The 135,332-nt window shown below is 56.6% G+C and overlaps 2 protein-coding genes across 2 annotated transcripts in view; one reads left to right on the forward strand and one right to left on the reverse strand.

Annotated features, from left to right (window-relative positions):
• The window catches only part of CDH4 (cadherin 4), a 528,918-nt gene extending 495,809 nt beyond the window's left edge, over positions 1 to 33,109 (forward strand). Inside the window, exons 8-16 of the mRNA XM_064573410.1 lie at positions 8,265 to 8,402; positions 17,983 to 18,168; positions 24,691 to 24,944; positions 25,505 to 25,647; positions 27,978 to 28,211; positions 29,064 to 29,297; positions 29,384 to 29,523; positions 29,966 to 30,130; positions 31,344 to 33,109. Coding sequence (XP_064429480.1) covers positions 8,265 to 8,402; positions 17,983 to 18,168; positions 24,691 to 24,944; positions 25,505 to 25,647; positions 27,978 to 28,211; positions 29,064 to 29,297; positions 29,384 to 29,523; positions 29,966 to 30,130; positions 31,344 to 31,550 — 1,701 coding nt within the window. The 3' untranslated portion in view covers positions 31,551 to 33,109. The remainder of the gene's footprint in view (positions 1 to 8,264; positions 8,403 to 17,982; positions 18,169 to 24,690; positions 24,945 to 25,504; positions 25,648 to 27,977; positions 28,212 to 29,063; positions 29,298 to 29,383; positions 29,524 to 29,965; positions 30,131 to 31,343) is intronic.
• Positions 33,110 to 47,150: 14,041 nt separating this feature from the next.
• On the reverse strand, positions 47,151 to 115,193 carry TAF4 (TATA-box binding protein associated factor 4). The gene is made up of 15 exons (XM_045886051.2): positions 113,814 to 115,193; positions 76,747 to 76,913; positions 75,228 to 75,347; positions 72,720 to 72,839; positions 71,860 to 71,982; positions 69,951 to 70,040; positions 69,142 to 69,387; positions 66,931 to 67,078; positions 66,474 to 66,588; positions 64,210 to 64,379; positions 63,779 to 63,909; positions 62,926 to 63,051; positions 62,412 to 62,468; positions 61,823 to 61,942; positions 47,151 to 48,636 (listed from the first exon to the last, which is right to left on the reverse strand). Exons 1-15 carry the CDS (start codon positions 115,135 to 115,137, stop codon positions 48,469 to 48,471), a joined length of 3,225 nt encoding a protein of 1,074 aa, XP_045742007.1. The 5' UTR covers positions 115,138 to 115,193; the 3' UTR covers positions 47,151 to 48,468.
• Between the last annotated feature and the right edge of the window lie 20,139 nt (positions 115,194 to 135,332).

Consider the following 135,332-nt stretch of genomic DNA (forward strand, 5'->3'; position numbering starts at 1 on the left):
TGATGGACGCTTCACATCAGGGGGGCCTGGGAGCCTGTGGCTTCGTGTCCGCTCCCTCCGCTCAGCACGTGCCGTCGAGGTTCATCCGCGGGTCGCTCCTTCTCTAGCAGAGCCCTGCCCCCGCGCGTGCGTGAAGCAGTGTCTACTCACCCGTGGGCGGATGGACAGGCAGGTTGCTTCCACCAGTGGCCGTGGTGGCCGGGCAGCTGTGAGCCCTGGAACAAGCATTTGTCTGGACTTTTTCCAGCTCCCTTGGGCCAGGGCCAGGTGCAGGATTGCTGGTCACGTGGTGACTGAGCACTTGAGGACCTGCAGCCTGTTCTCCTCGGCGGCCGCACTCCCCACGCCCCCGGGCATGAGTCCTGATGCACCTGACGAACAAGAACAGTGACCCGTGACCCCTCCTCCCGCAGCGGCCATTCCAGACGCCCTCCTGCTCGTTCCCAGGTGCCAATCGGACACCCAGGTGCTGAGCAACATGAGCTCCGGGTGCAGGAAGGAGGCCCTCAGTTTACTCATTTCTCAGTTCCCACAGTGACAGCAGTGAAAAGCAGGAAAGCACGAGGGGGCACGTGGCCCAGGGAGGGAGCCTCAGGACGCCGGCATTGACCCAGTGAGCGGGAGAACCCTAGCCTCATTCAGGGAGGGACGCTGGGAGGGTCTGTGAGTTGCAGTGTGGACACCAGGCTCTCAGCCTCAATCTACACCCGCATCCCGGCCGCCAGCACGCTGCAGAGGGCCCGCTGCAGATGCCCAGTGTAGGCAGGGAGACATGTTTGTAGCATGGTAGGGGACACGGGTCCAGGAGCTGGGGACACCATTCTCAGGCTGGGAGGCACCCTGGGCTCCACCAGCACGTGGGGGTGCAAGTCGCAGGCCTGATATGGGCCGGGCTGCAGTCCTGGCGGCCGGTGTGGGGAGGAGGGCCCGCAGGGGCATGCGGGAGGCTTTGATGCTTTTCTAGGGCAGGTCAGCCGGCTGCATTATTGATGGATGTTCTGCAAAATTTAAATGCTGAGCTATGGGGAAGGAAGCGAAAACCCCAGGGACCACCCATGTGCAGTTTTCCTCCCTTCTCTTGGAACTTGAACATGGCCAGATCACATTTTAATGAAGTCACTGCGGCACCACTGCTGACCAGGCAGAGCAGGAATACCACTGGGCGGCAGGCGGGGCTGGCCGGGGGCACCTGCGCACAGGTGGGAGAAGCCATCACCAGCTGGCCTCCAGCAGGGGACACCGCAGAGACACAGGCTCGCCCACTCCCCACCCAGCCCGCTCCGCCAGCTCCCCTGGAGGCTGATTCGGAGAGCAGAGACCCGCTGCATGATTCAGCCCGTGGAGAAGACCTCTGTGGGTCCAGAGCTGGGGCCGGGGTCATCTTTTTGTCCCAGGAGAGCAGGGCAGCAGGTTTCAGGGACTCCAGATGGCCAGGCCCCAACACACTGTCCACCAGCCCTGGGCGCCCCCCCCAAGACTCAGTTCGATCCACCACAAAGTAGGGAGGGTTTCACCCCACACCCCAGGCCCCTAGAAGGTAGGTGCGCCACAGCAGATGTGGTCTGTGGGGTCACCAGCGAGAGGCGCTAGAACAGCACTGAAAACCGGCCCCCGCTCATTCGTGGCCCCAGGCCCGGCCTCACGTAAATGAAATGCACCTTCGGCCGAGAAACAGGCCCCACTTAATAAACACGTCAAACCGCTAAGCACACCAGAGCCCTCCCACGAGGTCACAATGGGACAGTTATGTACGGGTATCTGCGTCCAGGGACGCCAGGCGACCGGCCGCCTCCCTCAGACTCTGCGTGCCATGCCAGAGGGGATTTGGTGAAGGAGAAAAAAGTTACCACTCCTGGGTCTGAAAAGTGTACTTTCTAAAGCAAAAGCAACAACGCAGGAGCCGAGCCAGCCCCCAACCCCGAGAGCTTCCCGAAGATGCAGATCCCCAATCAGGGCTGAGCTGGCCTGGATCTCAGAGGCCCCACCCACGGGAGGCGGGGCGCGGCTGGGGGCCCTGCTGACACTTCCTCCTTGTGGCTGGGCGATCGACCCCCCCACACCCAGAAAGCCCCCCACCCGGCCTCCAAAAGCAAGATCGGCACACCTTCTAGTGGGGGTGGGCTGCACACACAAGTGGGTACACACGTGTGCAGGCATGCGCACACACGGATGTACATGTGGATCTGCACACGCACACGCGTGCACACTCACATACCTGTACATACACATACACACGCGTGGGTTCCTGTGTCTCCAAGGGCAGTAGTCCATACGGTCCCAGGGAAGAGGCTGTGAGTCCAGGATAAGGGAGTAAGGAAGGTTTGGAAAAGTGACCCCACGTTCCAATCACACTCTTCTTCCTCTCTTCTCTGGCTGAATCCCTCTCTTCTGCGGTCAGCCTGTACTCTCTCTTGTCCTTTGCTCTAGCCCCTTGTCGTGGTGGCTGGTCCTGGGAGGCGAGGTGGGGCATGAGGCTTGGTGGCTCCTGTCCATGTCTGCTCCACGGTGTCCCCGTCCTTCCGACCCGGTGATCAGACAGGCCGAGCCCTGATGGCAGGACCCACGGGGTCCCAGGTGAAGCCTCACCGAGTGGGACCCTGCCGTGTGCCTAGAGCAAGGCCAGTGCAAGGGCAGGGGCGTCACGGACACCTGGGTTCCCTCCAGCAGCTACAGGAAGGGGCCCAGCCCCAGGCCATTATTAGGCTCCTGGGGCAGCCCTCACAAAGTACCACAACTCCTGGTTACAACCCCTACAACTCACAGACCCTCCCAGCGTCCCTCCCTGAATGAGGCTAGGGTTCTCCCGCTCACTGGTACTGGATGTAACTCTCCCACGGCTCTGGGGGCCAGACGCCCAAAATCAAGGTGTTGGAGGTTTGGCTCCATGTGGAGAGTCGTTAGACCCACGCTGGGCTCCCTCCGGCCTCAGTGTGGCCGGCACTCCTGGGCCCTGAGGCTTGTGGCCACGTCACTGCCCCCTCTGCATTCATCTCACTTGACCTTCTCCTGCAGGACACTTGTCATGGACTTGGGGCCTGCCCTCACCGGGGATGGCCTCATTTTGAGCCTTCCCCTCCCTTCATCTGCAGAGGCCCCACTTCCAGGCCCTGGGGTTCCTGAGAACTCGGATTTGGGGGACACTACCGCACTCGGAGTGGGTGCCCTCGCCCTGGCGCTCACTCTCCCCAGAGAACAACCCTGTGATCCTCGCTGCCCGCTGCCTCAGGCACGACCCAGTCAGCACACAGCTGCCTGTGCTGGGCGGTGGGCTCGTGAGCTACGGATCCTCTGTGCTTTCCCCCCATGATGCCCAGCAGGGCCCCCGGCACCAAGCAGGGCGCAGACAGTGACGGTGACCAGGGAGTCCATGTGCAGACGGGAGGCCTGCTCTCTCCCTCCGGCTCCTGGGATGGCCAGAGCCTTCCACTCTGGGGCTGGCAGCCATGGGGGCTGAGTCCTGTGGGTGCCCAGCAGGGGGACTCTGGACCCCTCAGCCCTACAGAGTCAGCCCTGACCCCATCCCAGGCACCCACCCCCCACCCAGCCTGCTGTGCTTTGTCCTCTGGAGACGCCTGCGCAGCCAGGCCTGGGGGTGGGTCAGCCTGAAGGGCGTCCCTAGTGTCCACCCCTCCTCGTGCCCAGCTCCTCCAGTCCTCCAGGATGGAACTGTCCATGCTGCAACCCCCGCCTCACCATTGTCCTCAACCCAGGCCAGCGCTCGGCCCAGCGGGAAATGAACTACAGATGCCTGTGGCCCAGAGCTGTGCCCCTGGACAGTCCCCACCCGTCCCCGGGGAGAGTGGCCTTGTCCCCAGGTCATATTCCAGACGGCAGAGAGAGTGGTGAATATGACGTCCTGGGCTCTGGAGGCCCTGCCCGTGGAGCATCAGCAGGCAGAGGACAGGCCACGCTGATGCTAAGAAGAAAAGCAGAGTCTCAGGGAATAGCAGGTGTGGAGCATTAGACCAGGTGTGGGGTAGGGAAAGCAGGTATGGGAAGGGGAACAGGTGTAGGAAGAGAGCAAGGGTGGGGGGAGAGCGGGGGTGGGGGCAGAGCAGGTGTGGGGACAGAGCGGGTGTGGGGGGAGAGTGGGTGTGGGGGGAGAGCAGGTGTGGGGGCAGAGCAGGGGTGGGGGAGAGCAGGGGCGGGGCAGAGCAGCTGTGGGGGCAGAGCAGGTATGGGGGCTGAGCGGGGGTGGGGCAGAGCGGGAGTGGGGGGAGAGTGGGGGTGGGGGAATCGGTATCCCACTCTGGTGGAGGGGAGGCCTGGCTGGTGGGAGGGAGCCAAGTGTGGGGCAGAGAGAATGGCCCTCAGCCTCCCTGGGGTGGGAACGTGCTTGAGGAGCAGCGAAGTGGGGGAGGGGAGGGGAGAGGGAGGCCAGAGATGCTGCCCCTACTCCTGGAGTGGTAGGCCTCCACTTCTGCCCCGGGGAACAGAGCCGGGAGGGGATGCTGTGCCTCATCCCAGGGAGAGGAGAGGAGCTGGTGAGCCACTGAGTTGTAACTGTCCATCCAGGGGCACAGGACAGCCACTCAGCCTCTCACACGGCTTGCCTCTGAGGCCTCAGTTTCTCCGTTTTGTCAGGAGAGGTGACAGGGAGGCCCCTCCAGCTGAGACATTTCCTGGCTCCCTCGGCCGGGATCCCCAGGTGTGCTTTGCAGGCTGGGCCTAGACATTCACAGAGAGACCTTTAAAACTACGCCCTTGTGTTCAGGACTAATTTCTACTATGGCGGATGATGCTGGCTTCTCATTTATAGTGGCAGCATGAACTCGGTTTCGAGTGTACGTATCGAAGGACAAGGAAGCCTTTGGTGCAAGGGGTAATGTGAAGACAGAACCTTGCAGAAGGCTCAGCCTGGGACTCGGGGGCCTCCTCAGGCCCCCGGATGAGGAAGGCCAGGAGCGGCCTGAGGTCACAAGAGTGTGGTGGCGGCACCAGCTGGGCCTGGGGTCTCGCGGTCCAGGGCTCCGTCCTGCAGGGCAGGAGGAGCGTGTCCAGCAGCAGGGGAGCGGGGTGAGCGTGAGCCCTGCATCACCGGCTCCTGCAGGCCTGCGAGCGCCAGGCCAACTTGCCAAACCTTGGTCTCTCACTCCCTCCTGTAAATAACGCTTACCGAGCACCTGCCGTGTGCTTGGCACGGAGCAGAGCGGAGCCCGAGTCCAGCCAGCCGTGGGAGCCGACGCAACAGGACGTTTACAACACCCACGGTGCACGCGGTCACCGGCAGAGATGGCAGAGGGACGCGGACACAGACAGGGGACTGGGCAGCCCCTGTGACGAGGGGACGCCCACCTGCAGGAAGGATGCTGCTGAGATTCTCTGCAGCTTAGATCTCAAAGTCGGTCTCGGGAGGGAAGAGAAGAGCGGACTGAACCAGAGAACCTTGGGAGACGTGAAAACCGCTTCCGAAGCCGGCTGCCCGCCGCCCCGTCTGAAGATCGGACTTGGTTCTGCCGCCTTCCCTCGGGAGGACACCGCAGGGACCGAGCGGCGGCCCATGTTGGGCACAGATGCAACCAGAGTTCTGGAGCAGGACCGCTCACCGGGGCGTGTGGGGACCCGAGGCTCGGATTTGGTGTGCTGGCCTTCCTGCCTGCCCTGGCACCGTCCCCAGCAGAGGCAGAGCTGCGACTTAGGGCGCCGCTTCGATGGCCAGGAAGGAAGGGGCAACTTCTTTCTGCCTCAGGCGGTGCCACAAGGTCAGGCCCGCTGGGTTTCTGAGCGGTGGCGTCCACGCAGATGAAGGGGGATCCTGACGGAGCTGCTGTGGGGGTGCAGCTGCGCTCTCTGTGTGCCACCCGTCCCACATCCAGACGGAGCCGCGCCGGGGGTCTCCACCGAGGTGGCTGTGGGGCCACCACTGGCTCCATCTGCATTGCAGGCATGACAAAAGCCTGAGAGCAAGGACTGCCCTTGGAATCCCTGCGGGCACCTCCCCAGCACCCCGCGTGTCCTATGCGGCCCTGGGGTGGTCATGTCACTCAGTGGCCCCAGCTGTGAGATGAGCAGGGCCGTGCGCCGGGCTGACTTCCCTGGGCCACGTGTTCTTGCTGCTCACACTGCCTGTCCCGGCTTCTCCCCCGGGAGGGTGAGCCCCGCGCTCCTCAAGAAGCAGCTCTGAGCACCTCCAAGGGGAGGTCAGGAACAGATGCCAAGATTCTGGCCACCCCATGGGGTGGTGATTCACCTGACATAGTGATAGGTGGATAGAAGGAGGGAGGGAAGGAGGCAGGATGGATGATGGGGGACAGAGGATGGTGGGTGGATGGAGGGATGGGTGGGTGGAGGGGTGACAGACAGAGAAAGAAGGGAAGGACATAAAGGTTAATCTTTTTTTTAAAGATCTTATTTTTATTTATCTGAGAGAGACAGCAAGAGAGAGAGAGATTAATAGAACGAGTGAAGGGAGGGTCAGAGGGAGAAGCAGATTCCCCGCGGAGCAGGGAGCCTGACACGGGGCTCGATCCCGGGACCCCGGGACCATGACCCGAGCCGAAGGCAGACGCTTCACCAACTGAGCCACCCAGGCGCCCCAAAGGTTAATCTTTTGAGAGAAAACTTCTGAAACATGATGCAACACCCAGGCAGATATAAACTATTTCTATTATTTGTTTCATGCCTCCTTGGTTGCAAGTTCTACCCATTTTCACGAATGTCAACTGTTTTAGTCGTTTACTCAATTCCCTTAACGAACACAGCTAGAGAGCCTACCGTGGACCGGGCACCAGGCTGGAGTCCAGGCACACAACCTCTCACGGTGGGGACTGCGCCACCACCCCTCCCCTCACGTCCAGCACCCGGGGGGCCTGCTGAGGAGCCCCTGCCCTGATTGACCTCCCCATGACCCACCCCCCAGCTAATAGTCCCCTTGAAGGAGAGACCCAGGGACCACAGAAGAGCTGAAATGACAGCCAGGGTGAAGCAGGTGGGGGAAGGTGGGGGCAAGAGCCCCCCCAGACCCCTGCACACCCTGCCCTGGAGTAGGCTAGGTTGGACCCCCCCCCCCCCAGCCAAGGTCACGGTCACGTGGGACTGTGGGCTTGACCGATGGGAGGACGAGAACGAGTCTAGGTAGAAAAAGTGGGCGGACCCTCCTGAGCCCCTAGAGCCCCCACCCCAGCCCGTGGCCCAGCCAGACTGACAGCATGGCTTGGTCCCCAAGCTGCCCTGTCACCTCCGGGCAGCACATGCCACCTCTTCCGGAAGCCTGCCCTGGTTTCCCCAGCCCTGGCTCCCCCAGAAGTTTGTGGCGTCCCCGCCAAGCCTGCCCTGCAGGTCCTGGCTGATGCTGCCTGGAGTCGGGGCCCAGGGCCGACACACGTCTTCCGTAAAGGGCCCCACAGTCAACGTCTCAGGCTCTGCAGGCCACGTGATCTCTGTCACAATCACTCAGCTGTTGTGCAAAAATAGCCACAGTGTGCAAATGAACGGATGTGGCCCTGTACCGATACAACATTACTGACAAGACGAAGCAGTGGCAGGTAAATGTGGCCCGCGGGCCGTAGCGTGCCGGCCTGACCCATCGTACGCACGCGTTGGATCGCGTGATTCCCCTCAAAGCCCCTCAGTGACTCCCAGCTGTCCACAAATATCCAGATGCCATATCGGGCGCCTGGGACCTCGGTGGACAGGCTCGCCATTCCTCAGCATCTCTTGTCACTGACGGTCACTCAGGAACGTTTAGTGCACATTCTCTGAGCACCTGTGTGTTGGGCGCGGCCATCGGCCCTGGGGACATGGGGTGAGTGGGACAGCTGTGGTCTCCCAGAGCTCAGTCTGGTCAGGGACAGAGAGGACGAGGAAGTGACAGCACAGGACTGAGACAGTCAGAACTGGGGTGGGAGCCGCCGGCGCAGAGACCAGTCCAAGGGCAGGTAACGAGGGCCTGGCGCGTCTGTAGGAGCGTCCCTCTCTCTGCAAAGTGTCCATCCCTGGTTGTCCAAGCCCCACGCAGCACGGTGCTCTCTGGGCACCCCCATTCTCCTCCTTTCTCTCTTGGCACCAAACACGATTGTACCTACCGAAGCTGGGGCCGCTGAGGAGAAAGCAGCCAGGCCTCGTGGTGCCACTCCATTGCCCACAGCAAGCGAAGGGGAACGTCCTTGCAGCAGGGTGGGGGCCAAGAGCTCCCAGGGGCCCCGCGGTCCCGACCCGCCACAGGGACCGGCCATGGGGAGCGCGTCGGTTGATGAAAAGGATGAGCAGCCTGTAAACTGAGACCCAGACTGAAGCGCTGTGCCTTCCCACCCCTTTCCTTCCAGAAAGTTCAGCAGTACACCGTCATCGTCCAAGCCACAGACATGGAGGGGAACCTCAACTACGGCCTCTCGAACACAGCCACGGCCATCATCACGGTGACGGACGTGAATGACAACCCGCCAGAGTTCACGGCGAGCACGGTGAGTGGTCGCGTCCCCGGGCAGCTGGCTGGCTGCTCTCCTCGAGGCTGACGGATAGCGGCCCCGGGGCGCTGGGCGGCAGGAGCTGATGCGGAGGCCGGAGGCGCTGCCCCGGAGCTGGCCTGGGGGAGGGGGGTTGTGCTCCCATCAGCACTGGGAGGCCCGACACGGAGCGACCGTTGACGCCCGAGAAGTGTCCGGGACCGAGTGGACTGGACACTCTTTCTGAATCCAGAGTTGACCGGTGGTATTGGGGCTCAGCCACTTTTGGAGGCAGGCGTGTGGCTGTGTGCACAGTGGGACCTGCTGGCGGATGCCCAGGTGGGGCCTCGGCCGGGGACAGGCCAGTCCCTGCAGGAGGAGCTACCCTCCGCAGCCTACTGTGAGCAGCGACCTGGGGGCGGGGACTGGGAGCTCTTCCCCTTCAGGCACGGCTGGTGGGCTGCCGCGGAGCCCCACACCGGGCTGCTCTGGACCTAAGTGACCCAGTGTCCTTGGTGGACACTCGTGCATGTGCACTCGGGGGCCAGAGCCCCTGAGTCACAGGGACGCCGGCAGGCTGCAGCCGCCCCGCGGGTTTCCGGATCGCCTCTCGGAGCTGCCCCTGTCCTGGGGTCCGGGCCACTGGAGGGCCAAGGGGACGAGGTGTGACAGCAGTAACAGTAACAGGCACCGCACAAGCCACGCTGGGAGCCCTCCCCTGCCAGGCTCTAGTCCCCCGGCGGGGATGCCGAGGCTCGGAGAGTCCAAGTCACTGGCCCAAACCCACACCGCTAGACCCTAAGTGGGAGCAGCTGGGATTGGACCCCAGAAGCTGTGCTGATTCTGCAGCAAGGAGCGGGGGCGGGAGGGGAAGGAGGTGGGGAGACAGGCAGGAGACCCTCCTTCTCCCCAGAGCTGGTCATCGCCAGGAAGGCCTCCCTCAGGCCAGAGTCCCGGGGACAAGCCCAGCCCAGTGCCTGGGCATCCCCTCATCCTGCTTCCCCATGCCCCACGCCCTGCGTGCTCCTGCCCCGAGGCCCAGAGTCCCAGATCCCCTGCGCCTGCACCCCCGCACCCCCACTTCCTGCACCCTCGGCGCTGGCGCCACGACCTCGCCCGTGAGGGCACAGCGCCATCTAGTGGGCAGAGGGCAGGCCGCATGCAGGGGGAGCCCCGCTCCTGGCGGCAGAATCAGCACCGCTTCTGGGGTCCAAACTCCGAGCGCGGGCGTTTGTCCAACCGCACCCAGATGTGCTCCACAGACGCTCCGTTGGACGAAGGAAGCCAGAGCCCCAGAACCACGCGCCCCACATGACGCCACCCGCGTGACGGAGCAAGGTCGTAGCACAGGCCAAGGCCACCGTGGTGATGGGCGCGGGGCGGGGCTGCTCCAGGGACGGGCAGGAGGTTGCTCCTGGCCGGTGGCAAAGATGTGTGCATCATACCACATTCCCGTCACACAACGAGCAAAACCTCTACCTGACTCGAGGCAGGAGAGCCACAGGTCCCTCCGGGAGCCCGTGTCTTGGAGCGGATGGGATGTGCCCGCTTCGGCCCCCGGTAAGTTAGACACCAGCCAGCCACCCTGTGCGTAGACGACGGAGTCCGGCTGGGGGGGGGCAGGAGGGCGGGCGAGGGCTCTGGTCTGCGTCTGGCCGGAGCCCACTGGCTTTTTGCCCGTCACTGTCACTACGGGGGGGTGTGTGATCGCCTGCCCTCCCCGCTGGCCACACCTCAGAGCGCCCAGGTGCCAGCTTGGACCCATGTTCAGCACGGATCTCCGGACCATCCGTGAGCAAACCCACCGCACCAGCGGCTTCACTTACTCGTTTTCTCCTTTTTAAAGATCGATGTGAGCTCTCAGTTAGGTGATTCACACGCGGTACAGGAATTTAAAAGGTATGAAATGACCGGCCACGAAGAAGGCGTCCCCTCCCGCCCCTTCCTGCCCCCACCGGGCACTCCCACCCTACACCTGCTGTTGTCTGGCTTCTGTTTTTTCCCTCGCAATGTGTCTGGGAGACTTCCACATCCGCAGTTCCTGAGTGGCCCTGGGATTTTGCTCAGTGCTTATTGGGAATAACGTCAGGCTCACGGGAGAGCTGCCAGGGCAGGAATGAGAAGAACAGCCGATGCCCGCGCACTCTGCCGCAGGGACCACGGAATGCTGCACGGCTGTGACAGAGAGTCCTATGTGTCGCGGCCCTTGCATCTAGAAGCTTCTGTGTATTTCCCGAGAGGTTTTCCCTGACGTGGCCTCTGAGGCCTTCAGGTAAACGGCCACCAGAGACAACTGAGGCCCAGAAGGCTAGTTCCAGGTGGCCCGAGGCCACACAGAGAGACCGTCAAACCCAGAGCGCCTGCTTCCTTGGCTCCCCCCCTTGTGCCACACGGCTGTCCTTCCGGACCCCAACAGTGTCTTCTGTCCCCTTCTGGGGTGGAACATCTTCTGCAGCTCCAGCGAGGGCCCCGGGCTGCCCCACACCTGCTCCTGGAGGGCAGGCCTTCTGCCCGCTGTCCCAGCCTCGGTCCAGCTGTGACAGCCGGTCCTCCGAGTCTGAAAGCTGTCTTCCCTTCCGCATGGCATCCACAGTGAAAACACCCGCAGATCCCCCCAGAAATGCTGGTCCTGGGAGGGCCCGTGACGGAGTGAGGACAGGGAGGGTTGTGCGAAGGGTGCCCTTCTGCCTCCCGGGGCTGGGCGTACCCACGAGGGGAGGGATGGAGGATGTCCCTTGATCCACACACACCTCTGAGACTTGGGCGCCGCGGGAACCACACTGAGACCCTGGACAGAAGGAACATCCAGCCCCGGAAGGTGACTTGGAGGGCGTTCTGGGGAGGACTCCTGCCTGCACAGCAGGATGAAGGAAGGTGGGCACAGCCTGGCTCCCGGGGACGTTGCACCTGCCCCTCCTGTGCCCCAGGCGGCCTCAGGCAGGCTTCGGGCCTGGAGAAGAGTATGAGGATGAAGGCTGGTGTGCTCAGTGGTACCTCGGATCCTGATGTTGGTCGGCCCAGAGAGCGTGCAGCAGCCCGGCCTCGCTCGTCAGACCTGCGGGCCGCTGGGGCCGGGACCGGGTTCCCCACAGGGAATGTGCTCCAACCCCCACACCCGATGGCTACCGTCCCAGTGACCGTGGGCTCAGTACGGGGGTCAGGGTGGCCCATGGCGTGTTCCTTGAGACAGGTGCTGGGCGGGGCCCCAGGACACTGTCGGCTTGGCACGGGGGGGGGGGGGGGGGGGGGCGGGGCCGAGGGCTGGCCACATCCCTGCACGCAGCCCGGCTATTTTTATCAAGCTTAATCAAGAACAATCAGCAGAAACTGCAGAGATGAGGGGGATTTGCATGATCCGGTTCCTATTCTTAAATGTTAATTAAAAGTTATTTTCCTTTTGCCTGTGCTGCACGCGGGGTAGAGGGCAGCCTGCCGCGGGGCCGTCAGACCGTTCAGCCGGCCCACTCCACACTCCCTCAAGGGCGAACGTGGGGGTCTGCCGGGCTAGGGGCTGAGGCCCCCAGGACACAACCTGCACTCTGCCCCAGGGGCTCCTGTTGGCCTTATCCTGGGGTCTTGGTGGGAGGCCCTGGACCCCCAGTGTCCCGGGCCCTTTCCACCAGCCCAGGCCCCTCACATGCCCACGGAAGGGTCTCCTGGAGTCAGGAAGCCCCTCTCATTAGCCCTGCCTCGGCCCCTGCTAGCTGGACCTCTCTGAATGTCCCCACTTCACCCTGAAGTGACATACAGTCCCGAGGTGACGTCAGGAGCATCCGCTGATCTCCACGAGAGTTTATGCCTTGAACGATGCTGTCCTCTGGTCTGTAAGTGCCACAGACGGGGCAGGGGCCTGAGCAGAACGGTTCAGCCTCAACACACGTGAGTCCTGCCCCAACTCTGACATCAGGTGAGGGGCTCCCAGCGCGGTTACCAGATCGCTCGATCTCAGCCTGGTTCCCTCAACTCTTGCTGGGGGGTGAGAAGTCATTGAGGTACAGCGTTTTTGCTGTCCAGGAGTGTTGTGGCTGATGGGACACATTTCCTTCTATCGCACGTTTTGACTGCATGGCCTGCTCCCCATACCAAGGCAAGCATGAATAAAATTACATGTTAAAAAAATGAATTTAGATAAATTAATATTCAAGTAAATGTTACAAACAAAAGGGAGAATGATCGTGATGCCCCCCCCCCCCCGCCCTGCCAGGGCTCTCCAGAGATGGGGCGTCATTGTGGAGGCCGGCATCGGCCCACGGCAAGCTCAGCCCCTCTTGCGCACAGGTCACCTTCAGAGGAGTTAGAAATGGTTTGCCAGAGGCAGGGGCAATGAACTGGGGAGCCCTGGGTCCTGTGAGGCTGGGGCCCCCACGTTTTTAAGGCTTTTCTTAGGATAAAACTTGAAGTTCCATCCTCAAAGTGGCCTGCCTGGCTAGGTGGAAAGGCCGCCTTGGCTTTGGGGTTAGACCATGGGCTAGCCTTGGAACCTTCCTGGGGGCTGGCTGGGCCCCTGCCGCCCAAAAGTGGGCCTGCTCTGGCCCAAGCCCTGGGAATCCCCAGTATCCTCAGCTTTTCAACTCAGTCCACAAACCCAGGAGAAGGGAGAAATTTCAACTCAGCCTGAGTTCCTGAGAATAAAAATCTGGCATCTCAAAATTGGAATAGACCCATCGCCCTTAATTGTGCTCAGGCACTTGGTGCCAAGCCTCTGCCATAGAAAATTAATGGGAGACAGCATCTCTGAGCACCGAGGAGACAGGAGGCCAGAGCGCCTGGCCCCACCTGACATCGCCTGACAGGCCAGTGTCCACTTCCCAAAGATGACACTTTCTGCGACCCCGGGACCCCCGCCGCACCCATGCAGAGGTGGGGCCCAGAGGCTGGGGTCAGACTCCCGGCAGCTAACGAGGCTCCGACATCGGCCAGTGGCTGACCTCAGGCAGGTCCTGGGGCCTCTTGTCTCTGTAAGGTCACCTGAGCTGGGGGGAGCATCAGCTCCTGCCTGGCGGGATGCACACCTGCACGTGGGTCCCGGAACAGGTGGCTGGCACTCGAAGAGACGTGATCAAGATGACGAGGGTGGTTGTTGCTCGGCTATTAGTAATGGTTATTGTCAGCAGCGTGGTTCCTCCCCAGGCAGAAGCAAACGGCTTGAACTGTGGCCCGACCTGGGGTCAGCAAACCCCGTCTGTGGACCAAAACGCCGGGGAGGGGAGAGTCTGAGATATATTGTTAGCTAATTGTGGGGTCCTTTCCCCTGAGCTGTCCTTGGAAGGAGCACTTTCCCGTGTGTCATCTACCCTCTCGCGTGACAGCTCCACGGGGCGGGGACAGAGGCTCAGAGGGGCTGGCCAAGGAATGGCCTCCTGGCCCCCAGACCTCAGTCCCTCCCCCGTCATGCGCAGGGTCAAGGAAGACTGCCTGTGGTTGCTTAGGAGCCGCTGATCCCCCAATCTGATTCTGATCCTGAACTCAGAGCCCAAAAAACATCGTGATTAATTTCCAGGACTGAAAAGTAAATTTCAGAAAATAAAACCTATCAGAGTGTCCAGAGGCACATCCATACATTTTCCAACAGAAGCCACGGACGATCGAAGGCATGGTGCTGGCGTGTCCCCAGTGGGGTTCCGTGGGAGCCCCTCCCTGGCGCCCACCCAGCCCCTGAAGCCCTGCCTGTTCCGAGGCACAGCCATGTCCCGGCCAGACAGGGGCTCCCGGGCCAACTCTCAAGGCTCTGCTAATGACAGCGACGGGTCCCCCAGGTCCAGGTCGGGGAGGGCGCCGCCTCCCAGTGAGATGCCCCCACCAATGCAGGGGCCACGGGCCAGCGGGGAGAGGGGTGTCCTGCACCCCGAGGGGCAGCTAGAGGAGGGTCAGGTCCTCCAGCCCAAAGTGTGGGTAGGCTCTCTTGGAACAGAAAGAGAAGGGCGGCCTCAGGTCATGGCGTGCCCCACGTGGCGTGGGTGCCTGGAGACCCACGGGGCCTGGGTGTGGGCAGGCTGTCCCCCTTGGTCTTCTCTGGATCCTGGTTGGGCTTCACTGTTCTCACCCTAATCCTCCTCTATGCTAATGTGACGTTCCCCTGGGAGCCCTGCGGATTTCGGCCTCCGAGCTGGGTTTGTGCTAGATGAAATCCTCCCTGTCCCTCGGGACGGGGCTACATTTGAATTCTGGATTACCATCTAGGCGAGACACTCTGTTCCAATGATCTTAAAATTCCTTCTTTCCCAAATATCTGCCTTTGCCTCCCATGAGGCATGGAAGAGGCTTTCCCTGTGCCTGAAAATCTGAAAAAATTAAATTAAAAACTCATTATGGCCAGGGGAAAGTTAATAAGAAAATCCTAAGCCAGATTTATCAGCTTAAGGCCCTTCTTTGTGAACCTTTATTAAACTCGCATGAATTAAAATAGACTCTTGGAACAAACTTCACCAGGATCTGCAAGGAATCGGACTCGGGGACACACAGGTCTCCCGTGTGCTGTGCAGTCGGGGAAGGAGCCCCCACTCCGGAGCAGGCCAGAGCAAAGCAGCTGGAGGGGCCGCCAGGCCAGTGTGGGGTCCCGCGGAGGCCCAGCTGAGACTCGGTTCTCAGGCGGCAACACCAGGACCCACCCTGGTCGTCTGACCCGAGGGAAGCTGCCAGAGGATGTGAGTGTTCGTGAAACCCGAGGGCCAGGTGTGTCGGGCCTGTCGCCAGCACCAGGCGTAAGGATCTCGCGCTGCTCAGTGGGACCGTGTTGGAGGCCTGCTCTCCCAGACAGCACTGGTCCCACCGGGCGAGATCCCACTTGGGATAAATTTACAACTTCTCCTGTTAACAAGGTGATGGCATCGGGGTCGGAGGCTTGTGCGTGCCAGGGGACAGACGGGGGCCATCTGTGTGCACCTGGGCGGCGGGCTGTGGGGTTTCCAGCGGAACGTGGAGGCCGGGAGTCCAGGAGGCTGATGCAGGAGCCTCCGAAGTTCAGGTGAAGGCCTGCGCTCTGGCCTGGGGTTGAAAGGAGCCCTTCCCTCCCTGGAGGCAGCCGGCCTTGGGGGGGGGGGGGGGGCTTGCGATTCTTCTATCGCTCTTACCGTCGCTGGTCTGCACATCCGCTCACTCATCCATTCGCCCCCGTCTGCGTCATCCGCACACATTTGCCACCAGCCTGGGGCCCCAGATCCCCCGTGCCTCGCTCACAGTGGGCACATCGAGCACGCACCGGTCGTTTGGGTGAGTCTGCACCCCACCTCTCCTCTTTCTCACGCAAAGTGACTCTGGGAACAGAAGCTGCTGGGCCTCAGTGTCCCCATCCATCCGTGGACGGTCAGCCCGGCAGACTGCTATCACTTGGACACACGTGCCGGAGGGGCCGTCCTTCACTGTCGCCCAGCAAGACAGGACAGGCTGGGCTGCTGTGCTCTGACCTCAAGCCAGAGAAGGACAGAGCCACCAGCCCCAATGTCGCTGATGCCCACAGCCACCGAGGGCCACCCTCGGCCTTCCGGCTCCCTGTTCTGGGAATTCAAGCCCCCGTGTTCAAGCCACTGCGGCCCAGTTTTCTGTGCATTGCACCCCAGAACCCCCTCCCCAACCACCAGCTGAGGCTTGAATTTGTAAGTGCTCAGAGCAGAAAACCATCGCAACCATCGAGGCCCAGACATGGGCTCGAAGCGCCCAGTCTCTCCAGGAGGTACCAAGCTCCCGATGGAGAGAGCCAGAAGCCGGGATGCCGCACCCATCAGCTGGCATCCAGAGCAGGTCCCACTGCCCACCCCTGTCTCGCCCAGGAGGAGAGGGTCGCCTGAGAGCCAGCCCAGCCAGCGAGTGCTGCACGGGGCCCTCGTAGGACACATACAAGGGCTCTGGGCTGACGTGTGTGGGGGCCTGGCCCCTGGGCTGCAGGCAGCACTGGATGTGAGAGACCCCGGATGGTGGCTACGGACTCGGAGCCATAGGAACTCCACCAGGCTTTGTGACACTCACTCAGGGGCGGAGAGTTGGTTCTGGAGCAGACAAGGCCCAGCCTGGTGCCCCGGGTGCATAGGAGGGCTGTCCTCTGGCATGGAGCGGCCCCATGTCTGTCCTGGGGCATGCACAGGCATATCTGGGCTGCAGGCCCCGCGCGGGCATGAGGCAGGGTGGCTGTCCTGGGTGTGGCCAGAGGGAATGTGCCATGGCAGGTGCTGGAAACAGGGAGCCACGTGAGGCTTGGGCGCCACCTCCCACTGACCTCAGGCAGGTGTCAGGGGTGTGGGGGGGCAGCCAGCAGGATGAGGCTCAGAGCCAAGCTGCCTGGGACAACGACCAAGCCCGTGTCTGGACTCCTTCGTCCCCATCCCGTGACCCCACCGCCGTGACTGGGGGCCGGATCCTTAGAGCTGACACTCTGGGCGCCCCTTTGTGGGCCCCAGGGTCTCCTAACCTCTACTGCTTCATCTGTAAGATGGGGATGAGGGCAGGGCTATCCTGAGGAACCGGAGAAGTAACGCCCGGGTGGTGCCTGGTGCAGCGCCCACACGTGGAGGCCACTGTCGGGCCACACCGCCGTGACCCCAGCCAGACACCCTAGATCTCTGTCCCAGCTCCGTCCCCAGGTTTGTAGCTCGAAACCACGCTGCCTGCTGACGGGGCTGGCCACACAAACTGCAGGACCCAGTGCAAAATAACAGAACGGGCCCCTAGTTCACGAACTATTAAGAATTTCAAGGGGCACCTGGGTGGCTCAGTCTTTGGGCGTCTGCCTTCGGCTCAGGTGATGATCCCAGGGATCGGGCCCCACATCGGGCTCCCTGCTTGGCGGGAAGCCTGCTTCTCTCCCTCTCCCACTCCCCCTGCTTGTGTTCCCTCTCTCGCTGTGTCTATGTCAAATAAATAAATAAAATCTTAAAAAAAAAAAAAAGAATTTCAAGACAGTGAGAGCGTTTGACCAAACTCAGGGCCCTTCCGCACAGGGCCACAGCTTCACAGGCCACATGCCCATGGGGCCAGCCCTGAGCAGTGATTTCACTCGGTAGGGGCGCTCAGATTCCTACCAGCACCCCAACACCCATACGCACACACACACACCGCCTTTCCCTGCACACAACCGTCTCGGCCCCGTGAACCACCCCCACCGATAGGAGGGGCTTGCAGCCCCTACGGTGCTCAGCAGGAGAAAAGGCTCCGTGGTCGGTCATCACACATCTGTAGCCACGGACCCCAAGCCCCGAGCCGATGGTGGGACTGCTGGGATGGCAGGACCCCAGTCAGGATCGTCTGGGGGAAGCCCCCCACTGCTGTCTAGCTCCTGTCCTACAAACCTTAGAGTCTCTCGGGCATCCCCGCTGTTGCACGGGGCTCCAGGGCACGATGGAAAGGCCTGGGGGGTTTAGGAGGGAGGCCGGTGGGCACATGTGTGCGTGTGCAGGTGAGGCTGGGTCTAGAGCTGGGTGGTGGGTACAGCTGGAGGAACCAGAGCCCTCTGAAGATGCCACCGTGCCCGTGGAATGGGCGTGGGGTCCCCGTGTGTGGGAGAAGCTGGAGGCAGAGGGCACCCCCCAAGGGGTTGGTAGAGAGTCTCTTCCAACCTCTCCAGGCTTCCGCACGGGTTCAGAACATTGTCTTTCCTTATGCTCTGCAGTACGCCGGGGAGGTCCCCGAAAACCAGGTGGAGGTGGTGGTCGCAAACCTCACTGTCATGGACCGAGATCAGCCCCATTCGCCCAACTGGAATGCCTTCTACCGCATCCTCAGCGGGGACCCCTCAGGACACTTCAGCATCCGCACGGACCCCGTCACCAATGAGGGCATGGTCACCGTGGTGAAGGTGGGTACTCTCCTGGCTTCCTGCTGGCCGGTGTGGGTTCTGTCCCCCGCCACCACCCTGGGACAGATGAACAGAAGTGATACGGGGTTATCCGGGGACAAGGGACTGCACGCCCCTGCTCGTGCCAGAGGCAGGCTTCACGAGGACCTGGTTTTCTCTGAACTCTCCACTTAAAGTCTGTTTAAGGCAAGATGCTTCATCTTAGAAAGCATTTTCAGGTTATTTTTGCATCCTTTGGCAGAGACACTGCGCTTTCAGACATTCTCTTGCAGAGGGGTGGCCGGGAGGGGGTGTGGGGGGTGCGAGGCAGTGGGGGGAGTCTGCTCCCGGCGGGGGGGATATGTTCTTGGATTCCCGGGCTGGCTCTTCGCTCACTTACCCTGGCGCGGGCCTGTCGCCCTTGGTGCCCCAGACGAGGGCCCTGTGCCCGGGGCTGTCGCCAGATCTCAGCGGGTCCTGCCTGTAGATCTGGCCCAGCGCCGGGCACATGGCTAACAGAAGCAGCTGTGCCGTCACTGAACACAGTCACGTCAACAGGGAACAGCCGGGCTCCCGCGCGCTCCCCAGGGCACAAGGAAGGTCACTTCAGTCCCGCCAGGGTCCCCAGGGCCCCCAGAGGAATCGGGCCGCGTGCTGTGTCCATGCACTGCGGCCCAGACCATCACTGCCCCAGCCTGTAGGAGGTGACAGTCTGTGGCAGGGATGAGGAGAGGGAGCTTCTGGGACGTTCTCAGGCAGGTACGCGCCAGAGGCCACACACCCACTGGTGAGCCCTCCCGTCTGTCCAACAGCCTGCTGGTGTTTCGGCCTCTGTGCCCCCAGGTGGTGGGACTCCTGGACCGGGACCTCGCTGCTTTGGGGGCGGGCGAGGTGCCGTGTAGACATGTGTGTGGTCAGCCCGGCCCTCAGCCATCTCGCACACATCCTGGCTGCACGCCTGTCAAAGGAAGTGCCCAGTCGCCTGGGGCGGGTCTTCCTGACCCCTGCCCTGCCCCCCGCGCCCCCCAGCTCCATCCTGCCCCGCATGCCAGGCCTGCCACCTCCCAGGCTGCAGCCGAGCTGGGGCACAGCTGCTCTGCCCTCAGACCACCAGCCCCAGTGGGCGTCCATCACCGTGCCCAGCCTCCTCGGGAGCGCCCTCTGCCTCGCCACCCGCCCCCGCCACCTCCAGCCATGAAACCACCGTCTCTTCCAGGCTCAGACCATCCCCAGGCCCTTCTCCTGCCTCGCGCCTGGACCTCAGCTTCTGAGGCAGAAAAGCCAAGAAGCCGCCTCTCCCGCTTGCCCCTCGGCAGCACTGCGGCTTGGGGGGCAGTGAGCAACCCTGGCCCAGGGGCCGAGGCCGGGGCGGGGCTGGCGGGAGTCCCAGGGGAGCGGGCGCCGCCCTCCAGCCCCTGCAGTCCTGCAGGGACCAGCTCCTGGGGCAGCAGCGCATGGAAGCGAATGCCCCCAATCCTCCCGCCGGCCCTGGAGCGGGGCCCCAGCCCTGCCCCACGCCACCTGCACTGGTGGCGGGTGGCTTCTCCTGAGGCCGCAGACCCTGCCCCTCGCCTTTTAGCGGAGCATCCTTGCCCCGTCTGGGGAGGCAGCCGGGCCGAGCCCCAGCAGTGTACCCGGCCGCTCTAATTAAAACTGGGGGGCCAAATTACCTATCGATTTCTCCATTACAAAAATGTTTTATTTCACCCTCCTGTGGACGTTTATTGGCCATAATAGTCTTTCTGGAAGGCATTCTCCCTCAGACAGGTGACACAATCTTAATGTACGACATGCGGCGTTATTCCGTGTCCCCCGGGGACAAGAACCAATAAATGGGGAGAAAGATTACTTCCTTTTGGTGGTTTATTCAGAGACAAAACCACAATTTTATTAAACTGTCCATTTAAATGGAGGAGCCCCGTCCCCAGACGACTCTCTGAGGGTCCGGGGGGAGGGTCTGGAGGCATTGGCTTGGTTTTGAGGGGACCTGGACACAGCGTGGGTGCAGGGGCTGCTGTGGGGGCATCCAGAGTCCAGGATGCACCTGCCGGAGGGCTCACCGGTCTGCGGCCTGAAGTCCTGGGCAGTATCTTTCAGACAAGGGCTGCCAAGTTATTCTGCACTGGGCACCTCATCAGACTGGCGGCCTGCCTGGGCGCCATCTGTGGGCACAAGGCCCTCCCACACACACGTACCTGAGCAGCACCCAGCCTCATGTGAGGTGATGGGCAATGGGGGTGGACAAGGGAGCCGTCGCACCATCCCCATCCTCGCCTAGGCTGACCCCTACCCACACCGCGCTAAGATACAAGGTGCCATCAGGGGCGGGGGAAGACATCAGCCATGACAAGGCGTGAGCCACAGAGGGACATGGCATCTCACGGCCAGGCTCCAGGGGGCCTGCAGGAACCACCCCTTCCTTGGGCAGACAAGGAGATCACGCCTGAAGAGGACGATGGGGGTCAGCCCAGAACCCCGATCTCCGGAGGGCATTGGCCTCCAGAGCCTTCTGTCGGGCTGGCCTCGGGCTTCCGTGAACCCCCGGGCCCATCCCCCTGCTATTATTTACTTAGTTTTTAAAGTCCTTCTTTTCATACTTAATGCCACATCTGTAGCCGTAGCTGAGAAGGCAAGGGTTCGATGCACCAGCTGTAAGATTTTTAATGCTGACCCAAGTCAAACGCTGAGGTGCTGGGGGACCCAGCGGGGGCTGGGGTTCGGGTCAGTCCGGAGAGGCACCGCCGGCCGCGAGCACAGCTTCCTGACCCAGCAGATCAGCTCCTCTCTAAGCAGAAACACGCGCTGTTCTGTCCATCGTGAGCATCTCCGGGTGCCCAGAAGACAGACGGCAGTGGTCTCGTCCGCACTGTAGTCTGACGTGGTAGCTTATTCCAGACCGTCTCATCTCTGTTTCTTGCTGAAAGAGGTTTTTAACTCCCAGACCTCAAGACCGTCCATCTCTATGTAAGTCAGGATGCGTCACCCTCAGAAATACGTTTTGCCTCTGCCCTTCGTATCCGCCGGTGCAAGTCTGTGCTCGGTGTCCCTTAATTTTCCTCAAAGTGTCTTTTTGCTGTGGTTTTTCAGATCTGGATCTGGACAGGGTCCCTGCATGCAGTTGGTTGCAACATCTCTTGACCCTCTCATAATCTAGAACATCCCACCCACCTTTGACCTGTCACAGACACCGGGTCAGTTGGCCTGTGGGAGGTCGCATGTGCCAAACTGTCCAATCACTTCCTCATGGCGAATCTTGTTCCTCGCTCTCCCACGTTTCCGGTAACCTGGGATTAGGCCGGCAGGGGCCGTCCATGGGAAAGGGCCTTGTGCCTGGGGCTGAGTCACATCAGGAGGCCCGTGGTGCCCGGCTGTCCCACTCCAGTCATCTAGGCCTGACCGGTGGGCTCAGGTGGTGACAGCCCATTCCCGTCACTGCAGAGTTGACTTCTCCCCCCTTATGACCAGCCAGTGGTCCGCACGTGATGCTTCGCACCTGCAAATATGCACGCCTCCATCAGTCTCCATCGGCTGGTTCTATCATCTACTCGTGATCCTTGTTCACGGAAATGTCTTCATTAGTGAGTACAGAATGGTGCTTTTGAAGTTCTGTCATTCCTTGGCTGGAATTATTCAGTACGAATGAGCTTCCCCTCACCAACAAGAGCTCCGCAGGACACGGAAATGTGGGTCTGCTGTGGTCAGCACCGCGGCCCCCCAGACATGCCCAGGCCCTGGGCCTGGGACCCACGCGTGTGCGGCACATGCTGGGCAAATGTGAGTCAGTTAAGCGTTCTGAGATAGGAGGTTACCCCGGGAGATCCAGGGGGCCCCTGGGCTCACAGCGTGATTGGGAGAGGGAGGCAGGAGGTCAGAGTCCCAGGCGCCCTGGGAAGAAGCAGAGGTCCCAGAGGGACTGCAAGGGGCCACGTGGCTGCTCTGTAGGTGGAGGACGTGGCCTCTCAGAGCTGCAAGGGGCAAGGCTCCAGGGGGACCCAGCCCTGCCCACACCCTGACTGCAGCCCAGGGACACTGATTTTTGACCTCTGACCTCCAGAACTGTAAGACGACAAATCTGTGTTGCCCTAAGCCACTAAATCGGAACAGGAAACTAATACAGAGTCCAGCAGAAAAAGCAGATGAAAGCTTCATTCGCTGCCTTTTATCATCCAGACCAGCAGCTGTCTGAGGTCTCTCTCTGTTTACGGCGGCGGCTGTTACAACTCCCATCAAGCTGGGTGTCCACACGACACGCGGTCTTCTCACACTTCTGCAAGTCAGAAGTCCAAAATCCGTTTCAACAGGCCGAAACCAAAGAGCCGGGAAGGCTGTGCTCCCCCCAGGGGCTCTGGTGGCTCCACGTGCTGGCTCTTGCCAGGTTGGCAGGCCACGCCCCGACTCCGTGGCCCTCCTCCGTCCTCAGAGCCAGGGCCGTCTTTGCCTCAGCCCCTACGCTGCCTGCTGCCGTGCCAACCTCCTAAACACCCTCGGATGCTATTTCGGGCCACCTGGGTAATCCCGGGCCAGCTCCCATTGCAAGACCCCCAACTTCATCAGCCCACAAAGTCCCTGTGCCATGGAGGGCGACACAGTCACAGATTCCAGACCTTTGGACCCGGATGTCTTTGGAGGCCATTAATCATCCCACCACAGCCATAAGCAGAGTCGTGTGTGTGTGTGCTTGCATTTTCTCATGGCTGGCAAGACGCACGCGTTTGTGTGTACTCAGTGTGCTTTGGTCAGCTGCAGTCATGACTGGTTTTGGCCCCCGGCGAGCAGGAGCCTCCTCTGGCTGGTTCCTGGGTCCTTCCGCCGCGAGCCGTTTCCGTGCACCGTGGCCCAAGCAGTTCATCTCGTGGGCTGCCTGCCTCCCCTCGGGTCGGCCATCTCTCCAGTGAGGCCTGGTCCTTGGACACCAGCATCCAGGCCCCGGAGGGCTCGCTCCTGCTCGCTGCTCTCACTCCTGGGGGCCCGGGGGCAGAGCAAGGACACCACGCTTCAGCGCACGTGCCCACCCCGACTCCATTTCTTTCACCGATCCAAAGGGTCGTTTTATTCAGATTTAACACCGGAGGATTTCTACTTCACTTTGCTGACTTCATACTTGTATCTCGTTTCTCTTACACCGAAAATCTTATTTCCTAACCACATTATTACACGTGTTTATTTACTTTACCCTGAGATATACATAAAAAGCTTTAAAAAATAACAAACCCCAGATCACTACCAACAGGGAGAAGACCAAGTGAGCTTAAGATTTCTTTGCAATGATTATTGTCCCTAAAATAAATCCCACCAAGAACTACCATCTAAATATTGCCCTGGTCTCCTGAACTCATTCTTTTCTTGAGAGTCATGTTACCCGTTGATATATAGTCTCCCTTTACTTCGGTTTGCTTGCAATTTTCAGAGATCGCTTTACATATTTAATTTCCTCTATAATGACTAAAGCGTGACGGTAGTAGACCGAGCTCCATGACGGTAAGCTCGCACAACCTCGAGCCCCAGCCCTTCCCTCCACCCCGCTCACCCCTCTGCTTACAGGCCACCATCTTTATGCGTTTTCCGGTTCACTCTTGCGGTCTTCCTTCCTGCAAATACGAACAAATACAAATTCAAATTCCTCTCCCTCCTTTACACGGAAGGCAGCCCGCTGTGTATCTACTTCTGCTCTCCGTCCGATCTCCTCGCTCCTGCTTACGGCTGCAGACCTCCCCATCCCGCCACCAGCCCACGGCCTCCAGGGTGCGTCCTCTGTGAGGACACAGAGACCTGCTGGGAGCTGTCCTGTGCATACGTCACCTTGCACCCGTCTGGGCGGACGTGTGTAAATGTTGTTGCAGAGTGTCGCGTCGGGTGGTTTCCCCGAGACTGTCCCGGCCTGCTCCTGGAGTCGCTACGTGTGTTACATGTCTCGGCCCCAAGTGCCTCCTTGCAACTTCCCTCCCTCCCCAAAATGTGGGGAGCTCCCCAGACCATAGAACCCTTCTGAAAGCATTTGTCAGGCGGGGTCCTGGGGCCCCAAAGGGTGTAACCGGGAACCACGCTCATGCAGGAACCCCGTGCAGAGGGTAGAGAACCCACAGAGCTGGTGTGTGAGTGTCCTGGAGCTGCTGTAAAAATTACCAAAAACTGGAGGGATTAGAACAACAGAAGAGACCACCCGCTGCACCCAGCAAGGGGCCCCAGACAAACAGCAGTGGGGGCCTTGACCTCGCCAGCCTGGAGGGAGCAGCACCTGCTGAGAGCTGGCGCCGGGGAGGGGTGCCGCTGCCGGGGCCGGAGCCCCAGGGGCCCAGCTACTGCCACACCAGGGCGTGGTGGGAAGGCCCAGTGGGGGTCCTTTACCCCAAACTCTCTCCTCCCATTGTCAAACCCCTGGGAAGCCAGAGACAAGGGAGTTCTGGAGACAGCTTCCCTTGGGACCAGCGTCCTGGGCACAAAGCCGGGCAAGAGGAACAGGTGCGGACCCACCGGGCCTCCCGCCTCCAAGCCAGCCCGCAGGCCCCTGCATCAGCTCACCCCCGCGGGACTCTCTCGTTCCAGGCAGTCGACTACGAGCTGAACAGGGCGTTCATGCTGACTGTGATGGTCTCCAACCAGGCGCCCCTGGCCAGCGGGATCCAGATGTCCTTCCAGTCCACGGCAGGGGTGACCATCTCCGTCATGGACATCAACGAGGCGCCCTACTTCCCCTCGAACCACAAGCTGATCCGCCTGGAGGAAGGTGTGCCCACCGGCACCGCGCTGACCACGTTTTCGGCAGTGGACCCTGACCGGTTCATGCAGCAGGCCGTGAGGTGGGTCCGCCCTCGGGCCTCAGAAAAGGGATCCCACCCGTGGGCTCCCTTGCTTTCCATACAGCGGAGTGCCGTCATGCCCAGTAAACCTGCACCCCAGGAAGTCCCCGGCCTGTGCTGTCCCTCCAGGCAGGGCACCACAGGAGCCGCCGGGGGACAGGGGGGCCCAGCCAGCCCACGAGATCCAGGCGGTCAGTGCGACGCCACAGGAGCTCAGCAAACCGCGCGGTCGCCGTGCACCCCCCCCCCCCAGGGCGGCAGGCCTTCCAGCACCCGCGGCGCTCTCCTGAGTCAGGCGGGTTCGGAGCTGGCTTGTCACTTACCCCTCTCTGTTCCTCAGTCTCCCCGTCTGGAAAGAGGGGGCGAGGACAGCACCTGCCTCCCGGGGTCCTCGTGAGGATCGGGAACGCGACCGCCGTGGCGACCGTGAGGCGCGCCGAGGGCGGAGCGTGCGGGCTGCAGGGACAGCGCCCCCGTGTCGGGCGGGCACCCTGCAGAGGGTGGGGCTGGGGGGCTCAGGGCCGCTCTCCCCTTCACCACCTCACCTCCCTTCTCCTCAGGTACTCCAAGCTGTCAGACCCAGCGAACTGGCTGCACATTAACGCCACCAACGGTCAGATCACCACGGCCGCCGTCCTCGACCGCGAGTCCCTCTACATCAGAAACAACGTCTATGAGGCCACCTTCCTGGCGGCTGACAACGGTGCGCCCCGCTCCGGGGGCAGGCCCGTGCCGGGGGCTCTGTGGCGGGGAGATGGAGGGAGGCCCCAGCCGGAAAAGCCAGAGGAGGGAAGCGGGGAGGCAGGGGCGGCGCCAGGTGTCCTGTGCAGAGCCTTGGGGGTCCCTCAGCGTCCCCAGGCAGCCCCCTCTCTGCACGCATTCGGAGCAAGGGCCGCTGCCTGACCACCCGGCTCATGGGTCTGCACAAACTCGCACCCCTTCGCTCATGCATGGCGCTCCCTCGTGGACACCACGGGAGCTAGGATGGCCGAGGCGGGCCCAGGTTTGTCCAGTCCTGTCTCGGCTGAACGTGACCCGAGCAGCTTCTCAGCTCCCCACCTGGTGAACTGAGGGCGGCTGAACTCCATCCACGTGTAAGCCGAGCAGCCCCATCATGCTGACCATGCACCAGACTGGGGGGGGGCTCCCCCTAAGCAGCCCCGGGATGCCGCCCCCTGTGGCTCTGACCACCTGTGATCCGGACCCCTGCAGCCCTCCGTCAGAGCAGGGGTGCCTTGGGGAGGGGCCTCAGAGACAGGGCAAGCACCGTGAGAGGCCACACACCAGCAGCATGAGCCCTGGGAGCTCCGAGGGGGTGACGGTGAGGCTTCCGAGCCAGAATGAGGAGCCCCGAGGACCCTGGGGTAGCGGGGTTGAAGGTGAACCGGGCAGGGGTGAGGGGCTGCTGGGCAGAGGCGGCAGCAGAGGGGCCCACATGGGGCAGGAAGAAGGTTCATGAGCACTGGGGCCTTCCAAGGGATGTGGATAGCATCTCCAGAGTTGGGGGCTGGGACTCCAGGCCCCGAGGTCGCCCCTCCCTGGACCCAGGGCACCCAGGAGCTGGCGAGGCCCACAGCCCCAGGTACCCAGCCAACCCTGCACAGGAGGGCAGAGGGAATGAAGGAGAAGACTTAGAACCAGGGATCAGTCCCAGCACCACTTTAGTGGTGGGAAGAGACTGACTGCTCCGTGCCTCGGTTTCCTCCTCTGTAGCGTGGAGACAGCCCTACCCCCTACCCGGAGCTGTGACGATTAAGTCAGCCAGTGTCCTCGAACGCACAGGGAGGGGGTCTGGCCCGAGCCGGCACGCTGCCACCGCTCTCATCACCCCGGGGCTCCTGCCCCACACTGGGTGCTACTCAGCAGCAGACAGACCAGACCAAAGTCCTTCCCTTGCAAGGCTGATGTGCCCAAGGTCTGTGTGTCAGCTGAAACCAGGTTCAGCCGTGTAATGGCGATAGAAATTTCAACACGACTGAGGTTTCTTTTCTCCCACATAAAAGAAGACTGGAGGCAGGCAGCCCTGGGGTACTGGGGTCAGGTTTGAGAAACCAGGCTCACTCTGGTCATGAGCTACAGCATGGTCCGGAATGTCTGCTGGTGCTCCAGCCATCGTGACCACGTTCTGGCAAACGGGAGGAAGAGCAAGGAAGGCAGGGACACATTCCTGCCCTTCTAAGAACTTCCACCCTCAGCTCACGAAGGCCAGAACTTAGCGATGAAGCCACATTTCACTGTGAGGGATGTTGAGAAATGTAGTCTAACAGCTGGGCAGTGATGACCCCAGATAAAATCTGGGGCTCCGGTTCTTCTATTAAGGACAAAAGGGGAAATGGATATTGAGGGACAACTCAGCAGTCTCTTGCCCCAGTGAGATGAATGAGAAACAAGTCAACGAGATAACTTCGGGGAGTATGTTCTGGAAGAAAACACAACAGGGCATGGGAGGGAGGGGCCAGGGCTTGTAGCTGTGCTCCTGGCCGTGAGGCGCCGACTGTGGGACCAGAGGGAACAAGCCAGGGGAAGAAGGGGCAGCAGAGGAGTCCCAGAGTTAGGAAGCAGCATGTGCAAAGGCCCAGAGGTAGACCCCTGGTGGTCTGTATGGTGGGTTCTCGGACAGCAGTGCAGCTCAGGCTCCAGGAGCTAGAGGAGCCCTTGCACAAAGGCTCACTCGATAGCAAGTGAAAGCCGGGGTAACCACCCGCCAGACTGTGAGTGTGTGTGTGTGGGTGCACACACGCACACTCGCAGCCATGGGGCTGGGGGTGGCTGCATGTCTGTGTGGTCCTGTGCTCGGTCCACGTGGTGTACAGTTGAGTTGCTCTGTATGTCGTACAGTGGGGGTTGGCGCAGGCTGGGGCTATGGTCGGGGCTGTGGGTCTGTCCTGCACGGACTCGTCGTCTGTCCTGTGTGGGTCTGGGGGCTGTCCCTGGGCAGGACGGTGGGGCTGGGGGTGGGTCCCATGTGCATCATCGTGTGCCTGGGGTCATGGTGGAGCAGCCCTGTGGGGTCACCCTGTGTCTGTCCCGCAGGGATCCCCCCGGCCAGCGGCACCGGGACCCTCCAGATCTACCTAATTGACATCAACGACAACGCCCCCGAGCTGCTGCCCAAGGAGGCACAGATCTGCGAGAAGCCCAGCCTGAACGCCATCAACATCACAGCGGCCGATGCCGACGTTGACCCCAACATCGGCCCCTACGTCTTCGAGCTGCCCTTCGTCCCAGCCACTGTGCGGAAGAACTGGACCATCACCCGCTTAAACGGTGAGCCCTCCTCAGTCTCCAGGAGAATCGGACACGTCTGGGGTTCTGCACCTCAAGGGGGCCCATGGAAGAGTGAGCAGTGGGGATGGGGCTCTTCCCCCCATGGGGGCCCCCTGAGGCTGGGGCCCCTGGCCGTGCCCCAGTCCATCCCCAGAGGGGGCCGTGAAGGCAGTCCCAGTCCCGCTGTTGTAACGAGCACAGCTGTCAACATCCTACAGCCCCAGCTGCTCACATCTCTGACTGCTTCCTATTGATGGGACCACGGATGGATGGGACCCTGATCAATCTATTTCCTCGGGGTACTTCCCTAGATGTGCACTTGTTGTATAAAAGGGCATCCAAGTCCTGAAGTTTTCTAGCACTCTGAGGATGTGCCTGGAAAGGTCATGCCAAGACCTACAAAAGAGCACCTGTTACCCAAGCCCTCACCAACACCCAATATCATTGTTTTCCCAAGGTTTTAGCCAAAATCATTGTTTCCTTTTGCATCTCTTAACTACCACGCACTTTTTTCATTTATTTATTGGCCATTTGCTGTTTCTCCCACGAATTGTCTATTCAATGTCCTTGCCTATTTTTCTTTGAGGTTTTTTTCTAATTGATTTGGTAGAAATTCTTTATATATTAAGGAAGTGATTTCTTCATCCAACAAGTTGCAATTGCTCTTCTCTTGAACTGCCAATGTGTTTTCACTCTGTGGAGTGATCTAGCGTGGGCGCGCGTGTGGGTGTGCGCGAACCAAGCGGGTGTTTCAGACGGTCGTGCTCTAGACTCCGTCCTCCCTCCGAAGTCTTGCTGAAACGCAGGGCTGGCTGTGGACTGAACGAAGCCTGTCCTGTCACTCTGTGCCAGGTGACTACGCCCAGCTGAGCCTGCGCATCCTGTACCTGGAGGCTGGCGTGTACGACGTCCCCATCATCGTCACCGACTCCGGGAACCCCCCGCTGTCCAACACGTCCATCATCAAGGTCAAGGTGTGCCCGTGCGATGAGAATGGGGACTGTACCACCATCGGCGCGGTGGCCGCGGCCGGTCTGGGCACCAGCGCCATCGTGGCCATCCTCATCTGCATCGTCATCCTGCTCAGTGAGTATGGCGGAGCCACGCATGCACGCCGGGCCCCCCCCACGCGCGAGCGCACCCTGCTCATGGCGTGGCCCCCGCCCCCACAGCCATGGTCCTGCTGTTCGTCGTGTGGATGAAGCGCAGGGAGAAGGAGCGCCACACCAAGCAGCTGCTCATCGACCCCGAGGACGATGTGCGTGACAACATCCTCAAGTACGACGAGGAAGGGGGCGGTGAGGAGGACCAGGTGAGGCCCTCTGCACCAGCTTCCGGGGCGTGGGACCCCCCTCCCACCCGCTCTCTCCCGGCGGCCCAGGACCCCAGCCCGGTGCCTGCGCCCACACGGGGGGCTGTCAGGTGACCAGGAGGCCGTGCACGGGGCGCCCGGGAAGGGGAATCCAGGGAGCTGCCTGGCTGGATGCCGGGTCTGCGTTGGCCGTCAGGGCACTAAGGCTTGGTGCCCCCTTAAAGCATGGTAACAGGAGCCCCAGCTGTTGCCCCAGGCTGCTGCCAGGAATACACGAGGCACGGGAGCTGCAGGGGGGGCCCCCGGGGAGCATCAGCCTGGCGAGGGCAGCCTGGGGGGCACAGACGGGGACGGATTAGGGGAGCGGGCACTAGGGGGAGGGCGGGCGTGCTCGGCCGCGACAGGACGCGCCTGCCTCCCTCCTCCCCCGGCCCCTCCCCAGGACTACGACCTCAGCCAACTGCAGCAGCCGGAGGCCATGGAGCACGTGCTGAGCAAGGCCCCCGGCGTGCGGCGGGTAGACGAGCGGCCCGTGGGCGCCGAGCCCCAGTACCCCATCAGGCCTGTGGTGCCCCACCCGGGAGACATCGGGGACTTCATCAACGAGGTGGGTGCTCGGGCACGGGAGAGGCCCCTGAGCAGGGCCCCTCCGCGGAGAATAACGTCCCGTTGCCACCCCACGCTGGGGCGGCCAGGCTGCGGTGAGGAGGCCCAGCCAGACCGGGGCTGGGGGCCGATGCGGTGTGGTCACGCGCCCAGAGACGCCGCCGGCCCCCGGCCCCGTAACCGCGGCGTCCTGTACGTTTTACCGCCTGCTCTCTAACACTGACGCGTTTCTAAGAGGGGCTGGCAACATATCCCTGCTATGTGAGAATCTAGCTTTAATTTACTTAAGCAGAATAGAGCCCAGGGAGCGGTTCAGGAGAGACGCAGAGAGACGCAGAGAGACTTAGAACGTTCCCTGAAACACATCCTGTCCGGGGCCACAGATCAAAGTTCTACAACTGCCCAAAAGCACTCACTCCCCAGGATGTAATAAAATTTTAAAACCCCAAGAAGTATGTCCTCCCCAACCTAGAATTTAAAGCCTATTTTAAATGATTCTTAAAGAAAAGCGAGCACGGAAACTACAAACCATTGCTATGGAGGGGCGGTGAGGGTGCCCCTTCCCAGGGCAGGCTTGGCAGTGAGGTGCGTCCTGCAGCCAGAGACCGCCGGGAGCGCCCAGGCCACCCCACGGGGACCGTCATGGTCACAGGGGACCGTGCTGGGCCACACGCACAGGCGTGTGGGAGGCCGCAGGACCCCTCCTTGGGCAGGTGCGGGCGGAAGGAGCAAGGGCGAGGCCACGCACGGGGGGCCTCCAGCAACACCTGCCACGTCCCCAGTTTTGTTCATAGGGATAGTGAACGTAACAACTGGAGATTTCTGACTTCTGCCCACCTCAGGTTCATATTCCGTGTCGCGGTGACAGGGGCTCAAGACACTTCTGGCCCCTCAGGAGGGGCTGCTCCTAGCCACAGGCCCCCACCCAGGCCTCTTGCCTCATGTTACTGGTGTGGCCATGCCAGCTTTGGAGTTTGCTACCTCCAACACACCACCCTTTTCATAACCCCCCCCTACTCGTTCTCTGAGAGGCCCCTCAGTTAAACACAGGGAGCACTTATTGACCACCTCCCGTACGCAAGGCCCACTAACTTCACCTTCCTGGCCTGCTTCCCCAACTCCTCTCCGGGGCGCCCGCCCAAGCCCCATTCCGTCAGGCCCCCAGGGCCGGACAGCACGTCCTCCACCCTAAGCCCGTGTCTCTGTGACCCCAGGGACTCCGCGCCGCCGACAACGACCCCACAGCACCCCCCTACGACTCCCTGCTGGTCTTCGACTACGAAGGGAGCGGCTCTACGGCGGGCTCCGTCAGCTCCCTGAACTCGTCCAGCTCCGGGGACCAAGACTACGATTACCTGAACGACTGGGGGCCCAGGTTCAAGAAGCTGGCAGATATGTACGGAGGGGGCGAGGAGGACTGAGCAGCGTCTCCTCCCCGGATGCCGGCGGAGCGGGACCGTGGGAGGCGCCGGGCTTCCCGACTCCCTGCGGACGTGTCATTTAGTGGTGTGTTAGGGGGTCCCTCCCCGCCCCAGCCCCCCCAACAGTGAGCTGTCTGGCATGAACACTTCTCGCCCCGCGGCGCGCCCCCCACCACAGGAGCTGACTAGCACTGAAGGACAGCGAGAGGCACTCTGTCTTAACTTGAATTTCTTAGAACAGAAGCACTGTTTTTAAAAAAAAAAAAAAAAAAGAAAAAGAAAGTGCCTTTTGGTACATGTATCAGATTCCCTCAAACTCAGGAGTGACGAAAAGCAAGCAGACAGACCACGTACATCCCCCCAACCCCAGTCCTGAGCACCCCCAGCCCCAGCTAGTCCCAGCTCTGAAGACACCAATTAAGGAGTCGGGGAGAATGTGTCTTTTTTTTTTTTTTTTTTGGTCTTTTATTAAGAAAAAAAGTGGGTGATTTGTTTAACAAAATTTACAAAGAAAAATGTTGGGGTCCAAATCCCAACAGCCCTTCTGAGTCCTCGACCTTTGCTGTACACTGTCGGGGTCTCCTGGGCCCTCGGGCGGCCCCGAGGCTGGAGGGAGGCCAGAGACCAGCCGCAGAAGGCTCCCTGGAGGCGGGCCCAACCCGTCTACCAAAGGCACCACGGTGCGCACTTGGCTTTCACCGAGTTTTGGGGCTGCTCCCTGACTCCTGATGCTGCATGTAGCTGGGGCGGGTGGGGTGCTAAGGGGGCTTTCTTGATGATCACCATCTCTGCCCTTGGTCGTCCCCCGGGCCCCCCCAGTCAACCATTAGGCCTCCCCCGGAGACAACTGTTACCCCAGATGCCACGCAGGTCCCGTTGCCTTTGGTCCAGAAAAGTACAGCGTCCCCAGAAGCCACAGCCCAAACCAGCCAGCATCCCCGAACACCCTGGCGTGAGCCCCCCACTCCTCACAGTCGGATCCCTGGAGGACCCCATCAAAGGCCCAGCCCCTGACAACCAGACGCTTCCAGCCACCCTGAGGGCTGTGCGGACAGCAGAGAGAGCTGGGAACGTGCACCACCATCACCAGCCGCTAGCATCCTCTCTCCCTGGCCCTACCGCCTGGACCAGAGTCTCTCATGCTCGTGAACCGACGGGGACCGCAAAGATCTGCTCCAAGTGGCCGGGACAGCCTGTCATTGTTGTGCCATCAGTCCCTCGGATGCGTCTGGACTGCACCCACCTGAAACAACAACCGGTCTCCTCTCCTCGGGACCCAGGCCAGCACCGAGCCGCTGCTCAGACTCTCAGAACGAGCTGCCCTTTGCTTGGACGGTCTGACGCGCAAGCCAGACGCCAGTCTGTTCCCAGGACAGTGAATGGCACTCACTGTGTCCCAGGGACCCTCCAGGGAGACCCTGCTGTGTGGGAGCACCCTGGTCTGTTCACGGGCTCCCCAAGAAAGGGGTTGAGGGGTACCCTGGCCCTGGGTGGGACTTGGCATTGGACTGCCCTTGGGGAAGCGGCTTAGAGCCCCATCCCAGAGCCCTGGGTCAGAAAAAGCCTCGAGAACCTGGGGAGGTGGGGAGGTGGGGAGGGCGGGGGCTCAGCTTGCTCTTCATGCTCTCGGCCTGAGGGTCTTTGATGCAATCCTCAGCCTAGGGCCTGTCCCCAAGGCTAAGGTGACCCTGTTTTCCAAACAGCTTTGGCCCAAGAGCGTACGTGAGGGTGTGTGCGTGCAGTAGGCACGGCTGTGTCCCCACTGGGTGTCAGGGTTCCTCCCCAGACCAAACTCCTCACTGACCCCGCTGCTCTCCCAGAGCTGAGCCGGGCCTGTGGCCTGATGGCCGGCCTGTAGCGGGCTCTGTCCCTGACCCCATCCCGACTGCCGGGGGAGGACGGGAAGGATGAAGGAGGTCCCCGTGTCACATGCTGGGTGCCCCTCCATGCAGACAGCCACCTCCAGTCAGGGGGAGGGTGGCCCGCCAAGGGGAAGAGGCCGGGACCCCTGTCCAAAGCCGTGCTATGCAGATGGCTCAGGGCCAGGCAAGGAGAGCTGTCCCCGCGTCTGGGGGCCTGGCCATTCCAGGGACTATTGGCAGGGTGAGGGCTGGTGGGATGCGAGCGGGAATCTTCTGTGTTTTGTTTGTGTTTGGAAAGTTCATCCTCCTGTTGAACTTCTAAGTGTGACCATGGTCTGGGAGCTGAGGCAGCTGTGGACTCTCCTCAAGACCCCCCTGGGTCCCCAGGGCCCTGGGCCTTCCTAGGGACAGAGGTGCCCGGCCCAGGACCCAGCCTGCTGCACACCGATCCCTCGGACCCCGGCATAGGTGCCCATCTCCCCTGCCTCCCTCTGGCTCCCCACCCCACACCCCTGCCCCGCACCACTGCCAGGCCCGTGGTGCATTTTGCCTAAATCATGCAGGCTGGGGCTGGGGGGACACTGATGGGGGACTTCTCGTGCCCGTCCCTGCCTCCGAACGGCTACACAGCCGCCCCTCTCACTTGCCCCAGCAGTCCCTGGGGGCCAGAGAAAGATGGGGTTCCCACGCCCTCCCACACCCGCCTCGGAACTCCGTTCTGAGGTCCAGTTAGCGTTAACTAAGTGCACAGTGTCAAATGTCTCTCACGTAGCTTATAGACACGACGTGCCCCTGGTCGGGCCGGCTGCGGAGGCCCAGCCTCCTCGCTGGCCAAGTGCTAGGGCACAGCCTAGTTTCTGTAGGGAGTTTTGTTCTGTGAACAGGAGAAACCCGCGCCGTGGGGTGGAGCGGCATGGACGTGACCGTGGTCAGGGGCACCCCAGCCGAGGACCCCCGTGTCTGTCTGGGCCTCACACCCGCTCCTTCCCTTTCCCGTGTCTCTCAAAGTGTCAGAGTAACACACGTCAGGTCCCCGAGATGCCTCAGTTTCCCTAGGGTGAGCACTGGCTGACACACCTGGTCCTTTGAGGGGGCAGCTCTGTTCTCTCCAAGGGAAAAGGTTAGAGGAGGGGAGTCTCACTTTTTGTCAGTGTTACAAAAGCACTAAAAACACCCGAAGTCTCCCATGCACAGAGCACCCTGTGAACTCGCTCGCACAGCGCGGTGCCCAGAAGACAGGTCCTGCTCGGCGTGGCACGCCCAGCGGGGGGCCACCTCCGTGTATAATTGGAACGCGTTTCTTTTCCTTTCCTCTCCTTTTTCCATTCTGATTTTTTTTTTTGCATGTTTCTTTTTGAAAATGGACAAAATGTGTAACAGCCCCCGCATGACTGTGGTTGTTTTGGGGAAAGATACTGGAGTATGATGTATTCACACTGCAACTCTGAGCATCGTGCAGTTAGGCAAACGTCCCGACTTTTTTTGTAATCGTCAACAGCACAACTATTTTGTATTGTTGTTTGTATCATTTTGTACCAAAAAAAAAAAAAAAGAAAAGAAAAAAGGGAAGCGCGTCAATGTTTTCTGTGTTTTCAGTGCCAGGCGGTCTGGGTTCGGAACTGAGCGGCAGCTCTGCGGGGTGTCGTGTGCTGGAGCGGAGCCGGGCACTGTGGGCACACTGCTCCACGGGAGTCAATAAAGTCCCCCTTTTAAATAGTCGGCCTCACCCTGGCTTCTGTCTCTCGTGCATCCACAAAGCCCCTGGGGCTCACGGACGGCAGATGGACACACAGGGGCTCGGTGTTGAGAGTGGGGCCTGTTGGTCCGGCCGACATCTCCGGAGCCCTGCTCTGTCGCAGACACGGTTCTGGGCTCAGGGAGCACAGACATGAGCAAAAGCAGGCCGGCTTGTGACGTGTGGGAGGCCCAGGGGACCGAGCAATGAGGGCCTGCATGCTATCGCGTAACGGTTCCAAGTCCTTGGAAGGTCGAACTCAAGGCTCTCCGCCCTTCGTAATGCCAGGGAAGGCCTGGATCCACTTGGGAGCCCTCCTGCCCGCCCTCCATTGTCTTGGGGGCCTGGCCCCTCCCCATGCGGTGGCTCTTCCGTCTGGTGGGAAACCAGAGTTGCAGCCCCTCCCCTGCCCCCCGGCCATGGCCCCAGATCAAGAGGTCCACCCAGCCAGGCTTGGCCGTCCTCGGAAGCTCTGATGGGCCCGGCCTGGTCACATGACCTAGTGCCCCGGACAGCTGGCCTGAGTGTGAGATGGAGGAGCCCGGAGCGGGGGTGGCTCACACCTTCCCGGTCCTCAGGCCACACGGCGGGGCCTCTATGTCCGGCCCGGCTGGACCCGCAGGGCCCTGCCCTCCTTCAGTCAACGTGGTTCAGAAAGGCTGCGTGGCTGCCGTCTGGCCCAGCTACTAAGTGTCACAGTCAGGCCTGAGCCACAAGCCAGGCGTTCCCTGCACCCCAGCCCGGTGGTAGGGTTGGGGCTTCCGACTTCCTCTCCCCACGACGACCCTGGCTTTACTTAGGTACAAATTTGCATCCACAATAACATGTGTAACAAAAAGTCACTCACACGGTTAATTACGGGTGCAGTTGATAATTACAGGCACAATTAGCCACTTGCTAATTTTGAGGGTGCCAAGCAGCTAATTACAGGCATAATTAGGCAACTGCCTCAGGCCTGAGACCGGCAGTGGGGGGTGGGAGGGCACAAACTCCTATAATCAGACCCCCAGGGTGAGGCTCTGCTTAAGGACACCCTCCCCCACCCAGATCCACGGCCGAGGACTGGCCGTCCCACAGCAGAATGCAACCACGACGTCCAGCTGGGGGCCTCGGGGAAGCCAGGAGGCCCCTTCCCTGGAGACCCAGCGGCCTTCTCGTGGGTCACTTCACCAGACGGAGGCTGCCGTCCCTGCCTTCCGTGGGGGACCGCAGGCCCAGGAGGGGCCTCCAGACCCGTCAGTTCGCGGGGGTGCAGTGGTACAGCGCCCCGGGGCCTTGGCCCCTCCCCTAGGTGAAAACCCACCCTCAGGACCCAGGAGGCTGGGTCCTGCCGGCCAGGGTGCCCTGGGACTGACACAGGGGACACAGACAGCTGCCCAGACGCAGGTGAGACCCCAGGACACCTCACGATGCCAGGGCCACACGGTCAGTTCAGCCACCAATCCGAAGCCCACCCCCCTGGCAAGAGGTCAAGGCCAGCCTTGCTGGGGCCTAGGGGAGGCCAGCAGCCCTGAGAAGGACCCCTTGATCAGATTAGAAAGAGCCGGGCTCGAGGATGGACAGAAGGCAGGAGCAGGGGGAAGACGAAGCAGTTGTGCAGGGGAGGGGGGCCCATCCCAGCCCTGCCCCAGGCGTGGGGAGGACTTCCGCTGGGCTCTGGCCGTGTTGCTGGCCACGCCTGTGGACACCCCCACGTAGACGTCCACCCAGTCTAGAGCTCAAGACGAGGCCAGGAGGGGCAGATTTGGGTGTAATCAGGGCATGGCTGGGAGTGGACACTGGGAGCGTGTTCTAAGGGAGAAGGGCGAGCATGTGAGATGCAGGACCAGCGAGAAACTCCCACGTTTCGGGTCAAGGTGCCAAGAGCCATGGCCCCCCTTCCAGCGACCACACTCCTGAAGGACGGGCAGGGGCGCCCTTACCTCAGTCCCGGAATGTCCACATGGAGAAGAGCAGACTTCTACTCTGAACGTCATTTTAACAGATGGACACAGACTGCACACTGCCTCGTGGGAGCCCGGAGCGTGCGTCCCCACCTCCTCAGTGCCCTGAGAAAAGACCCCCCTTCTCTCCCCCCACCTGATGCTGCTCAGGCTGAGTGTCCCCCAGAGCCGCCCTGCGCCCCAACAGCGCAAGGCCAGCCTGGGGCAGGGGCAGGGGCGGGGCTGGGAGGAAGGCGCCGGGTGACCGCAGATCCGCCACGCGCGGGATGCCTTGATGCAGAGTCTCACGGTGAGATGTGCAGGACACGCTCTGACTCCCAACTGTACGGAGGACAACAACGGCTGACTTTCTGAGACCATCTTGGTCTTTTTCCCATTCAGAACGTGCAGAGCACTGAGTCCATGGCGCAACGTGCCCCCACGACAGCCCCGAGGGCACGAAGGGGAGCCTCCTCTCACATGCCACCAAGCCTCAGTCAACTGCCTTCTCGGGCCCCTCCCCGTGAGTAGGAGTGCTGGCCAGCTGACCTGGACCCGGCCCCACAGCGTCCAGGGCCCCTCTCTGCGCACAGCTTGGTGGCACCTCAGACCCAGGGCCGGTGCTCGGGCACATGCAGTGGTCACTCAAGACCCTCCAGTCTCTGGCTTCCAGGAACCTCACAGGAGAGGGAAGGGGTCTCAGTCGCTGGGTCCACGGGCAGGGGGCGGGGGGGGAGCCAGCCCCCTCCACAAGTGGGACCCTGGCCAGAGGCTCCCACTGAGGGCCCGTCCCACAGTGTCCACACCCCGCACCTGCCTCCCTGGCCAGTGGACTCCCGGTGCCTGGGTGCCAGTGACCATGTCTTGACTCAGGCCTCAGGGGTCTTATCAGAATGGGGCAGCACTTTGGGGACTGATGACCACATAAGAATTAAGTCATCAGGACAGCATTAGACCCCACCAAAAATAGGTCCTCAGGATTGACGGGGAGCCTGGACCCCAGATGCCCACCAAAGGGCAGAGGGAGTGGTCTGTGGCCAGGTGGCAGGGGTCATTCGAGAGGCCTGAGTCGCTGGCTTCTCCCTCCACCCTCCCAACACACACGCTCCGTCACACACCCCCAAACGCCCAGCAGCTCACCCCACCGGGGCCCCAGGCACTCACCCCCACCTGGAGGCACAGGGTCCCCAGGCTGCGCCGTCGCTGTCCGCGGTGCTGACCGTCCCGCGGCCTGGCGCGGCTCCTTGTGGCTTTAGGGAATGCCCACAGAGAACTCTGCCTGTTTAGGATGAAGAGTCTCCCTGGAAATTGTCCTCAGAGATCACAGTGGGGACAGGGAGGGGGGAGGTCTGGCCCCGCTGAGCTCCAGCCATGGGACCCTGCTGAGCCGGGCAGCAGACTCCCGGGGGCTCCATCTGCTCTGCCTCCCGGAAGGCCCATGTGGTCCTGACTCTGTTCAGACTTCCTGTGGGAAGAGCTTTCCCGTGCAGGACCCTCCTGAGCCCTCCCAGTCTCTCCTCATGGTCTGTGTGTGATTCTTTAGAACAACTTAGTGATTTAATGTCCACATGCTCTAACTCCAGCCTTCCGGCGGTCTGTCTCCCCATCTCGGCAGGGCAGCGACCTCCCTGGCTGTCCCCGGTGCCCCAAGCACCTGTCAGGGTGTGGCTGGCAGGAGCCCCCTCCCAGCTGAGAAGCCCACTAGCCAGGCCCCAGGCCTCCCCAGGGCAGCAGCAGGAACGTGGCCAGAGCCTGGCTGGTTAGGACCCGGGGTTTAGTCCAGCGTTGCTCCTCTTGAAGCTCGTGACCCTGGGCAAGTCCCCCGAGGGTCTCCAGGCCAACACCAGCTGCGGTGTGAGCAGGTGGGAAGACGAAGTGAGATGAGGCAGAGCCAAGTGCCCCAGAGCACTGGGGACGGTCCAGGGAGTAGGTGGGCCTGGAGGACCTAGCTGCCTGGCCAAGCCTCCAGGCCATGAGCTGCCGTTCCCAAATGAGCAGTGCATGCGTGCAGCGTTAGGTGTGTGTGCACAGAGCGCACACCGTCCCCCCTCCGCCCTCTACCCAGGCAGCCAGTGGGCAGGTCGCTCCTGGGGCCGTGGGAGGCAGCTGCAAAGGGCTGGTCTCATTTGCTGAGACCTCCGCCCACCACCGGGAAGGAGGCTTCATCCCTGCTCTCCAGGTGCAGAAACCGTGGCTGATGGGGGCATCCGTCCCAGCGTTTTCAGGAAAGACGCATCAGCGGGCTGGGATGGTAACGGACTTGTTGGCTCAGTAGACTGCAGGCTGGTGTTGACTTTTTTTTTTTTTTTTAAGATTTTATTTATTTATTAGAGAGCGAGTGAGAGAGAAACAGCATGAGAGAGGAGAGGGTCAGAGGGAGAAGCAGGCTCCCCGCCAAGCCGGGAGCCCGATGCGGGACTCGATCCCAGGACCCCGGGATCATGACCTGAGCCGAAGGCAGTCGCTCAACCAACTGAGCCACCCAGGCGCCCTGGTGTTGACTTCTGACCAGCGTCGAGCCCAGCTGGCTCCACACCCACCCAAACTGTCCCTCCCTCTTCATATGGCCACCAAGGCACCCACAGCGGCCCCTAGACCTGCATTCCACAGAGAGTGACCTTGTCTCCCCCACCCGCCACACAAGGTTGACGGGCCCTGCGGTGTCACGGGCCCACAGCTGCCCCAGCCACAGAGACGTCTCCCTCACGTGGCTGCTAGGGTCACAGGTCCACCTGGAGGGCCAGGGCTGACCCCCGAGGAAGGGCTCCGGCAGGGAATGACCAGGCAGGGAGGGGCGAGCTCACTGCATCTGGAGCCAGGAGCGCCCTGCCACCACCTTGCTTTTTCCTCCCTTTTAAATTTCTGGGATGGTTGTCATGGAAACTAAGAGGCTGGTGGTCAGGAGCAGCCCCGGGGGCAGGGGCAGAGGCACTGGCAGGGGGTACAGGTCAGTGGGGAGGACAGTCTCAGACCCGTGGAGATCCTCCTTGGCACCCTGCCCTCTGCCGTGACCAGCCACACAAAGCCCTGTCCCTTGGTGGCCTAAGAAGTCCGTGTGGCCGAGGTCACTGCGAGGGAGGGACTTGGTCAGAGATGAAGCCGACGATGGAAGCACTGGCTGGGGCAGAGGGGCTCTGGGCAGGGCTGGGGACCCCCGAGCCACCCTTTGGAGGGTCAGCACCTGACAGCCGGGTTGGCCCAGCCGCAGTCGTGGTCTGACCAGAAACGCTGAGCTCACTGTTGCCCTAGGGCCCCGCGGCTGCTATGAGAAAGCCACAGATGGGATCGCTCACAACATCCGATTTATCTTCTCACAGATCTGGAGGCCAGAAGTCCGAGGCTGGTACCTCCGGGCTGAAATCCAGCTGCGGGCAGGGCCAGGCTCCCTCCGGAGGCTCTGGGCAGGATCCTTCTTGCCCCTTTCAGCTCCTGCTGGCCCAGGCATCCTGGGCTCGTGGCCACGTCGATCCACCTCTGCCTCCGTCTTCACGTGGCTTCTCTGTCTAACCCCCTCTAACAAGGACCCCCTCTTATAAGGACACATCACTAGATTAAGGGCCCACCAGGTAAGCCAGGACAGTCTCATCTCGAGATCCTTGATGACCTCTACAACGATCCTTTTTCCAAATAAGGTCACAGTGACAGGGTCTGGGAATTAGGACCTGGTCTTCTGGGGGCCATTTTCAGCCAACCACAATGGTCAACACTGAAAAGCCAAGAAATTAAAATCCCTCCCCACTCTCCAGCACCATCAAAAAGAAAAGTGAGTTTAGGGCTCCCTTGGGAAATTGCAGGTCCTGGCTGGCCTCTGGGCCAGCGATCAGGGCTATGACATGCCTGGAGATGCAGAGAGGGACCCAAGAGGGCAGGGGCAGTGACCACCCCCGTGGGAAGCCGACGGTTCTCTGTGCCCCAGCGGGCACGTGTCCTCACAGACACGGCAGGCCCAAGCTTGCCTGGAGATGAGCAGGGTGCTGACTCTTAGCCCATGTGATCCCCTGGAAGCAGGAAGGGGGTCCCTGGTGACCCCGTACAGCTGCTGGGTCCAAGGGATGGACACGTCCCTGGGGCCTGAGGACGGGCCAGACACCCTTCTCTCAGCTAAGGCCAGCTGAGGCCTCTCCACGCGGGAGTCCATACCTCTTGCTTCCCTGCTCCAGAGGGGGAACCTTCGCGGAGTTCTGGGGTCCTTCCTTCACAGCTTCGGTCTGCCGGGTGCTTGTTGGCATCAGGAAAGCTCCAGGAACACCACTGCACACTCACGGGCCCTAACGATGTTCCTGCGGCTGCCTGTGGGTGCTCCTGGTGCAGGGACACCTCCCCCACTCCCCCCGGTGCCTGCCCAGCCCGGGCCCACAGGCCGCCCCACCGCTCATCAGCTCAAGTGACTGGCTGGGTCCAGGCTGCAAACCCACGGCGCCTGCCCAGTTCCCACCCTTCAGGAGGCGTGGACCGACCCCACACTCACGTCAGGGGGACTGGATCGGGGTCAGCGAGAATGAGACGCAGTGGGGGACCGTGAGGTGTCCCCATCTGCCAAGGATGTGAGTAATGCACCCGAACCCTGCCGTCACCCCAGTGCCCCCACGGACACGCACCGCTGCCCCTACCCACCTGACTCCCGAACACTGGAGACCTGGCACCAGCCCACCAGACCCACCAGACCAGGGACCCGCGCCTGGGCCCCTGGGCTGTGTGCCCCCCAACAGTTAATCAGCCTCTCCGATCACTCCAGGAGGGGCTTGGCCCAGGGAACAGAAGTCAGGGCTCTTCGGTTAACCTGTAAGCCACCGTGGGGTTTGGAGTGGGGGGTGGGGCTTGCTGCTACTGTCCCCGTGTCAGACCCGAGTAACAGGCTCAGAGGGTGAGGAGGTCCTCTGCAGCCAGAGGAGAACAGGTGCTTTACTTTTTACTCTTAGTCACTTGTTTTCGCATCTTGGAGAGATTTCTGATGTTTGGTAACAGCCCATGTTCACCGCGTCCCACGTGCTGAGTCCTGACGTTCGTGTGCGCCCGTGAAACCGTCACCACGATCAGGGTAACCCTGAGTCTCCTCACCCCCTCTGCAGGCCCCCCAGGCCCCAAGCGACCCCTGCCGGCTTCCAGGCTGTGGGGGACGCTGCACTTCCGGACCCCCCGCAGGGCGCTGCTGTCCTCGGGCTTCTCGCACTCACACTGCGACCGAGCAGGTGCCCCTCGCTGCCTGGGTGGCACCGCGCACAGACCAGTTTAGCCGTTCACCTGTACTCGGACAGTTAGGGCACTTCCAGATCTTCGCCATTTCAAATAAAGCTGCTATGAACAGGACTGTACACATCTTTGTGGGGACGAATCTGGGAGATTCTGGGGGAGAAGTGTCCAGGAGCGCGCGGATGGGCAAGGCGGTGGACAGGCTGACGCACCCCACACTTCTCCAGAAACTGGCCCGGGCTGCATGGCCTCCAGCCCCGCAGGGCTCCAGGTGCGCCCGAGCTAGCGGTGAGTGCTGGTCTCTTAACCATGACCCTGATTTCCAAAGAAGCACGCGCGAAGCTGCTCCCGCCTTCCTCTCCCGATGCGCCCAGAGGAGACAGCCCCGTCCTTCCAGGTGCACTCCACCCCGGCCACTTCTCCCAGCCCGAGCCCTGTCTGGCCTCCTCCAGGGACTGTGCCTTGGCCACACCCGCCAGCCCCTGGGAAGGCACCCTGCGTGTGAGAGGTGCTCGTTGACACTTGTTGAATACATACATTTTAGGAAAAAAGATCAGGGCATGCCCATTCTCCTCAAAAATATAGAAATTCTGGCAGCTAGGACAAAGCCTTAGCAAGCAGCCTGAACGAGCAATTAGATTCTTGGAAAACAGGTGTGATTTGTCTCTTAAGGAGAAGGGTAAGTTCCTTGGGCTGGTCTTCCCTGGGCACACGTGGCCCCGGTGTGACCCAGAACGGCCCAGAGGAGGGGATGGGCTGGCAGCCCGTCGCTGGACTGTGGTCTAACTGCATGGCCTCCTCCGTGAGAGCACAACACGGAGGATCCAGAGGCTCCAGATGGGTCCCCACAGCTGCTCGGACAGAGCGTGAGACCAGAACAGATACTTTGCAGCCTCGGCTGTTCACACTGGGCAGGGTCAGGCTTGGGGCAAGCCGGGCCCCGATGCGGGGATGGAGGAAGACTAAGTAGAACGTTATATTTTTTTTAAGTCAAAACTTATATTGGGAGACCACAGTCTGATAGAAGGAAAAACTAGTTAACACTCAACTAGTTAACCAGTGACCACAGATAATCACAAGAAGATCACGAGTTGCCACCTATCCTGAGACACCCACACACCTCCTCTCATGTGGCACCGGATCACGTGGGGCCGGGTGACCTGCGTAGGTGGAGCTGAGGTCCCACCCAGGGGGGCCCGAAGCCAGAGTCTTTCCCCAGGTTTTATTGAGATACGTTTTTGTTTTTGTTTTGAGATTTTATTTCGACAGAGAGATCACAAGTAGGCAGACAGGCAGGCAGAAAGAGAGGGAGAAGCAGGCTCCCCGCTGAGCATGGAACCCGATATGGGGCTTGATCCCGGGACTCTGGGATCATGACCTGAGCTGAAGGCAGACGTTTAACCGACTGAGCCACCCAGGCGGCCCCTTGCAGTACATTTTATATATGCTAAAATGCACAGACCTTACCTGTCGGCCTGTTTACACTCATGCACACCCATGTGAGCACCACCCAGATGGAGACAGAACATTCCCATCAGCCCAAAGGGGTCCTGGTGCCCCTCCTACATATGGAACCAGGGGGCATGGGGTCTTCTGCGTCTGGCTTCTCTCTTCAGCATTCTTTAGAGATTCATCGACATTACTGAGTGGTCAGCAGCTTATTCCTTTTTATTCCCGGGTCGTATTCCATTGACAAATACACTACGGTGTGTATCCGCCACTCCCACTTCGGCCCATCCGGGACAACCGGCACCGCGAACACTCCCGTCCGGTCTCTGGTGGACAAAGGCAATCGTTTCTCTCGAGGAGATACGCAAGCGGGAACTGCGAGGTCACAGGGCAGATACACGCTTTGCTTTCTCAAAAGTGCAACAGTTGCCCAGAGTGGCGGGACTGGCCCGCCGGCGGCGTGTGGGGGCCCTCTGATACCTCTCCGTCTGGGCCCCTACGGCAGGCGTGTGGCGGGCTCACACCACGGCTTCAATTTCCATTTCTCTGATGACCAGTCCTGATGGGCAACCTTCTCATTTGCTTACTGGCCACTTACAGGTCTTTTATACATTTTTATCGAGGTAATTCTTGCTATATTTCCCATGCGGGTTCTGTTGGGTTTATGCACCTCACACGCACCCTCCCGGTCCGCGGCCTCCCTTCCACCCTCCCTGGGCATCTTTGGTCGAGCGCAAATTTCAAGTGCACTTCGCCATTTTTTTCTTTATGGCTTGTGCCTGCCCACACCAAGGTCGTGAACATCTTCTCTGACGTTTTCTTCTAGAAGCTTTGGACTCTCAGCTCCCACTTTCAGGCCTATGATCCATCTCCAATTAATCTGCGTGTGTGTGAACACAGGGGCAACTCTCACTGTCGGCCCACAGGCCACCCAGCTGCACCAGCAGCTGTCCTGGCTTCACCACTTTGCTGTCTTTGTCTAAAGTCTAGTGGCCGTAACATCCGGATCCGCCTCTGGACTCTGGCATTCACTGGTCACGTCTGCCCTCATGCCAATGCCACACCGACTCGATGACCGCAGCCTTACAGGAAGTCTTAAAATCTGGGAGTGTGAATGCTCCATGTCTGCTCTAGACCGTCGGAGCTGTCCGAAGAGTCTCTGGAATCAGTCAGTGTCAGCGGAAGCCCTGCTGGGATGTGAGTGGGGCGGCATGGGATCAATCAGGACAGCAATCCGAGTCCACTCCGCAAACACAGCGCATGCTCCACGCAGACTTTCTCTCGTTTCTCTAATTTCAGTGGGAGGGTCTTCTATGTCGCTCCCCGGATGTATTCCTAGGTATCCCAGCATTCTTGGTCCTATCATTCATGACCCGTTTTCACTTTCTGGCTGCTGGTTGCCGGAATACAGAATCACATTTCATTCTGGCTACCAACCCTGTTCCCTACAATTTCATGAAATTCAGATCTCTGCTTCAGTAACATATGTGTGGATTCTTCCGGACTTTCCGGGCACAATGGCGTCATCTGTGATTTCTTTCTTCGCCTTCTTCCTTTCCAAACTTCATGAAAACTTCATGCCGTATTTCTTGTTCTTGCCTTCTTGCTCGACTGGAAGCACAGTGCTCTGGGGAACGGAGTGGAGAGAGCAGACGGCCCCGACCACACCATCCTGCCCTCGACCTCCAAGCCCACCCAAGTTCCCAAACCTGACGTCACACAACTAATAACGTGTTGTGGGGTGACACTGAGCAGCAGTTAACAGTCTCACGAGGGGAAAACAACAGACAAACATGTGTCTCGGGTCTGCTGGCAAAGCTTCTGCCGCACGGGGTCTCCTGCTGGTGTCAGGGGCTTTGCCTTGGCTGCGACTGTCCTTGGCGGAGCGATGGGACCCAGGAGGACATGCAGAGAAACTGACATTAAATCAGCCACACCTACAGAAATCCAAGTACAACTGTCCTCTACCAACTACCAAGAACTCTGCAAAAACAAAGTAGTCGTGGTCAGAAAGTACAAGTGTGACCTAATCACTAAATTATCCCGGGCCTTTCAGGTGGACGGGAGACTCGAAACGGTGCATCGAGTGCTTCCTTCCAGAGGCTCCGTCCCCCGCCATCACAGGAGTTACGGGTGAGTGTGATTCCCACCCCCCCAAAAAAAGATCTGTGCAGTGCTAGCCCCCAGCACCTCAGAACGCAACCTTACTTGGAGACAGGGTCTTTACGGAAGTCAAGTTAAAATGAGGTCATTGCTGGCACCCTACTCCGGTGTGACCAGTGTCCTGGAGCTCACAAGGGGAAATTCAGACACAAAGACAGACATGCAGAGAGAAAACGCCACGAAAACGTGGAGGGACATCCAAGATGCCAGCCACCACCAGCTGGCGGAAGAGGCCCGGAACAGACCCCCTCATGGTCTCGGAGGGCACGGACCCTGCCAAGCCCCGACTGCAGACTTCTGGCCTCCGGAATGGGGACACAGGCCTCTACTGCTGAAGCCCCCCAGTCTGTGGTGTATCAGGGAGCCCCTGGAGATACTGGCAGGCTCCCTAATGAGAGCGGTATTTTCCAGTGTAACTTGTAAGGAAGGCCACACATTGCTGGTTATCGTCCAGCTAGTTAAAATCAATGTGAAGGGCGCCTGGGTGGGTCAGTCGGTTAAGCGACTGCCTTCGGCTCAGGTCATGATCCTGGAGTCCCGGGATCGAGTCCCGCATCGGGCTACCTGTTCGGCAGGGAGTCTGCTTCTCCCTCTGACCCTCCCCCCTCTCATGTGCTTGCTCTCTCTCATTCTCTCTCTCTCTCAAATAAATAGATAAAATCTTTAAAAAAAAATAATAAAAAATAAATAAAATCTTTAAAAAAAAATAAAAAATAAATAAATAAATAAAATCAATGTGAAAACCGGACAGCAACCCCAAGCACGCCAACGACTGGCTACCTGCAGCGCTCGAGAGGCAGGGTGCTGGCCAGCCTGCAACAGGAGGTGGCAGGGAGGAGGTGGGGCCTCCTGGAGACCCCGTCTGTCTCCGTCACTGTGGGTCCACCCTGGGGCTGGGGCCATTACGTCGCCCTGCCAGGCTCACCAGGGCACATGCCTGTGCGCGGACCCCCCGGGGCCTTACCTTGCCTCTCCCCAGGGTGCCCCAGCTGCGTGGGCAGGTGCCCCAGCAACGGAACACAGGCGGGGTGGCCCAGGTGGCCCGAGCGTGCAGGGATTACTCCCTCAGCTTCGGGCCCTCAGACGCCACTCACACCGGGCCTTACCCTGCAGCACGGAGGTCCTGTCCTTGGAGGCGAGGTTATTTCTACTAGAGTCGCTGGGGTTTAGATACTGATTCTAACAAGTAGCTCATAAATGAACACCTCAGGGGAACCAGGGCTGAGTCTCTGGTAGCAGAATCTAAACCTGGAAAACCGGGAAAAATAGGCAAAACAGATACAGATAAATTTGTTTTTAATAAAGGAGTTAATTTTCTTTCAATCCTATATAAAACAATAGCAATTAAAAACTTCATTTTTGAAAGTAAAATATTTACATATGAACAAGTAACTGTGCAAAATTTACATGAAAAAATGGAAAGACAGGGATTTCCTAAAAGACAAAATAAAAGGTGTAACAGTTTTCAGGTATTGATAAAAATACTGATCAGCATTCGGTTCACACTCGCGCGAAGTAAAGTCTGACGTGAGGATTCACACGGAAAAAGCCAAAGTATTTACAGTCATAAAAGTACTATCAATAGACAATTTAATACAATAACCTCTGAAAATATAAAGAACCAATTAGTATATTTGTAATAAAAAAATAGGTACAAAGAAGGGGCTTTGCTCTGGACATCTGTAAAGTTGGCCCACAGCTTGCTTACAGTCTCTTAGCAAAATAATTATAGTTTACATAGCCATTTTCATGTTATGTGCCAAAAATTATGTACAATTACTGACAAAATACACCAACCATTTTTCAACACTTGATTCACACTGAGAAACAGTCTTTTGATGATTCTTCTCAACTTTGATTTTTATTTCATCTAAGTTTCCACTTTTAGCTAAAAAACACAGTGCAAGTAAAATATATTTATGCTGAAAAGGTTTTCATTTCTTTTAACTTTACAGCTTTACAAACTCTAGCAAATAAAACGCGTCCTGTACAGATGCCAAGCACACGTTCGGAAGGAGCCGCCGCGCAGCCTCTCCTGAGCAGAAAGGTGACCACACTCCGGGCGAGCGCGCGGTGAGCTCCGTGCTCCTTGGGGACTCTGGCGAGGGAGGGGACGGGGACATAAATAGTCTAAAAAATCAGTTTGCTTTGCCAACTGACTAATACAAAAATAAAATAAATGAAATGAGGTCATCGCTGTAGACACACACCTACGCAGTAAGTTGGGTTGAATAAACCAAAATGCACAAATAATGTAGAAACCGCTACGAGGTGACAGAGGGCAGCTAATTATTTGCTAAACGATTCCATCAGTTTTTATATATGGCTTGTTTGGCAAGAAGGCCACTCAATCAAAGATGAGTTAAGAGTTAATTGTCCGTTCAGAGTGCCCACGGGCCTCTGTGTTCTCTGTTACAGAAACGTGTTTTCTTCCATACTGAAGAGTTGACTTAGAAACAGGAATAAAAAACTGTTCCATTGTAAAGAGGTGGCTGTTTTTTAAACAATATCCCATTTGCTTGTTACAAAAGGCGTAATCTGCAAATATATAAAAACGTCCCAGGCGTCTCCCTCCGCGCTGCCGCGCCCGCCCTGTGCTACTTAAGGAATGCTTTGTAGAGCAGCAGTGAATGGCTTGTCTCACGCTCATTCTCTAAACAAAATATGAGGTCCCTGAGGTTGACCCGCGTGATCCTTTGTCGCGTGAACTGTCTGGGGGTTCCAACACCGGAGCTGCCTGGGACCGCCGAGCCTGGGCCCGACCCCTGGTGACGAGAAAGGAGAAGACAGCCGAGTTAGTGGTGCGCACAGGTGGGCAGGACCCACAGCGCTGGAAGGACGGGGCAGAGCCAGGTGCTGGCCCCTGGACTGCATGCCTGGGGCCACTCACACTTCCCTACGGGGGTCTTAAGGAACCCTGATGCTGGAGGAAGCCAGGCTGGGGACAGGCTCCTTCCTGCGGGCCTGCTCCTTGAGCCGAAGTGCTTTACGAGTCCCTAATGGGGAGAGGGTGTGAGCAGAGGGGCACGTGTCCAGGAGGTCAGGCGGGACTCTTGTCACACCTGGGCCCAACTGTGTCATCCCCACTTTGCTGACAAAGGCACATTCCCAATGCCACAAAGTCTAAACTCCTGGACTGGGCAGGCTGGTGGTCAGCCGGTTAGCTTGTTGGGGCACAGTACTCTGTGGCGACCATGGTCATCCGAGGCCAAGAGGGGACCGCCCTGTTCCCCGAGCTGACAGCAGCGCTTCAGCGCAGGGCCTGCACCGCTGGAGGAAAGGCCGAGTTTCTGCGAGTCTCTGACGCCTGCTCACGGACACGGAGTCACCGGGGCCGTTTTCCTGGAGGCATCATGGCCACCCAGCCTCCACGTCCTGTGGTTCCAGCACTGCGTCTCCATCCGATGCTCCAGGGCCTCAAACCACACAACTCCCAATTAGACGGCGCTCGCTTTTCCATTCGGAATGGAAACTAAGTCTGTATTCTGATGGTTAAAGTCACTCAGGTATGTTTCAGGTGCAAACGTGACAAGGATATTTTTACAGCTTGTTCTCAAGTTTAAGGAGGTGGGAGGAAAGAATTCCCCGACAGCGGAAGAGCCCTGCCCAGACCAGGCCACAGTTCTGGGAGCCGGCCAGCAGGTGGCAGGCGAGGACCACAGCACCCAGCACACCGCGCTCTGGGCACCTGGTCCATCGCCACCTGAGTCCCCTTCCACCAGGCTGGGGCACGGCTGTTCGTGTCCTTGTGCGCGCGCACCTTCAACCTCAATTACACTACTTCACACCCCCTTCAGACACCCTTACCCGCCAAGATCCCTCCTCCAGGCTAGTCCCTGTGGTGGCTACTTTTCCTCGTTTCAAAGAACGATTCAGGTTTTCTTGGCTTGGCGTTTCCCTGAGTCTAGGCAACAGCCCTAAAGCGTTTCGTGCAAGACACAAAGAGCGCCCCTGCAAAGGCGTGTGATGAAAACAAAGTCTGCAGAAACAGGAGGTACGCAAGCATGGCGGCCATCCGGGCCCGCTACTCTGGACCCCGCACACCACAGGGAGAGCCCAGCAGGCCCAAGCAGAGGCCAGTTTCTGGAAAGAAAGCTGCCCGCCGACAGCAGCCTTCCCTCCTCCCCTCCCCTGCAGACACCACTCATGACCTCAAGGTTCACGGGGACAGGTGCGGCCACGTGGAGAGCAAAGGCCCTTCCTTACACGACGGACTGAAATACCTCTGCAACACTCGTGGCCAATTCTGGACCACATGTGATGTTCCTACTTTCCAAATAGCTCAACAGCCAAAACGGGTGGAACAAGGGTGAGGTACCCGCTTCAGGTGCAAATTAACAGGTGCTAAAAGTCAGAAACCGAGATAAATAATACTTTATTGCAATATATTTTAGAAATCAAAACTGGTGTCAAAGCATTCTGATGGGCATGTGTCAGCACGGCCCAGGACGGCTGGCTGCGCGCTTCCCTCAGGTCCAGGCAGCGCGCACGCTCTAAAGGTCAGTGAGAAACTGTAACTTCTCGTGGTTCTATGAACTTTTACAAATAGCCTATGTTCAAAGATATCCTACTTGATAGTCAAAGTACTTCTAATTACATGGGATAAGCACTGTTTCTTCCATTTCACACCAAAATGGAAGGACACGCCTTCACCGTCTCCCCTTCCCTCCAGGGTCGTGGGGCCAGCCGGGCAGGGCGGGCAGAGCCTGAGGGAGGGGCCCTGAGCTGCCTGCCTCCCCTGCGGACGGAGAGTAACAGAACACTCTGCCAGGCAAGGGCCAATGTCGGGCCTGGGAGGCAGTGGTGCGCAGGACCAACTTCACCAACATTCACACCCCATCAAGGGCTGTTTAGTTTGCTTTGTTTTTGCAGGCCCTGGGGCTAGAAACAAACAAAAAAAAAACAACCTTGGCGGTAGCACGTAGCCTCCAATGCTTCCTCCTTGGCAAGTGGAGCCTCCCTGTCACAGGACCATTGGAAAGACTGACAAAAGGAAGCTAACCTTTCCATGGTCAAAATGCCACAATCAATCTGACAGCCAACAAACACCTGATGCAAAACCAAATGGAAAGAAAAAACACCTTCCGTCCACATCCCACCTGGCTTGTGGGGTCAGCCTCACTCTTGGGAGCCCAGAGCTGTGCAGAGGCGGTGCATGACCCACTGGGGGAGGGGCCCCTGGCACGGCTCTGAGCTTCCCACGACTCTGAGAACAGGCGCCCCCAGCCCCGGGCCCCTCGGGAACTGCCTCAGCGAAATTTCCACCTCAGGGGCTGGGGAGCCCGATTCCTGGCGGCCCGGAAGCACAGCAAGGTGGCTCCCAGGCGAGGTGACTCTCAAGGCTGCTCCCACGCCCCCGGCTTCTGCTGGACAAACGGCTCCTCTGCTCGCCCTCGCGATGGCGCGGTTCCCAAACTCGGTTACACCCATCTCTGCGCCCTCACCGTCCAGAACACAGACACACCTGCGCAGACGCAGCCGCGGTAAAGATACTCAGGTACTCACACCCTAGGAGGATGCACACCACTCACGGGAGGGGGAGACAGCGTGCTGCCATCGAGTCACCCCAGCAGCTCCCCTCTCTCTCCCCAAAAAACTCAGAACAAGAAGGGAAACACCAATCTATACTGATATCACTCCATCAGCATAATGTGAAGACGGGGAGCACCCTGCTCCAAAAGGACCCCAAATGAGCAGAACTGGCCCATCCTCAGCAGGGCCCCACTGCACCCACAGAGCAAAGACAGATGAGGGAGACCGTGAGGGGCCATGGTCCAGCAAAAGCCAGCCCAGAATGGCTGCTGGTCCACCCCAGTCTGAGCGCCCAGAGCACAGACACAGGGACAGGCGTGGGCAGAGTCCTCGGAAAACAGAGCCTCTGACAAGGGCCATCTGAAAACCAGGTGCTGAAAGGGAAGGAAGTAAAGGGACACTTAGGGTCCCACAAGACAGGAACCCCACCATCAAAGGACACATGACCCCCCCCCTACAACCAACACAAACCAAAAACCAGCTACGCTACGCAACATTCCAGCACTGGCAGAAGAGGGCGCCATCAGACCGCGAGTCTTGCGAGACCCCCAACTACCACAAAAATGAACAGGAGGAAGATTAGCAAATCCATAAAGAACCACCGCAAAAAGTCAGAAAATGGAATTCCACACACATCAGAGACCAGTTCTGTCTGGAAAAACAAGAACACTGTAAGACAGACCTTTCAACAACAAAAAACGTACTTGAGCATTTGAGGACATGAAAATTGCTCTGAATCAAAACCGGAAATAGTAACAAAGAAGTAGATGAAAAAACAGAGGGGTGCCTGGGTAGTGCAGTCAGTTGAGCATCCAAATCTTGGTTTCGGCTCAGGTTGTGATCTCAGGGCTGCTCCACGCTCAGTGTGGAGTCTGCTTAGGATGCTCTCTCTCCCTCCCCCACTCATACGCACACTCTCTCTCTCTCTCTAAAATACATATCTTAAAAACAGAAAAATATAAGAGTTGACTAAATGCAAGAAAAAAATGAAAAGGAAACAATATGTCAGAAATGAGTAAAGTTAACTACAAGGTGCCAAGGACGGAAACCGTGAAGAAAGGCGGGCCAGCGAGGGGCACACACAACGACAGGCCCAGGGAAGGCGGGGGCGGCAGGCCAGCAAAGGCTAGTACTGCGTTATCAGAGCCTCTGAAGAAGGAAAACAGACTACGGAGCACAAGAGACACTGAAACCAGAATCCAAGAGAACATTCTGGGAAAACAGAGACCAAAATCTGCATTCTATCAACTCTGATGTATCCTCACAAAACTATTACTTTTCAAAGAAACAGATGAGGCCTCCAGGTAAAAAGAGAAAATAAATTACAAAGGTAAGAAAATTGACCTGGCATCAGGCTTTTCAAAACCAACTTACAAAGTGAGGTGACCATGGATGAGCATACACAAAATTACTGAAAGAAAGTGTAAACCAAGGATTTTATATCCAGCCAAACTGTCCTCCCTATCAAAGCCACAAAAGAACCGTTTTCCACATATAAACGTCAGGGGACCCTGCACCAAGGCCTGCCCAGGGGCTCTGCCGCAGGGCAGGCGCCATCCAAGCAAGAGGTGGGTGGGGGAACCACGACAATGAGATGGGGATAAGCACTTACACAGAAATGTGTACCTTACACTAATGCGGAGGTGGGGGGGTAAGGTGGAAGGTCGTGTATTGTAACAAGGAAGCGGAGAGCCAGGGAATAGACAACAACACGGTGTGGACAGGCTCACTGGCGGCTGGGGGGCAGCGACTGGAGCTCAGAACCAACAGGAACCAAGAAGCTGAACAGTTAAGAAAAACCAAGGGACAGAAGATATTTAATAAGGTTTGCATGCAAAAATAACCACCCAAATATAATTATAAACCTTCCTCAATACAAACAAAAAATTTTAAAGAACAAAGAATATACACTTTAGAGGAGGATGATCACAGCAAACATAAAAAATACACATAATTATAAAAATATCATGAAAGAGAAAAAACCAAGCATGTTGGTCACCATCAATAAAGGTGAATGGGCTTCATTCATTCATCTATTAAAAGAAAAGCTTCGAACAGTTAGGTACCAGATAACAGTGCACACAGCCCCCCCAACGCCGCAAAGCAAAAACCGCAGGAGACACAGGAGATAAAAACAGAAACGCACTAATAAAAGAGACTTTAGGTCACCACACTTAGGACAAAACACATCAAATGGACAAAAATAAGCAAGGATTCCGAAAATCGGTCAGCATATCAAGCTCTCCACCCTATCATGAGAACGTGCCTATTCAAGCACATCCATGAAACGGATTACCCATATCCCCCGTCAGACTGGCAAAATCTAAAACGAGGACCACACACAGTGCAGGGGAGGCGAGGGGAGGACCCTGCTACCCGGCTGGGGGAACACAGCAGCAGGATCTTCCGGAGGGGAGCCTGGAGCCCGGCGCCTCCTAACAAGACTAGCCGTGCACTTCACTTCACCCGCTACAGGACGCCCTCAGCAGTGCAAAGCTGCTCGGGCACACAGTTACCGGACACCGCACGGCTTGTGCACAAGGGAGACAAAGGTCAACCAGCCGCAGTACGCTCAGTTCTGCTATAGGACAGAATGAGGAGGGTCTTTCTGAAAAGAAATCAATTCCGGAATATATTAGTGAGAACAGCACATGCAAAGGGTGCCTGCACATGGCCCTTCAAGGAAGGTAAGAGGGGGATGTAAGAAAATGCACGCGGGTGCGCTGAGTGGTGACGGACTGCAGACGGGGGACGGGAACGGGGGGTGGGGGGGTGAGGACAGCACTCTGTGTCTGCAGGGCTTCCACAGCTCTGATCCCTAGAACCCCGGCAATGCTCCACCCCCTAAATCAAACAATTCAAATCAACCAAGATGTGGGGGAATCCAACACGAAATACAAACAGCAACAAAAGAACCTGAAATGACTAAACTGTACTACAAATTAACAATTAGAACCATAGCAAGAAAACCCATCTAAGTAACTTTGAAATGCAGAATTCTGACTGGATGTTGTAGGTATAAAAAGAACGGTACAGAAATATTCTAAATAATTAGTATGGCTCTTTCTCACAGGGCTTAGCAACTCTGAAACTTCTTTACCTGTAAATTAGGATTGAACAAATAAGTACCTGAGGACCACGAAAACCAGGTTTCTCACATAAGCAGCAAGGCACGGCCCAGAGGAGGCCTGTGGCGGCAGAAGAGAACCTGAGGTCCACATACAAGCCGCTGTTTTCAGTGCAGAGACAGAGGAACAGAAACAGCAAGCACGAGCGAGCATGTGTGCATGTGGCCCTCGAGGGGGCCTGGGGACAGGACACCCAGGAGCACAGCCAACAGAAGGAACCAGCGCTGATTCCATAGTTACAGCAGGAAAACCATAAGCAAAGTCTGGAACATTCTGTAATGTGAGAAAGAAAGAAGTCTTCAAAAAATGAGGGTTCATGAGAGGACATAGGAGCTCGCCGCCGCCGAAGCTGGGGCCACGTGGGCAACCAAATGTGGACAGTGGTGACAGAGGATCCCCCACGGAAGAAGCAAGCACACACGCTCACACAGGTAAGTCACTGAGTGAGCAAGCAGGAGGGGGAAGAGGGCAGAGGGGACAGCTCCCTCTACAGCAGAAGGGCAGTTGCCACGCGTGGGGCAGGAAAAAGAAAACCCGCCCCAGGCAGACAGTATGGCCACCACTACAGAGACAGCGGGACAGGGACGGCAGGGGCCCACGGCACCTCCACCTGGCGGACGCCACTTGAGCCAAGAGGTCAAAGTTATCGGACAATGTGACGCACGGGAACCAGATCAGTTTGGAAACATTCTAGCCAAAATTATGGAGGCTGGATTTAATCATGAAGAAACACAGGATGAACCCAAATTAAGGGACTTTGTACCAAATAAGTGACCCGCACACTTCACAAGCATCGAGATCAGGAAAGACAGGGAAGAACTGAGGAACCACAGGTCCTGGGTGAGATCCCATGACAGGAAAAGGTCACCCATGGGAAAATGGTGACAATCAAGCATGGAGAAAATATTTACAAAAGAAGTATCTGGTCATGGGCTATCACCCAAACTATGCAAAGAACTCACAAAACTCAACAAGAGTAAACAAACTGAATAAAAATGGGCCCAACACCCGAACGGGCCCCTCGCCACAGAAGACATGCAGACGAGCATCCGAACACATGCTCCTCGTCCCGTGTCATCAGCGAAATGCCCATGACAACGGCAGTAAGACGTCTGCACGCCCATCAGAAGGACCCAAACCCACAACGCCGATGACACTGAACACGGGCCAGGACGTGGGGCAGCAGGGTTCTCGTGCGTTGCCGGTGGGAAGGCAGTTTGGAAGGCAATGTTTGCAAAACTAAACACACTCTCATCCTACGATCCAGCAATCATGCGCCGTGGTATTTATCTAGAAGAGTTGAAAGCTCACGTCCACGCAAAACCTGCACACGGGTGTTTAAAGCAGCTTTATTCACAGTTGATAAAACCTGGAAGCGACCAAGGCGTCCTTCAGCAGGCGATGGACAAATACACCGTGGTCCATCCAGACGGTGGGAGAGGATCCAGGGCGGACAAGACATGAGCTCTCAAGCCCTGAGAAGACAGGGAGGAAACCAGACGCGTGTCACTCGGTGAAGGAAGCCCATCTGAGAGGGCCACACGCCGTGAGATTCCAACCCTGTGACCTTCCGGAAAAGGCACAAGGACGGAGACGTAAAGAGACCAGTGGTCGTTGGGGTGGCGGGAGGTGGGGTGAGGGCAGTGGGGGTTTCAGGGCAGGGAGACTACTCTGTATGACACTCTAAAGCTGGACGCACGTCACGATGCGTCTGTCCACGCCCGCAGAGCGCACGGCGCCCAGGGTGACCCAAGGGTGAGCCACGGACTTTGGGTGACGACGGCGTGTCCATGTAGGCTCATCCTTGTGCGACATACACCATTCCGGTGAGTGATGTGGACGACGGGGAGGCCATGCGTGTGTGGGGGCAGTGGGCACGGGGGAAACCTCTGTACTTTCACTCAGTTTTGCTGTGAACCTAAAATTGCTCTAAAACATAAAGTTCATTATAATTTTAAAAAATTAAAATCTGAGAAACAGAATCAGATAAGGTCTTGTTAACAGTCTATCACACCGATGACTCATATTGGTGGAGTGCAGTGAGGGGTACAGAGAAGCACTCTAATATTTCCCTAACTTTTCCATGGGTCTAAAATTAGTTCAAAATAAACAGTTTTTTAAAAAGGACATATCCCAAAGAAATACTCCTAAACTAAAAAAAAGGAACTAAGGAACTGAGCACCACCTCTGGTGAAGAAAGGCACAAGCATGCCCCTAAAGTCCAAAAACAGGCAGAAGCGACAACGTACGAAAGAACCCCCCCGGATGGTCTTTGGCGACCTGCTTCCCTCCACTGTGTTGTGCAGGGTGCCCGCGCTTTCGCCAGGTGCTGCCTCGCGCCCAGCTCTCCCTGTGGGCCTGGAAGCATTCGCCTTTCCTACTCTGTAGCACGCGCTCTGGACACATCTTAACACCCGAGTCAAAGTTAGTCAATAGGCTCTTCCTATCTGCCTCCCACCCCTCCTGGCACCAAGACCCCAGCAGCCAAAGCGGCTAGGGAGCTGGTCCCGTGGAGCAGAAGGCCAGACCCACTGGCAACAACGGGAACCTGAGCTCTCACGAAGGACTCATGAGCAAGGAGAGGGGGCGGCTGGGAAGCAGCCCCGCGTGCAGGCTACCATCAGGATATTGGCAGGAGCGCAGAGGGCTGTTTCGGATGCAGGAAGGGTGGTAACGCACGCGTGCACACCTGTGTTTGCACGAGCACCCCCGGGCCTGCAAAGGGGGAGCCCCGCAGCATCCAGCACACACAGAGCTCAGAGCCCGGCCTCCATACACCATCCCCCCTCCCCGAAGGGAACCAGGTTCCTGGCGAAGTGCTGGAGGGGCGGGGAAGCCCCAGAGGCTCCGGGACGCCACTCAGGCCAGTCAGACCAGGATGCTTCAACAACGAGGGAGACACTTCAAAAGGATATAGAAACCAGCTTGAAGGAGCTTCCACTGCCCACATCTAGAAATAACGAGAGTATTGATTACAACCCACTGAACACAACAGGTGTCCACGGTCCCTGCCACTGTGGTGAGCCGACAAACGGATGGACGAATGGACGGAGGAGGGAGAGCTCTTCGTATGCAGAAGACAACTGGCAAATGCAGAAGGCACCACTGGCACCTCTGATGGTGGCCACGGAGCCTGGCGGGCGTCAGCAGTGGATGCTGAGGCTGGAGGAGGGGCCTGGAACGTCTCCTTACTCAATGCCCACAAACGCTGGCGGAACCACGGAGGAGACCCTGGGGAACGTGGCTGAGCCGAGTGAACCCGTGACCATGGTGCGGCCAGCAGGAAGGTCCCCACACGCAGGCCTCCCGATGTGATGGAGTCAACAACAGAGTGCCCATCGAGACGGGAGGCGTCTCTGCCAGTCACCGGACCCGGCCGGAGGGTCACCTACACACGCAATCCCGTCCTCTTCAGCACTGTCCAGAACGGGGACATTCGGACAGAATCATGTGGCATGCCAGCCGGACGCCCCACACGTCCCTGCTGGGAGCCAAAGATGCTGCCGGGTCGCGGGCAAGGTGGGAGCAGGTGGGAGGACAGGAGGACTTCCCGCCCGGGAGGCTGTGCGGCATCGTGCCAGACAGCGCCTCACAGCGCCGGCCTTCGGGGGTGCAGGATATCCCATCACAGGAAGACTACATACGGTACATACATGCAGTACACACACTCACACACACGTACACGTGAGACACGTGATGAGGTGCGTGGGATGCAACGTTCAGAACCAAGAACCTAAACTCATGGAGCTCTGTGCTACTCCTCCAACTTTTCTGCAGGTTGAAACTATTTTCAATTAAATGAAGCTGTATTTTTTAAAGTAAATCACTACATTCTGGGAAGGCAGCAACAGGGGCAGCAGTTTCTTGATCTTCCCAAAGGCCCACGTAAGACTTATGCAACCAGACGGCAAAACCTAAAACGAGCAGACGGTATTTAGAGCAAAGTCAGCGGAGATAAGCCTCAGGCAACCACAAGCCTGAATGGTACCACAAAACTGTGCAGGACAAGCTAGAGAAACATAAACGGGCACCACCAGGCCTGGAAACCCCAGGAGCCAGCAGGTCTTCGGAAAGGCAGGCAGCGGCTGAGGGCCTCACGCAGACAAGACCGTGAGGTGGGATATCGAAGCCGAGCGGGACAGGGGCAGTGGAGACCGAGCGCAGTCTGGGAGCACGGAGGGGAGGGGAGCAGTGCCGTGGGCCTGAGAGACAAGCAGCCGCGCCTCCATCACCATATAAAGACCACGTCAGAGGGGCTCCGAGCAGTTCACAGACGACCTCAGACACCTCCTCCTAAAAGTTCAAGAAAACTAAATTCACATGAAAGGAGAACAGGAGAGCACTAAGGCCAAATCCCACACGAGTCAGTACTAGGAAAAAGAAGGTAAGGAGGATGAATGACATCTCAACAGACAACGGAAAACACCATGAATGCGTATTAAAAAAACAGACCGAAACTGTAATGTTCTACCATAAAACAACTTAAAAGATATTAAGAAAATGGTAGCAGTCATGAGAGAACAACATAAGCTGGAATCCGCAGAACTCAGGAGGTGCCAGAGTCAGGAAAAATTAGAAAGGAAACTGAGGAACGAAGGCCAAACCACAAGAGCAGAGCCTCGAGCCCGACAGAGGCCCTGAGGCAGGAGCAGCTTGGAGGGAAGCATGAATGCCGACAGCAAAGTCAACACAACGTCCCACAGCTGGGAGCCCCAAAGAGGAAGCCGAGTAAACCCAACAGGAGAGAAGGTGTTCCCGAATAAAAGCACACCTGAAACTGCTGTTAGAGGGACTCAACCCAGAATAACCAATTCCAAGTAAAATTAAAGACTCTTAAAAAAAAAAAAGAATCCTTTGGGCAAAAAGAACACATGATACACAAGAAAAATAAAATTAAACCATCATCAGGCTTGAAGAGCAACATTTTACGCCGGGAATAAATATCCAAGGTAACACGGTTACGGTTCTCAAGGTAAGAAAATGGAGCCAAGGATTCGAAGGCTATCAACACAGATCTTTAGGTACACAGGACACAAACTGTCATCCACGTCTAAGAACTTGGGGATGTTGTTCCCACAAACTATCCCAAAGACTGTGGCAGAGAATGAGACTCAGAAAACCAAAAGGACTGCACAGACACCACCAGTGCTAATCACAGTCACTCAAGGAACAAACGCCGAGGGAGGGTGAACGGGATAGAGGCAAAGATGGGACAGCTAGACCACGCACGACTTCAGCCGTGAGTGAAGATCGTGTGCAGGCTATGACAGGCCACGTCACAGCCCAGCCCACCCGAGCAGGAAGTCCTTGCTCCCACCCTGGCACCCAGCCCACCCAGCCGAGACGTCAAAAGGCCTTTCCCTGGGACAAAAGCTTTTTCCCGAGAATAAGAGCCACCCCGACAAAGCCTAAGACCAAACCTGGACAGGGAAGGCAGAGGGTGCAGGGGATTCCCACTAGGTCCCAGGGGCACCGACACCAAAATGAAAAACAAAGCATCCAAGTCCAGATACCACCTGCTGAAACAAAAACCAGCACTCTTGAGAAGAGGACAAAGCTGGTCTCTCATCCTGTCCTCCACAATACCCAGCGTCAAGCAACAATCACTAGACATGCAAAGAAACAGGAACACGAGACCCACCACTGGGGAGAAAAGCAGGGACCAGAGACTGACGCTGAGGCAGCCCAGACGCTGGCCTCGAAAATGCACTAAATCAGCTTTTATACACAGGCCAAGGGCATGATGGCCCAGGAGATGCGCTCTCAATACGTGAGCAGACAGGGAATCTTAGCAAAGAGTCAGAAACCCTGAGAGAGACTGACTAGACACCCCAGAGGCCCAAACACCAGCAAGTGAGAGCTTCACTGGGCGGGCTTCACTCTCTGTCAACGACACAACCCCGTGGGGTCTGAAGACTTAAACCAGGAGAGACTGTCCCTGTGAGGACACAGAGAAGAAAGATGAAAGAAAACTGAACAGTGTCAGAGACCCACGGGCAACATCATCAGGTCCAACATACGTGTAATTGGAAACCCCACTCGGAAAAAACAGACTGGAGCAGAAAAAAAATTTTGAAGAAATAAAGGCCGTAATGTCCCAAATTTGAGGAAAAACACTGACCTACACATCAAAGAACCCCCAGCAGGCTAAATGTCAACAGAACCCAGTCCAAACACAACCCAAACTTCTAGAAATTGAGAAGATAATCTCAAAGCAGCCAGAGAAGGGAGAAGCAGCAGGTGCAGGGCACAAGCGTAAACCTCGGTGGGGCCAGGAAGACAACAGAGCTGCCCCTTTCACGGCAGAACAAAGGTCAGATGGATGTTACAGCTGTTTCTCAGGTTTAAGAATAAGAGTTTTGCAATTTTGGGAAACATGCTCCCACCTTTTTTGTGACCTGGAACAAGACAGCCCAGCATTCAAGTGGGAGTGTCCTTGGAGGCGTGAAAGACGTCAGCAGTAAGACAGGTGTGCCCAGGGAACAGGCGAGAAAGCGCAGAGCATGAAGGGTGCCCGGTCCTTGGGCACACGTATCCTTAGTGTGTCCTTCCCGAAAATTAAATGACATCTACCTGGATACGCTCAGCTTATCCAACAATGTAGAAGAAAATAAATCTTAAATGAGAAAAACACTGTCAACCCAGAATTTTATATTCAGGGAAAATATTCGAAATTGAAGGAGAAACACTGGCCCTTTCGAGTAAACAGAAGCCGAGAGAACCCATCATCAGCGTACCACACAAGAAGCGCTGGGTGCTGCCCTTCAGGCCGAGGGAAACGCTGCTAGTGCAAGCCCGGACCAGCACCACACCACCAGAAGCCGTGGCCTCGTGTCAGCGGGAAAGGCCACGTGTGCTTTCTTCTCGTAATTTACTTAAAAAACTAGTGACGATCTAAGCAAAAGTAACAACACTCTGAGGCTGGGCTTGTAACCACATAAAGATATCACAACGAACAAAACAAGAAACTAACAGAACTGGACAAACAGAAATGGGCAAGGGCCCCTTTCCTTCCTCCAGGCCACCCTTCCGACAGAGTCTGCCCGCGCTCCCTCCGCCGGCGGTCCAACCTCGCGGCACCCGACCCCGGCCAGCAAACCTCCTCGCGGACAGAACCGCCAGCTCAGGGCATCTCCACGACAAGCCGACGTGAATGTCATGCAAATATTCCAAGGAAGCGTTGCACGTAAATGTAAGAAGGCCGGTCCTCGGCTGTGTCCGCCCACCTGGAGAGCTGAGCCAAGAGGTGCTCCCGGGCCCACACGCCCTCGAGCACTGCTGCGCTGCGTACCTCTGTCCCCGAGCCCGGTCCTGGGGAGTCCACTTTCCTCTTTTTCCTGGGCCCGATGGCGGCGAGGGCGGTGAGGTTGGCGTCACGCTGCCGCATCTGAGCCAGCTCTTGTTGCTGCATCTTCGTTTTGAAAGAGAAACGAGACTATCATTTCATGCACGTTACCTTTTACTACAAAAGTAACAGCAAAGGATCTTTGGAAATTGTCTAAATTAAAATTTCTTTACTGTTTTGACTATAATGGTTAAGCTTATCCTACAATCAGAAAAATCATAAACCAAAACAGATGCTCATCTTGAGCAGCTCAGAAAATACAACAAACTGTGTATGTGTAAAGGCTGAAGGCACGCAATGAGAATTACTGCCACCCTGAGGAGGGCAAAGTTTGCACCTCTGCAAACATCTCCTATCACTTCGTCACAGAAATGCCACCTTTCCTCCCCTTTCTTTGGCTGGACGATTAGGTTACGTAAGAACCTATTCGCTCTCTCACTGTCTCTCTCTCTGTCAAATAAATAAATAAAATCTTTAAAAAAAAAAAAAAAGAATCTATTTCCAAGCGTAAAGATTTTTGACTAAAAGACCTTACCTCTTTTGCCTTCTGTTTCAACCTTAATTGCTCTGGATCTTCTTGTCTGGATCGAGACTATTTTTTAAAGTAGAAACAAAAATAAATTATGACCTAAATGTCTATCATCTAACAAATGTGCTATCTTATTCACGATATAATATCCAGATCATACGACAGAACACATACTACATTTTTAAATGCTTATTTACAGCCAGAAGATGAAAATTTAGCCTGCACGTCATGGTAAAAAAACAACCATTATTCTTAAGAAAATCAATCCCACTGGAGAAGAGCTCAGAGGCGGTCATCACCATGCCCACCGGGCACAGGAACCTGACAGACGGTGTGCCAGGACGGCCCGCGGGGCTCTAGACTCAGGTCTACATCCCACCCACGGCCCCCTCCTCAATCACACACATCACATTGTCTGCAGGGCCGGCCCCGCAATACCGCGCTGGCCTCCCAGAGCCCCGAGTGTGCGCAGGTGCCCAGGGCAGGGAGCGGCCCTGCCGAGTGAGGTGCAGGTACTTGCCTTGGCCGCTCGCATAAGGATTTCTCTCTCCTGCTCATCTTTCCTCTGTTTTTCAATTTGGTCGAGCTGCTCAAAAAACTTGAGCTGAGCCCGGACGTCACTTGCCTGCTCGTATCTGTCATCATCCTACAAAAAGGTAAAAAAACACGGTCATAAATTTGAGAACTGGGCTAGGCAGGCTGCACACCAGCCTGCCTCCCAGAGCAAGTCCTACAGAACCTCCACGCACCCGCCCCTCGTCCCCAGACGGCCTGCGTGTTAACACGCAGACAAGCGAGTGTCAGGAGAGCAGTGCTAGGGCTCAGGGGGGTTTCCACCTTACACACTTCGGTATCATTTGATTCTTTATTTTAAATGGCACTCCAACGGCACCGGCCTCACTCAGTTGGGCCCCTCTGACTAGTACTCGTGTGAGGGAGGGAAGAGGAAGGCGGACCCGGCCCTGCAGCTGGCCCCCTGGACCCTCCACAAAAAAGGGCAGTGTTCCGAGTCACGGGAGCAGGCGTGAGCCAGAGCCACTCGGTCTGCAGGGCTAGCTCGAGGCCACAGGGGCACAGGGTGGAACCGGCAGAGGCTCCGCGACCTCCAAGGCTGGGCAAGCCACCTCCGCCCCGGCCCCAACCCAGGCTAGACCCCTGCTGTGCATCCCCATGCAGGCCAGGCTTCCTTCCCCAGCCAGGGCATATAGCGCCCGAGAGCACTGTGGGCTAAGAGAGGCGGCATCTCCCCCAAAACGTAGCTCTAAGAAACATTCCTGTGCCGCCCCCCACGCCTGGTGCGGGAAGAGCCTTCCCAGCAGCGCTGACTTCGAGTCCACGGCAAGCGTGGCCTCTTCGGGAGAACAGTGTGTTACCTTGTAAGAGAAGTTCTTCTGCTGAGCCGTTTCTGATATTTTTTCTACAAGGTTCTGTAGCCTCTGCTGGGTGGCGTGGGATACATAACTCACTACGTCTGGATGCAACTCCGTGATGCCGTGTTTTTTACCTGGGGGTAGGCAACACTTTACAAACGTCGCTGTTCTCTCGTCCACCGCTCAGAGCAACGTGAGGGCAGCCCAGGCAGGCCCTCCGGGTGGGAGGGGGTGGTCTACATCACTGCCACTACCTGAGAACCCCTGGCATCAACCACGTCGGCCACGGGCAAAAGGGGGGACAAGGCACCAGGCATGTTCGCTGGGGCCTACGTGCCCCGCCAGGGAGCCACCAGCAGAGGGCGGCTCCACGGAGGACTACAGCCACGCGGGCACACCAGAGGTCGGGGGACGGCCGCAGCGCGCCCACATACCTATTTCTAAGATTCTTCTTTGTAAAGGCGCTGGTAAGAGGAAGGTTTCGTCCTTACAGGACCGCGTCAGGGTGCCCACTAATTCAGAGTTCGTGGCTAATATTCGTGCACTTTCTTCCGACAGGTTTACTCCCGCCATCGAGGCCACATCATTGATGTCATCGTCATCCCTTCAGAGAAGAAGACAATGCTGAGCGAGGGGCACGTCAGGAGGTGTACTCAGGGGGCATAACCTAGTGGGACCCTGTGGTAGAAAGCATGCGATGCCCCTCCAGGTGTGCGTCCCAGCAGCTCCCGCCTGCCCCGCGCTGTCACCGGAACAAGGAGGCCTAGCGATCTTCTCTGAAAGTGAAACTGTTCTTTTAAAGGAAGATCCGCCAGGGGTTAAAGTCGCATGACTTCTGGTGTGAGGATGTGTGCAGAGGGCTCCCCAGGCACGGCTAAGTTGAGGGAGCAAAACCCAGCAACACTGTCCTCACAGCTTCTAGGAGTTTGTTCCAAGTGAAATCTTTCTTTCTTTCTTTTAATTTATTTATTTGACAGAGACACAGCGAGAGAGGGAACACAAGCAGGGGGAGCGGGAGAGGGAGAAGCAGGCTTCCCGCTGAGCAGGGAGCCCGATGCGGGGCTTGATCCCAGGACTCTGGGATCGTGACCTGAGCCGAAGGCAGACGCTTAACGACTGAGCCACCCAGGTGCTCCCCAAGTGAAACCTTTCTTAAAAAATCAAAGAGCATTAATTTATTCATAAAACAATCGCAGTTATGGAAAAGCAGGAGTACGGGGTGAAGGACTCTCTTCTTCCCGAATCACCTGCGGGGAAGCGGCCAACCTGACTCCCCGCGCCCCACCCCAGAGCACCCCACGTGTGCTCCCTGCGCCCAAGGGCGTCCCCTACGGAGCAGCCGGGCGACCTCTGCAAGCAGGCCGCCAGCCACGCTCACAGCCCCTCCGCGTGGCTCTTCAGCCTCCTTAGCCTGGAAGGTTCTTCAGCCTTTCCTTGGCTCTCGTGCCCGTGACACATGCAAGGCCACAGGCCAGGCGTCTTGTAGCACATCTGTGTCCCCATTTGACCGATGTCCCCTCCCGTGACAAAAATGTCCCACAGCCCTGCAGAGGCTGGGTTTCCTTGGTCCCTTCCTGATGCTCTGAGCTCCAGCCCTCGGGGGTCCCTGCTGGTTTCCCCCTTCCCCCTAAGCTTCCCGTTTATTCATTCCCATGGGCTCGTGCTCTCCCGTCTCAGCCGGTGGCAGAAGCTGTCACTACACACAAGCAGGGGGAAAGGAGGCCCTTCCGGGCGACTTCTGTCAGCTCTGCCGCGGGCCCATCCACCCCAGCACTGCTTCCTGACCTAACGAGATGCACCAGCTCACACTGCAGAGACCCCAGAACCAGCCCTTCTAAGGTGTCTGGGTCATGAGAGCAGAACAGCTCTCAGAAGACACGGTCTGAGCGCTGGGTGTGCTCACCACCACCCAGCGCCTCCAGCGCACAGGGCAAGGAGCTTTGTCTCCTTCCCCCGGTGTGTGTCCAGACACTGAACCCCGAGCTAATCCAGCACCGCAGAGACCGTCCTAACAACTCCCTTCCCCCACAGAAAGACAGCAGGGTTCCCAGTGGCCTTTGCTCTCTTACTTCTCTGACCTGCAGATGGACCCCCTCCCCGCCCCACTGGGTGCCCCCTCCGTGCCAGGCCGCCCAGGCACAACGCCCTCCCCACCCCGCTGACGCCAACCCTGCTCCACCGGCCAACAGCTTCAGGGATGCCATCTGGGAGGGGGCAGCCCTGTGAAAACGCCCAAGACACGCGCCCTTTCCTGCTGCTTCACCGTTATCCACATCAGCTCTACGGCCTGTGTACCGCGTGTCCCTGACACGCAGCCCCTTGCCCGGCTGCTCGTCAAGAGCCCACAGTACAGCATTTCTGGAAGTTTTAAAGTTAAAGAAGGGCAAGTGAAGCATTCTGCTCTACAGCCATGAGGTATTCAGAATACTGAAGCGCGACATCACGGCGACAGGTTTTCTACCAGTTCGTACACCAAAGAGCACTGGTTTACTCCCTGCTGCGTATCTGCAGCAAACCTCCCCGCGCCAACTTTGTGGGAAAACGTGCAACCAAGGTCAAAGTGAAGCGTGGAAAGAACACGGTATCGAAATTAGAGCGGCTGGCACCACGCAGGCAAGGCCAGCCCTGGGACACAGGCTCCCGCCCCGCCCCGCGGCCCGCGGTCGCTCCGCTCGGCGCGTGCAGGCCCACTCCTTACCGAAACGAGCCTCCCCCGGGCTCCTTGAGTTTGTTCTTCTGCGCAGCAGCTGCTTGAGCCGAGACGGCAGAGAGAGCTTTGGTTCCAGGGAGCACGGCGGGCTTCACCACGGGGACTGCAACACAAGACACGGACGGTATACCCACCAACACGCTGGGGCACACTCTGCAGCAGCCGCCGCCGCTCCGGTCCCTGGTGGCCGGAGGGGAGGGTACCACCGCTCACCGGCCACGACGAAGCCGGTAAAAACGCCGGACTCATAGGCCACAGAATAGCCTCTCAAGCACTTACTCTCCTGAAACTCATCGTGCTTTTTCAAATGCAAGAGAGGCTTGGGAAAGAAACCAGCAGCGCTAACCGTATCTGACTCCGGGCCCCCTGCCCTGACCGAGGCCAGGAGGCGATGGCCGCACAGGGCTCCACGTGCAGGTAACGGCACCAGACGGGGGGCCCTCACCTGGCTGCAGCTGGTTCAGCTGGATCTGCTGGGGTGCAGTGAGCACGATGCGGCTGTGAGGCTGCCGGAGAGCGACCATGGGTGTCTGCGTCAGCGTCACCTGGGGCGGGCGGATCAGCGCTCCGGGCTTGGGCGGCTGCTGGATCACCTGAGGCAGAGCCGCGGGCCCATCAGCATGACCCCCCAGGGCCGCCAGCACCCGTCCCCGGCCAGTGCCCCGCCAGGACCGGGACGCCCGCGTCAGGCGCCACACGAGAGGCAAGTTCTTGGGGCAGATCTGCACATGGGGCCTGAGGTCCTGAGGTCGTTGCAGGGAGGAGGCAGGCTGACTCAGCGGTCCGGCATGGAATATGCCTTCCCCCCCAAATCTCAGCGCAGGGGATACATTGCTGGGGGCTGCAGGGCACGTTTTCTCCACATCCGTCTCTAAGAGGTGTGCTGCCTTTTACACCGGGGGGAGGTCAGATTTCCCAAGTCCTGCCCTGAATTCCACACTCAAGGAAGAGCTTCTCCGACCGCCTCTCCATGGGGACCTGCCCGCACTCACCACCCGAGGCTGAGCTCGGGGAGATGCCCCCAGAGCAGAGTCCAGCCCCGGCCATGTCCCTGCTACCCCTTATCCCAGGCCTGTGCGGCACGGCACCACCCTGCCTGGAGCCCTGTCAGCGGGAGTGCGCTCCCGCCTCTGCCCTGCTCAAGGTGCCAGCCGTCTAAGGCCCTGTGACCAGCCTAGCACCGCGCCCTGAACAAGCAGCGCTCCCCGAGCTGGGGAGACACCGCCTGGCCCAAAACCTCTGGGGCAAGAGAAACAATTGTTTCTAAATGTTACAAAGGTGACCTGCTGCGTATGCCCTGGACTACGGGACACTCACTGAGGGGATGGGGCAGTGCCCTGCTACCAAACTATCTCGGCAACGAAAACTCACACCATAAAGGAGAGTCAAGACAGCTATCGCCTCAAGGTATGCGTGTCAGGTTTTGCCATAAACTCAGGGAAAAGTCTCAGGTTTGCATCTCTACAGGCTTTGAGGCAGGGAATGGGCCAGGCTCCGGCCTGATCACACTGCTGTCCCCTCCAAACAGGCACAGCATGTCTGGCAGGACCAGGGAAGCGGAATGTAGAAATGACCCTGCTGGTCAGGACAGCCTCTGACCATAAACCACAAACATGGGTCAGGTCGTTCACAACCACGCACTAAGACTCAAACCTTTCAAGGAAAGACGACTACCTACCGAGAGACCGCATCTTTTACGTAAATCAGCCCCAGCGGTGAGGGCAGTCCTGTACTCACTCACAATCTCTTCCCCTTGGCGTGAAAAAGACATGAGGGATCCCTGACTTCTCACGCACACCTTTGCCCCCCCCCCGCCCCGCACCGAAGTTCCCAGCCCCGCAGGTGAGATGCTCTCATCCACCAGTCAACGCAAAGACAGAGGCTTTCACCCGAGCAGGTGGGCAAACAGCCTAGCGGACTCTGGTCGCTCACTCGGTTATTAAGTGGCCGCTACAGTAAAATACATTCTACAGCCCGCTATCAAGTGACAAGGGAGCCTGAGCTATGCAGGTTTTTTAACTGTAGAGGAACTAAATCCCCTTGAAAGTTTAAAAAAAAAAAAAAAAAAGTCAATTGCCTTTCTATGTTTGGGGAGCCCAGCTGCCAGCACATTTGAAATGCAACTCTTCCCAGCAAAGACCTCCCCTTTTGCAGCTGCAGAACTCAGAAAACTGGACCCACACGGTAAATCACCCATCAGTAACCTGCAGCTTTATCTCACTGAGGCCCAAACAGCAGCTGCAGGGCTGGGTTCGAGGCCGTGAGACAAAAGGCCCGGCACCCTCTGCCTGAAGCGCCATCACCAGGCACACACTGTTTCCTGTCTTGGGGCCATTGCTCCTAATCAAAGGTAACACCCCGCTAAAGATCCACCACAAACACACCATGTTCGTTTAAACCACAAATACCTGCAAACGATACGGGTAACAGGCCAGTGGGTTAAGAACCAACATGCTTATTTCATCTTCCTGAGAACTCACTCACCAACTTGCAGTGCCTCCGCCTCTAGTTCATGCCTGAACTACTCAGGTAGCACCCACACTTCCCCGGTGGGAGCTGTCCTGCCTACTGGGAGAAGGCTTCCCTGCGCTGTGGCCAATGTGTTCAAGAGGCGGGCGGGGGGAGGGAGGGGCAGGCAAGGCTCTCGCCTTCATACCAGCGGCGTGGGCTGCCCCTGCTTGCCAACGCCAACCTGTGTGGGCTGCGTGAGGCTGATGACAGGGGGCTGGAGAGCGCTGCTCACGGTGGCCGCCGTCTTCCCAGCCGTGCGCTGGACGGAGCTGCTCAGCACCACGGCCGTGAGCGCGGTGGTGGCCTGCGAGGCGGGCGGCGGCTGCTGCTGGCTCTGCTGGATGAAGGCTGCGGAGTCGGGGGTCAGCTGTCTCAAGGCAGGCAAGCTCCTCTGGGCGGAAAGACAGACACGGGGTCGGCGGCGGCTCGGGCACTGGGTTCCTTCCTCACAAACCCAGAAACTTGCAACTCTTGAGAAACAAGCCTCAAGCTCAACCAGGCCGGTTTTAGAGCCTTGACATCTCTACCCTGATGTTGGTGACGGCATCTGGCACTCACGGGCCCCAAGCCCGACATCAGCGAGCAGGATTATGCTCCGTAAGAACCAAATAAAATTTGTTTAGAAAAGAGAAAGAGAAACGAGCAGTAGGTCTAAAATGCCTTTCTTAAGAATGTCATGACGGCAAAGCTTACTCAAGAGGACCGACCTGATGCCCCTGAGCCCTGCTCCTCACTGGTGAGCCCCGCCCATCGGGCCTCCTCACACCTCCGCAGGTGCGGGGTCAGGGGCCTCACATCGCACAGAAGAGCCTCCTGACGAGAACCTTAATGAGCATCACAGGGCACTTTCAGCCCTCAAGCCCGGCGGGGACACCCGCGTGCCCATCCTCCCCTCCGACAGGCCTACTGCAACCTGCCAGCGCACAGGGCTGCACGGGGGTGGTTCACAGTTACCTTCAGGAAAGGCACAAGGTAAGGTTGAGGTGAAGAATTAAGTTCTCGGTATAATCTACTAGTGAAATCTTCTGCTTCGATTTTTCCATCCTTAAAAACAAAAATCACAACGAAATTCTGCCGTGAATAGACGTTGACACACACATCCCTGTTCAGCATGTGCCAGTGCCCTGTGTGGCAGTCAGGGTTCTTTCTGCCAGGTCTTGGGTGGAACAGAGGGGACAGCACAGCAGAAGTCAGAAGAGACAACGACCTACAGCAAAGACCCACACCAAGCCTCCAGGGGGAAGCCCAGGGCACGGAGGGAAGCGAGTGCCCAGACAAGAGGGGGCATGACTCTGTTCCGGAAACCAAAGCAAGCGTGGTCTGAGGGGAGGAGGCAAAGAGAGGTGGGTAGGGATGGGACCATCACGGGCCATCCTCGAGATGAGGCCGACACCTAGGGTCCCCACAGGAGAACATGAGCCTCTGCCTGACCTGTGGCCTTGGCATCAGTGTATCACCAGCAGCCAAACCCGGAGCTAACTAATGCTAAGTTCAAAGAGGGAGCAGCCAGCAGGGTCCAGAAAGCCAAGAGGTCCCATGAGAAGGGTGGAACGGGGGTCCTGGCACCCTGACAAGAGCACAGCGGGGAGATGGGGTGTAGTGCTGGACCATCTGGGGAGCAAGGGATGGAGAGAGCCAGCCAGCTCCTTGGGGGTGGGCGGGGAACCACAGACACAGGACCGTGGGGATGAAAGAGAAAAACATTTATTTCATTAGAAATTTTCATTATAAGGTAGAATTGTTACAATTAAAACAAACAAAATGCCAGGAGTTCGTGTTTCTCATGGGAGGTAAGATCATTTTTCAATCTTTAAGTTCCCTGAAAATATTTAAGTATATGGTCTGAAACAATCCCTTGCTTGCGGGAGCACAACCTCTTTCCTTCTAGACCAAAACCAGCGTGGGCTGCATGCGGGGCACAGAGCCAGCCCCTCAGAGGAGGATGCGGCGTCTCTGAGAAGGGCTGTCCCTCAGGCCATCACCCCGGGGCCGAGGGCCTCCCCTCTGCCACCCACTCCCAGCTGGCTGCACCAGGAAGGTAGGCCCAAGGAGCCAAGAACCTGAGCCGAAAAACCCCAGCAGCAGAAAGACAGAAAGCATCCAAAAGCCCAGACATCAAACCACCAGGTTTCCTCAAGACAGAAATCAAAAGGAAAGAGAAGAGCAAGGAGGGACCATCCAGCCAAAGGAGACCAAGCGTCGACCGCAGTGCCCGCAGTTGACTGAGCCCTGGCTGGAACAAGCTGTAAGCAGCAGGGGAGGCGCCGGGACCATGCATGGCAGCCAGGCTCTCGAGAGCCCCTGGGTCCCTAGGCTGGCGGGCTGATCACGTACGGCGGTGATCTTTAACAAGTGCCCTTCCGTGCCACAATATATATGGGATTGGGGGGGGGGGGGTGCAGCAGCCACGAGATCAGGTGTGACTCGGTCACTGGGGAAGCCTAGAGACAGGACGCAGGGCTTCACGAGACTCTGCTTTCCACTTCTGACAGGTTTGAAACTCTCCATTACAGAAGGTAAAGCAGAGACGTGAAAGAAAGCTTGTAAAACGCCCTCTGTCAGGTGTGTTTAAAAACGCTCCTGAAGCCGATAGGACACTTTCCAGTGGCCATGAACGGGGCCCACTCTCTTCACGTGGATGCCCTGGGAAGCGGGCCAGGCTGACAAATGGTGAGGCCACGAAGGGTCGGCGCGCGGGGCACTGGCCCCCACGGCGGCCTCTCTGCAAAGTCCCCAGGAGGCCAGCCTGGGCTGAGTGCCCGGCTGGGCCACGCACACCTGTGACAGGACTTCCCCTGCTCAGCAGCCCCCCGTGTGTCCCACAGACGCTCTCAGGCCAAGGGGCTCAGGGCCGCGCTCTTACCAGTAGGCTCTGTACTAGTTCTTTCACATTAGCAGCTGTCTCTGTGGACTGTTTACCGGATGAAGCCAGCTTTATTAACGTAGACAGGAAATTTTTACATTTCTTCACGTTTTCCATGGTTTCCTGGATTCAAGTTAAAAAGATACAAGTGAAAAAGTGTTAAGGCAGATTTCCATCACAGCGTCAGGGTTAACTGAAATGCGCGTTTGTATATAAGAAGACTGTATTTATCCCCTAATGTTCTTTCCAGAAAATGCAGTAACTTTCACGGACTGCTGATGCTTAGTAAGCACGCCGACTGAGGGCCGCGAAGTCCACCCCTCACCCGGCCAGCAGCTCGACTCTCAGGAACGTCACTGGGTGAACAGCCATGAATGGAACCGAGAAGAACCCGTAAGATGTTTAGCATAACGCTGCTTTATCATAGAGAAAAGCTCACGCCTATCTAAGTGCACAGTAAGAGGAATTAAATTATGACGTTGCTACTGAAGATGACGGAAAGCCCTGAGCAACAAGATGGGAGAGGAGAGTCCAAACAAAGTGCAACCCCGGGGGCTGTGAGATGCGCAGGAAGCTATGGTGCGAATAACGGGGACGTGGCTCTGGTCCACAGACACGGGCCACGTCCTCAAAGGCCACTGTCTGGGCTCCCGTCACGTGGACTCCTGTGCAGCCTGAAAGCCCAGCAGGGGACAGGGCCTTCCCGCCGCCCCTCAGAGGCCGCTGCTCTCACTCCCCACCTGAGAGGCCGAGGTCCCCAGGCCCTGGAAGAAGGGAGGCTGCGGGCGGGTGGGCGGGCGAGGGCAGCAGTGCGCCTCCACAAGCCTCTCTCCCACCCCCGGGGGCGGGGGGGAACTCACCGTGGCAGCTGTGGAGGTGGTAGTGGCCCCTGGGACCGTTCGCTGAGGTGTCCCCGTCTGAACAGCCGTCGCCGTCCCGAGGGAAGTTGTCTGGGCAGCGCCACCCAGAACCAGCTGAGGCTATGAGAGTCCAAAATGCAAGGTGACCACAGGCTCTGCCGAGATGCCCTCATGGTCCCCAGAAGGCAACAAGACCCCACAGAGGTGGAGCCCCAGACAAAAGCCCCCAGGGCCGCGGACCGAGCGCCGAGGGAAGTGAGATGGCGCACCTGGCCCAAGACCGCGAGCCAGGAAGCCCAGCGCGGGGCCCAGCCTGCGCCAGGGTGGCCAGTGTCAATCATCTCTTCTCCCAGAAACTAAAAGCAAAACAGAGAAACTACAACTGGAAATGCATCACCTGACTCATGCAGACGCTGGAGACAGGGAAGGCTGTCACCAGTGTCACCTCCGGGGCGGGGGGTGTAGGCTGCGCCTCCGCCACCAGACCGGCCACTCTGCTCTCCACGAGCCGGTCTCATCAAGAAACATCACGGGAAGGGGCTTCAGAGCAGACGTGCGCCCCGAGGGGGCGTGGGTGTGAGCAGGGAGGGGCACGTACTGAACACACTCATGGAGGCCAGCGGCGGCTGGACACCAAGGACATCTCTGGCGACCCAAAGTGCCGCCCTGGGAGCCCCCGAGGTTTCATTCCACGTGAACCATCACGGTATTTACTGGTCTGTCTCACTGGACGCTTCCAATTTATAAATGTAGCCTTCAACGTCTCTCCGACTTCCCCAACGTTACTTTCTTGCTGCTTCCGCACGCGGAGACAGCATCCCCGAGCAGAGTCGCGTGCAGCGTGTCTGCTCCGCCAGGGCGCCTGCCCTCGCCAAAGTCCAGTGCGGCCCCAGGGGCCCCCAGCTCGGACACTGGCCTGCCGTTCCTCACGCCCATGCGCTCTCCCACCCGGCGCGTTCTCACACCCTACCCCTGCAACCAGAACTGCCCCACACACGCTTCAAGGAAGGAAGTGTGGAAGGACTCACCAGGCAGCTGTCTCCGGGCAGCCGGGACACAGTGGGACTGTTTCTGGACGCCCAGAAAGAGCAGGGCACTTCTGATCCTGTCGGGGCTTCCCTCTACCTCAAGATATACCCCTCGCACTCCCTTCCGACGGTCCGACAGATACGTGTTTCCCTATAGGACACCGAGACGGTGTCTGCCTATTTTGATAAATTCACTCTCCACTAAATTTGACGCAAAAACGGACGGTGAGCTTCCGGACCCTGCCAGAGAAGTGGCCTTTCACTGCGACTGAAACTCAGACGTGCCCACCCCACGGAGCCCAGGACGCACACCGCGTCCCAGGAAAGTGTCCCCGGGGGTCTCCGGCCACACACAGGTCCGCCACTTAGCTCCCGTGTGCTCCTCCAGGTGCTTCGGAGAGCAGCGTCACCCACGCAGACACCTGTAAACAGCCCTGAAGACGAGATGCCGCCAGAGGGATGGGAGCCCCAGGGCGGGGCCGGCTCCTGCCCCCCGCAACCACCCCGTGCCACCCTCAGCCTCCGCTTCCTCTCCAGGTAACTGCAACAGAGCCTACCCCCAGCACTGCGGTGGGGACTGCACAACAATGAGCATCGAGGGCAGCGCCTCCCGGCTCCCAGCAGATGCCCAACACACAGAGGCTATGGCTGTGCGTTCGTGACAGGCACGCACAAACACCTGAAGAACAGAACAGCTCAGAACCCCGTTCCTTCCAGCTGCTCCAACTGCACTGCCCAGGGCCACCTGCTGCCCTGACCAGGGGTCCCCTCCCCTCTAAGAGAAGGGGCAGCCACGCCTGTGCATGACCGCTCTTCTCAGCTTTCCAGACCAGAGGCTGAGCCGTCGGCACCAGCCAAACAACCCACCGAGAGGGCGCAGGGCCTGCTCCAGAGCACTCTCCTTCCCATAGCTGAAGACACCATTTTAAGATCAAACACGCACACCAACCCCAACAGGCTGACAGGGAACGTCTCTGGACCTGGGCTTAGTTCCTGGCAAAGGGCACCGGCCGCGGGGGAGGCAGGGCAGCCAGGTGGCCAGCACACAGGCCCTGAGGCCAGTTCCGGAAGCCCCGACCCCTCACTTGTCTGTGCCTCGCAGGAAGAGGGTGTGAGAATTCCACCCAATGGTGCACACGAGCAATGGGAGCCCCGTTCTCAGAAGGGACCCCCATCCTCGTCCCAGCACTGACAGGTCGACGGGCGCCACACCCTCTGCTTCACAGATGCCTTTCAATCAAGTATCAACAAGGTGACATTTCTAAATACGCTTCCAGCAGAGCGGGAAGCTTTTGAACATGCTGCTGGTATGAAAATCCACGTGGCGTTAAAGAAAGGGAAGCCTGAGCTGTCCTGTGTCAGCAGTCAGAGAAACACTGTCTTCAGGACGCCTTCCTCCCGGAGCCCAGCTTAGCACCCAGCACCGCACCCCGTGGGGCCCGCCTGCACGCGGAGGGTGCCGCACCCACAGCCGCCTCACCTGCACTCCGGGTGAGCGTTGCAGCGCCGTGGTGGGCTGCACCGTCGTCTGGGCCTGAGACACTTGCTTGATTATGGTCGTTGGGGTCACCTGCCGTGCAATAATAGGGGTCCCAGGTGCCTGAAAAATAAGCAAGCATCATCTAAAAGGAGCAACAAGTGACAGTAACTCCCTGCCACCCGGCGCAGCTAAATCAACCTCCTGGTGCAGCCCTGACACTCTGTCCGGCGCGTCGGGCCTCACGTTACAGTCGTCAACAAAGCCACCCCAATTCTTTTTTTTTTTTTTTTTAAAGATTTTATTTATTTATTTGACAGAGAGAGACATAGCGAGAGAGGGAACACAAGCAGGGGGAGCAGGAGAGGGAGAAGCAGGCTTCCCGCGGAGCAGGGAGCCCGATGCGGGGCTGGATCCCAGGACCCTGGGATCATGACCTGAGCCGAAGGCAGACGCCTAACGACTGAGCCACCCAGGCACCCCAAAGCCACCCAATTCTAAGCTCTTCCTACCAGAGGAAAAGTGTAGAGTCAAAATACGTATGTACTGTAATAAAGCTAGCGCTAGGCTTCTTCACCCAAGTCTACAAACAAGGTCTTTAAAGAACATGAGTATCTGGGAATCAGTCCTGTGCGCATTTCTTGTGCTCTTGTTCCCAGCACTAAAAAAATCAAGCAGCATGCGTCCCCTGGGTACAGAGATGGGTCACAGTGCTGCGGAAGAGGAAGTCAAGGAGTGGCCAGGTGGCCCACTGACACCTCAAGCCGAGGGAAAGATGGCGCGAGTCCCGAGCACGGTGGCGCTGGCGGTCAGACGGAACAAGTGACGCCACAGGTCATCTTCCGTCCGCACCTCACTTCACACAGCCCCACGGGCCTTGAGCACACTGTTCTGAGCTGTCCCAGACATTCAAGAAGGGGGCGCCATGTGGGTCTCCTAGCCCAACCGAGGCCTCTGTCTACAGTGCAGGCCTTCGCCTCCACAGGGGACACAGCTGACATCACAGGAATGTCAAGCCCCCACCACTCTCCACCTCAGTGACTAGCTGGCCAACCAGTCAGGACAACAGACTTACGGCACCAGGCAGAAAGGCACCGGGAGACAGAGGAGGTGCGGGAAGCAGAAGCTGGGATGTGGACAAGACACGCCAGCATGGGGGGGCCGTTCCACCGCCCTGATCTCTGGGGAGAGATCCCTGAGCTAAGCCCCAAAGGCCTAACCACATGTTCACACAATCTCCTGATGCTCCCTCCCATGCGCCTCCCCAACAGGAACAGCTAATGTACGCGGGGTCCACTTTGCAGAAGAGGAGACTGAGGCACAGGAGGTGGAGTCATGGGAGAAGAGGGAAGAGACAGGACGGAGTCCAGACAACCAAGCCAGAGTTTCGCTGAGCGTGGACGCAGAGCTAGCTCCTCAGAGCCTCCCGATGGTGGGCGGCATGTGGCCGCCCCTCTCTGCCCTCACAGGACACCTGCCGGACACCCCACGGGCCACCACTGCCCAGCACGCGTGCACTCACCTGTACGGTAGAGATCTGGACAGGAGGGGCACTTGTGGGGGTTGCAGGGCGGGGCGCCATGGTGGTCTGAGGCTGGGTCTGCACGTGAGCCTGGGCCTGCATCTGGGCCAAGGCCTGCTGAGGAATCATTAACAACTGCCCGTTCTCGCTCCGCACGAGGACCATACCTGGGGATAAAGGAGACCTGGCATCAGGAGACGTGCCACACACACACACACACACACACACACACACACACACACACCACACACCACACACACACGGCCGGTGAAGGCGCTGACCCTACCGCTGGGGAGCCTGACGTCTCTGAGAAGAAAGGAGAAGCTGTAAGACATGCTGAGTCTCTGAACTCGAAACACACTTGCCAATGAAGACGGCCTCCAAGACGGGAAAGCACACAAGGTTTTCTCCACAGGATTCAAGCAGCAGGTGAGTCTTCCTTTCAGAAGTCAGCCAGGCAGCAAAGCTTCTGCAGGCCACGCCACCTGCCCCACGGCCACCTGCACTGGCCTGCAGAGAGGGCCACGCACCCCTCTGGGGAGGAAGCCAGGCACAGGGCCCCACGGCCAGGCACTGTCCCCACCACCACTCCCGGCCGTGGCCAGGTTCCTAGGGCGGCAGGTGTCACTCGGCCCCCGGCCCCACTCCTCGTCTCTGGAGGTGGCAGCCTGGCCTCTCCACCCCACCTCTTCTCCTGCCCAGCGGGCTGGACTGGGACATGGGAGACACAGTGTGCCTACGGTCTGGGGTCTTGTGAAGCCCGAAGCAAGCAGTCCTCCTGGGAACATGAGTCCCCTCTCGGGTGTGGGGGCAGCACTGTGCCCGCGGCTAACCTGGGACACCCACTACACAGAGACAGGGACCCCCACCACACCTCGCAGTGCTGTAGCTAAATTGCTGGAAAGTAAGTCCAGTCAGTCAGATTTGGCATTAATTTTAGCTTGAAGAACCGGCAACCAATTACGTCGTAGATTCCACTAGAAATAATCTACTTTAGTGTCTAACTCTCACATTTCCCCAGACAAAGTGAGTAACAGACAGCACACTCACGCTCACGCAAGGCCCCAGCAGAAGCCCAGGGCCGCAATGCTCCAGTGGGAAAGGAGGCCTCTCCCCCGCGCGGACCGGCCTCCCGCGGACTGGACTGAAGGCGGTTCTCTCCACGCAGGGAGGGCCAGCCAAGAACCCCCCGTGAGCCTCACACCAAAGCAGCACCGGGGTTTTCCCTCCTGGACCAAACAGAAGCTTGAGCCACCCCAGGACGTCCACGAGGAGCCCCTGAACCTCAGGGTCCTGGCTCCTTCAACAGCCAGCAGGACATGGGAACAGAACAGCCTCTCCTTGGCCTTACAGCTACAAGCCCTGATTTAAAGGAACCACATTTATGCCCAGTAAGTAAGCTTCTCTCCAAAACGTCCCTTTTACAATAAAGCACGCTGAAATTTAAAACAAAACAAAACAAAACCAGCTGCTGCAAATCACTCACTCTGCTAAAATCTCCCAGACCTGGGAGCCTGTGAGCACACTGGGGACCCCAAAGAGCACACCGGGCCAACTCCTCCTGATGCCCATCTCTCAAGCCCGCCACTCCCTCGTCGTCACCAGGCACCCTTCCACACGGAGACCCCGCTCCGTCCCCGTGAGGACGCCGGGAAGCCGGTCGCTGATACCACGGAGGAGCGAGGAGGACAGCAAGGCACCCGTGACTTAGCGCGCCCCAGCTTCAAGCTGGCTAATACACCAGCAGATGAACGCGCTTCAACGGTCAGGTGCTTTTCTGCCGAAAGCATTCCTTCCCCAGAAACTTAACGGAAGATTTAAATAAACACTCATGAAACAGCAGCGTGGCTAATGCGAATGAAGCTGAGGCTGCGTGCCGCCCGCCGTGCAGCGTGCCCGCGGTGACAACCGACATCTGAGAAGAAAGGGACCCTGAGACCCCAAGCAGGTAACTTCACCTCAGGTCGGCACTCAAGGTAGGTCCGAGTGGGCACGTGAGTGGACAGGTGAGAGTGACGGACACAACGGGGAGACAGGGACGCAGCTGCTCTGGAACGGCCACAAAGCCACCTGCCGGGCCCCCACTGCGCGAGACGCCAGGGGCAGCCCCGCAGGCCGAGGGAAGGCCGTGTGCGCGTGGGGACGGGCTCCCCGGTCTCCCCGGCTACGCTGCGCTGCAGCCACTGATCAGGCGGAAAGCACGACAGCCCGACCCTAGTCGCTACACTGACAGCTGCATCACAGGGCGTCAAACGCCACATTTAATAACATTATCACAGTCCCGGATCTTGTAAACTCCCATTATAACCACTCATTTCACACACAGAAGCTGCTGTGCAGTGTCTTTTCTTGCAAAGGCCAAGAAACAGAACTTTGTCTCAAAGTCGGCACCGGGAGGCCACCCCCTCCCCAGCCCTCTGCAGGTGCAAGATGGGCTCCGGGAAGGGCCCCCGCGGGTGTGGCCCACTCCCCCTTACAGATGGGCCGCCTGACACACCAGCGTCCTCCGTCATAGACGCATCCAAAGCACACTCCGCACACACACACCCCGGCAGCCGAGAGCAGGACTGCACATGGCGGGCTTCTTCGTCAGACCCCTGACACCAAAAAACACGCTTCCGTTTCAAACGACCCTTCAGGACCTGTCCGGCCAAGGTGGCCAATCCCCGAAGGCAGTTCACGGGCAGGGTCAGGAGCCACGGATGGGCCTCCCCTCTGTTCAGGACACACAGGAGCCAAACCCCACCTGTCCGCACAAGCCGCCAGTGTCCACCTTAGCTGCGGTGTGGCAGGAGGGCCTGAGGCCGTTACCCTAACCCTAACCACCCCGATCAAGCAGACAGGAAAGAACTCAGCTGTTCTGTCTTAATCATCGTAACACCTTGCTGAGAATAGCGGGTCTGTGTGGCAGACTTGAAAATTCGGAGACGTCCAAGGACAACAGAAATCTGCCCAGTAAGTGCCCTCCAGTCACTGTGCACGTGGAGGACATGTGTTTGGACGGTGGTGACGAGAACACAGGCCGTGGCATCTCCTTCCCCTCACTGCTTGTATCGCGAGTCATTTCCGTGTTGTTGAACATTCTTCAAAAGCAGTTTTCAGGAGCTACATAATACTTCATCCAAGACAAATGAACCATTTCTTTATTGCTTAGGCCGTTGGGCTATTTTCTGGGTTTCGTTGCTGTGAAAGCTCAGGTTTTAAAGCGACCATGTGCAGCACGAACGCCCTGCCGGCAGTTCCAAAGGCCGCTGCCGGCGGAGCCCCCGCCTCCCGCGCTCAGCCGCACGAGACCCTGGCGCCGCGGGTGTGGGAGGCCGGGGCGCCCCACGCGCGCCGTCCCCACCACTCAGCACCAAGCGGACCGCAGCTCTTCAGAATGAACCCTATCCTTCCTCAAGCACAAAGTTTAAGATAAACTCAAGGTTTTTACCCAGTGTTAGTTTCCATGATCCCTTTCATACCAACACTTTTTTACTGCATTTTTAACCACAACGTAGGTCAGCCAAGGCTCCACAGCAAACGACACAGGCATTTTTGGACTCGCGGGGAACCTCCACCTGGAAGACATCACTTCAGAGGAACGCGCCTCCGCACAACCTTCGGAAGCTGGGGACTGGGAGCTGTGGGCTCCACGCCGTCCCCCCAACCTGGCAGGCCACAGCCCCCACGCATGGGCCTGGGAGGGCACCTCCCTCGGGGCAATGGCCGGAGCTGTGATGACAAGAGCAGGGAATGGTCGCCCGGGTCAGGGGGACCAGACCTCTTCCCTCACCCTCACCGCCTCAAGGGTCTCCAGTGCAGTCACCTGTCAGACCATGAGGGGAGTCCACAAAGACTCAAAAGGCAAAGCCCTCCAAAATTAACCATGTGCAAAATGAAACTGTCCCCCGAAAGCAGAATCTGAGGACAGGAGCCGAGAAAGGGGACAAAGCTCAGTCTGAAACACAGCTGGAAACTTCGTTTCTGAGGGCTGCACGCCACACTGCAATCTGGAACCCCAAGGAAGAGCCTGGAGAGGGTGAGGAGGGCCAGGGACCTGCCGGCCCCGAGCTGTGGCCAGAGGAGGAGGAGGAACGTCCCCTGAGGCCCAGGAGCCCCGGGTAACGGCACCAGGCCCTCCAGCCACACCGCAGCTAATGTAGACACGGTGAAGCTGATGTGAATGACGGCCCAAGTGTTCCCTTTCCGCTTGTGGCTCTCTCCCTTTTAAAGCCACGGAGGAACTGTGACCCCGGGCGGGGCGCGGGGGGCGGGGCTTCTGTGCGCTGTCACGGCACCCCACCTCCCAGGTCTACGTGTGGAGGGGACAGCTCGCACCAGCTGCACCCAACCGTGCTGCTGGGGTTCTGGCTCCAAAGGTCCACACGTGGCCCCAGGGGCCAGTCCTTCACGAGCAGCCACTCAGTGTCACAGCCTCACCATGCTTCGGCGGCTCTGCTCCCCACACTTGTCCACAAAGTGCACGAAGCTGACCATCAGTTCTGGAAAACTGCCCCTGGGCCACCAGACAGTGGTGCAGGACCCCCCAGCGTGCTGGGGCGCGACCTCGGATCAGGGGCTCTGCTCTCCTGGAAGGCTCACCCTGTTTCCTTAAGGGGCCGTCTGTGCTCACAGGGCATCATTCTTTCAAAACCTGCTTACTGCTGTAAAGCTCAATGTTTTCACGTTCATGTGTACAGGGGGCAATTCAAGGCTCAAAGCAAGAAGAGCACAGGAGGAAATGCCGTTGCTCAAGGGTGAGGAGCAGTGACATTATTGCATTTCTAAACAGCTAGCTAAAGATGAAGCTTCTGACCCAATTCATGTTCTAGCACGTGCAGCTGTCTGCACAACACAAACACTGATATCATGAACTTCAACTCATCCCAGCAAATACTGAAGACTACAAGCACGGCTGAGAAATGCGAAGGGAGATGCAAAGCAAAGAGCTTTACCAGGCCTTGCTCACAGACTCTAAGATGCCGACTCTTCCAAACGCACCTGCAGATGTAATGCAATCCACCAAAATCCCAGCAGCTCTTTGTGTGGAAACGGATAAGCTGATTCTAAAATTCCTATACATACACAAGGTCCTACAGTAACCAAACCACCACGACAAAGAATGAAGTTGAGACTCACACGGCCCGTTTCCAAGATGTGCTAGAAAGCTGCAGTGATCGAGGCAGGACAGTGCTGGTGCAAAGCTGGAATAGCTCAGTGGAGCAGAACGGAGTCCAGGAACAGGCCCTCATAAACTCAGACAACTGATTATTTTTGGCAAAGGTACAAAGGCAATTCAATGGGAAAAGGACAGTCTTTTGATAAACGGGAAACAGGTGAACATCCAGATGCAAAAAGCATGGACTTGGATCCCTGCCTCATACCATCTCTCGAGAGCGACTCAAAACAGATCCCAGACCTAAATGTAAAAAGCCCTAGAACTCTCAATTTCTAGAAGAAAACATAGGGGAAAAAAATCTTTATGACCTTGAATTAGGCAAAGATATTCTGGATACAACACCAGAAACACAACCTATAAAAAGAACAAATTGGTAAAGTGGACTTTATCAAAATTAAACTCTTCTGCCCTTGAGAAAACACTAAGAGAATGAAAGACCACAGGATGAAAGGAAGTCCTTGGGAGGTGCACGTCCAAGAAAAGGCTTGCATCCACAACACGAATTCTCCAAAAAGTGGGCAGCAGACTCAAAGAGACATTTCGCCAAAGGCAAAACGTGGACCCTCCAATGTGACGCCTCGACACACCCACCACACGGCCAGAAGCAGGACACTGACCGTCCCACATGCCCACGCGGGTGTGCAGCCAAACCAGAGCTCCCAGACGCCGCTGGGGTGGATGCGTGCACCCTGCAGCTCCCGCGAAGTCCCACACACCCTGCCACAGGACCCATCCCTTCCACCTTAGGGTGTTCACCCGAGAAAAGGAAGAGCCACCCTTACAGAGACTTACACACAAGTTGTTCGTAGCAGCTTTATACGTAAGAGCCAAACACTGGGAACAACCCAAAAGTATCCCGGCAGATAGAAGGGCAAGGAATTCTTGCTCATCCATAAAATGGAAAAGTACAGATAACAAGTGATGAGCTACGACACAGAGCGGCATGCTCAGCCTCCCTTCACCGCTGAGTGATGGTTCAGAACCCTCCTGCCAAACAGCTTTCGGTGGCTTCCCACGGGTCTTGGGATAAGGTGGCCCTCCCGTGGCGCGCTCCCTCTGCAGCCTCACCTTGAAGACGCCAGCCGCAGAGCCCCTGCCTACCACAGGTCCTCCTTCTAGAACATTCCTTCTTCCCTGCTGCCTCTCGAGTCAGCTCAAGGCCCGCATGTTCAAAACCCACCCAGACCTCCTCAGGTGAGCCAGCTCCCCCAGGCTTGGCCCCAGTGTCTGTGGCTCCCAGAGGCTGTGTCCCCTCAGTGTAAGCTCCCTGGGGGCAGGACCGACCCACACAGGCCGCCTTCCAATGTCTGCATGAGGAGGCAGGGAGGAGAAAATGGCTTCCAGCCGCCCTCCACAGGCCAGCTGCAAACAAGCCCCGCCAGGGTAAGGGCCGTCGGCCAAGAAAAATAAAATCAGTGGCTAGTGTTCTCTCTGGTTGACACACACATAAAGAACCGGTTTTCTGTGCTGTCAATGCTTTCAAATACTAAAGGTTAGAGAAAATATCTGGAACGTTTGATTAAAACAAAAAACCAAACCTGGGGTGAGCACAGCGTGACAGTGTGTGTGAAAGCAGAGAAACAAAAGAGCCCCAGGGCAGGCAGGTCACCGGGGGTCCACGCGGACCACAGACTGAGGCTCAGTCAGGACTCCACGACACATCACGTTTACGTGTCCCTGTCGTGCTGATGAAGCTGAGGACAGCAACGGTTTAAAGCGGTGTGTCCCCCAGAGCCCCCCGATGCGGTGTTTACGGACCTCACCCAGATGTACACAGATGTGCACATGTGCAGCCCCGCACGACCGTCTGCCCTGGGACGGGCCGCTGGAGGGGACCACGGATGGGGGATGGCGCGGGGTCCTCCCCCACAGCAAACACATCCATATGGGTCAAACTTTTGTAATGAACAAAATTTTTCCAAAAAGTTGACTGAGTTACCTATAACCACAACTGTCTTATCTACTTTAAAAAGTGGCCAAGGGGCACCTGGCTGGCTCCATCAGTGGAGCATGCATCTCTTGACTTGGGGTCATGAGTTCGAGCCTACCTTGGGTGTGGAGGTTACTTAACGATAAAATCTCAAAAAAAAAATTTTTTTAATAAATAAAAAGCAGCCCAAAAAACGTATCAAGTGATTCCCAAAAGGAACACAAAGGACCAAATAGCAAAGATACTCAGCCTCACTAATAAGCAAAGATGGACAAATTACAAGAAAACTCTCTTCACCTACATCCATTATGGCGCAGGGTGGGTGCAGGGCATACAATTCTGGGCGAGGGTCTCTTCCGACGGTACCAATACTGTCACGCGTGTCCCCTGACCCACAGACTGCAGTCATGGGTCTCTGCACAGCAAGACACTCACCCAGCAAGGGACAGAGGGGACAGGTGCAGCCGACTGGCCATGTCCACACCGAGACACCACGCACCATCTAGAGGAATGCGTTCCAACTGTGCGCTGGCGGGGATGCGTGTCCTTGATATGCAGCATGAAGGGACAACTGCAGAGCAACGCATGGGGCTGACTTCTGGGATAGCCCCGTGGGCGTGTTTAGCTATGTCCGTATGAGGAAAACACTGCGCAACATGCACCCCAGCACTCCACTGTCCACAGTTCTCCACATCAGCATTAGAATCACTGTCACTTAAAACCATAAAACAGAAAAATAGTGCCAACAAGTGCTGGGTGACCAGCTGCCAGGAGGGTTGGGGTCCCCTCAGCCCTCTGGGGCCACCTCTACCTCCCTCCTCCCCAAGGTCCACCACGCAGGGCTTCCAGCGCCACCCCATGGCCCACGCACGGTCCCCATCCCTCTGGCCCCATCACAGACCCTCTGAGCCAAGGCGTCCTCTCCTGCGGACATCTGCCCACCCCAAGTCCTGGACACTCCATTCTGCCTCTTGTGTCCTGGGATGGCCAGGGCCTTGCACCTCACGGACACTTACTGAACACCGAAGACTCAGAGGGTCTAAGGGGCCCCGCCCTGGGGCTCTAGCCACATCGCATATGTCACTGCTCTTCTGGAAAGTGTAGGGAAAACCCTGACCCCAGAATAGACACAGCTGGCTCCCCAGAAACACAGCAGGTGGTGACGCAGCCTCCCTAACCGAGCGCCTCCAGCATCACAGCCTCGGCCCTCCCCACTCCCACAGAGCCGGCGGCCCCATCCTTCCTGGTACGCTCGCATCTGCCCAGCACGCTTCGCCTAACACCCTCATCCCTGCCCGCAAGAGTGCAGCAGGCGGGAAAGGGGTCGTGAGCACCAGCGGGCCTTCCTTGTGGCGCCCCTTCTGCCCCCACTAATCCACCAGTGCCACCTTCTCATCTTCCCACTTCCTCAAAACCCCTGAAATCCAGAGGCCTCGGGGCCTTCCCTGCATTCCCACTGCGGGAGCCCCAGGGAAACCTCCCCCAACCTTCCCGAACTCTTAGGATCAAGACTGAGCACATTTAACGCCTCTTCTTCAGTCTGAAATCCTAAAGGCCCTGCACTGACTGAGAACCTTGCTCCGCACGTGCGTCATCCGTGGATGCAGGCACTACTGCGTGCCCCTTGAGCTGGACCAGAGGAGGCTCTGCTCCCAGTCTGTGCCCCCCATCCCACCCACAGCAGCCCAGGGTCATGTCTGCCCTCACCCCCAGTGCACCCTGCCTTTCCTTCACTTCCCTGCCCCTGCCACTCTCTTGACGTTCTCTTCTCCTAGTACTTTTGTTAGTCACCCTAAGTTCTTTCTAGTGTGAAACGTGTAAATAAACGAAGAATAAACAAGTAAATGCTCCCAGCAAAACCTCAGGAATGCAGTCACAAAGCAGGAGAGCGGAGCTACCGGGAGGCAGGTGCCTGAAGAACCCGCCTCTCTCCCCGGAGCTCTGCAAATAGGACAGGCAGCTCTGCACGAACACCAAGGCGGAGAATGCACAGGACACTTTGGAAGAACATTCTGGATCCTTGTCAAGATCAGTAAGCAAAGAGAAACGAGCTCTCCCTTTCAGGGTTATCCACAATGGCATTCTACTCAGCAACGTCTGCTTCCCCGGACGGTCAGTATCATCTTCTGGAATCTCAAATCCACAGGCCCATCCGCACCGAGACAAGCATCTGTGCTCTCTCGTGTGTTTGGATGGCTAGTGAGCCGGCAGGAGCCAGAGAGGCTGGAGAAGAGGGGCTAATCTGGAAGTGCCAAAGGCGTGGCGAGACGAGCAGCTCGCTGGGCCAGACAGAGCTGTCCGCGCCACAGAACAAGGCTCGGGGGGCCAGGCTGGAGATCCACCCAGGGCCTGGGTCTGCAGCAGCTAAACTACTCAGAGCGCCCTGCTTGTTGTGAAAAAGCCGTAGACAGTACTAACACTGCACAATTTCAAGAAAACTGAGGTCTCAGGAGGCAGATGCTGTGCACTTTACATGATTTACAGCAAAACTTCAGCTCTCCAGAACTCAAGCCCCCTGGCAACCTCACTTAGACCTCTGAAGAGGAGGAAGCAAAACAAGGGGCTCTGAGCAGCCTAACTACACCCATTCGCTCCGTCAGCCAGCAAATACCCACTGAGGACCCACTGGGTGGGTGTCAGGATGCACCAGAAACACAGCCACGGGACCCACTCCTGTAGCTTCCTTCATGGTGGGGAAGGCAGGCATTGGTCAAGAACCCCACCGTATCTGCTCAATGCTATGGTCAGTCGATGCTATGGAGGAGAGCTGCTCAGCACTGTAAGAGCACACAACCTGGAGAACCTTCTGGACCTAATCTGAGGGGCCTAACAGGTTTCACGGAGGAAGCACCACCGTAGCAACCCGCGAAGGAGTGAGGCCTAGCCACCAGGAGGGGGAGGGAGAACGCACCTGTCCCAGTAACATGGGCAAGGATACAGTGAGGGTCAGTGGGGAAGAGCAAAGAAAGGGGACCCAGAGGGCTGAGATCCACAAGCAGGAGAGTGAGACCCCAAGGCCCCAGGCAAGAGGGGCAAGGGGCCAGGAGCAGTTGAAGGAGAAGCTGGGGGCTCCCAGCTGATGGCTTCGGTACTCTCCAGGAAGTGTGGGGGTATGGCTGGAAAAGCCAGAGGACAAGGAAGGAGAGCTCAGCTGGGAGGAAGAAGGTGCTGAGAAGCAACACTGTTCAGTTTTAAGTAACATGAAGGCAAATCCCAGTTTGCAGAAAAAGCCTCTGATAAACTCGACATCCACTCATGACTACAGAATAAATATCCCCGCCAAAAAAAGCAAACAACCTCGGAAAATTAGCAATGGGAAGGAGCTTCCTTAACTTGATGAAGGGAATCTACAAACTATCATCTCCAATGGCAAATCTTTAGAAGCATTCCCTTTGAAATCAGGAATAATTCACAGATTCCGGTCATCATCCCTTCTACCCAAGACCCCAGCAAGCCCACAGCCCAGAGGACAGGCCAGAGAGTTAGGAGTGTAAGAATTTTAATGAAATAAAACTGTCATTAATTGTACAGAAAAGGGGGTGCCTGGGTGGCTCAATCGTTAGGCGTCTGCCTTCTGCTCAGGTCATGATCCCAGGGTCCTGGGATCGAGCCCCGCATCGGGCTCCCTGTTCAGCGGGAAGCCTGCTTCTCCCTCTCTCACTCCCCCTGCTTGTGTTCCTTCTCTTGCTATGTCTGTCAAATAAATAAATGAAATCTTTAAAAAAAAAAAAACTGTATGGAATAGGACTCTCCATGTCTAATACCTAAATATATTACACACACGTCTTTTAATGAAAGCATTTAATAAGATTGCTAGACATCAATCAACATCCAAAATTCAACTACAATTCAACATATCATCAACAAAAATTAGAAAATGTAACTCTTCTTTTGCTTTTTTTAAGCAGGCTCCACGCCTGCCAGCACAGAGCCCCACTTAGGGCTTGAAGTCACGACCCTGAGATCAGGACCTGAGAGGAGATCAAGAGTCGGACGTTCAACCGACTGAGCCACCCAGGCACCCTAAAAATGCAATTCTTAAAAACTACTATTTACAGCACCCTGGAATGAATCTAACCAAACATGTGCAAGACCTAGATGACACTTGACTGAAAGATGTTATAAAAAATCTAAACAGAGTGATAAACCATACTCATGAATACACAGACATTATGCCACAGATGTCAATCCTCCCCAAACTGACCCACAGATCAGTACAATCCCACTCAAAGCAACTACAGGACTTTCATGGGCCTCTAACAATTGACCGACAAATGTAGAAGACGAAAATGCCAAGGTGAGCTCCGACGACTCTCAGGGAGATGCAGGTGGGGTCCTGCCCCAGAGCAAACACGCAGCCTCACCTTGGGGACACGGTGGTACTGAGGGAAAGACACACAGACAAACTGAGAGAGCACCACTGAGAGCCCAGAAACAGACCCTTACATATAAAACTTGCACTACTGCAGAGGGGACGCACAGATCAGTGAGGTAAGGAAGACCCATTCAAAGAAAGAGCGCTGGGTGACTGTCTGCTGGGGGACGAGTAAGCGGCCTGAGCTCTGCCACACCACGCACAGCTTGGTGCCCGCTTCCCAGGGACGGAAGACGCAGGAGCGGAAACACACATTAAGATGTCAGAAGAAAATACAGGGGAATATCCCTATGACCTTGGGGTTAGAAAGAGCGTATTAAGGACGCCTGGGTGGCTCAGTCGGTTAAGTGTCTGCCTTCAGCTCAGGTCAGGATCCCAGAATCCTGGGATCAAGCCCTGCATCAGACTCCCCACTTGGCAGGGAGCCTGCTTCTCCCTCTCCCTCTGCCCCTTCCCCGGCTCATGCGTGCGCGTTCTCTCTCTCTCAAATAAATAAATCAATAGAATCTTTTTTTTTTTAAGATTTTATTTATTTGACAGAGACAGACACGTACAGAGGGAACACAAGCAGGGGGAGTGGGAGAGGGAGAAGCAGGCTTCCCGCTGAGCAGGGAGCCCGACACGGGGCTCGATCCCAGGATCCTGGCATCATGACCTGAGCCAAAGGCACACACTTAACGACTGAGCCACCCAGGCGCCCCTAGAATCTTTAAAAAAAAACAAAAAGATAGCTGACCTAGCTGGTGATTTAAAAAAAAAAAGGAGCATATTAAACATGACCCAAAAAGGCACTTACCATAAAGAGAAGACAGATCAGTGCAGCTATATGAGAACTGAGAACCCCACTCCCCAAACGACGAAGAAAGAGAAAAGGCTGGCCATCAATGAGAAGCGCCCTGGCCACACACACGGCCCTAAGGAATCATAACTGGAATACAGATGAACTCTCACAGACTGCTAAGAGACCATTCTGACCATGCATGGTCAGAATGCAGCCGATCCACAGCATGAACTGCACCCCACAGTGAGAGGGGCACGCACAATGCCCCTCAACGTCTCAGCAGCATCCCACTACGTGGAGGAGGCCAGACACACAAGAGCACCGCCAGGCAAGTTCACGTCTACACAGTGAGAGGGTAACAGGGGCAGGTAAGTGGCTGCCAGGGGTAACTACCAAAGGGCTTGGGGAGGGGTCTACACCTTGAGTGCAGTGACAGTCACACAATGTATGCGTTTGTTAAAACTCATGAAGCCATACACTCAACAGGGTCAAAGTTGTGGCAGGCAGACTACACCCCAAGAAAGGGGACCACGAAGGTAAAGCCGTGGGGCGCCACTGTGCACCCACTAGCAGTCAGCCCGCAAGAGGCTGACCTTGTGCCCCGCCCCCAGACGAAGCGTATATTCCCACAACCACTCAGGAAAAGCGTGGTGGTTTCTGAGGAGCCTGAACACAGGCTTGCCCCGTGACTCAGCAATCCCACTCCTAATATTTACCCAGGAGAAAAGAACGCGCACACGTATGTCCACACGCAGCCCTGCCCACTAATGCTCACGGACACTTTGCTCATTACCGCCTAAACCGGGAAACCCAGCTGTCAGAGCCCTGTGAGTGGACTGACACGTGTGTGCAGCGAAGGGGGTGAACTCAGCACAGCATGCGAAGAAGCTAGACATGATCACAGCGTGCAATCCCATCCCTGGGAAAGTCCAGAAAGGCAACCACAACTACGGAGACACAAAGCAGGAGTCTGCCTTGCCCAGGTGTTCTGTCAACGAGGGGGCATGAGAGGCTCGGGGGTGAATGGAACATCTGCATCCAGCGTGTGATGCTGGTCAGGTGCACACACTTCACAGAACAGTCTGCACGCTAAAAACAGGTGCATTCTGTGGTCTGTGTTTCACGGGCCCTCCCCCCTCCCCCAAGAAAAGTTTTACGTGTGCTGAGCTATATTTAAAGGCGAGCCTCCCCAGCCCTCAGATCCCATGGACTTGGCTGGCACATCGCCAGGAGACTGAGTCACCCCCTTCCGACAGCACAGCAGACGGGGGGGTGGGGGGGAGCCACGCCGGGATCCCTCTCAGCCCCAAGGGGAGGACCGCCCAGCCGGCCCCCACCTGCAGCCCAGAGCCCCCTGGCACGGCTGGCTTGGGCTGAGGGTGTGCTTCTCGCTGCGGCCCAGGGAAATCAAATGTGTTTTTGGACCATTCCTTCCAAAAGTATTCTGAAGGTTTTAGTACTGGCACCAGGCAGGAAGGTGTCACTAGGAAGAGTAATTTCTCCTCTGACGTAACTAGATATAAAATTTAGTTTTTCAAATAAAACAAAATGCCACTGGAAGATGATCTCCAGGTTTCACTGTCAAGGAAAAAAATCAAGGCAAACATCAGTGCGTACACGCACGTCCAGCGCGAGGGAAGAAGAGTTCGTGCGCAGGTGTGAACATGCTTATTTTTACAAGAAGAAATACTGAACGAATGGCCCAGAAACCAATGAAAATAAAAATTTTGAACTGTCTCTGAGGACAGGCAGGAGAGAGAGGACAGATGAAAGGTGTCTGAAGACCCCGTTCTCGGGCCGTGGGCAGTCTTCCCATGCAGAACACGAGCACCAAACAAACAGAACCAAACTGTGTTATCAAACTGGTAACAAAACACAAAGAAAAAAGAACTATTTCAACGGAGTTCGACAACTGCAAAAAACCTTAAACTTAAGTTTTACTGTTTAATTTTGAAACCTCGAAGTATATATATGGTAGGACAGGCCAAGTGAATAAACAGGATTAGGTTATCAGACCCAAGATTTTCTGTGCAAGGGAAGAGATACAAATACAATTTCAAAGAACTTAGGGGAACCTGCTGCATTAGAAACCTGAATGGGAAACACCGCAGCAGTTCTCTCAAGACCCCAGAAGCGGTGCCCTGCCCAAGCGGCATGCTGAGACCGCTGGGCTGAAGGAAGGGCCCGCTCACTGCCAATGGGGACAGAGCGGGGCCGTCCCCCAATGCCTGCCCCCACAGCTGATGAGGAAAGGGGCCACCTCCATACACCCCACGAGGCTGATCTGCCTGCCAACACACGGAAGTTAATCCCAGGCACCAAGCCCAGCCACACAGGCAGGAGAAGAGACAGCGGAGTGGCCCAGCCAACACGTAAGCCCACCGTGAGAGCCACCAACATGCTCCCACCCGCCACCTGCCACGCTCACACCTGCCAAAAACAATGGGCCTGCTGCCTCTTCCACCCCTTTGACCACTTTCCCCACCAGCTGCTCCCAGAACGCAGGCTCAGCGCACTGTCAGGAAAGTTCTGCCGGCACTCCAGGAGCTATCCTATCCCTCCTTGAAGTGGCCTCCCTGACCACCCATCTTAACGGCCCCCTTCTGCTCCACAGCCCACCCTGCCTCACTTGGGGAGCAGACACGGTGGGTGTGCTAGAGCTTTGTGCAAGTGGGCACGTCGCCCGCCCCTCCTGGCAGCACCCCTACCACCTGTCACATGCCCGGCACATAGCTGGCACTCGGTAAGTATACATTCATTAAAGCCATGTAGTTTTTAAGTAACCACAACAGTTGAGGACCTGGGAAGTTTTAGAAAGGAAGCAACATGTCAGAAACAGCTACAATGATCGCTTGGTGACAAGACCAGGGATTACTCTTCATGTCTTTCCTGGACTCCCTTGTCCTTGTCAAATCTCCTATGATGAGTGTGTATCACAGCCGGGTCCCCTCACCCGCAGTCTCAGTGACGGGGTCCCCCTGGCGCACGGTCAGAAGGTCAGGTGCACCCTTGCGCCGCGTCACCCGCCCGCGTCGCTCCCGTCACTTCATCCCATCCTCACCTGTCACGGGCGGGTGAGCACAGGACGAGAAGGTGTTTTCCGAGCCAGAGGCCACATTCACCCAACTTTGATCACCGACATCCTGATAGCTGTCCTGCGTCCTTCGCGGTTACCGACACTCCCTGGCTGTGCCCAGGTCACCACTGACCCTGGACACGCGTGCGTGCGTGCGTGCGGAGGACAGCACACAGGGCGTGCAGACTGTGGCCCTGCCCTCGGCCGCGGGGTCCACGGGGTCTGCGATGGATCCCCCACAGAGAAGGGGGGTATTGCTGTATTTAGTTGGAAAGAGAGCAGCTATCTGAAAACCAGATGTTGTTTGCTTGTAACTCCAGACGAGGAAGGCTGTGCCTTCTAATGGCCACACTGAGGCGGGCCGGAGAGCAGAAAAACCTGACACATCTGTGGGGTCAGGAGCTGGCCGTGCACCTGGCCGTGCACTTCACTTCCTCCCCCAAAGACTAGACAGAGGCCTCCATCTGAACAGAACCAAGATGGACTGGACCCAGGTGGTCCCTGGGGGACAATGGCCCTTCTCCATGCACAGCCAACAACCTCTCCTCGACACACACGGACACTTCCAAGGGCTCTATTTTCGTCGTAAGACAAGTAAGGATCCAGTATCAGACCTAACCAGCCATCAGGGAAGCCGTTTCCAATATGCTCCCACCCGCGCCGCCGGACCCTGCGCCCCTTCCGCCACACGCCACACGTCGCACCCCACATCCTGCTCCGCCGCACCCGCCCCGCCGCACCCCGCTCCACTGTACCCCGCAAACAAATGAGGACCCCCACCGCAGCTCGTGACCCCTCCTTTCTCCTGAAACAGCGTGCAGCACCAAGGCAGACAGAGAGAGGCCCCGTGACCTTTTTTCTGAAATCTAATTTAGGAGGAATATAGTCCACCCATTTTAAGTGCACAATCTGAGTTTGAGCAAATAGGCACATTGTGTAGTCACAACCGCAACCAAGACCTGAATCATTTCCATCAGTTTACAAAGACCCCTGGTGCAGCAAGGTGACACCCAGGGCAGGCGACCGCTGTGGTCACCCTCAGCGTCTCCTGGAGTCCTGCAGAAATGGTCCCGCACGAGGCGGTCCCCCGAGCCTGGCTTCTTGCACTTGGAAGAGTGTTTTTAGTCCCCTCCACATGGCTACAGGGGTGAGCATCACCGAGTACTGAGTACCGAGTACTGCGTACCAAGTAGGGGCAGGCCACATGCTGGGCACCTGACGGACGTGTAGGTTATTTCCAATTTGGGCTCTTTGTAAATAAGGCTGCTGCAATGCCCCCGACGAGTCTTGTGGGGACGGACGGGCTGCTTGCCTCAGCAGGGACATGGCCATGCTCTTCCCTCCTCCGGGCACTCGCCCCCGCGGCCGGCAGTCTCCACGACCCCCACAGCCACCGGCAGGAGGTTCAGCCAGTCCTCCTGGTCCTGGCCACGTTAGTGGGTGTGGAAGCGATGGGGTGCCCCACTGGGGCTGCAGTTTGCACTTCTCGGACAACCAATGATGTCAGCATCTCTTCCTATGCTTTAGGACCATTTTTATCCCTTCTTTACGTCTCTTCCAACCTTCTGCCCATTCTTAACAGCCAGAGCTGCCTATCTTCTGACCATTGAGTGGGAAGAGTTCTCCCTGTGCTCTGGACACAAGTTCTCGGTCACGTACATCACCCCACTCCAGAGCCTGCCTTCTAGTTTCTTAATGGCTGTCAACTAGCGAAAGTTTTCTTTTAATTCTGAAGTCCAGTGTACCGATCTTTTCCACTGCAGTCCAGGCTGCCTGTGTCCTAGGAAATCTTGTACTAACCATGGTCATAAAGATCCCCATCTGTGGCTTCAGTGCAGGTAGAACACATTGCCACTTCTGGGGACTCTGAGGCCAGCATCTGCAGTGCCACAGTGGACGATCCCAGAGCCCATGCTCGGCTTCTGTTGACATCCTTCTTCTCCGAAGTGGCACGCCACAGTCTGAGCAAGCAGGCACTGAGAGCCGGGGATGACTCGCTCTCACCTGAGAGTCTACAAGACTACACAACAAAGACCCACTGTGCTTGCCTTACTTTCCTCCCCCTGAAACAGGAACCCTAAATAGAAGAGGGAAACTCTAAGTTTGCATGCAAGAAAAATGAAGACTAACCAAAGCAAAGCAGGACAACATCTTTGTTGGACTCGGTCTGAAAACCATATGCAGAGAGAGTGCGAGGGGCGGTCTCATTCTAACCAAACGGACTTACAGGCATGGGTGGTAAACTCTTATAAGAGGGACACCTGCCCAGGACACTTTAGAACTTAGTCCTTCTCCTGTGTCGTAAAGGGAGCACGCATGCTGCCCAGCCCCAAAGTGCTTCCCTCTGCTTTAGAACAAGTCGGGCTTTGCCACAAGGAAAGTGAGCCCTGGTTCCCATGGTAAGAGCACGGCAGACTGCGGGACAGATGCTATCAAGTTTCAAGCCTATGGAAGGTGACACAGTTAAGGGAGCAGCAGCTTCCTGTATCAATACCAGCACCCAGAACGCCTCACCAGGACCCCCAAACATAGGGGCTGCCAGATTAACAAGCATCACCCATGATCCTGTTCCCTCGGGATCCCCCACATCTAGGGCTGCTCCCAGACCTTCTCTCTTCCTACCTCTCCCCTTCTGCCAAGACTCGTCCCCCCACCCTACCGTGGCCACCCTGACCGTGTTTGGCCACCATGCCCCTTCTGTCCCACACGGAGACGCTCCTTTGTTGGGGAGGGTCACTTTCCAACACAAGTACCAAAAATCACCCCTGAACGTCCCCTAAGCCCTTGCAGGTCTTGGGCTGAGCCAGTTCCCCCCTGCAGGGATGCAGCCAACTCCTCCCGGGTACTGGAGCATACCTGAACCCCAGACCAAAGAGGGGGCTTGCCTTTGGGAAGTCTGCTGTACCAAAAACGCTTTTCTAAAAACAATGAACTCATGCTCAGAGATGGACAAGAGTGGCAGTCTAAGGCTACACTAAGCTCTCCTGGGGCACTGCTAACTACCCAGGCCATGGCTCCGAGAGCTGACACTCAAGGCTTGAGGGGACTTGCACTGCTAGCCAGCAGTGGAACCTGGCTCTCACGGGAGTCCCACGGTGGCTGTCATCACTCGAGCCCGACTGAACTTCGCTCAGGAGGACAGCAACATGCAGAATCACCTGTAGTTCAAAGTGGACTTCCCCTCCTCCCAGGTTCGTCCCCCTCCAGCCCTCCCCCGCCCCGGCAGCCAGCCCTCTGGCCCTGGCAGAAGCCCCACCCACTCCCCTGCACAGGCTCATCCTGCTGGCTCCAGCGACAGCAATTCTGACCACCCCCCCCCCCCCCCCGCTTCACCTGTGCCATCCAAAAGACCCTGTCTCCAGACACAGCAGTGCTAACACATGCCCCCACTGGGCCACCATCATGACTGGTTTCCAGGCCAAGGAGGGGCAAGCGGGCCCAGGGTCTCCAGGGAGCAGGGAGGCCCTAAGCAAAGTGCCTCACCGACCTGCGCTTCAGCTGGCTGTCTGCAAAAGGGCAGTGGGGAGTGCAGGAGACAGGCACAGTGCCTGGCTTCGCTGTCCCACCCCCCAGTGGGCAGAGAACTCAAGGGCACTCTTCTGGGTCCATCTTATCCTCTACCTCCTGCTACGACCTGTCCCCTGGTCCTTCACCTGCCCTCACACAGGTAATGTCTCTTACTGTCCCCCTTCCCACCTGACTAAACAAAGGCAGATTTCCTGAGACCTGGATATGGCCTAAGTTTCCTAAGGCTTTCCCTGCCTGGCTCCCTCCTTTGACCTCCCAAGGAGGCTGCTCACTGACTGCGCTTCCCAAAATAACCCCGTTCATGATAAAAACTCTCAGTAAACCAGGAAAAAAAGAGGAACTCCCTCAACCTGACAAAGATGATCCACAAAAAATCTTACAGCTAACATCCTACTTATTGGTGAGAAACTCAAAGCTCTCCTACTAAGATGAGGAACACGGCAAGGAGGTCTCTTCTCGCTGCCACTCCTCCACACAGTACTGGGAGTCCTAGCCAGTGCAACACAGAAGAAGAAATAAAAGGTGTACCGATCAGAAAGGAAAAAGCAAAACACTATCTTTGTTCACAGATCACAGGATCATCTAGGTAGAAACCCCCCCAAAATAATGACAAAAGAAACTCCTGCAACTAAACAATGGTGATAACGAAGTTGCAGGATACAAAGTTAGTTTACAAAAGCCAATCACGTTCTCGTACTAACAATGAACAGAGAATTTGAAATTAAAACACAGTCACTTACCCTAGCACCCAAAAAACATGAAATACTTAGGTATACACCTAACAAAAGACATACAAGATCTATGTAAAGCCAAGTAAAAACTCTGATGAATTAAATCACAGAAAAACTAAATAAATGGAGAGACATCCCATGTTCATGGATAGGAGGACTCGATATTGTCAGGATGGCAGGTCCTCCCCACTTGATCTATGGATTTACTGCAGTCCCAGTCAAACTCCCAGCAAATTATTTTATGGATATTGACAAAGAGATTCTAAAGTTCGCAAGGGGGGGGCGCCTGGGTGGCTCAGTCGGTTAAGCATCTGCCATCAGCTCAGGTCATTATCCTGCGGTCCTGAGATCGAGCCCCGTGTCAGGCTTCCCTGCTCAGTAGAGAGTCTGTTTCTCCCTCTGCCCCTCCCCCCACTCGTGCTCATTCTTTCTCTCTTTCTCAAATAAATAAAATCTTCTTGAAAATAAATAAATAATAAAGTTTGCATGGAGAGAAGACAAAAGACCCAGGGCGGCCAAAGCAGCACAGAAGAACAGAGCTGGAGGGTGACTACCCGACGTCGAGACTTCCTGCAAAGCCAGAGCAATCACGCCTATGTGTCCCACAGAAGAAGAGACAGACAGACCAGTGGGGCAGAGCAGAGCTCCAAAACAGGCCCCAGGAATACAGTCAACTGATGTTTGACAAAGGAGAGAAGGCAACACAATAGAGCAGAGACCGGCTCTTCCATAATCAGTGCCGAGCCCACCGGGCGTCCACCTGCAGAAAAACAAATCTAGACGCAGTCTCACACCCTTCACGAAAATTCAAAGTGGGTCACAGACTTAAATGTAAAGTGCAAACTATCAATTCCTAGGTGATAACCCAGGAGGAAATCTGAGTGACCTTGGGGATGGCAATGACCACAACACCAAGTCAGGATCCGTGAAAGAGAAAGCTGACAAGCTGGAGCGCGTGAGAATTAACGTCTGCTCTCCAAAAGACAACACCACGAGAGTGAGAAGACAAGCCACAGACTGGGAGAAAACATTTGCCAAAGAAACATCCGATAAAGGACCGTCAACTAAAATACAGAAAGAACTCTCAAGACATAGCAACAAAAACACAAACAACCCAATTAAAACATGGGCCCAAGACCCAAACGGGCCCCTCGCCACAGAAGACACGCAGACAAGCATCTGAACACACGCTCCTCGTCCCGTGTCATCAGCGAAATGAAATGCCCATGACAATGGCAGCGAGACGTCTGCATGCCCATCAGAAGGACCCAAACCTACAACGCCGACGACACCAAACACGGGCCAGGACGTGGGGCAGCAGGGTTCTCGTGCGTTGCCGGCGGGAAGGCAACATGGCGCAGCCTCTTCGGAAGGCAGTTTGGAAGGCAATGTTTGCAAAACTAAACATACTCTCACCGTACGATCCAGCAATTGTGTTTCTTGGTATTTACCCAAAGGAGTTGAAAACTGATATCCACATAAAAAGTTGCACACGGATGTTTACAGCAGCTTTATTCATAATTGCCAAAACTTGGGAGCAACCAAGATGCCCTTCAGTAAATGATAGATAAGTACACTGTGGTACATCCAGAAAATGGAGTATTAATCAGTGATAAAAAGAAATGAGCTCTCAAACAATGAAAAGACAGGGCAGAACCATAAAGGGATGTCACTAGGTGAAAGAAGCCCATCTGAAAGGCCACACACTGTGTGGTATCAACTGGATGACATTCTGGAAAAGGCACAACTACGGACAATAAAAAGATCAGTGGTCGCCAGGGGTCGGGTGGTAGGGAGGGGTGAACAGGTAGAACACAAAAGATTTTTTTTTTTTAACATATAATGTATTATTTGTTTCAGGGGTACAGGTCTGTGATTCGTCAGTCTTAACACAATTCACAGCGCTCACCATACGCATACCCTCCCCAGTGTCCATCACCCAGCCGCCCCATCCCTCCCACCTCCCTCCACTCCAGCAACCCTCTGTTTGTTTCCTGAGATTAAGGTTTGTCTCCCTCTCTGGTTTTGTCGTTTCATTTTTCCCTCTCTTCCTCTATGATCCTCTGTCTTGTTTCTCAAATTCCACATATCAGTGAGATCATATGATACTTGTCTTTCTCTGATTGACTTATTTCACTTAGCATAATACCCTCTAGTTCCATCCACGTTGTTACAAATGGCAAGATTTCAATTTTTTGATGGCTGCATAATATTCCATTGTATATATATACCACATCTTCTTTATCCATTCATCTGTTGATGGACATATGGGCTCTTTCCATAGTTTGGTTATTGTGGACACTGCTGCTATGAATATTGGGGTGTAGGTGGCCCTTTGGATCACTACATTTGTATCTTTGGGGTAAGTACCCAGTAGGAGCACAAAGTCTGATACTTGTAACGGTGGATACGTGTCTTTATGCATTTGCCCAAACCCACAGAATGTACACACAGAGATGAACCTAACATAAGGACCCTGAGTGATGATGAGATGGCAAGTGCTAGTTCACGGATCGTAACACATGTACCCTCTGTTGGGAGATGTTGACAGGGGGGAGGCTGTGCATGTGGGGGGCAGGGCACGTATGGGGAAATCTCTGTACTTTCCTCTTAAGTTTGCTGTGAACTTTAAACTGCTCTTAAAAAAATTAAGTTATTTACAAAACAAAAACAAAAACATGATATCTGCTCTTGTTGGTACCTGGAGACTCCAGGGCGGTACCCCAAACCGCCGTAAGAAGTAGCCTGTAGGCAGCTGGCTGACCCATAGAATTATCGCCTGTCTGCCACACCTCTTCCCCCACCAAGAGCCCCGGAAGCCAAGAGTAAAGGAAGGGACGCAGCGCCACACGCCCAACAGAAGGAGCAGACAGAAGGACAAGATTCCGGCAGAGGCAGAAAGAGGAAAGCAGACTCCAGACAGAAGAGCAGGAGGGGTCTTTCCAACACCCCCAAGGGCTCAGGGCAGGATAGCCAAGCTCTAGACAGCAGAACTAACAGCCACAAGATCCTTTCCTAAAAAACAAAGGACATTCTGGCATCAAGAAGTCCCCTGTCTAGTCCCACCTGACCACCACTAGATGAGGGGTGCCAGGGTGCCACGATGGCTCTCCATCCTTTCTTTGTACCATGCTCATACCAGCCGGGACCAGAAGACACTCCATAAAAGGCTTCAACAAGACAGAGACCGGCGCACCTGCTATGTGAGCAGTCCCGTTCTGGGTGCTTGGCATTGGTGGGGACCCTGCCTCATGAAGCAACCCAGGAAGAGCAGGAAACGGGGGCCACCCAACACAGGGGAGGACACATGCAAATAAGCTACCCAGACACAAGAAAATGCTCTTGACAAAATAAAAGGAAATTCAGAAAGAGAGAACAGGCAGGAAATTATTGAGAAGGGAGAAAATGCCCCCTGGTCACAGCACCCGCTGCCCTCCAGCTGTAGGCCTGGGACACAGGTGCAGGAAGGACCTCCAACACGGACCTAAGCCGGCAACGCCAGGCTCACAAGGCCAAGCTCTGTGGTGCCTCCTTTCTGGCCAGACCAGGCTGGGCCACAGGTGTCTCAGGCTCTGGGGCAGGGGGCCACGAGCTCACCACACACGGTCCTCCAGGAGTGACCGGAGAGCTCTCAGGCAGACATCAGCACCCAGGACACAAGCCCACGGGCTCTGAGCGCTGCTCCCCGGGCTCCCTAGGCCACGCTGCCAGAACGAGCCGCTTACAGCGTTGCGCGGGCTTCCACTATCCCAGCGTCCACCCCTGCTGAGCAGTCAGTCAGTGACCTTCATCCCAGACAGCAATCTACACCTGACCCTCCTCCAGCCCTGCAGGCCGACTGCACCCTGCAAACCACCTCTGCATGGCGGCCTGCTCTCCTACCAGGGTGCGCCTCTTCCAAGAGAACTCCGCTTCTGGTGTGGCCCTGGGACACGGACTTCTCGTGACGACAGAGTGACACCGCCCCGCACAAAGCCCGGGGACAGCCGCCGGCCCCCCGGCCCTTCCCAAGAAAGGAGGCAGGAATGCCACCGCCTCTCATGTCCCCTCTCTGCCAGCCAGCAGCTCCCACCTGCACTTGCTGTCCCCAGCGGCCCCCACCAGGGCAAGCTCTTTCTCTCACCCCCCAAGGGAGGCAGGGCTCAGCCACTTCAGCCCCTTCCCCTCCCTCACCCAAGAGGCTGGCTGCAAGAACCTGGTGACACGGCCCTCCCTGACTCAGGGTCCCTCCACCCCTCCCGCCCTCTCGGCCACCCTCCCTGAGGCCTGACCAGACACCTTGCATCCCACAGCGGCTGGGACCAGCCTCCCTCTCTGCAGCCTAGTGGCTGCCCTGTCCTGCGGCCCTGGGGACCCCTTGGCCCTGGCCCCCCACTCTCACCCTCTCTCACCCTCTGTGGCAATTGCTGGCTCATCTCTAAGTACATATGGAGGAGCCACAAGCCACGGGCAGCCTCCAAGCACCCGAGCGAGCTTCTGCAGCTGCAGCCACGGGACACGGGATGCTAGCGGCTCTGGACGACATGCATGGACGACGTGCAGGGGGCAGCACGTCGACCTGGCAACACCTAGACACACAGCGTTAAATAAGCTACGTTAACGTTGACTTCATCTTGTTGTACTTTCACACTTCTTGTCCTTTTGAACATGGTACTAGAAACTTCAAAATCTGTATGTGGCCCGCACCACATTCCTCCCGGACAGCATTGGTCCAAAATCTCCAGTCTTCAGGAAACAAGTCCAGAAACAACAAAAGAAACTGTCCGTACGCTCCATTCACATGGCTCTATACCGCCCCCCCCGAAACAAGCATCCCCAAACGCTGTCTGAACACCCCAAGATCACTTCCCCACCTTCCACGGAGGCCTGGCCTGTTCCAGCCTCCACTTCTGGGGGCCACACCCAAAAGCAGCTCCGTCCTCACCTCCTTAACTGGCCACCAACACGTAACAGGTGAAGACACCTCCGTGACACACTCCTGACCCCATGACCTGGCAACCCTGGGGGCCCCCCATGGGCTTCCCTCTGGATTCCCCTGGGAGCTCCCCTGGGGGCTCACCTGCGGGCCCCCCTTGCCTCACCTGCTCTCCTCCTCAGCATCCTTTGCTAGCTCCTCGTCTGTTCCAGTCCTAGGTGTCAGAATGTCCCAGAACAGGTCTCGGGCCTGTCTTTTCTCCCTGGCTGTACTGCCCCTCCTCCAAACCTGGTGAGCACGCCACCCTCATGCTTCAAAATAACATCAGTCTTTTTTCTTTTCTTCTTAAAGATTTATTTTTGAAAGAGAGAGAGAGTTCAAGAGAGTGCAGTGCATGTGCACGTGGGTGAGGAGGGAGGGTAGAGGGAGAGAGAGAATGTTAAGCAGACTGCAGAGAGCACGGAGCCAGACACAGGGCTCAATCTCACAACCCTGAGATCATGACCTGAGCCAAAACCAAGAGTCAGTCAGAGACTTAACGGACTACACCACCCAGGCGCCACCCCCCCAACCTTTCTAAAGTAAGCTCTACACCCAAGGTGGGGCTTGAACTCACTGCCCGGAGATCCAGAGTCCCATGCTCTTACAACTGAGCCAGCTGGGTGCTCCTAAAATATCATCAGTCTTTCAGGGACCACCCCCCATATCCCCAGCCCTGAACCCACTTCTGAATTTCAGACTCACATCTCAATTCTTCCCAACCCCTACTTGGATATTTGGTGGACAACCCACGCTTCACATCTAGAACCAAGAACTTGAGTCTTCTTAAACAGACACAGCCTGTTCTCAGAATCCCTCCTGTGTGTGGCCCTGTGGACGACACCCTGCCCGAATCTCCTCAGCTGACCACTCCTCCCAGCAGGAGCCCCGGGCACAGTAGGAGGGCCCTGCTCACAAACAACACAAGAGGGGATGAGTAAGCTGTGGTGTCTCCATGCAACAAAATACCACACGGCACAGGATGAAAGAATCGCTTAAAGGAAAGGTCCGAAAAGATGACCCACAGCACGGCACCCTTTCTACAAACTTAAAGCTCAGATAAAACACACATTTAGTGATGCTTAGGAAGAGGCCATGAGCAGATAGGAAAAGAGAAGTGAAGGCATGGTGACCATGGGGTCAGGACAATGGCAGCCACAGGCTGGGGGAGGTGGGAGTTGGATGGTCACGTGGGATGCTGGCAGGGTCCCAGCTCTTCGGTGGGTGGTGTTTGCAGGTGCTTATTAAACTACTTAAATGACCACATAAAACAGTCCATGCAGGGACCAAAGACTGACTGACTCAGTTTTATGCATCTAAGATCCCAAAACGTATCCTGCTTCCCAGTAGTCTTCCATCTCAATTAATGGCCTTTTGTCTACCAAGTGGCCAGACCACAAATGCCTCCAGAAGACTCCCTGACTCACGCCACAGGCATCCCCGCCACGCGAGCGCCAGGCTGATGCTGAGGCTCACAAAGGAATGTGGCATAAGCCGTGCTCTCTGCCCTCAGGTGCTCCCGCTTCACTGGCAAGACGGCGGTGGACACTGACAGGTAAACCCGCAGAAAGCCCCACCTGGATGGGCTCAGAACCACCTGCCCCACCGCCAGGACCTCCGGAGACAGGCCTCAGAGGGACATACACCAGTCCTGAGGAAGCGCCTTGCTCTGCTGTGGGGGCCACAAAGGCCAGTGTCCGGAAGCAATGCTGGAGCCTGGGCCTGAACGATGAGCAGAAGTACCCAGAAAATAATGTCCTAGCAACGGGAAGAGCCGTTGTAAAGTGCAGCTGGGACCTGCTGTGCTGCCCACTGGGATGCAAGCGGGGGTGTGCGGCAGAAGGTGGCGAGGCTGGGAGCACCCCCCAGTCAGGCCACCGTCAGCCCGACGGATGGACGTCCTTACATGGAGCAGCCCAAGCAGCGGGGACTCAGCTAACGGGTCCTGCGACACTGTGGGGACAGGGGGGCACCCAAGGGACCGAGACCACCCCCTCCCACACCTGGAGCCCCACGGGGCACCTGCCCATGATACCACACCAGGCATCTACTAATGATGACATCCCGGAGCTGCTCGAAAAGTTCTAAATAAAATACAATCACAAGAGGAAACCTCCAGGGGCCTACCCCCCAGAACAAATGGTTGTTAAAAATTATCCTAACAGCTCCAGGTCTCTTTAGGAAAAATAAAATATTACCGAGAAAAGTAAAGGTCCCATCCCCAGGCCTGTCCCACCGCCGCAGAAGCAGCCATCTCCAGGGAGTCAGAGGGCCCCCTCCGGCGGCCTCCCACGCCCGGACACACACGTGCCCACCACACACGGGCCCGAACAGCGAGCACCTTTTCACAGCCACGACACAGACTCGCAGCACACCCCGTCCCCAACCTACTCTCCGTGCACAGCGCAGCCCTGCCAGCCAGCACCCCAACGCCAAGCACAGAGCGCGCTTCTGCACCCCACAGCACACCGGCACACCCAGTGCCGCCGCTCGTGTCCATGTCTCCGAGGGACTGACACTGACGGCCTCATGAAGGCCAGGCCGGCGGCCTTCCCACTTGGGGGCACAACAACCTTCTTGAGGTGGGCAGCCCCACCCGTTCCAGGACACTGCAAGCAGCCCCCACGGTCACCAAGCCAACCGCATCCCCGAGCGCGGTCAGAGACACACACGGAGGTGTGTCTGGACTGGGAAGCCCCCAACGCTGGAGGGGGCAGCCTCTACCCTCCGTTCCAGGATCAAGACCCCAGAGAGTGCCCAGCGAGTGGTGTCCAAACCTCCCACATGAAATGAAAGCCAGGGTTGGTGCCCTGAGAAGCAGGCCCAGAGCGGTCAGGACCCTTCCCTGGACTCGCAGGGCCCCCCCACATGAGCTCCGGTTCTGGGCTCCTGCAGCCCATCTGGACGCTGTCTTTATCACATCACTCTAGGGCTTTGGAGGACATTCTGAACAAAGTTTCTCAACTGTTAAATACATAACAAAGTGGCACCAACTCTGACTGGCTATCTAATCAGTCCAAAGCAGCAGAGAAAACCCCAGAGTGTCAAAAACAGGCTCTAACAGACAGAATGCCTATTTTGAGTAATTACAGCAGGAAAGTTGGGGGGGGGGGACCTAATGATACTCCATTTCAGAAAAGATGCTACATTTATCCCCATCTCCTCCCCTTGCAAACCGATCTGTGGCTCATCAACAGCCCCATCAGAAAGTAATTCCTGAGGACAGGGACTGCCCTACTCCAGCCCAAGTCTGACCCGAACTTGGTGCTCAATTAATGTCTGCTCACTGACTGACTAATTGAACTCACAAAGCATCACCCTGGCCTTCGAGGTCACGAGTAGGACTGACAGTTGTCTACCCAGAGAGCTGCCCAGGCACAGACTGAAGGACCCAGCAGCTCTGCAGGTGGAGAAAGGGACTCGCCCCTGAAGACCAGGGGACGATCCTGACCACTCACCCCTTCCAGCCATCAGGACTGCCCCAACCCTAGTGCCCGTGCAAAGGAGAGCCCGGGAGAGCCGCTCGGCAGCACGAAGCCAAGTCCCTGCTGGTCCAAGGAGTCCAGCAGCCGCTGGACACCTCCCCGTGCTCCTACCCGCGGGGTCTCCATAACAGATGGCGTGTGGGAGGAAGCTCCGGGGGTGAGCCAGCCTCTTGCCGTGTGCTCAGAACACCCCTCCGTGGACTTGCTCATGACGCAGCCCGGTCCCCATGTGCGCGCAGCCTCGAGGAGGCAGAAGTGCAGGAGGTGAAGCGGGAAGGAGCGAAGGCGCCCCGGAGCTCCGGCCCCTCTTGGCGAAAAGCCGCTCACCTCCAGGGGTCTCGGTGTCTTCATCAGGACCACCTGGCTCTAGGACCCTCCGACACACAACAGGGAGCCCAGGGCAGCACACGCCACGGCGAGTGTCAACTCGAGCTGTCAACTCAAGCACCTCGTCGCATCCCAAGTCAGCTCCACACATAAGAAGGCCGAGAAGCCAGGAGGTATTTGCTGCCTTAACAACACACGTTCCTCCTTTTTATAAAGAGCTCCTGAAACCACAACTGCCCTGTGTCCGCTTCCCCGGAGGGCTGGCAGTGCTCGGGGTGGCCCCTTCTTCCTGAGCCTCTTTCCCATGTCCACCTCCGGCAGGGGGCGGCCTGCTCTCGGCCGTCGCCCCTCCTCCCCTCCCCCCTCCTCTGAAGGAGTCGCCCTGAGCGACTCTGCTAGGCAGAGACTCCCCTGGGGGCCTCACTCTCGTGGCCAAAACCTCCATCATGTGCCATCTGACTCCAAAATTCGGACCTCTTGAGGCCATTCCCCCCGCCCCCTCCATACTCAGCTACCTCTGACACTTGCTCAGAGCGGCATCACAAACTTCACATTCCAGACAGGCATGTGGTCCCCCAGCCGGCTCTTCCCTCACTGCAGTACCCGGTCTCTGTCACCCTGGGATGCCTGAGATCGCTCCGCTCCCCACCTCCACACCCTGCTGCCCGCCCTGCCCCTGACCACCCGCCCCTGCACTCCACGGGCCACAGACACAAAAGTGATCTCAAAGCACAGTTCAGATTCTACTGGTGCCCTGCCTAAAAGCCCCCAGCGGCTTCCCACCACACCTGAAAGTCAACCATGGCACAGCGGGGTACAACGGCTCTGTGACGGGGCCCCACTCATGTCCCAGGGCCCCTCCCGCTCAGGCCTGCACACCTGCTGTCTCCTCTGCCTGGAACCTGGGTCCTGGCTGTGCACACAAGCCCCCTCTCATGGTCCAGGTGTCTGGCTGCAGTGCGACCGCTTGGGAAGGCATCGCAGGCCAGCCAGCAGTACCCGTGCTCACTCGGCCTCCATGTGCTGTTCCTTCCTTCATCACAGCCACCATGAAGACAAAACGTGCTCACACTTTGCTGACTGCCTGCCCCCACCCCAACTCAAGCACCCCAAGAGCAGAGACTCTGTCAGGCTCGCCCCCCACCCCGGGCTGGAGCGCAGCACCCACATCCACCTTGCTCACTGGCTCAGTGCACATCCTAGAACAAACGGGCCACGGTCTCGATCAACATCCGTGGGGAAAGGTTTAACCTCACTCAGTCGAAGAAATACACCTTAAAACCAGATACAATCTTCCAAGGAAACATTCAGAATAGTATCGATTTCTAAAAAGTCCTATTTTGGCCATAGTTCTAAAACCCATGGTTTTAAAAGCGTAAATGGCTGAGCCCTCAAGAAGGCAATTTGTATCAAAGACTTGAAATGCTCAACCCACCAGACACACGCAGAGCTGCGCACAAAGACACTCATCTGAGGGTCATTTACAACAGACGAGGGGACACAAGTCCCAGCAGCCCAGCACAGGGGCCTGCGGGGAAGCCTCGGCCTGAGATGGTGGGGAGCAGGACGAAGAGGGGCGCTTCAAAGACCACCAGGGGCAGGGCACAAGCAACACAGGAAGGACCACGACGATCCGAGTTCGTACAAGTCGGAAGTCCCTCTGCACCAAGCACAGGCTGAAAGGATGTGCGCCGGACTGCACCCAGCTGCGCAACGAGAGATTCTGAGTGACTTTATTTCCTTCTTCATGGTTTTCTTTTCTTCCCAAACTTCCCATAATGAATAAAACTAATTTTAAATCAGAAGAAAAAGGGTGGGAAAAGAAGTCACTTTCAACTGACTAATAATTTCATCACACTTGGTAGTTCCACTAAAACATCAATCGAGAGCGCGTTACTCTTCTCTCCCCTGACGTGGGGGCGCGGGCGATGCTGCCACTGGTTGGCGCTCCTACAAGATCAAATCTACACCAAGCAGGCCCGGCCCGTTACCTGCTGTGTTCACTAACCCGCGGCATCTGTCTGCGTAAATCCGGATACGGATTATTTCAAAAACCACCCAGACAGAGCTCCCGTGTGAAAGGCGTGACAATTCCTCGGAAAGCTCTCCTCGCGCACTGGCCCCACGCACTTCAGCACAAAGGTTAAGAGTGAAAAAGCTGGCCGCCTGGGTGGCTCAGTTGGTTGAGCAACTGCCTTCGGCTCAGGTCATGATCCTGGAGTCCCTCGATCGAGTCCCGCATCGGGCTCCCTGCTCGGCGGGGAGTCTGCTTCTCCCTCTGACCCTCCCCCCTCTCATGTGCTCTCTGTCTCTCTCATTCTCTCTGTCTCAGATAAATAAATAAAATCTTTAAAAAAAAAAAAAAAAAAGAGTGGAAAAGCTGCCTTCCCTCCCCTTTCAGCCCTGATGGCAACACAAGACCGTCCACACGGTATGGTCGCCCCACGCCCCCGCCCCTCCCTCCTTCCCCGAAGCTCTGGGTCCCATCGGTTGACCCCACAAGGCCTTCCTGTGCTCTGTGCGGAGTGTCCAGGCCAACACCTGCCACTCTGACCACAGGGCAAAGGCCTGGCAGGCCGCGCACAGCACTGAGGAGGAGGGCTTAGCTGTCCTGGCTCCTAGTGTCCCGCTCTCACACCCTCAACAAGTCACTGCAGAGCTACAGAACCTTCTTACTGCTTGCTCCTCAGTTCTAAAATCTGACATTCAATTCAACATGGTCATAAAGAACTGTTTTCGGATTTCCCCAACCTCTGGAGCTGGAAAACATTTCAAAATATGCCCTCTGGGATGCGAGTTCCCCAATGTCAGCGAGGGTGTCCCACACTACCTGGTCACACCCTCCTCACGGGGTTAGTAGTCAAAGAAGCGGGAGCGTCCTTCCCCTCCCCCTCCCCACGGCCACCGGGAAGAGACAGAGAGGCCCCATTAGCCTCCAACCTCAGGGTAAACGAAGGAAAGCCCAACTCCACTTCAAAGGCCGGCAGAGGGGCGGGGGGGGGGGGGGGGGGGGCTCTGAGCCTCCAGCCCCCATCTACTCCACACTGGGAAGGCCTCCATCCACTCACATGCTGGGGGCGCCACCAGGCAGGCGGCCACAGAAGAAAGCCAGACAAGGAGGGGGTATCCACACACTTTTCAAACTGGAGGGGGGCATAAATTGTGGACAATGTTTATATCTCTTTGCGTTCTGAAGGTTTTAATCCCTTGGCATAGATATTAAGGATATGTAAGATCATATCACATCACAAATTGTCATTGAAAGTGTCCCTGGCCCTACCATAGAAACACAAAGTTCCCAGTCTTCAAACACAACTCTACACAACCTGACCTACTACACAGGGTGTTAGGAAGCACTGACTGCAGCCATACAGCACTGAAGTCCACGTGTTTCTAGTTTACCACGCCCCCACACCAAAGCCACCTCGGCCCAGCTGGAAACCACGGTCCCTTGCCCACAGTGCACAGCACCCGGGACAGAGGCTCCCGCTGCAAAACTTACCTCTCTCTCCTTTGCTTTGCTTACTGTCACAGGCCTGATTAAATAAAAGGCTGCTGACCTCCAGCGTCAGAAGTCTCAGAGATGACAGAGCCCTAAACAGTAACTGTTTCCCAGGACAATCAAAAAAACCTGGGGCGCCTGGGTGGCTCAGTCGGTTAAGCGTCTGCCTTCGGCTCAGGTCAGGATCCCAGGGTCCTGAGGTCGAGCCCCGCGTCGGACTCCCTGCTCCGCAGGAAGCCTGCTTCTCCCTCTCCCACTCCCCCTGCTTGTGTTCCCTCTCTCGCTGTCTCTTTCTGTCAAATAAATAAATAAAATCTTTAAAAAAAAGAAAACCTGAGACTCCTTCTTATTGTCAACATGAGGAAACGTGCTTTTGAGAACTTTGCAAATTCCCCAAACCTAAGGCAAGTTTCTCCGGAGTCCTTTTAAAGATCTCTGCTTCAAGATTTTCAAAAACAGTTGTTAATTATGTCTCGATCAACTCACACATGATTAGCTATTTATAAAGAAGCTTTCTTCAAATATATCACTTAAGATGAGGAAAGCTCACATTTATATACTGAACCGGGCTTTAGAAGCATACCAGGAACTACCTTTATTTTGATTTCAAGGAAACAGACACGTGTGTGTCCCTGTTCTGCCCCACTGAGCTGCTTCATTTCTAGGGCAGGGTCTGAACTGGGTCAGTCCCGTGCTGATCAAACACTGCTGCCCAAGGGGACCCGGTGCCCACTTGTCAGCAACTCTGAGCAGGAGCTTCAGGGCAACTTCCACGGCACAAGTGAGAGCCCAGGCACTCAACCACCATGGCCCAGAGGCAACAGAACAATCCTGGGGCCAGCCCCTTTAGCCCCTCACATTCATGTTCATCGACCACCCAGGTAGCAGATATACCACTCTCCTAAATACTTCCTTATGGGGCCCTAACACATACGGATCTACCCCTCACATGGCAAATGTAAAGGACTTGGAAAGTCCTCGACTCTTCAAACTCCAGTAATTCTGCCACAAGCACACAGCACGCGTTGTCCCCAGTACGGTAAGTTATCCATAAGAGAGAACAGATACCCCAGGAGGGTCTAAGGGACCCCCTTCCTGGTTACTGCCAAAAGATAAGAACCACCAGCTCCAAAAGACACCCACATATGCCTGAAACACCATCCCACCCCCAGTCACCAAGATGGCTTTGTCCACCCTTAAGACGATGGGGACAGTCACGGGGAAAGCCCAAACAGACGGTAAGGAAGAATGGCCTCCCCCCCCCAAGCCAACAGTGCACAGGCAAACGCTCAGGAAAGCGACCTCCGTCCTACGCTCAGCAGAGCTGTCCAGGGCCAGCCGTGTACAGCTCTGAAAGGGTCTTTTTGCTCCACAAATGTCACTGTTACCCAAGTGTATCAAAAGGAAAACTCTAAGGCCTTTAGCCTAAAGCCAGCCCTGCGCCCAGGCCCCCTCCCTCTGCAGGCAGCTGTGCCTGCTGCCCCCACAGCTGCAGGACATGTCCCCGGTGTCCAAGACCCACGTGGGACAACCTCGGCAACTTTCCCACTCACACAACCAGAGTCAGCCACCACACCAGACTCCGCAGTGACCGACAACATGTCCAAGTTTGGCAGAGTTCTGATGCGAGTAAAGTGTCTTTAGACTTCAATACATCTACAGCAACACGATGCTTGAAAACCAGAGAAAAACGTAATGTACCTGGGGTAGTACCTGCATGGTCGATGCGACGTGACGGCGGCATGGCCCATTCATCCCCGTCAGTGCCACAGGGCTTCACGGAATGCCAACCCTGCCTTCTAGCCCCGAGGAAAGGCCAGAGTGCCATCAAGTAACAAAATCTCAACTTCCAAACACACTCCTCATGCCACAGCACACTGGCCCCGTAACTTCAGCGCTGGGCTCTCCACCTGCCACCGTCCGGCTCAGGATCAGCCCTCCTGGAGCCCAACCCAGCCCCAACGGCATAGGCAGCCTCGCCTGGACTCAAACACCTGCACCCATCCTGGGTGGGAGCCAGTGCCCCAGCCGCCGGTCCCTACAAGCAGGGATAGTAACATCGAGACATTAACATCTGAGGCAAGGAGCAAGCCCACGTTCCCAGGCCAAGACATCGACCGTGAGGAAACGCTGCTTCATCCTAGAATGAGATCCTTCACTCTGGCCAAACCTCAGAGTGACAGGAGAGCATTCTCCGCAAAAGCAGGACAAACTGATGTATGCCGAAGATGCTAATCTGGCAGGCCAAAAGATCACCTTCAGAAATGAGCATCTGTAACGTAGCATCTATCTGAAAAGATCTTTTAAAACCATTTACGCACATGCTAATTTTGGTGTCATATCACTTTTTTTCTTTGTTCAACTACAATCATAACCTTACTTCGATGTTATGACTTTGAAGCTGTATGAAACTAGTGCTTTCCAGAGTTCTTGGGACAACCGCCTTTGCAGCAAAAATCTCCATGTTTGCCATTACCACAGTGGATAAAATTTAGACTCTGCTACCTTCAAACGAGCAAATTAATTACGGTAACATAAAGGTTTCTTTACAAAACGGTCCTGACAAAGAATATCAAGATGGATTTGCTAAAACCAAAGTCCACATGGGCTCCCAGTGAACAGTGAGAATGGAGCGTGAAGGCCCAGGGCTGGCCTCAGGCCCTGATGAGACCTCCGTCCCTCCTCTCTCCACCTAGAGCCGCGACCTGCAGGAAGGGGAGGTGCGGAGGGGCAAGCCTCTTTCTCACACACACTCCAACCGCCAGCAGTCTGTGAGCTCACTTGACACCCGTGTGCAGCCTGGAACACCCTGCCGTGCCCGCCCCGAACCCCTTCCCAAGTGTTTGCGGCTCGGAGTTGTAACGAGAATGAGCTATTAGCCAAGCAGTTATTTTCATAAGTCACTGCTACCTCCTCCTTATACATTTTTACGACGAAAGATTCCAACGAAGAAGAAACATCAACTAGGAGAGTTTAATATTTCCTGATCAATTCTTTAACTAGAATATTCATAACTTGTCATTTTGCTTCACAGAATTACACTATCTTAAAAGAGAGAACTTTATCTCGGGGTAGTACTTTTTACTTTTTTTTTTTTTGCTTCTGTTGTTATAAAAGTGAGGTGATGTAACTAATCAGAGTTCCCAATCAGTGGAGGTTGGGGGGTGGGGAGCAACGAAGAGATGGATATAAATCTTTTCTGTTCTAGAGGACATCCATCACCCAAATGTCAACATGGGCTGCTCTCTGCTCTTAAATACGGGGGACTTAACGCAAACACTCGTGACAACTCTTGCAAAGAGTCAGCAGGTTTAGAGCCTCTTTTCAAGGAGTTGTCTACTTGTCACACAAAAACACCTCTAATGGTGACATTAGAACAGAAGACAAAAGTGAGTCCAGGGTCACCCATGACAAAGATGGCAGATATGCCCCTCTCCGACCACGGCTTCCTCCCCCCAACAGGAAGAAGGAGGGGGCTTCACCTGCACAAAGGCTCAGACCCAGGGGATCCAACCAACCCCAACCCGCCACCTCTACAGGAACCGCTCGGGCCCTGCAAGCCAGACCAGGCCAGGCCCAGCGCCCGCCTCACCAACTACTGAGGAGCTCACACCAGTTTTAAATAACAAAAGTACGGCTCGGGAATGGTCTCCGCTCTGAGTAAGGCAAGTGCTGAACTGTGCGGGACCACCCAAAAAGCATTTTTGCAGATAAGTAAACGATATTTTGACGCTTTACATAATATACTACAACCATGAATTCCCTTTTTCAAAGGTTACTACAGATCAGCCATCTTCTCCACTGAACGATCAAAATACACATAAGGAGCAAAACAGAAGCTTCAATAAAACGCCACAACCTCAAAAAGAAACCAAACGCGTCATCAGGGGCATCTCAGCACCTCTCCGGCAACTTGTTTGACGTCACCCTCTCCCCTCAGAGGGCGGCAACCCCCACTAGCACCCCCAGAACGCTGGCTGGGGCTGTCAGCTCTCCCCGCCCCTGCCCGGATCAAACCCCCCCTGGCAAGCATCACCACCAGTCCGGGCCCTCACATGATCCGACAAGGAAACCCCCTCCTTCTTAAGATGCTGAAATTCCGTCAAGGTGACCACCGGCTCTTTTCCGAGCACACGCGGGGCCACGGGAGGTGCTGTTTCTACTACTCCTGCCACCAAGGCGCCTGTTACTACACAGCAAGGGAGGAGCTCTCCAAAAGCTTAGCACCAGCAGTCCATGCAGGGGAGGTGGACAGGATGGAAGAGAGCACGGGCCACCTCGACTGTGGAAGTTTCTCTCTGCTTGGGAATCCCAAAACCAAGCAGCGTGACCTGGGATGCTGTGGGGGGCCTTTCGCCCTCAGACCCGAGGAACCCTAACCAACCGCCGGGGCGATGGCTCCGCGTTACCAGGCGTCGCCTGTACCTCCGAGACATCCACTGATTTCTTTGGAGGGTACTAAGCAAAGCAGCTGGGCACCCTGTAACCAGAACGCTGTGCTGCAGGCCACAGTGGCCGCAGGAAGTGCACGGCACAGCGCAGAGGCAAGGACGTGGCCCAGGAAGGGTGTGTGCCCAAGGATCCCTCCAGGGCTCACCTGGGATCTCTGCCATCCTGGTGTTAGCAGGGAAGCGGAAGCTTTCCATGCGGACTTGCCCAGCCATAAGGAAGGAGTGTCACCACTCTGCCTGACCTCACCAATGGGGGGGGGGGGTAACTGGCCCTCCATCACAGCCCGGGACAGGAGAGGAGCAGCAGAGTTCAGTGAGGACACGGCCCATAACACAACCGGTCCCCAAAAACCAGGAGGCGGAGCACCAAGTGTAGAAAAGCATGGACCCAGGCTATGCAAGCTACCAAGCTGTTCCCCTGGAGGCCTGCTGCCAAGGCTCTCCACCGCGGGGAGGGGGGCGGGGGAGGGGAGGGGAGGGGAGGGGAGGAGCGGGCAGGGGCACACGCCGCCAGGAAAGGAGCTGCTCCACTGTGGGAGCCCAGAAACTTTGCAATGCAAAGAGCGAGCTGAGCCAAGCGCTGCCCAAGGAAAGGGACCCCTGCAGCCACAGCACCCCGGCCGCGCGCGCGCACACACACTCTCTCACACGGAGGGAGCTCTCCCGCACCCGGCGGGGGAGCGCCCCGGTTCCTTCGCTGCAGGCCCGCGCAAGACCCGTGACCTCGGCGCCCCGCCAGCCCCACAACGTCCTGGACTCCACTCACCTGGGGGCAGCTGGAAGTTCTGGATGTTGGTCGGGTTCTGAGGCGGCTGCGGCAGGCGGGGGGCGAGGACCGTGGGCGTCAGCGTGGCCCGGATCCCGCCGGCGGCGGCCGAGGGCGTCCTGGGCAGGCTCTGGGGCCCCGCGCTGGCCGAGCCCTTGGGCAGCCCGGTGGGGGTGCCGGGGGCCGGCGGCGGCGGCAGTCCGGCGGCGGCGGCGGCGGGCAGCGCCCCTTGCATAGTTGGCCCGAGGATCATGCCGGCCCCCGCGCCGGCCGGGCAGCCGGCCGCCAGGGCCTGCGGCGGCGCGGGCGCCGGCTGCACCGCGGTCTTGGGCGAGTCGGCCTTGGCCCCCTGCGCGGGCGCGGCGGCGGCGGCGGCGGCGGCGGCGGCGGGCCCGGGCTGACTGTTGGCGGCGGGCGGCGGGGCGGGCGCGGGCGCGGGGGCCGGGGCGGGCGCGGGCGCCGGGGCCGGGGCCGGGGCGGGCGCGGGCGCGGGCGCGGGCGCGGCGCCGCCCCCGTTCTGCGCGGCCGCCGGGGCTGCGGCCGGGGGCCCGGGCGGCCGGGCCAGGCTGGCGGCGGCAGGCGGCGGCGGCGGCGGCGGCGGGGCGGCGGCGGCGGCGGCGGGGGGCGCGGCGGGCGCGGCGGGCGCGGGCGGCGCGGGCGGCGAGGGGGCGCGGGGCGCGGGCGCGGAGGGGGCGCCGAGGAAGGGCGGCGTCTGGATGACAGTGGCGGCGGCGGCGGCGGGCTTGGGCGGCGGCGCGGGCGCGGGCCCGTTGTGGAGCAGGCTGACAGCAGGTGCGGCGGCGGCGCGGAGCGAGGTCCCCAGCGCGGCGCTCCCATTCAAAGTTTGCGCGGCGCCGGGGCCGCCGGGCGGGCCGTTGCGGGCGGCGGGCTGGGCGGCGGGCGCGGCCGCGGCCGCCGGAGCGCAGGCCCCGGGCCCGGGCCCGGCGCCCGCGCCCGCGCCGGCCTCGAGGGCGTTCAGCTTCGCGGCGGGCCCTGCGGGGACAGACGGCGCGGCGCGGTGAGGACGCGGGCCCGGCCGGCGCCCGCCCGCGCTCAGGCCGCGCCGCGCTCTACCTGCGGGGGGCGGCTCCGGCGCCGCTGCGGGCGCGCCCTCGGCCGGCACGGCCGCTCCGGCTCCGACATGGTTCCCGAGCGCGCCGGCGGCCGCGGCCCGCGCCTCGGGCGCGCGGGGCGCGAGGTGGTGGTGGTGGGCCGCGCTGGCCGCCAGCTGCGACTCGAGCGAGCCCACCAGGTCGCTCACCACTTTCTCGTCCACCTCGCTGTTGAAGAAGACCTCGTCCAGCAGATCCGAGCCCGCCGCCATCTTTCCTCCTCGGCCCGCCGCCGCCGCCGCTCGCCGGCGCTGGGCGGGGAGGAGGCTCCGCGCGGGCGGGCGGGCGGGCGGGCGGGCGGGCGGGCGCGGGCGGGGGGCGGCGCGCGCCTGCGGGGCGGGGGCGGCGGCCGGGCGGGCGGGGGGCGGCCGGCGGGGGGGAGGGCGGCGGCGGTATGGTGCGCAGGCGCGGCGGCGCGCCCGCCCCCGCCCGCCGCCCGGCGCCTCGCCATTGGCCGCGGCGCCCCCCGCCCGGCCGCCCGGCGCCTCGCCATTGGCCGCGGCGCGCGCTTAAAAGGCGCGGCCAATGGCTGCGAGCGGCAGAGGCCGGGGCGCGGGCGGGCGGCCTGGGCGCCGTGGGGGAGCGGGCGGCCCCGGGCCGGCGGGCCGAGGGCGTGCGGGCGGCCGGGCGGGCCCGGGTTCCGGGCGGAAGGCCGGCGGGACGCGGCGGGCGGGGCCGGCGGCCTGTGCCCGCCGGAGGCAACGGCGGTGACTCCCCCTTTGTCTGCGCTCGCTCCAAAATGGCTGCGGCCAGAGCTGACGGGAGCGCCGGGCAGGCGAGGGAGGGAGGCCGTGCTCCGAGGCCCCTCCGCGCCGCCGCCGCCATCGCGGGGCCGAGGCCGGGCGGGGGGCAAGGGCTGGCGGCCCGGCGTCGGCGCCACGGTTGCGGGCGGGCCGGGCCTGGCCGAGGACGGGCTTCGCGGCCTCGGTGCGCGGCTGCCGGGCGAGGCGCTGCGGCCCGAGCTTCCCCGGAGCGGCGCCCGGCCTCGGGCGGCACGGCCCCCGCACGCGAGTGCCCATCCATGAGCGCCCGTGGCGCCGCTAGTTCCGAGTCGGAGAGGTGCAACGTGGACGGCCTCTCGTCTTCCTGTTTCCTCCCCTCCCTCTGACCAGGTGCGCGGCCTAGAGCCCTGGGCGCAGCACCTCGGCCGTAGAACTGGCTCAGGTACAGTGCTCTTCGTGCGGGCGTTCGTCGGTTTGCCTTTCACCCGGGACGTTTGGAGGGGCTTCCTGGCCTCCGGGAGCGGGAGCCGGCCCGCGCCGCCCGGGGACGCGGGTCCCGCACGCGGGCCGGGGCTCTGGACCTGAGCTCCGCGCCCCGGGGGAGCGGGACGCGCGCGGGGCTGGGGCCCGCGGCACCGGCGCCTGGAGCGCAGCGTGGGTGGGGGGCTGGCTTTCAAACAATGGCAGAAACGTGGAGTTATGTGCCAATTGTAATCTTTAGACGTTGACAACTACTTAGGGAATTTTAAAGGAAACCACGTAAAAGCATTGGCAGGCTGACTGCAGCCCCCCCCCCGCCGTCCGCCCCCAGCGTGACGACATCTGTAGTGGGAGCGCTCAGATTGGAGTGGGGGCAGAAAAGCAAGCAGTGTGCGGGGAGGAAGCGGGACGCAGATTCTGTTCCCGTGCACCCGCAAGGGCCGGCGTGCCTGCCGGGCAGCGGGATCCCCACTGTCAGGTCACCCCTGCTGCATCACCGACAGCTTCCCGAAAGGAAGGATGGCAGTGCCATCTGAGGGCGTTCCGACTTGTCCACACGGCGATGGCGTCCTGAGTTCCCTGAGGGCCTGCCGGGACCCCTCCAACGCAGTGTGTCTCCCCCCAACCCAGCCTCCGTTCAGCCCGCACCCTTGGGTGCATGCCACCTCTCTTCATTCCTCTCTGCACCAGGCCTGCTCCCCACGTTGGCGCTGACATCACCCCCGGTGAGCTGCGGGGCACTGCCCAGTCCAACAGGAAGTGTGGGAGGTTAAGTCTGAGCCCCCACCCCATCCCCCAGGAAAGAAGGGAGCTGCAGAGGAGGATGAGGCCATTCTGCTGCATCTGGTGCTCCCCAAAGCCCCACCCACCTTGAGAGTAAACAGGGGCAAGGAAGTCATGGGGTGCCTCCCCACCTCCTAAGGTAGGGAGGGGACAGGCTCCCAACCTGTGCCCCTTGCTCACCCTGAGGACCTGGGGCATTTTCTTGGAGTAGCTGTATGGTTTTACTTGTTGCCACAAGGAGTTACGACCTCTGCACCTTGAAAGAGACCTCCCACCTCGCATAAAGGAAAAGGGACAATGAAAATGAGTGCAAGTGTAAAAACCATGTTTAAACACAGAAAGACGTTTGCTGTGAGAATAGCAGAACCCAAGGCGGCAGCCTTGCCTCCTGCGGTGCCACAAATATACAAGACCACGGGTGGAGGGGAAGGCAGCTGCCCAGGCCAGCAGCCATGTGGGCCTTTTCAGTCTCTTAAACAGTATGTTGTCTTTTCAATAAAACAAAGAACGCATCAGACGCACTCTCTTAAATGTAAAAATAAACATAACCAAGACCACAATTTAATTGTCGCTCTCGCCGTGTGAAAGACATGCAGTGTTCGTATTGTGTATTATGTATAGTGTATTACCTATGCTTTTGTTGTCCACCTGGAATACTACATGATAAAACATTAAAAAAAAAAAAAAAAAAAGACCTGCATTTAGCTGGCAGCTGGTGGCCCGGGCCAGGCCGCCAGAGTCCTGTCTGACAGATGACTTCTCCACCTGAGCCAACAGTGCTCCTCAGCACCTCGGACCCCGCAGGATGTGCCTATCCACAAGAATGGATCCACATCTCAGGATCAAACTCATGAACACGTAACTGATCTGTAGATGCAGGCACATTCATTTCTTAGGGCCATCAACATTATCATAAACAGCGACTTACAAAACAACAGGAATTTATTCTCTCAAGTCCAGAAGCCACGAGTCTAAAACCAAGGTGTGGGCAGCGTCCTTCCTGCCTCTTCTACTTCTGGTGGCCCCAGGCATCCTGGGCTTGTGCCACATCCCTACAATCTGTGCTTTCATGGTCACATGGCTTCTCTGTCTTTGCACCTTTCATCTTTTGAGGACACTAGTCATTGGATTTAGGGCCCACCCTAAATTCAAAATGGTTTCATCTTTTTAAAGAAAGGGGGGGTGGGAGGGTGTCTGGGTGGCTCAGTTGGTTAAGCGGCTGCCTTTGGCTCGGTCATGATCCCAGGGTCCTGGGATCGAGTCCCGCATTGGGTCCCTTTTCTATGCGGAGCCTGCTTCTCCCTCTCCCTCTGCCTGCCACTCCCTCTGCTGTGCTCTCTCTATCAAATAAATAAAATCTTAAAAAAAAAGTTTCATCTTAACAATACTTAACTACATTTGCAAAGACCCCATTTCCAAATAATGTCACATGCTAAGGTTTTGGGTGGATGTGAATTGTGGGGGGACAGTTCAACCCAATACAACATATGACCAGTTTGTCCACTTATGGAGAGAGGACCTTCCAGATAAATCAGAAGGCAGCCATCAGCCTGATCAGCCCCTTTGCCTGAGACATGATGAGTCTGGCGTGGAATCCACCAGTCAAGGCTGCCCTCTCTGTTCTGCCTGTAAAAGAAAGTGCGGTGGTGAAATCTGCTCCGTGGCCACCAGTAATAAGCAAATTGACGCACTGAGCTCTCCACGCAGGGCCAAGCCCCTGTGGCAGTTGAGGGGATTGAAGCCTAGGAAGGTTGTCAGTAGCCCAAGGTCTCTCCTGGTAGGGACGGAAACCTGGGACTCGGACCCTAACACTGACAGACAGTGGTGCTGCTCTTTTCAGGCTGCCAAGGCTGCCCAAGCCCATGGTACACCAATTAGATGTCCGCTCCTAAGTTAGAGTCAGAGTTAGGCCTGCCTCCTCTGAGACTGACCCAGATCTGCTGGATGCGGGCTGTCTGCAAACTCTCGAATGACTCATTTACAACAGTTCTTGGCTGACTCCCACAAATAGCTAACTACAGCTATCATGGATGGCTTTTACTAGTTTAGCTCAGAGCGGAGCTTATTTCAAAGTTCAGGTGGGAACTCTGAGGTCAGCCTTCCTGTGACGTCTCCCTCGCCACCCGAAAGTGCAAGCAAGAAACAGCCTTACTATCAGTCAGAGGAGCCTTGTGGCGTCTTTGAGTCCCCCTTACCCAGAGAGGTGCGATGCTGCCAAACTCCCATTTTCTAAGCATCATACCCATCAGATGTTTTTTTTCAGGTAGAATTGCTTATTGCTTTGGTTAATTCCTAACATAATTTGCCCCTCACTCAGCTTAAATGCTCAGTTTATAAAGCCCAAGCCTCAATCCATGAAAACCTACCTTCTTGAAAACCTTAGTTTCATTGCAGGTGCTCTGGGAGACGCACCAAACCATAGGGTTTGTCATCGGACACATTTATTTCATTAGCATTAATTGTTTGGACAAGATCCATAAAGCTAAGATTTTAGGCACTGACCATTAAGTGCCAGGTAGGATGTTAAAAAAAATAATAAACTTTGAAAATTATACCATTTACAAAAGCATCAAACAACCAAACAACTCAATATAAAACTAACAAAACAGAGCATAAGACCAACAGACAGAAAACTGTAAAACATGATTGCGAAAAACTTCAGGGAAAATAAGTACACGGGGGGATACACGAAGTTCAAGAATTGGAAGGCTCACTCTTGTGAAACTGTCATTTCTTCCCAACATGATCTACAGATTTAATACAAAGCAGGTTTCAAGATCCCAAACAGGGTTTTTTTCACAGAAATTCAAAGCTAGGCTTCCATTTCCAGTGTGGTAGAGTAACCTCCTATCGAACTAACCTTCCCACAGCACTATGAACTCTGGACAAATTACGGAACACCACTTTCTGGAGTTGCCAGAATGAGCACGGGCAGGCGGATGCTGGAAAAGTGAGCCACCCAGTTCCGTTGCTTCGAGCCTAAGGGCAGGCCGCCGTCCATACCACGCCGGGCAGGTAAAACCCCTGAGTCCTTCTGGCCTGAGGAGCTGGGAGACAGATTAGGCAATGACAACCTCTGGGAAGTACAGGGGCATCCCAGGAGGAAAGGAGTGAGAGAAGGGGAGGCCCAAATTCTATTTATAAACTGGGCCTAAATCTCCAGGAAACACTAGAGCACACACATGGGGCAGACCCCAAGCAACTGGACTAAGAATAAAAGAACCAAGATAAGGTCCAACATGAGATCAGAGCTGCCGTCCATGGGACAGTGTTCACAGCCTGAGCCCGGCCAAGTCTTAGCCTGACACCAACACAAACACAAAATAACAAAACTGACTCCAAAGATACGTATATGTGGGTCCAAAGTCCACAGAAAATAACACTCGACCCGTCAAGGAGACAATCTAAAAATTGCTCAATATACAAAGAAAAGGAGAATGTTAGCCATTCTCAAACGAAAAAGGGAAAATAGAGATTGATCCCTGGTGTGACCCAGGTGATGGAATTGACAAACAAGAATTTTATTTAGTCTTTATTTTTTAAAGATTTTATTTATTTATTTATTTATTTATTTATTTATTTATTTATTTATGCAAGAGAGAGCACACGAGACGGGGTCCAGAGGGAGAAGCAGACTCCCAGCTGAATGGGGAGCCCAGCTCAGGACCCAATCCCAGGACTCCAGGATCATGACCTGAGACGAAAACAGATGCCCAACCAACTGAGCCACCCAGGCACTCCATCAAACAAGTATTTTAAAATAACTATCATAACTATAATCACTGAAGTCAAGGAAAATATGCTTTTAATGACTGGCAAGATCTTTTAAAAACCACAACAGAGAACTAGAAACTATATTTAGAAAATGTAAATTTTAGAACTGAAAATTAAAATATCATCAGTATAAAGTTAATTGAATCGTCCTAACAGAAGAGTGAATGACAGAGGAGTAACCAGTGAACTTGAAGATATATCAATAGAATTTATTCAATTTGAAAAAGAAAGAGTGGGGATAAATAAAAGAGCTCAAGGATCTGTGAAACAATTTCAAAAGGTCTACATATGTATACTTGAAATCACAAAATGAGAGGTGAAAGAATGGGACAGGAAAAAGTATTTGAAAAAAATAATTTCTAGAATTTTCTATATTTGGTAAAAGACATGAATCTACACACTTGAAGAAGTTCCACAATCCCCACCTACGCTAAACTCAAAGAAAACCATGCATAGGCACATCGTAGTTAAACTGCTGGAAGCCAGATGCAAAGATAAAAATCTTACAAGTAACCTAGAAAGATGACACTTGTCATCCAAGGAACAATACATTGATTTTAATGACTTCTCATCAGAAACTATGGTGGTCAGAAGAGAGTGAAACAACATCTTTAAAGAACTGACGGAAAGTCTGTCAACACATTTGTAGAATGTCAAACCAGTTTTCAAGAATGAGAGTAAATAAATGTATTTTACTATAAAAGAAAATTAAAAGAATTCATACCAGCAGACCTGTATGACAGAAAATGCGAAATAGGAAATTCTTCAGGCTGAAGGAAAATGATACCAGGGAGAAACTCGATCATCAGCAAAGAATGAAGAATATCAGAAATGACCCATACCTGAATAAATATAAGAGTACTTTCCTCTGAATTCCTCTCAAATCTATACGTCTGTGTAAAGCAATGATTCTAACATTGAACTGTGGGGTTCTTACTGCATGTAGATGTAATACACACAACTATAGCAGAAAATGGGCCTATGACATGGAAAGGCTCTACATTTGGTGTGCATCCGGGGCCATATTAACTCAGAGAAGACTGCGCACTGTAATCCCTAAAATAATCACTAAAAACAAACAAAAACACACAAAGGAGTATATCTAGGAATCCAACAAATAACTAAAACAGAATGGTAAAAAAATATTCAAATAATCCAAAAGAAAGCAAAAGAGGACATTTTAAAAGGAACAAACATAAAACAAATAGATTATCGATCTAAATCCCACTAAATCAATCATCGTATTAAGTCTTAAGCATTAAGCACCTCAATTAAAAAAGATATAAAAGCAAGACTCTGCCATACGCTATTTTCAAGGAGGCACTTTTTTAAAAATATATCATGCCAGGGGCGCCTGGGTGGCTCAGTAGGCTGAGCGTCTGCCTTTGGCTTAGGTCATGATCCCAGGGTCCTAGGATCAAGTCCCACATTGGGCTCCTTGCTCAGCGGGGAGTCTGCTTCTCCCTCTCCCTCTGCCAGCCTTTCTGCCTACTTGTGATCTCTCTCTGTCAGATAAATAAATAAAATCTTAAATATATATATATACATATATATGTATATATCATGCCAACAGTAAGCCTACCAAGGAGGAGCTGTGTTAACAACACATGAAACAGACTTCCACAGAGTGCTGTCAGGGAGAAAGTGGGGGGGCTGCACAGTGAAAAATGGGTAATTCATTGAAAAGACAAAAGTCATAAATCGGTATGTACCTCATGACAGCTTCAGAGTACATGAAGCAAAAATTGACAGAATTAGACAGAGAAATAGATAATTCAACATTCATTGTTGGAGATTTTAACATTAATCTCTCAGCACTGCATACATAGAAAAGATGAACAAAAAAACTCAGTAAGGACACAAATGACCTGAACACCATGAACTGTCTTGACCTAGTCTTTACCAAACACACCCAACACATTCTTTTTCTATTGTATACAGTATGTTCAGCAAGGTAAAGCAAACGCTGGGCTATCAAACAAGTCTCAATAAATTTAAAAGGACTGAAATTATACAGAATATGTTCTCTGATTACACTGGAATTAAATTAAAACCAATAACAACAAGATATCTATGAAAGCCCCGAATATTTGGAAATATCTCACTAAACTCTGGGTCAAAAAAAAGAAAAAATCACAAGGGAAATTTGAAAATATTTTGGACTGAATGTTACTGAAAATACAACATATCAAAATGTGTGGGCTGCAAACCAAAGCAATGCATAGAGGGAGTTTTCGTTTAAAACGCTCGTATTAGAAATTGATGTGTTAATCCCAAAATTCATACAGAAATGCAAAAGGTCAAACATAGCCAAGGTAATCTTGAAGAAGAGCAAAGCTGGAGGATTTATGCTAGCGCCTATCCAACCACCGATGGGTAAGTAGACCAACTGAACAGAATAGACAGTCCAGGAAAAAAACTCACGCATACAGTCAGCCTACTTACAACAAAGTGGACAATGACCTGGTGAGAAAAAGATGGTTTGTTTTTTTCAGTAATTGGCACTTGGTCAATTGGCTGCCCAGAAGGATGAAAAACAAATTTTGACCCAAACCTCACACCATACAGAAAAAATCAAATCCAGCTAACTGAAGATCTGAATGTAAAAGGTAAAATAATAAGCTTTTGGAAGGAAACATGTTTATCATCTTGGAGTAAGTTTTTTTTTTTTTAAATATACGCAAAAAGCCCTAAACCCTATAAAGTAAAAAACTGATAAATTGGACCGCATTAAGAACTTCTCATCAAAAGACGTTTAGGAGAACGGAAGGTAGCCCGCTGAATGGGAGAAGATACGAACAATACAGGAAAATGGACAGAAGACTAGAGAGGCACGACACCCCTCATAGATACAGAGGAGGACTGGGGTGGGAGAGGTGCTCGGCCTCCTCTGTCACCAGGAAAATGCAAATTAGGCCCACTACAGATACCCCCCCCCGCCCCAGAAAGACCAAACTCAAAAGGGCTGACACTACCTAGTTGGCGAGGAAGAGGGACATCTGCTGATGCAAAGCTGCTGGGCAATTTCTACAGAGCCGCGTGCCGACCCAGCCTGGCCTGGCCCCACAGGTCTCCCCGACACATGCCCTATAGGACGGGTCTGTGTGCACCAGGGGACAGCAGGGCTCATAGTCCCCCCAGGCTGGAAACAACCCAAACTTCCAACAACAACGGTAAAATGGATAAAGAAATGGCAGTCTATTCACACAACAGCATTAAATGGGTGTGTTTGGTTTGAGAGAATGTGTTGATGTGTGTAGTTTTTTTGTAAATGTCACACTTGAGTGAAAGTCAATGAGGGAATGCGTCAGAGTCATCTGTGCATACTCAGCTTTCTGAGCTGGGAAGCCTAAAACAAACCCCTCACCCTATAAGAGAAGGACACCTGAGCCCAGAGATGGCAAGTGACTTGGCTAAGGACACCAGGAAATAGGAGAGCATGGACCCAAATCCAGGTTTCCTGAGTTCCCAGCCAGGGCTCTCCCCAGTACAGCAAGCTGCTCTCATCAACATCCTTTTTTTTTTTTTCTTCCTCTGGTTTTGGTTAAAAACAAGACAAACCATAAAATGTACCATCTCAACCACTTTTAAGTGTACAGTTCAGTACTGTTAAGAATTATTTGCATTGGGGCGCCTGGGTGGCTCAGTTGGTTAAGCGACTGCCTTCGGCTCAGGTCATGATCCTGGAGTCCCTGAATCAAGTCCCGAATCGGGCTCCCTGCTCAGTGGGGAGTCTGCTTGTCGCTCTGACCCTCCCCTCTCTCATGTGCTCTCTCTCATTCTCTCTCTCTCAAATAAATAAATAAAATCTTTAAAAAAAAAAAAAAGAATTATTTGCATTGTTGTGCAACAGATCTCCAGAACTTTTCCACCTTTTCAAACTGAAACTCTACAACCATTAGACAGCTCCCCATTTCCCTCCCCCCAGTCCCTGGTAACCACCACTCTGCTTTCTGTCCTCCTGATTTTGACTCCTCTACGGTCTCTCATAGAAGTGGAATCATGCAGTATTTGTCCTTTGTGTGACTGGCTTATCTCACTGAGCCTAATGTCCTCAAGGTTCATCCATGTTGTGGCAGGAGTCAGAATGTCCTTCCTTTTCAGGGCTGAATATAGCCCAGTGTACGGATAGACCCCATTCTATTTATCCACTCATCCATCAGAGGATGTCTGGGGTACGTCCACGTCCTGGCTGCTGTGAACATGGGCAAATGTCTCTTTGAGACCCTGTTCTCAGTTATTTTGGGTATAAACCCAGAAGAGGTCTTGTCAGCATTCTTACATTATTTTCTACCTGTGGGTTTTACCACTTCAACTAAACTGTGAGGTCCTAGAAGTCAGGGACCTATAGTTAATTGCCAATGTCCTTGGTGTATAGACCAGGAAGACACCTGGGGCTGCAAACTGAGCCCTGCTTGAAAGTATCCGGTGCAGGTGGACCCTGGGTTGAAACCCCTGTCCCACACAGCCAGGCAGCACTGCCCCCACCCCTGGGGAACTAAAGCTAAAGACACCCAGACTCAGGGGCAGGCGCCAAGCAAGGTGGGGTGGAAGGGGACTAAGTGAGCATCTCTCCTTGGTTTTTTGTTTTTGTTTTTTTTTTCATTTGTTAGAGGTATTATTAGCCCCAAGTAGCCATATATGATTACCAGTCAAAAATTATTAGATTCAGACTTTCTTCTTACAAGTAAGAAAACTCAGTCAATAAAAAAAATTATTATCCGTTTGACACAGCTTTTTTTGACATCTTTTCCAAAGACACTTTCCAAAAATCAAGGCTATTTCAATAACAATTTCAAACCATTCCCATCATTTTTACCAGAATTTCTTTTTTTTTATTCTTATGTTAATCCCCATACATTACATCATTAGTGTTAGATGAAGTGTTCCATGATTCATTGTTTGTGCATAACACCCAGTGCTCCATGCAGAACGTGCCCTCCTCAATACCCACCACCAGGCTAACCCATCCTCCCACCCCCCTCCCCTCTAGAACCCTCAGTTTGTTTTTCAGAGTCCATCGTCTCTCATGGTTCGTCTCCCCCTCCGATTTCCCCTGCTTCATTCTTCCCCTCCGAGCATCTCTCCTTGTAAGGACACCATTAAAGCAGGTTTCTGGGGCTCAGAGGTGCTGGTTAAACTCTACTTCTTATGTTGGATGATGGGCACATGGGCCCTTACTTCCTTATTACTAGTTAAAAGACGTGCTGTGATGTATACACTCTCGTATATGCATGAGACATTTAGCATTTAAAAAGTAAAACAAAAACACACATGCAGACTCACATGGGGCATGCACCTGCACAGCGAGCACACTCGGATGCACCCCGCCTCTCTGGGAGTTCTGTCCACAGGATTTAGAGGGACCCAGTTGCCTGCATCCTAAAAAGCTCATTGCGATGAATCTCCCGTCCACTGAGGTTGAGACTCGCTGCTCTAACAGAAAGATGCCCACACTCGCAATCTTTTCCCTCAGGATTCCTAAAATTGGGCAATGACTGGAATGAGCCATTTGCTCTTCTCTTGGGAAGCTAGAGTAGCGTGTGTCCGAAGTACGACGTTGGAAGTCATGGGCAAGCCGGTGAATCTCTTCCTTACGGGAGGAAGCCTTGTCTTCTCACACATTAAAAGCTTTCCCCAAATTCACGCCAAGATGCATGTTGACATTCCCATTCTATCCAAGTGGGTTATACGACTCAGAAACAGCAAAATTAACATCCTGCCCTGAGAAACCCACATGCTGTTTTTAGAGCTCATACAGCAGGCAGACAGCCCAGCTCTGCAGTGGACAGAGGTTAAGTGTTCTCATTATGAACCCAACGCCCCACTGACCCTCTGGAGTGAACCTGATTTGTGTGAGAAAGAACAAAAGCACATGCTTGAGACAAAAAACAGAGGACCCAGAGACCGTGAGGGAATGCCCGCCTCAAACTCTGAACTCAGGGGTCGCCAGGACCAAGGTGACTTTCTCGTCCAGAAACTATGCAGCGTGGGCTTTCTCCAGCTTCAGGCCTCAGTGCTGGCCACTGTCCGGGGCCCAGGCTCTCCAGGAGAACGCTGGAGACGAAGAGGCCAAGAAAGGCAACGGGAGGCCCTCAGGCTCAGCTCCGATGGGGGTTTCCTTTCTCTTAATGCTTTTTCTGCCAATTTCCAATTTTTCTTCAACGAACGCGTTATTCTTTTATAATTAAAAAAAAAAAGCATTGCGTGGTTTTTCATCTTTTAACTTCCTCTTGAAGTAAAACGCACACGTTGAAAAGTGCACAACTCAGTGGATTTTCTCAGACTGAACACACCCATGTCACCCACGCCAGATGGAGAAGCAGAACATGCCCTGCATCCCTGGAACCCCTTGAGTCCCTCTGGGTCACTCCCCCGAGGGTGACCATGCCTGACTTCCAATACCATGGATTTCTGTCGCCAAGCTTGGGACTTTATGTTAGTGGAACTACACAGAATTCTCCTTCTCTCCCGTTTTCCCCAACGTTTTATTTTTGTGGGGGGTTAGTTTTTGTATTGCGATAAAATGTGCATAACATAAAATTTACCATTGTAGCCATGTTAAAGTGTGCGCCTTAGGGGCATTGAGTATATTTGCACTGTTGTGCAGCCGTCCCCTCTGTCTAGTTCCAGAACATTCCATCACCCCAAAAGAAGACACTGGAACAGTCAGTCCTCACCCCTCTGTCTCTCCAGTCTCTGGCAACCATGAGGCCATTTTCTGCCTCTGGGTTTTCCCATAATGGGCTCATACGATATGTGTCCCCTTGTGTCAGGCGTCTCTCACTCCGCGTCATGTTTCCGAGGCTCATCCACGCGGTAGCGAGCGCCCCTGCCTCACCCCTTGCTGAGACCGAGTGTTAAGCGCGGGGTGGATGGGCCAGAGTCGGGGTGCCCGTTCACCCGCGGACGGACGTCGGCGTGTTTCCCTTCAGGAACAGTGCTGTCGGGCACATTCGTGTGCCAGGTCTGGTGTGGCACAGAGGACTCTCTCTTGGGCACACCCCTCAGAGAGGGATTGGGGGTCAGATGGCGACGCTGGGTGCAGCTTACGGAGGCCCAGACTTGTCTTTGTGTCGGGACCCGTCCCTGAGCAGTGGCTGAGGCCGGGGTGCCCCGGCCAGCCTGCACGTGCTCCTAGCCCGCTGCCGCGCGTTCCGTGGGCCGAATGTGCACCGCCTGTGTATCCATCTTCAGGTGCTGGGGCCACTGTGAAGGAAGCCGCTCAGAACATCCCCCGCTGGACCATGGTGACAGAAACCCACGTTTCTCTTGGGAATACCGACCTCTGTGCACACTCACACACGGGCGTGCACACCCCTCCCTGGCTCTCCCTGGCAGATACCGGCACCTCCTCCGCTCGCCCTCCCTCCCCCCAAGCTGGCCAGCCTGCACTTGGGGGCCTGAGGCAGGGACCACCAGGGGCTTCCCAGGCCGATGTGGGGGGAAGAGAGAAATGGGTCCGGGGACAGACTTCCGGGCAGAGGTTCCACATGCGGGCATCTCCTTTCACAACATGGGGAGGGGATTGCAGTCCTTGATTCCTTGGCACATGCCTCCTGGATGCCACTGCGGGCCAGGCCTGTGCTAGGCTCTGGGGACACGTGCCAGCAGGGAAGGGTGACAGGAAATGAGGGAGGCCATGAGTCAGGGAGCCAGTGCCAGAGAGGCACAAGGACAGTCAGCAGGGTGAAACATGTGCGGCCTAGGAAAGGGAGCCAGGAGGGCATCCTGGAGGCGGTGTCCTGGGAACAGGCCTAGTCAGACTAGGCAAGGTGAGCGCCCAGCAGGGGGCTCTGCTCCTGCAAAGGCAGGGCGGCTGGGCACTGGGTGTCACTTGTGCTGGGCCGGTCTCCTCGTTGTCCCACTGGCTAGTGGTGCAGACACAGGGCCATGGCAGGAAATCCTCACCCAGAATGGCTTTGGTCCTTCCTCCGGCCCCTCCTGCCACATAGCCTCAGGCCGACCCTGAGGTTCCGGTTTCTCAGCTCTGTGTCCTTCACGGGGCATGCAAGGGCCAGGGCCTGGGGAGGGAGGGCCGGCCCACCTGATCCACAGAGCGGGAGGGACCCTCGAAAAGAGAAGAGGAGACTTCGTGGGACAGCTGTGCAAATGTCATCAGCGGCACGGCCAAAGACAAGCGCCTCAGGGCACACAGCCCCTCGGTGTGCGGAGCTGGGGTCCCCCAGGCCGACCGGGAGACCAGCAGGGCCCCCAAGCCTCTGTCCTCCTGTTGGGAGGGTGAGAACATCCCATCCACAAGGACGCTGCCAGGCGTGTCCCCGACCACAGCTGGCGGTGTGGTCCAGGTTCCGCCTGTGCCACCCCGGTGGTCAGCTCACGAGTCCCGCCCCGCCACTCCCGAGGTGAAGCCCAAGCAGAACACCGGCCAGCCTGTGGGTGTGCAGTTTGCATCCTGGCTCCGCGCCCAGGCCCCCCAGCAAGGGTCTCCCTTGTGGAAGGCGTTCCGTGGATGTCTGTGGTGTAAGTGCCTCAGTGACTGGGGGATTCCTCGATCAAGCAGTCAATGAACGACTCGATGACTTGGTAGTCTGAGGGTCCAGTGCCGTTGGTTGTGACGGCCACCTGTCGTGTCTGGACAGCACAGCCTGCCCGCCCCTGGGCGCCCCCTCGGACACACCGAGTGCTCCCTGCACGGGGGGGGCGGGGCGGGATGAGGGCAGGAGACCATCCTCCCAATTCTTTCGGAATGGACTTAGAATTTGTAGCAAAGTGGGGCTTGAGGACACCCCTGCTGCTTCTTCCCGCCCCCACAGGACCCCCGTCTCTGGCCTGCCTATGGCAACTTCCTAATGTTGACTTATTGAGCTTGCACACAAATACGGGGGGGCCTGCCCCTGCCCAGGGCCCTCCACCCCCCACTTCCTCCACTGGCCACCCAGCGGTGTGTGTCCCTGTGCTCTAAGGCCTGGGGGTCCCATCCCCCAGCTCTCCTCGGTGGCAGTGACATTTCCACATGCTTGGCTGCCCTGCATCCCTGCACCTCTCTCAGGAGCATCCCTCCCTGGGTCCCCTGCCCACTCTTTGCGCATCCTCCAGCAGCTTCCTGAGAAAGGTGCTCAGGACCCTCCTCACCTGCAGACAGCTTTAGGCAGCCCTCTTACGAGATTCGCTGCATAGAGCTTCTGGGACAAAAAGCAGCTTCCCCAGGACGTGGAAGGCCATGCTGCTGTTGCCCGCGTCCTCGTGTGGCGGCCACCAGACCCAGAGCTCCTCAGATCCCTGGCTCCTCACCCGGGATCCGGGCTGCTCTCTGGAAGCTTAAAGAGTCAGCTTTCTATCCCCTGGTTCTGGAAATATCACAACACTGTGCCTTGGGTGGGTTTTCACTCCCTCAGCCTGGAGCCTCACATCCTCCTGTTTTAGAACATTTTCTGGCAGATGGTTTGCTTGATGGCGCTCTCCATTCTGTGTTTTTCTAACTCGCTAACTGCACGTTAGACTGTGCCTAAGCCGGTGGTCTAATTTTGTTTCCTCTTGTATTTTTCATTTCGTTTCTTTCTAATTTATGGGATATTTATCTCTTTTTTTTTTAAGATTTATTTATTCATTTGAGAGAGAGAGAGCAGGAGCAGGGGGAGCAGAGGAGAGGGAGAGAGAATCTCAAGCAGGCTCCCCGCCATTGTGGAGCCCAACGTGGGGCTCCATCCCACTACCCCGAGATCACGACCTGAGCCAAAACCAAGGGTCAGACACTTAACCGACTGAGCCACCCAGGCGCCCCACGGCACATTTATCTTTGACTGCATTTTCACTCTTGCTATTTTTTTAGTTAAAAAAAAGAGAGAGAGCTCTTTCTTATTCTCTGCCTGTTCCTTTTTTATAGCTTCTTGTTCTTAAGTGAAAGGTGTGATATTTTCACTTATTATCTCTCTGAGAGATTTTTTCTCTTTTGTATTATCTTTTCCTCTTCTTGTTTGTTTCCTCTGGGCTCCTTTATTTTGGCAGGTATGGAATCTATCTTTTGTGTTAGATACTCTTACCTCGAGGGGCTGGTGATCCTGGAGGTACCTTCATGAGAGGCACGCAGTGCTGATGTGAGCAGCGCGCCTGGATGGGTGAGGGCAGACCACTAAGGGGAAGCCGAAGGGTCCAGGCGCTTGGCCAGAGGTCTTAGGAGGCTAGGCCGGTCCTGCAGAATCCTCGGGTCTCCCATGTGGCCTCTCAAGATGTGCCTGTGCATCCATCTCCCTGTTCCTCCATGGCTGGTACACATGGCTGTGCCTGGGCCCCCGAGCCCAGAGCCTCCCGGCCCTGACCCCCAAGAGCGAACCTGGGGCCTCAGTCTTCTTCCAGCCGGTGCAGTGGGGATCTGGGGTCTAGCTGCTCCTTGTAACTGTTCTTCCTGTTCTTCCTATTCTCAACCCTACTCCATGCCCTACCCTCTGAGCCGCCTGGCCTCCTGGATTTGAAGCAGGCTCCCCACTGAGCAGGGAGCCCAATGCAGGACTTGATCCCAGGACCCTAGGATCATGACCTGAGCCGAAGGCAGACGCTTGACCAATTGAGCCACCCAGGTGCCCCTGGAAGGAGATCTCACAATTGTATGCGTTGCTGACAAACAAAATCAGATTTCTCATAAAAGCCAGATTTCTAGCTCTCCTTAAAAACGGTGGGTCTGACAGCTCCGATCCAGCATTGCCTAGGGCATTTAAAGCCATGTGTTCTTGACAAGTCCTTAATTTTCCCGAGTTTCTATATATTTATCTGTAAAATAAAAACTTACTTTTAATTTTTTTTTTAAGATTTTATTTATTTATTTGAGACAGAGAGAATGAGAGACAGAGAGCATGAGAGGGAGGAGGGTCAGAGGGAGAAGCAGACCCCCTGCCGAGCAGGGAGCCCGATGCGGGACTCGATCCCAGGACTCCAGGATCATGACCTGAGCCGAAGGCAGTCGCTTAACCAACTGAGCCACCCAGGCGCCCAAAACTTACTTTTAATTTTTGAAGAACAGTCCAGGGCAACACCTGCCCTCCCAACCAGGAAACATGCTGTCCACACCCCGCTGTCCCCACACCCTGCCCACATGGACACAGCTCTCCCCACCAGTGAGTTTGCAAGCCCCGGGCCTGGAGTGTTAGGACAGCGGTGGGCAGGACTGGGGCCCTCGCCTGTCCTCTCCACCCACTGGGGAGGTGACCCTGAGGAGGGTCCCTGGCAGAAGTTTGCCCAGCACACCTGGACGAGGTGTTTGCACCTGCTGTAGGTGCTGGGGATCCAGGCTTCCCTCACGGGGCTGGCATTCTTGGGGGCTGAGCCAAGGGCATGCAGGTTAGAGATGCGGTGGGGGGTGGGTAGAGTAGGGAGGGGTGCAGGGTATGCGGGGGGCTGCTCTGCCATTTTCACAGCGTGGCTGGTGGTTGCTGATGGCTTGTCTGATTGGATGACATCGGAACAGAGAAGAAGGGAGGGCTGGGCCGTAAGAGGCCCAGAGAACAGCATCCAGGCAGTAGGAATAGCAAGTGAAAGTCCTCCCTGGCATCCTGAGCCCCCAGAGCCCAGAGAGGAGCAGACAGCAGGGGGAGTCACAGCTAAGTCAGCAGGGAGCAGGTGGGGCCACTGGTACTTCCAGTGGCCGGGGTCTAGGGGAGGGGAGACACGTGTGGAATTCAGGGCCCCCCTGGTGGTGCCCCCTGTGTGACTATTACGTGCGTGGACAGCGCCGCTATCCCAGCCTGAGGAGGCAGGTAAGCAGGGGTTCAGCCCCTCGGGAATGAGGATGGGGTCACACCCCAGGTAGGCCCCCAAGACCTGCAGAGGTGACAGCAGAGGTGGGGTGTGGCTGGACAGGCAGGCTGCACAGCAGAGGAAGGAAGGGATGAGCCCCAGCTGAGCCCCGGGAGCAGCTGTAATGACGGGGCTGGTGTGCCTGCCCCCCCGTTGGAGATCTCCCCCCCAGGAAGAGCAGCTGGGGCACTGCTGGAGGAGCCCCCACGTGCAGGGGAGACAACCTGCAGCACGAGGAGAGGACTGTGGCCACAGAGCCCAACTGTGAGGGAAGGAGGCTGAGCTGACCACCTGTGGCTGAGGCTCTGACTCAGACTTTGCTGAGAGCAGCTGAGATGGTGGGAGGCAGGGGCACCAGGGCCTGGCCCTTTCTGTCCTGTGGGGGGCTCCCCCAATGGACACTCTTTCCTTGGCTGCTCCCGCTGGGTGGGCAGAGACTTGGCCAGGTCTGCATAGTAGCTGACAGCCCCGGCCCAGCCTGACTTCTCCCACCTTCTGCCACAGGAGCTACCCCCAATAATCTGCACCATCCCTGTCTCAGCACCTGCTTCCTGGAGAAGCCGGCCTGGGACCCTTTGGCTTGGACTTTGTGTGACGACAGGCAGGGCCACTGGGAGGGCTTGTTTATTCACTCAGCAAATATTTGGGGTGCACGCGTAACAGCACAGTGGGGACTGTGGCTTCCCAAGCCCAGGTCTGCACTCTGGCTCTGCTGGGATGGTGGGCAAGCTCCTCGGCTGCCCTTGTCCTCGTCTCCCGTCTATAAGACCCGCCTAGAGTATCGCTGCGAATATCAGACGGCCTAGCGCAGCAGACCCAGCGCACACGCGACATGATGAATCTCCGCTGCCACGATTCTCCCTTCGAGGGCCCATTTCAAGTTATTGGCCATATGGGCCTTAGTCTTCTACTCAGACACTAGAATGTGTGGTCTGCAAGTATCAGGGCAGGGGTGGTAACAACAGGCTTGAAGACTCGGAGCAGAAGATCGGGGTTTCTGGGCTGCGTGCCTGTGTCCCCTGCACTGCATGCCGGCCGGGATGGGAGGCTGCTCCCAGTAGGAGGTCGCCGGTCCTCTCCCAGCGCCTGCCGTCGGAGAAACCTCTATCTGCTCTGCCCATCTGAACACAGAATTCTGCCCCTTGGGCAGCCGCTGGTGGAGAGTGAATGCTTGGTGCCGAGGAACTCGCCTGAGCAGGGAGATGACGCTCATCCCCGGATGGAGCAACGGCACGGCTGGGAACGAACACCCTGTCCCCAGATAACGTCGAGCTGGGCCCGGTTCACCTCACGCGTTGCGGTGGGAATACAAAGTGGTGCAGCCATTCTGGAAAACAGTCTGGCAGTTTCTCACAATGTTAAATATAGAATTACCATATGACCAAGCAATCTTACTCCTAGGTATATACCCGGGAGAAAGGAAAACATACGTCCACGCAAGAACTTGTACACGAATGTCCACAGCAGCGTTAGTCATAGTCACCGAGAAGCAGAAACAACCCAAATGTCCATCAGCTGGTGAAGATGTGCGTGGCTTTGGGCGGTGGAGTGTTTCTCAGCCGTAAGAAGGAAGTAGTGACAAACGCCGCAACGTGGATAAGACTTGAGAGAATCTCTAAGTTATGCCCAGTGAAAGAAGCCCGTCACGTAGGGTAGGATTTCACTGAAGTGAAATTTCTAGGACAGGCAAACCCGAAGTAGCTGCCTGGGTCTCAGGGGAGAGGAATGTGTGGAGTGACTATAGCAGGTAGAGGTCTTGTGCGTGGGGATGAAACGATCCCGAATTGTGTGGTGATGGCTACACACCTCCAGTACGTTTGCTAAACGCCACTGGACTGTACATTTTAAATGGGCGAGTATTAGGTATATCTCTATGGCATTTTTAAACAAATAAATAAATGAATAAGGCATGAATTCCAGGCCAGCCTGGGGTGCAGAGATCAGATTCCAGAGTGCCCGCCCTGAGCTTCAGCAGTGGTGCTGAATGCCATTTGTGAAAACACTCTGCCCCCAAACCCAGCAAGAGTCCCAAGGCAAATGTGGCTCTCGTGTGTCCCAGCGCTTGAGAAAGACAAATATGTGTTCACGTATGTCTGCGATTGGCTGGAGGAACGAGATGAGCCATGGGAGATGTGTTTCAGGCGTCGGCCTCCCTGTCTAGCTGCTGGTACCTGCTGGTACTCTGTCCTGAGAAGCTGACTTCCTGGGCTACAGCTCTCTCCCCAGCCCGGCCAACGTGCTGCCCTTTGTCTGCCTGGGTCCCTACGGGCTCTTCATGCACGTTGTTTCTTGCCACCCAGTGCGTGAACCCAAGCTCTGCATTCAGGATGGCTAGGGCCGCAACAAGAGAGACGGTTTATGGTGTTACCACCACAGATCTTAACACAAGGAAGAATGCCCACGTGCCTGGCAGAATGCTTTTCACCCGCACACTGGAGCCTTTTCCTGGGCTGTGAGAATGTCTTCGTAGGCATACGAGGGGCCCTCAGGTTGGCCCATGGAGCACTGTTAGGGGAGTTCAGGCTGTGGGAGCCTCTGCCACGGCTTCTGTTTACATGACTTCATTCTTGGGGCTGCAGCTCTCCCCTGCCGGCACAAAGACAAGTGCCCAGCCTTGGGGTGGACTTGGAGCAGGCATCCTAGGACGCTCCTGGGCAAGCCTGTGCGTTACCATGGCAATTCCCTCGGATGTGTCCTGCATCCTTTGCACGAGGTCAAGAGAGGATAGAGCCCTGAAGAAGTAACTGCTTTCCCAAATGCCCAGCTCTAGCCTCAAGGGTGGTCTGTATCCAGGGTACCTTTGAAGGGTGAGCTCCTTCAGCACAAAGGTCGCTTCGGGTCCCTGCCCCCCCCCCCCCCCCCCCAGGGCTGAGTGCTTCAGGGCGGGGTGTTCAGGT

The sequence above is a fragment of the Mirounga angustirostris genome, unplaced genomic scaffold, assembly GCF_029215605.1.
Source record: "Mirounga angustirostris isolate CCGP_5_RB_7025 unplaced genomic scaffold, mMirAng1.0.hap1 SCAF_10, whole genome shotgun sequence".
Classification (NCBI taxonomy): Eukaryota; Metazoa; Chordata; class Mammalia; order Carnivora; family Phocidae; genus Mirounga; species Mirounga angustirostris.

Bases quoted from the DNA above. Each gene is read 5' to 3' on its own strand.
- TAF4 (XM_045886051.2), bottom strand. From the start codon at position 115,137: ATGGCGGCGGGCTCGGATCTGCTGGACGAGGTCTTCTTCAACAGCGAG. The intron at 70,041-71,859 runs GTAAGAGCGCGG...TTTGTTTTTAAG, and splicing joins AACTAGTACAGAGCCTACTG to GATGGAAAAATCGAAGCAGA. The intron at 64,380-66,473 runs GTAAGGAGTGGG...TCTTCTCTGAAG, and splicing joins CCCGGGGGAGGCTCGTTTCG to GGATGACGATGACATCAATG.